General features: G+C 43.5%; 2 protein-coding genes across 9 annotated transcripts; both read right to left on the reverse strand.

Annotated features, from left to right (window-relative positions):
- Nucleotides 1–2,003: 2,003 nt before the first annotated feature.
- Nucleotides 2,004–74,773, reverse strand: STAU1 (staufen double-stranded RNA binding protein 1). 8 transcript variants are annotated; one of them, XM_021669081.2, is made up of 13 exons: nt 74,564–74,773; nt 49,519–49,807; nt 36,132–36,270; nt 34,137–34,302; nt 16,775–16,873; nt 12,070–12,282; nt 10,782–10,925; nt 8,282–8,428; nt 6,647–6,722; nt 6,091–6,410; nt 5,438–5,560; nt 4,136–4,221; nt 2,004–3,537 (listed from the first exon to the last, which is right to left on the reverse strand). In XM_021669081.2, the coding sequence occupies exons 2-13, from the start codon at nt 49,721–49,723 to the stop codon at nt 3,522–3,524; spliced, it is 1,734 nt and encodes a 577-aa protein (XP_021524756.2). In that variant the 5' UTR covers nt 49,724–49,807; nt 74,564–74,773; the 3' UTR covers nt 2,004–3,521. The 8 variants fall into 8 exon arrangements, with proteins under 8 accessions (XP_021524756.2, XP_021524755.2, XP_021524761.2 ...); XM_021669080.2 differs by having other exon boundaries at nt 12,070–12,300; XM_021669086.2 differs by lacking the exon at nt 49,519–49,807.
- Nucleotides 74,774–100,681: 25,908 nt separating this feature from the next.
- On the reverse strand, nt 100,682–101,216 carry LOC105727404 (large ribosomal subunit protein eL21-like). The gene has a single exon (XM_064382185.1). The coding sequence runs from the start codon at nt 101,211–101,213 to the stop codon at nt 100,731–100,733; it is 483 nt and encodes a 160-aa protein (XP_064238255.1). The 5' UTR covers nt 101,214–101,216; the 3' UTR covers nt 100,682–100,730.
- Nucleotides 101,217–118,560: the final 17,344 nt, after the last annotated feature.

The following is a 118,560-nucleotide window of genomic DNA, read 5'->3' on the forward strand; positions in this document are numbered from 1 at the left end:
GCCACAGAAGTGCTGCTCAGGTCTGGTAACCATCAGCCAGACTCAGACTGAGGATCTACTACAGAGGTCTGTGGGCTTCAACCTACTAGGATGTGAAGCACATGAGCCCAGAGGACTGATGCAAACAGCAGGAGAAGCTAAAGGCAGCACACACCTCTCCACAGGGACCCTGGACCAGGAAGGGACAGATACTGTTGGGGCAGCTGGTGAGACCTGCATGGGGTCCACAGACCGGACGGCAGTGTTCAGTCCGACTTGGAGGAATATCTACATTTTGAGGAGTGAGGGCGCCTGAGGGAATGTACACATCATTTCAGTAAAATGTACCTTTTCTCCATGCAATTATTTCTCAAAATAAAATTTTAAAAGAAAGGGCTAGGTGCAGTGATTTACACCTGCAATCCCAACACTTTGGGAGGCTGACGTGACAGGATCACTTGAGCCCAGTTGGACTAGTCTGGGCAATGTAGTGAGACCCTGTCTCTTAAAAAGAAAAATTATTTTAATAAGCAAGGAATGGTGGCATGTGCCTATAGTCCCAGCTACTCAGGAGACTGAGGTGGGAGGATCACCTGAGCCCGGGTTAATGCTGCAGTGAGCGGTGATTGTGGCACCACATTCCAGCATGGGTGACAAAGTAGGATCCTGTCTCAAAAAAAAAGCAAAAAAAAGGTAAAGAACGGCTATATACTACTGGGCACAGTGGCTCAGGCCTATAATCTAAACACTTTGGGAGGTCGAGGCAAGAGGATCACTTGAGGCCACTGTACCCCATCCTGGGCAACAGAGCAAGATACTGTCTCAAAAAGGGTTGGGGGGTGCGGGGGGAGGCTATACTGTCATGTCTTGCCATGCAAAGCTACTAATGAAAAATTTACTAGGCCGAGTGCAGTGGCTCAAACCTGTAATCCCAGCACTTTGGGAAGCCAAGGCGAGCAGATCACTTGAGGTCAGAAGTTCGAGTCCTGCCTGGCCAACATGGTGAAATCCTGACTCTACTAAAAATACAAAACTTAGCTAGGCATGGTGGCACATGCCTGTAATCCCAGCTACTCGGGAGGCTGAGGCAGGAGAATCGCTTGAACCCAGGAGGCGGAGGTTGCAGTGATTTGAGATTGCACCACTGCACTCCAGCCTGGGCAACAGCCAGAGTCTCTCAAAAAAAAAAAAAAAGAAGAAGAAAAACTTACTACTGTATTTTTGAACTATTAATTTTTTTACTGTAATATTTTTAAAACTTAATGCTCAATTAATTTACTGTATTACCAAAGTCACCTCAGGCCACCTCTTCTTCAATGGAGTACCCAGAATGAGTTTTCATAAATAGTCAAAAACACAGAAGATGTCACTGGCCGGCTTCCAGTGCCATCTCTACCACCAAGTGTGCTCCCTGCAAACCAGCGTGCAAAGTCAGGGCCCCGGGCTCAGATTCTCTAAGAACCTTCGGTCTGGGGGAGGGTCATGATGTGAGCCACAGGTCCAGGAATCCTTTTGTTGTTTTTAAAGACGTAAAGATACCTTTTCTCCTTTCACTCCTTTTCTCCTTTCACTACTTTTATCCTCAAAACGTTGCATTTCCTTCAGCCCTTAGTATTTTCCATAACCTGATCACTTTCAGTCATTCCAGCAGTCCAATCCATCAGCTGGCTTTATAGTGAAATCTTTATAATCTTCTTCCACTTCTTCTAAAATTAAAAAATGAAAACCAACTAGCCCACCCCTCAACCAGGCTAAAACACGGGTCCTCCTCAGTGCTCAGTTATGGTGAGAGATGAAGGTGCCCTGGGGAAGTGACCGGTAGTCTCTCTCAGCTCCTTGGTGTCGTTTCTTTGGGCAGCAATGTCAGTTATGGAGGAGGCACAAGTCCCTTCACCCAGGTACCCAACATGCCTCTCAGGGGCAGCAGCGCTTCCTGCAGGGGCTGGCCTGCTCTCCCACGATGAGCTTCCATCCCCTTACATCTTCCCTTATTTTTTTAGTTACTGCTCAACAGGACCAAACACTTCATTAGTAGCTGTTTATTGATCAATGGTTTGATATAAAGTTATTTCAGATCTTCAGATTTTTGCCCAGACAGAATCACAAGCATTACAAAGTTTTTTCTTAAAAATAAAAAAAGGGTAGGGGCAAGTTGGGAGGGGACCAAACTAGCAGTCGTGGCATTTGAGAATAAATTAACAAAAAAATTAGTATTACCATTTATTGGTGACAAACACTAAATTTTACTTACATTCCATGGGGAGAAAAATTCCAGCGTAAACAATGAATGGAAGCAGTACTTAACTCGCAGGGCTACCAGGCTTCCTATATGGACCACACGCAGAGCCTTAGGGCACACACTTCTGTGTACAGTAACACAACATCAAAAGCAACACAGCTGTCTAGAGAAACATAGCTCATTCTTTTCAGCCCTAATGGAGATGTAATGAACAGTATTGAGCACTCTGGAAAATCAGTCTGCAGGTTTATATGGATTACACGGAGATCATATCCTGTAGTGTAGTGAAAGCTAAGTCCTCAAGAGCCGCATGTATAGATACACAATTTTTTTAACTCATCTTTAAAACAGAGATCAAAGTTCATTTAAGTCCTGTTTGCATTAACAAAGATAAAAACAAAATAAAAATGGAACCAAATGATCATCTAAAGTTTAAAATTCCTAAATTGTCCAATTTATACAACTGTGGGAGACTTATTCAAGGTTTTTCAAAGTCCAGGACTGTTTCAGCTGAACCAGAGGGCAAACAATTTGCATGACTGAAATGGTCCTGGGGTTAGTCAATGAAATAAAAATGTCTAACCACATACACATGGATATGATCTTTGTCGGTTAGATTACTGAAGTCAGTCCCAGACAAGTTTCCAAACTGTGCTATATAACTAGATACAATTGAGAAACTCTCAAATGAAAATTTTATATAGTGTCATATCAATCAAAAGAAAATAATGAAACTAAGAATACAGATCACTGTTGGAAGAGAAAGCAGTGGTGATGGTGTGGGTAGTGGGGCCATAGCACGCTAGAAAAGTTAGGTCACGCCGAGTAGGAAGCATCTGATTTTCTCTGGTGCTTTTAGCTCTGGGGCCGGTCGAAAGCCTCTCTCTGGCGTGGCTGTCCAGGGTGTGTCCCAACATGTCTGAGTGAGCCAGCTTGAGAAGGGGTCGTGCTCTGTTCTTTCACACAGGGGAAAACAAAGATCAAACATGGAGGTGCCCAGGGCATGGATCTGATGGTGTCCTGGGAGAGCCAGCAGCTAGGAGCCCTTCTTCCCCACAGGCAGCTGCTATTGCATAGGGACTGCCAGGTCACCGAGTGGCCGTCACAACAAACCCCAGCACAGTCCAGCCCGGCCACAGCCACCTCCTCGTGTCTCTGTTGTCCTCTCTGCTGCTGCCCACACCCTTTACCCATCGTGTCTCTCGGCCCACTGGAGGTATCAGAAATTCCAAATTTTCAAAGCAGTTTCAGTATTTTCAGTATATATGTTGGGATTTTATAATGGTTCATGGCCAGAAAAGGTTCAGCACCTCCCACACCTTTAAGGAAGAAAAATGAAAATGACACTAATTTTGAAATGTAAGAGAATTAAAGTAACATTAAAAATGAAAAGAAACTGGCAAACATCAGGAAGTCCAATACTAAAAGCCCCAGTTTATGATAACAAAAGTTTTCCCAGGATATGCCAATAAGTAAAATAAGCAAGGAGGGTGTTATGTATTTGTTACCTCTTCGGGAAAAAGGTAACAAATTTTCAGGAAGAAAATGAGGGAAGAAATATATGCCTATACTGGTGTAAAGAAACATACAGGAAAGATACAGGAGAAACCAGTGAAAATGTGATCTATGGGAGAGGCGGTGGGGAGAACAGAAGGGATGGGACGGGGACTGTCTGAGGGTCAGATTGCACCTTGTAAAATAATGCAGAGTTCTGACCATGTGAAGGTATGATCTACTCAAAATGTTTTTTAAAAGTAAAGCTCTCTGCCCAGAGAACTTGGAAAGCTTTCAGGCAAAAGGGCCAGAAAGTAACTCAGGCAAAGGTTTTCCTGCTGAGTCAGCAGATCGTGTTAACTCAGTGCAAACAAGGAGCAGCCTCCCCATCATCAGCGCCTCCCCCTTCATCAGTGCACTCACACAGACATTGGTCCGTTTCCTGTTCTTGGCATCTCTGTACTTTGTTGGTCCAACTCAGATAGCAACTTTAAGATGTTCAGTGCAGCCTAGTGGGGATGGAAAGAAGAATAAAGCCACAGCCACTGCTTGGGAGCGCCACGCGGTACACTGGACAGGAACTCCTGCTGCCCAGCAAACAGGTGGCAACTTCTTCAACTCTGGTACTACTAAATAAAACTTTCAATTTTTAATTTAAAATACAAGTTTTAAAAACATTCACAGTTACCTCACTAATCATAACCTCTGAAAATGTATTTTTCCTTCCAGTATTTTTAACCTTGTGGTAACCAGACTGCACAAATGTTATATCCTGCTAACAAAAATCTATCGTGTACTTTTCTTTCTATAGAGACGGGGTCTCACTAAGTTGCCCAGGCTGGTCTCAAACTCCTAGCCTCATGCAATCCTTCTGCCTTGGCCTCCCAAAGTGCTGGGATTACAGGTGTGAGCCTCCACGCCCAGCCTATCATGTATTTTTCTTATTACATTATCTTTGGAGACACTATTTTTTTTTTTTGAAAGGAGTGGCATGATCTTGGCTCACTGCAACCGCCATCTCCCAGGTTCAAGAAATTCTCCTGCCTTGGCCTCCCAAGTAGCTAGGATTGCAGGTGCCCACCACTACACCTGGCAATTTTATTTTGTATTTTTAGTAGAGACGGGGTTTTACCACATTGGCCAGGCTGGTCTCGAACTACTGAGCTCAGGTGATCTGCCCACCTCAGCCTCCCACAGTGCTGGAATTACAGAGTGAGCCACCACACCCAGCCCAGAGACATTAATTTGATGCATGCATGACGTCCCACAAAGTGAATACACCACAGTTTACTTAGATTCGTTAATCTGATCAATTCTTTTTCTCAGTTTTCTGATAACAATAATTTCATCTGAACAGAAGACCAAAGCAAGGGTATTTCACAGCTGCCAGAATGTGGACCTGTAGTTCCTTGTTCTGGTAAGAGATGAAGTGAATGCGGTCTCTGCGTGAGCTGCAGGATCCCAGTTGCCCCTCAGGCCAGCAAGGAACGGGAAGGGAAAGGTGGGCTAAAGCTGCCGAGTTCTGATCAGGAGTAAGAAATCGATCCAATCAGCTATGACAAAAGTCTTCAAAAATATGAACACTATCAAACAATCAACTGTTCTCAAGGTCTACGAGATAATCTTTCTCCTATCTTCCTCAGGCCAGCAACAAGCTGAACCAAGGAAGGTTCCACATAAACACACAACTTAACACCCCAATCCCTCACCAAAGGTGTGACGTACCATATCATGGCAGGACTCCACATCCTTGCCGATACCATGGCTGATCAGAGGTGGCTGAGAGGAGCAATTGATAAGAGATACAAATTCGTTCTTGTTGTTTTTGGGGAAGTCTTTGTATTCAACCTAAGGGGAAAAAGAGAGCTGAGGCTAGGGTAGGGAAAAGTGCATACAAATGGGTTGGAAGGCTGCAGCTCCAGGCCCGGCCCCACAAGCAGGGAGATCACCTGCTCTTCCCAACTCAGCCTGACTGTGGCCACACCAACACCTGCCCTGTCAGCCCAGAACCTTCCCGGAACCTAGGTGTCTGCTCAGAAGCCCTAGACTAGGAAAAGCCATATCCTTTCCAGGCATCAGCACGATGAGTCTGTTCTTTGAAATCCAAATTTACAACCACTGCCAGTGGTAAGAAGTTTTGTTTTTAGGGTTGGCTTGAATTTTGAAATGTTATTACCAAAGGGTAAAGATGTTTCTCATACCACATATGCTTACAATACATCTATACCTCCTTCCCTTCCGCCCTTCCACCACTGCTCCCCAACCCATCCCTGGACAGAACTTGATTTAAGAAACAAAGTGCAAAGTTCATTTTCTCAGGAAAGCCAAGAGATGACTGTCCTGAGACACGGCCATCACAGCTCAGGCCTGACAGTTACCTGGAATCCCTGGACTCTGGAAAGATAGTCCAGTTGCTCAGAGGGTCTCGTGAGAGGTCCATGGGGTACGTGGCCTGAAGAGATGTTATTCTTTAAAATGGTCTCGGCTGTGGGCGAGGTGCCCCCATACAACAACTCTCGGGCTATCATGGCAGTTACCGTGGCCTTGGCAGGATTCGGAGCTGCCCTGGTAAAATCTTTGGTGTGATGTCCTTGACTAACTCCTACAGCCTGAGCGACCTCGGGCACCATGGGAAGAATTCCAGCAGGCAGCTGCTGATGACTTAGATAAGGCATCCTGAACTCATCCTCTTTATTACCTGGGAGGGACACACATAGTAAACACGCATCCACATCCATAGCCTGGAAAAACATGATGATGCCGTCAAACCCCACGCTGGCCCTCCCCTTGGCACGCGCGGCAGCACAGGGAATCAGGGAATGATGCGGACACTTTGCATGCGGGAACTCACTGGCTGGGCTCCTGCTGTTATTCAGGACCCATGTAAACCCCAGAATCACATTTAGATAAAGACAATATTAAGATCACACTTACTAGTCCCATTTTCATCCCCAGAGCCAGGTTCAAAAAAGGTTACTTTTCTTCCATCCCCTGGTTTCTTTATAGGTGTCTTAAAAAAAAAAGCCATGAGCATAAGTCAGATCATTGAAAAATTAGCTCCTGCTGTCTAAATCTACACAAAGCCCAACCAGCAGTAACTGAGGCAATCAGCAGAAAAACCCTGCCCCACCTGACCACTGGCACCCTGACAGACACCTGGGCAGAGCCTGTCTCCTCCTCCTAATGCACCCTCCTGCCCACAAACAGCATCTAACAAAGTGCACTAAGCATGAATGCTAAGCTGCGCTTTGCACCCACAGGGAGACGGGAAGCACTGAACCAAAAAGAGCAGCGATGCTAGACATCAGAGCCCACCAAGGTGGGGAAAGAAGCTTTCAGACTGAAGCTAAACAAACAAATCAAGAATATTTCCTGGAGCTGATATTCAATTCAAAAGTAAGGTGACATTACAAAATTAACACCCTTATGGGGAAAATGTTATCATCTAAGAATTTTGTCAAAACATCACCTTTCTGAGAAATAACAGAAGACACTATGAATGTCCTAACAAGATTCTGAAATGAAAAACCCAAAAGCCAAGCCTAAACTCTGTACTGGCGGTATCTGGGGCCCCAGTCAGTTATTAACTATGTGGCCATGGCTGATGCTGTTTCTCACTGTTGATAAAACTGGCAGACATGAATGAATCAGTTTTATAAATGATCTCAAGTTTACCTCATTAGGACCATTTAGTGACATGAAACAAGAAGGTCAGCAAAGGCTTTTGCTGAGGTCCTGCTTACCACTTATGGCAGACACAAATTCTTTTTAACTTTCCTTTTTTTTTGAGACAGGGTCTGTTGCCCAAGCTGGAGTGCAGTGGTGTGATCATGGCTCACTACAACCCTGACCTCCCAAGGCTCAAGTGATCCTCCCACCTCAGCCTTGTAGCTCAGACTACAGGCACAAGCCACCACACCTGGCTGATTTTTAAATTTTTTTGTAGAGACAGAGTTTCATCATGTTGCCCAGACTGGTCCTGAACTCCTGGATTCAAGGTCTTGGCCTCCCAAAGTGCTGAGATTACAGGTAGGAGCCACCACACCTGGCTGTGAATTTTTCAAGACGGGTTTATTTTCATCTGATGTTTAACTCACATAGGAAAAAAGAAATCCCAAACCTAAACTTTGGATCTGACCTGTCTCTACTATCACACTGTCTTATTTTCCCAGAAAAAAACAAAGCCTGTTCCACAATTAACAAAAGCCTAACAGTTATAAATCTTTCACACAGGCTTCATTTCTAGAGTGGAAATCAAACTTAGTAATTTCAAGCCTAATTACCCCTCATCCTACAAATGGAAAGGAGCAAGCAGCCCTCCACAAAGCATCCCCAGACCACAAAGATGCTGACAAAATCACGATCTAACCCAGAGCCGCCTGGGGACAGTGGACATGTGAGACCCCTGTGAGCACGTTATGGTCCAAATGGATGACACATCACTCAGCAGGACTGCTTTAACTGCCAGGAGGATGAAGCCCTGCCTTGAAGCCTGCCCCCTGGAGGCGTCCCAGTTCCCTAGGGTGAGGCAAGAGACCACCTTGCAATGAGAGAGCCCACAGCAGTCACCTTCTCCTCTGACTTGAGCGCTGGCTTGGTGGGCTGCGCCTGCGGGACTTTGAAACCAAGGATCTCCAGCATGTTCTCGGCTGCATTGCGCTTGGCCACCTTCTTGTTGGTGCCTGTTCCTTCTGCAGTGTGGTTTCCAACCTTTACCTGCACAAAGAAGTCAAAACACAGACCAGTGCTTAAACCTTCATAACAACAACCAGGCAGGAATTGGTGTGTTGCAAAATAACCCCAACAATGGTCAGAAGTGACATAACAGTGGTGCCCTGAACCTGGCCTGCTTGTCTGTGAGAGCTAATTATTAAATAGGAGTTTGGAAAGCTGGCTGTTAAAACATAGCCAGTATTAAACATTTAATTACATAAGCTTATAATTAAATTATTTTAACAGAAGTAATTTTTGACTGCATTTTGTAATTATCTGTGTTCTGAAGGTCTTTCTGGCTTTGCATTTGTATGATCAAACAGTCTGTGATAGTGACCTACTGCACATCTCTTGCCAGCATTGCAATAGGAAGTATCACTATGATAGCTTGAAATCAGCCATGGTAGAACTATTTATACCACAGAAATCTACAAATGCTACACATCAAAGATTAAGTTGTTTATTGATTATCTAACTCTAAACTTACAATGATGAAGAAAAGGTTAATAATGCAGATTAATCTTAAAAGCATGAGAAGTCTGCAGCCATTACATTGTAACTAGTACAAAAAAGTGAAGTATCTTTCTGTCTTTGAAAATTATTATCCAATTTAGCAGAGAAGTCACTCATATAATTTACAAATGAGTGATGTTACATGTCTTCATTGTTTTTCTTTTTTTTTTTTTTTTTTTTTTGGGAGATAGAATCTCACTTCGTCACCCAGGCTGGAGTGCAGTGGCATGATCTCAGCTCATTGCAACCTCCGCTTCCCAGATTCAAGTGACTCTCCTGCCTCAGCCACCCAAGTAGCTGGGATTACTGGCGTGTGCCACCATTCCTAGCTAACTTTTGTATTTTTAGTAGACATGAGGTTTCACCATGTTGGCCTGGCTGGTCTCAAACCCCTGACCTCAAGTGATCTGCCCGCCTCGGCCTCCGAAAATGCTGGGATTATAGGCATGAGCCACCATGCCCAGCCTGTTTTACTTTCATCTTACCTGTTAACGTAAATAAAAAATATCAACCAGTATTCATGCTAGAACCAAAATCTCAAATCTAAAGTATGGATTTGTCAATGACATGAGCAACACATTTGCTGAACTGGATAGTAATAGAGCATTATGTGTTGTATGATTTTATAACACTATTATTGGTGACTGTCACACTGAAATATGTACAAAATTTACAATAAAGTGTATTTATAAATTGTGCTACATATCCTGTCAGTAAAATTTATAACACACATGTATGTGTTAGTATAATTTAGAACACACATTCTCTCAGTAAAATGTATAACACACATGTATATACATATAAAACACACATGTATTCAGCTCCTCCCATCAAACCACCCTCCCCAAAGAGTTGGTTGTTAAACACGTTCCAGCACATCCCTGCTTACAAGCCCCTTCCAATTTGATCATGACCACAGGCACCTGGCTGCTAAAACCAAAAGCCCAGGTCACAAGACTAAGAGAGTCAAGGAAACCATTCCCTGGCCTGGGTATAAATTCCAATCTGGCCATCTACCAGCCATTTCTTCTTGGGCAAATTACTGATCCTCTCAGCAAACTGCAATTTCCTTTTGTGGAATCAAAGGATCATTCTTTTCCTACCTTCTGACTGCACAGGTAAAACATACCAGCTCAACTTTATACGTTATAAATTGCTACACAAGAGTCAAATATTGTGTTTTACATCAGAAAGCACTTAATCAAATCATAATTAAGTTAAGCTGCCTATATGAAGTAACCACTTAGCTTTGAACTTAATAAGCTAAGTACAAAGAGAAATGTTCCACACTAATTTCACCCCAATCTAAGGATTAGCCAACCCTGGATTCCAGACTCCACAAGGATTAGGAGGAAGAGAAACAGATCTCTTGATACTACTTGCAAAATTTACCTTTGGAAAAGACCAATGTCATAAACCTTCAAGGAGACATAATGAAGAAAAACTTCACCCAACACCTGCCACCCCAGCACCCGCCACCCCAGCACCCCCCACCCTAGCACACTTTCTTCGCAATTTCAGTGCAACATACCCACATTCCTCCCAGTGCACACAGCAGTAGTGCTGCCGTGCAGACATTACATTCACATACACTGAGTGTTTATTTTAAGCCTTAAGATACACAACTTCATCTTTCATATGCAGCCTTTACAGATTTCTGTGGTACGGGCAAGCTGTCAAATTACTGCAAGCCACAGGGTCTTAATAAGGATCACAGTTGCTGGCAGAACATGGCCCACAGGACCCAGCCTCCTCAGGAAGTTGTCCAAGCCTTGAACCTCCATCAGCCCCCAAGACTGGACGTGGTCAGAGAAAGGGGCATCCGTAATTCACACTGACCCACCTGCATCACGAACTCCCTGCGGCGCGGAAGGCCTCGCTCTGTGAGAAGCATGTACTCCGGCTCCTTCTCCTTTTTTGCCTGCTGGATCTGGGCCAGTCTGCTAATCGGATTGATCCCGTGGCCATATTCTGGGGTTGTCTGTGGCTGAGGAACAAACAAGGAGGAAACTCTGTAATGTTATTCACAGCATGAACTTGGTCAAATCAAAGATCAGGATATGAGAGGAGATAAGAGATTTTGGGTTGACCTAATGGTGCAGAATTAAATTTTTTTTTAATTTAACGTTTTTAAAATGGAAAGATGCTTTGATTTTCTACAATTGCTATGAGGTGATTTTAAGGTCTTAGCAAACCAACATCAACATTTCACTATAACGAAGCATCACTATGACTGCAATACCTGTTTTTTAACAAATTTCAATATATGACAGTAAATAGAAAAAACATTAAAACACTATTCCCACAACTCCCCCAAAGTCTGAGCTATGATGGGTTCCCACTTTTCTTGAAAAGAACTCAAAATCCAGACACCATTTTTTTAAAAAAGCTCAAGCTGATGCCATATGGCAAGAAGAATCTCAGAATCTCAGTTACTTCCTCGTGGCTACCTTTTGTGCCAAGGAGCCCTCGCCCACTCTGCTGATCAGAAGTGATTTCCAGGCTATATTAAGCAAAAAAAGGAAACAAAAGGGTATATATAGTATGCTAACTTTTATGTAAGAAAAATTTGAATCTTGATACAGCATGAAACTACATGTACTGAAAATCACAAAGTCCCTCAAGGAATTATGTCTTTCTGGGGGTGGGGAAGGGGTCAATATAATGCTTTGATTGATCCATTAGTGTGGCTCGAAAATCCATAAGAAAAGGCACACAGCAAAATGTCTCCGTCCCATCCTGCCCCCATGGGCCTCCTGCCTGGCATGTATCTCCTCCACCTTCAGAACAGCACTGTGGTCACTGAGACGGAGGCACTGTTATTTCACCACACGCTCCAGACACCCACGGCGCTCTGGCCAAATACCCCACTGTGTTCACCGGGGCTGTGATGAGCGCCTCCTGCACAGATGTGTGTGCCCATCTGCAGGTGCCTCTACTGAATGGACACAGTGTCCTTATCTTACCTAACAGGTGGCTCTTACAGCATCCATCTCTAAGGGGTCTGCCAGGCCTGGGGGTTGACATGTTGGTCTCATCCCCTTTCACCTCAGGGACAGCAACCAGCCTTCTAAACCCCTCAACCATCTATAGGTCATGAAAACACCTTCTATGTTCAGAAAAGTTCTTACCTTAACTATGGGTTTTGTTTTCTTTTTGATTCTAGGCTTTACTCGTTCAACTGCAGGCAGGGGCGGTAACTTCTTCAGCTCCTCAAGGACAGCTATGGCGGCATTTTTCTTTGAAATCTTCTTGCTTTTCCCTTCACCTTCCCCCACAAACTCCCCAACCGAAACCTTGGTCACAAAGTTCTTCATGTGGGGTGGGCCACTCTCCCGGGCCACCTGTTTCAGAGGGAAAGACTGAGTGAAAGTGGACAAACACTTATTAAAAGCTGCAAGGCACACTGGCTGGCACATTTCATACAGATACAGGAAAGGGGAATCAAAGACAAGGCCTATTAAATGAAAGGAGCATGCATGTCCACAAAAGGGAGCAGGGATAATTTCAAATGCTTTCTCGCCTTTCTTCTTCTCAAACTGGTTTACGCTCTTGAGTCTGGTGAGTCCCAGTCAGGCATGAAAAAGTCCCAAAAAGTCAGGCAGACATTTTTACTCCCATGCCCCCTGCTCACAGGCTGTCCTGAGTTTAGTGTAGTCCATTGCAACTGGCAAAAAAAGGAAGCTAGACCAGCAAAGCCCAGAAACGAATGCAGCACAAACAGTTCCAAGTTTAATATGTGCTCTGAGCCTCCAGCCAGGGCTAGGCCTACTAAATACTGGCTGCTATGTGGCTACAAAAGAGAATGAGACAAATCTCTGAGCACTGATAAAGAGGGAGTCTCAGCAAACACAAAGTGAAAAAAAAAAAAAATCAAACTACAAGAGTGTATATGGTATGGTAGCTTTACTGTAAGAAAAAAGGATTTAATATAAATATCTATATGTAAATACACATATATAAATACACATTTATATGCCCAGATTTGAAAAAAGAAAAAAAACAGGGTAAGGATAAAGAAACCAATGGGCCAGGCGTGGTGGCTCACGCCTGTAATTCCAGCACTTTTGGAGGCAGAAGTGGGTGAAGCACCTGAGGTCAGGAGTTTGAGACCAGCCTGGCCAACATGGTAAAACCCTGTCCCCACTAAAAATACAAAAATTAGCCAGGTGTGGTGGTGCATGCCTGTGATCCCAGCTATTCAGGAGGCTGAGGCACAAGGATCCCTTGAACCTGGGAGGCAGAGGTTGTAGTGATCCGAGATCACTACACTGCACTCCAGCCTGGGCAACAGAGTGAGACTCTGTCTCAAAAAACAAACAAACAAACAAACAAAAAAAAAACACCACAAGCAATGAAATTAGTTACCTACAACAGGTATGAGGTATTGGGGTAGAGAGAAGGGATCAGATAGGAATGATAGTTTTGACTTCTGGAAGCATTTACTGTTTTACATATTAAAGAAATAAAACTAAGTCAACAGAGATGGGAAAAGAATCTAAAACATGAACAGAAACTTAGCTGAATATTAAAGTGATTACAATCACATAGATAGAAAATAAAAATTAAATCCAGGCTGGGCACTGTGGCTCATGCCTGTAATCCCAATGCCCTGGGAGGCCAAGGTGGGAGGATCACTTGAGTTCAGAAGTTCAAGACCTTGACTCTACAAAAATAAAAATTAAAAAACTTAGCCAGATATAGTAGTATGCACCTGTAGTCCTAGCTACATGGGAGGCTGAAGCAGGAGGATTACTTGAGCTCAGGAGATCAAGGCTACAGTGAGCTATGATCACACCACTGCACCCCAGCCTGGGCAACAGAGCAACACCTCATCTGAAAAAGTTAAATAAATAAATAAATAAATAACACCCCCCCCCCAAAAAAAAACTAACTGCCATTAGCCAAGACACTCCTTTTTTTGGGGGGTGGGGAGACAAGAGTCTCGCTCTGTCGCCCAAGTTGGACACTCTTAAAAAGAAAAACAAAGTTAGAAGACTTAAATTACCAGATTAAAAAACTTCCTATAAAGTCACAACTATCATATGATTTTATATAAGGATAAACAGATCAACAGAACAGTATGAAACAGACTTGCATGTATAAGGTCAATCAATTTATGGCAAACACACCAAAACAAATTAAAAGTCTTTCTTAAAAATATAGTTCCAGAGCAACTAGATATCTGCATGGAGTGTGGGGAAAAAGAAAAAAGAAAAAAAAAATCAAACCATGATTTCTAACTCACACCACAAACAAAAATTAATTAGACCTAGATCACCTAAATGTGATCTAAACTAAAACTACAAAGGTTGTAGAACAGGAGAAAGCTTCAAGAATGTAAGACTGGCAAAGAGCTGAAGACAAAAAAAAAAAACAACTATAAAGAAAAAAGAAAGAAATTCCTCAAAATTAAAAATTGCTGGCCAGGGATGGTACCTCACACCTGTAATCCCAGCACTCTGGGAGGCCAAGGTGAGCAGATCACCAGAGGTCAGGAGTTCGAGACCAGCCTGGCTGACATGGTAAAACCTGTCTCTACTAAAAATACAAAAATTAGCCGAGTATGGTGGCTAATTACACACCTGTTATCCCAGCTACTCACCGGGCTGAGGCAGGAAAATTGCTTGAACTCAGGAGGCAGAGGTTGCTGTGAGCCGAGATCGTGCCATTGCACTCTAGCCTGGGCTTCAAGAGCGAAACTCTGTTTCCAAAAAGCCAAGTTGTATATATTTTTCCAAAAAACTGTACAAATGGCTTCTATCTTCCCCTATTAAAACATCTAACCTGGCTAGGCACGGTGGCTCATGCCTGTAATCCCAGCACTTTGAGAGGCCAAGGCGGGCGGATCACCTGAGGTTGGGAGATTGAGACCAGCCTGACCAACGTAGAGAAACCCCATCTCTACTAAGAATACAAAAAAATTAGCCAGGCATGGTGGCGCATACCTGTAATTCCAGCTACTCAGGAGGCTGAGGGTGAGCCAAGATCATGCCATTGCACTCACCAAGAGTGAAACTCCCTCTCGAAAAAAAAAAAGCCTAACCCGGCTTCATATGTGACAGCCTTTATTCAATAACTATTTCCTAAACATCTAATACATGCCAGGAAATCTTCCAGCAGCAAGAGAAAAGAAAGACCTTGGTCAATGTAATAATGGAAGCTAGTAAGAAGTTTCTGATATGTGAGTTAATGAATGTAAGTATTCATGCCACCAACTACATGCAAGCTGTGATGGTTTAAATTACTTTAAAAGATCACCACGAGAGGGCACTCCTACAATTCTTTTATGTGACTACTAATAAGATTCCTGAGGGCCAAATCTGAAACCTTAACACAAGTGAAGGTGGGAAGGAAACAATCTGATCCCAAATCTCACAGAGCAAAAACATAAAATAGCAATCTCTAAGCTTCCAGAAATCTTGGTGACTCGGAGGCAGCAAGTGTGAGCAGGTGGTCAGGAATCCAAGGTTCTGGCCCAAGCTACCACCTCTGAATATGAGGTGACCCGGGAAGCCAGCCAGGCATCTATCTCCCACTGCCCAGTCTTGGTACCCCTTCCCCCAACTTTAAAAAATCCACTCTCATGCCAGACTAATCCATCAGCAGGAAGAAAAGCAATACTTCTCCCCTTTTCTGAAACAGGTGCCAAGGGAGACCTCACGACTCCTTGGGATGCAGCTCCCGTGTCGTTCCCACTCAAGAGCAAGCCCTAACCGCCATTCTGAATGTCCCGTCTCATTCCCTCCAAAAGTGTAACCCAGCCTCCCCCGATGGAGGGAGAAAGGCCAGATAGGGAACGTAGGACCAGGTGAGAAGATTCCAGCCCTAGATCCATGTAGGGGCTCTGGACTCCAGGAGAACAGTGTAAACCCGCTCTTGCCTGCTGAGGGTGGAGAAGCAGGAACAGGTGTTGGGGGAATGAAGAGGAACAAACAAGACCTCCCACCCAGGTGGACAACAGGAGGCGGCCCTGGGAACTCCCATCCCACCTCTGGCCCACAGCAGGCAGGGAGGCATCAGCAGGGTGAAAGATGGAGGACTGAAGCTGGCTAAGTTTAGGGTGCTAACACACAGTAGGAGAAGGTATACATTAATATTTTATGATAGTCAGGCATAAAATGTGTGGGTCACCTATAACTGTAAAAAATACTTCAAAATTATTTTACAGGAATATAAGCTTCAAATAGGCTTTTTAAGAAAAGAAATAAGCCATAATCAAGCACGTAAATCAAAAGAATCTGCAAAGGCTCTGCCATGGGTCAGATCTTATTTCTAAGGGAAACTTTAAAAATCCTCCCTTACCATTTGGATGGATTATATTGTCTTTTAAGGCAACATATATTAAAATTTAACTTATTTCCCACTTTGAGCAGACAACTCATTGATTATTGTTTTTAGAACACAGGGATCAACAACAAATGAAGTGATTAAACATGAATTGAGGGCAGATGCTAGATAATGACAAAAACTGTGTCCTTTTCAAAATTACTCTGAAGAGATCTTTAGGGGCCACAAATGCTTTTCAGACTGATCTAAGTGATGAACTAGCCCCACTACCCCTCCCCGTCCAGAAGAACACACATGTAAACACTAACACAACCATCTTCAGACCACTTCAGGAGGTCCACACACCAACTAAAGCCATCATGAACTGTCTACACATCCAATGCCTCTTAGTTAGGGACTCCTAGAAGAAGAGAATAAACACTGCTTCATTTGGAGGTTCACATTATGTGAATATTATTCCAATGTTATTTAGGGAAAAAAATCACTCTTACGATGAATGCTAACAGGACTGTATAATACAAAATCCTACATGTAAAATTAGCTTACCTCAAAATTCACAGGCAAGTTCCGTTTAAGTGCAATCTCAAACACTTGACTTATTTCAGATTTATTGAGATTTTCTTCTTCTGATTCTCTTCCATTCACCTATAAGAATAATTGTTTAGTAGTTAACTCTTAAAATCATCAATAGCCAGGTGAGGTGGTTCACACTTATAATCCCAGCACTTCGGGAAGCCAAGGCAGGAGGACAGCTTGAGCCCAGGAGTTTGAGACCAGCCTGAGCAACCTTGTCTCAAAAACAAAAACAAAAAAGCAAAAATTAGTGGGTGTAGTGGTGGTACATATCTGTATTTTTTTTTTTTTTTTTTTTGGAGGACTGAGGCAGGATGATTTTTTGAGCCCAGGAGGTTGAGACTTCAGTAAGCCATGATCACACCACTGCACTCCAGCCTGGGTGTCAGAGCGAGACCCTGTCCTCACCCAAAAAATACCCATCAACATCCTAACCTGCAATGGTAAACCTTAAAAGGACTAAGCCTTGGCTTTATGAATTTAACCAAGGCCACGCACATACCAAGTGTCACTGAATTTACAGGTGATATATATATCCATATATATATATATATCCTGTCAAGTTTGAGTCATATCGTACCTCATAAGTTCATCATAAACAATCCACAAATAACAGACCTTTGGGTATGAATCAGCCTAATTGTGGTTCAGCAAGATGTCACTGCTGCTTGGAACAGTGACTTCCAAAAGTCCTCCTCAAGTGGTAGGAAGCCACATTTTGGAAAAGTCAAAATATAGACAGATATGTGTGGGACATGGCAAATTCAGATATAAGTCTGTCCACCTGAGTATGCAGGCTTCTTATTTGGACATAAATTCCCTGGACACCACCTTTTTTTTTTTTTTTTTTTGAGACCAAGTCTCTCACTCTGTCACCCAGACTGGAATGCAGTGGTGCAATCTCAGCTCACTGCAACCTCCACCTCTCATGTTTAAGCAATTCTCCTGCCTCAGTCTCCCAAGTATTTGGGATTGCAGGTATACACCAGCATGCCGGCTACTTTTTGTATTTTAGTAGAGACAGGGTTTTACCATGTTGGTCAGGCTAGTCTTGAACTCCTGACCTCATGATCCTCCTGCCTCGGCCTCCCAAACTGCTGGGATTACAGACGTGAGCCACTGCGCCTGGCAGGAATCCATTTTAAGAGAATGCAGGCCAGCTGAAGTGGCTCACGCCTGTAACCCAGCTCCCAGCACTTTGGGAGGCCAAGGGGGCAAAACTGCCTGAGCTCAGGAGTTTACAACCAGCCTGGGCAACACAGTGAAACCCCATCTCTACTAAAATACAAAAAATTAGTCAGGCATGGCAGCATATGCCTGTAATCCCAGCAGCTCGGGAGGCTGAGGCAGGAGAACTGCTTGAACCCAGGAGGCAGAGGTTGCAGTGAGCCGAGATCACGCCACTGCACTCTAGCCTGGGCAACAGAGCAAGACCCCATCTCAAAAAAAAAAAAAAACAGAGAATGCAGCCAGGAGGCATGGCAGTGCATGACTGTTGCCCCATTACTCAGGAAGCTGACAGGTGAGGATCAGCTGAGCACAGTAGTTCAAGGCTACAGTGAGCTGTGATCATGCCTGTAAACAGCCACTGAACTCTAGCCTGGGCGACAAAGAGACTCTGTCTCTATAATTAAAAATGAAGAAATAAATAAGAATGCGGTGAAATAAATTACAAAACTGCCATGTATCTCATACTTACTACTGTTGGCATAAATACAAGGCACAAACTAATAAAGTCTCCTCAACAAAGGCAGAGATTCTATCTTTGAAACAAGTTTCTCTTCTAATCAGGGATGGGATTAAAGAGGAGCAGGGATCTTACTTCTGTGTGCTGATAACATGGAATTTATACTGTGTTGTAGTGATAATAAGAGGAACTAGATAAGCTCAAAGCTTATCTAGCAAAGTCCCCCAAAACACAGCAAAAGAGCTATTTTTCTTCACATTATTGCTTATTTTGTAAAAGAATTTATAAAGTCCTGCTTCTAAGATTAGAACTATATAGGAACCCATGGTTAAAACTGCTAAATAGGCAAGGTGTAGGACTATCCAAGATTTTATCTGTTGTGCATTTCCTTATGTTTATCAGGTATATTCCTTCTACACTCAACTAATTTTTTTTTTTTTTTTTTTTGAGATGGAATTTCGCTCATGTCACCCAAGCTGGAGTGCAATGGCACAATTTTGATCACTGCAACCTCCAACCTCCCGGGTTTAGCTGGGATTACAGGGACCCACCACCGCATCCGGCTAAATTTTTATTTATTTTTATTTCTATTTTTGGTAGAGACGGGGTTTCACCATCTTGGCCAGGCTGGTCTCAAACTTCTGACTTCAGGTGATCTGCCCACCTTGGCCTCCCAATGTGCTGAGATTACAGGCGTGAGCCACCAGTTCTGGCCACTGAGCTAATATTAAAAGCTGTAAGTGGTGGGGCATGTTGGCTCACACTTGTGATCCCAAAACTTCTGGAGGACAAGGTGGGCGGACTGCTTAAGCCCAGGAGAGTTCAAGACCAGCCTGGGCAACATGGCGAATCCCTGTCACCATAAAAAACACAAATATTAGCCAGATGTGGTGTTGCATGTCTGTGGTTCCAGCAACTCAGGAGGGTTGAGGTGGGAGGATCACCCGAGCCTAGGGTGTTGAGGCTGAGGTAAGCTATGATCACATCACTGCATTCTAGCCTCAGTGACAGAGTGAGACCGTGAGAGACAGAGAGAGAGAGAGAGAGACACACACACACACACACACACACAGAGAGAGAGAGAGGAAAAAAAAAAAAAAAGCTATTATCCAGGTTAAAAAAAAACAACAATATAACCAAGGGTATAATCCTGGACAAATGGACAAATAAATTTATTCCAGACGCTATTTGTAATTCCTTCTATCCTTCCCTAATCTTTTCTTTCCAATCTGGTTTCAATGTATCTCACCTTAGTCAAAATTATTTTCATAGCATTTCTGGTGGTTAACATAATGCACACTTGTATATATATTTTTTGAGACAGTGTCTCACTCTGTTTCCCAGTCTGAAGTGCAGTAGTGCCATCATAGCTTACTGCAGCCTCAAACTCCTGACATCAAGCAATCTTCCCATGTCACCCTCCTGAGTAGCCAGGATTAGTGGCATAAGCCACCACTCTCAACTATTTTTTTTTTCTTTTTTTTTTGAGACGAAGTCTCTCTCTTGTCGCCCAGACTGGAGTGCAATGGTGTGATCTCCACTTACTGCAATCTCAGCCTTCCAGGTTCAAGTGATTCTCCTGCCTCAGCCTCCCGAGTGGCTAGGATAACAGGCACCTGCCACCATGCATGGCCAATTATTTTGCATTTTTAGTAGAGACAGAGTTTCTTTTTTTTTTTTTTTGGAGACAGAGTCTTGCTTTGTCTACCAGACTGGAGTGCAGTGGCACAATTTTGGCTCACTGCAGCCTCCACCTCCCGCATTCAAGTGATTCTCCTGCCACAGCCACCTGAGTAGTTTGGCTCCCGACTAATTTTTGTATTTTTAGTAGAGACAGGGTTTCACCATATTGGTCAGGGTGGTCTCAAACTCCTTGGCCTCCCAAAGTGCTAGGATTACAAGCGTGAGCCACTGCGCCCAGCCAGAGACAGAGTTTCAACATGTTGGCCAGGCTGGTCTTGAACTCCTGACCTCAGGTGATCCACCTACCTCAGCCTTCGAAAGTGCTGAGATTACAGGTGTGAGCCAACCCGCCTGATCTCCAGCTGTTTTTTTTAATGTTTTGTACAGATGGAGTCTCACTATGTTGTCCAGTCTGGTCTTGAACTCCTGGACTCAAGCGACCCTCTCACCTCAACCTCCCAAAGTGTTGGGATTATAAGTGTGAGCCACCATACCCAACCAACACTTGTATTTTTGTTGTTTAAATCCTAAGCAGAAAAAAGGTCTGCTTTCTTATGACCGAATCCTTAAAACAAAAAATTTTCAACTGAGGTGCCTTTAAGGCTGGGGTTCTACAGAGTTTTGGCTTGAAATTTAACAATCTAATAGTTAAATACATTTTAAACTAAAATAGTAGTAATAATAATAATAATACTGTAAGCTTGTTCAACAAATGGTACTGGGAAAACTAGATACCCGCATGCAAAACTAATAAGGTAGGACCCTTACCCCACACCACAAGAAACCCAAATGGATCAAATACTACTTAAACATAAGGGCTAAAACAGTAAAGCTCTTAGATGAAAACACAGAAGTGTCATGACACCATATTTGGTGATGATTTCTTAGATATGACAGGAAAACCACAGACAACAAAAGAAACAGATTAATTATATTAGAATTCATCAAAATTTAAAACAGTCATACATCAAAGGACACTATTAAGAGAGTGAAGGCAACCCAGAGAACAGGATTTGCAAATCGTTTATCTGATAAGGGATTAATACATCCAGAATATATAAAGAACTATAACTCAATAATAAAACAACCCAGGCTAGGTGTGGTGGCTCATGCCTATAATCCCAGCACTTTGGAAGACCAAGGTGAGAGGATCACCTGAGGTTAGGAGATCAAGACGAGCTTCTGGTCAACATGTAAAAAACAAAAAATTAGGCCCACGGTGGTGGCAGGCACCTGTAATCCTAGCTACTCAGGAGGCTGAGGCAGGAGAATGGCTTGAACTTGGGAGGTAGAGGCTTCAGTGAGTCGAGATCACACAACTGCACTCCAGCCTGGGGGACAGAGTGAAGCCATCTCAGGAAAAAAAGAAAAAGAAAAAAATACAAACAGTCTACAAGCAAATGAAAAATTGCTCAACACCACTATCACTAGGCAAATCAAAACCATAGTAAGGGCCAGGCACAGGGGTTCATGACTATAATCCCAGCTACTCAGGAGGCTCAGGCAGGAGCATTACTTGAACCTGAGAGGCAGAGGTTGCAGTGAGCCAAGATGGTGCCACTGCACTCCAGCTTGGGCAACAAGAGGGAAAATCCTGTCTTAAAAAAAAAAATGCCAGGCACTATGGCTCACGCTTGTAATCCTAGCACTTTGGGAGGCTGAGGCAGGTGGATCACTTGAAGCCAGAAGTTCAAAACCAGCCTGGGCAACATGATGAAACCCCATATCTACTAAAAATACAAAAAAATTAGCTGTGTGTGGTGGCAAGTGCCTGTCATCCCAGCTATTCTGGAGGCTGAGGCAGGAGAATTGCTTGAACCCAGGAGGCAGAGGTTGCAGCGAGCCAAGGCCAAGCCACCGCACTCCAGCCTGAGCAACAGAGCAAGATTCTGTCTCAAAAGAAAAAAAGGCTTGGCACAGTGGCTCATGCCTGTAATCTCAGCACTTTGGGAGGCCAAGGCGGGTGGATCACGAGGTCAAGAGAGCAAGACCATCCTGGCCAACATGGTGAAACCCCGTCTCTACTAAAAAACACAAAAATTAACTGGGTGTGGTGGCACATGCCTGTAGTCCCAGCTACTCGGGAGGCTGAGGCAGGAGAACTGCTTGAACCTGGGAGGCAGAGGTTGCAGTGAGCTGAGATCGCGCCACTGCACTCCAGCCTGGCGCCTGATGACAGAGTGAGACTCTGTCTCAAAAAAAGAAGAAAAGGGAAAAAAAGGCCAGCACGGTGGCTCATCCCTGTAATCTCAGTACTTTGGGAGGCTGAGGCAGGCACATCACGAGGTCAGGAAATTGAGACCATCCTGGCTAACACGGTGAAACTCCATCTCTACTAAAAATACAAATAATTAGCCAGGCATGGTGGCATGCACCTGTAGTCCCAGCTACTCAGTAGAGGCTGAGGCAGGAGAATCTCCTGAACCCAGGAGATGGAGGTTACAGTGAGCCAAGATTGCGCCACTGCATTCCAGTCTGGGCAACAGAGTGAGATTCCATCTCAATAAATAAATAAATAGAAATTGTAAAATGGTACAGTTGCTGTGGAAAACAGTTTGGTAGTTCCTCAAAAAATTAAACATATAATAATTATATGATCCAGGCATTCCACTTCTAGATATAAACCCAAAAGACCTGAAAGTAGGAACTTGAACAAATTCGTATAAACCAGGGTTCATAGCAGCATTCACAATAGCAAAAAGGTAAAAACAACCCAGATGTCATCAACAGATGACTGGAAAAAGAAAATATTGACTACTTATACCATAAAACATTCACTCTTAAAAAAGAAATGAAATTCTGAAACATGCTATAACAGAGATGAACCCTGAAAACATTATAGGAAGTGACACAAGCCAGACGTAAAAGAATATCCATTTTTATGAAGTGACGAGACCAGGCAAATGTATAGAAACAGAAAGTAAAATAGAGGTTACCAGGGGCTGGGAGCAAGAGAGTGAGGAGTAACTCTTGAATGAGTCCAGAATTTCTATTTGGAATGATGAAAAGGTTCTGAAAATGAGTAGTGGTGATAGTTGTGCAAAACTGAGAATATACTTTAATGCCACTGGTACATTTAAAAATGTTTAATACTTTTAGATTTTTTTTTTTTTTTTTTTTTTTTTTTTTTTTTTGAGACGAGGTTTCACCATGTTGACCAGGATGGTCTCGATCTCTTGACCTCATGATCCACCTGCCTTGGCCTCCCAAAGTGCTGGGATTACAGGCGTGAGCCACTGCGCTCGGCCTAGATGTATACTTTGCCTGAATTTTTAAAAAAGTAACAACAAAAATGTTTCACACCAAATATTAAGATACTGCTAACCCCAGATTAACTCATTTTTGTGCACAACAGAATAAAGCTTTTTGACAGCTGTTTCCTTGAAGAGATTTTTTTTTTAAATAGACGATCTGTTTAAAAAAATAAAAAAGGGGGCCGGGCGCGGTGGCTCAAGCCTGTAATCCCAGCACTTTGGGAGGCCGAGGCGGGTGGATCACGAGGTCAAGAGATCGAGACCATCCTGGTCAACATGGTGAAACCCCGTCTCTACTAATACAAAAAAAAAAATGAGCTGGGCACGGTGGCGCGTGCCTGTAATCCCAGCTACTCAGGAGGCTGAGGCAGGAGAATTGCCTGAACCCAGGAGGCGGAGATTGCGGTGAGCCGAGATCGCGCCATTGCGCTCCAGCCTGGGTAACAAGAGCGAAACTCCGTCTCAAAAAAAAAAAAATAAATAAAAAATAAAAAAGGTCCACATGCTAAGTAGCTGTGCCAATGAGAACACTCTCCTTATGTGCAGCCAGAACACAATTTGGAAATAAACCAGGTGCTGAGACTTACAAGACTTCGAACACCATGCACATGCCCCAGTTTTCAAATGTTTTGTTCATTCTATCAGCCCAATTAGGTTTTAACTTTTATTTTTATTTATAACCTATTTCAAACATACAGATAATAATGTAACAGGCAATTGTCTTGGATTTAACAAATGTCAACAGTTAAGTAGTACTGACATATTTTTTTCTGTTTTTAAGAAAAACAATGAGCCACACACGGTGGCTCAGGCCTGTAATCCCAACACTTTTGGAGGCTGAGATGGGTGGTCTGCTTGAAGCCAGGAGACCAGCCTAGACAAAAGGAGACTTGCCTACGCAACAAAGTGAGACTTTCACCTCTACAAAAAATACTTAAAAATTACTCAAAGGCAGTGGAGTGTGCCTATAGTCCCAGCTACTGGGGTGGCTGAGGCAAAAAGATCACTTGATTGACTGCCCAGGAGTTTAAGGCTGCAGTAAGCTATGATCTTTGCCACTGCACTCCAGCCTGGGTGGCAGAACAAGACTCCATCTCTTAAAAAACAAGGCAACAGGCGGGTGAGGTGGCTCATGCCAATAATCCCAGCACTCTGGGAGGCCAAGGCAGGCGGATCACTTGAGGTCAGGAGTTTGAGACCAGCCTGGCCAACAGGGTAAAACCCTGTCTCTATTGAAAATACATAAATTAGCTGGGTGTGGTGGCGCATACCTGTAGTCCCAAGGCTGACGCAGGAGAATCACTTGAGCCTGGAGGCAGAGATTGCAGTGAGCTGAGACTGCACCACTGTACCTTTTCCAGCCATGTTTTTAAATGAATATAATTGTTTTGAAAATTCACATACCTCATTCTCAGAAATTATCTTTATTATTATAAATCCAAACTTGTAAGTTTATACTAATGACTGTAATCCCAGCACTTTGGGAGGCCAAGGTGGGAGGGTCACTTGAACCTAGGAGTTTGAGACTATCCTGGGCAACATAACAAGACCCCACCTCTACAAAAAAATATATTTATTTACTTATTTATTTTTGAGATGAAGTCTCACTCTGTTGCCCAGGCTGGAGTGCAGTGGTGCGATCTCTGCTCACTGCAACCTCCACCTCCTGGGTTCCAGTGATTCTCCTGCCTCAGCCTCCCAAGGAGCTGGGACTACAGGTACAAGCAACCACACCTGGCTAATGTTTTGTATTTTTTGTGGAGATAGGGGTTTCTTCATGTTGGCCAGGCTGGTCTTGAACTTCTGACTTCAGGTGATCCTCCTGGCTTGGTCTCCCAAAGTGCTAGGATCACAGGCATGAGCTACTGTGCCTAGCCAAAAAAAAATTTTTTAGTAACGATTTATACTAATGAAATGCTCCTTTTCTATTTTATATACATGTATCAAGGTTCCACATAAGACTGATAGAAAACAATGGGTTCTACTGCTCAGTACTACACCCTAAGCCAGTGGTTCTCAACCAGACAGCACTAGAATCACTTGGGAGCTTCCCAAGTTCAGATCCTGAAGCCTGCTCCAGACAACTGAACTCAAATTTTTGAGGGCATGGCCTGGATAGCAGTTTTATTTATAGTATTTGTTTATTTTTTAAGTAAGTCCCCAGGTGACTGGAGTTGAGATTCACTGCTCTAAGGTACTGCTTCCAGAGGAGTATCAATAGGGACAAAGCAGCCAGTAAAATAAAAATGCAAAATATGAAACAAAAACATACATCTGAAAATGAAATTATATTGCTCTTTTACATCTTTTTTTTGTTTGTTTGTTTTGGACACAGGGCCTCAGCTCTGCCACCCAGGCTACAGTGCAATGGGATAATCAGAGCTTACTAAAGCCTTGATCTCCCAGGCTCAAGCAATTCTCCCGCCTCAACCTTTACATTAGCTAAGACTACAGGTACATGCTACCATTATTTTTTTTTTCAAATATTTCTGGTAGAGGTGAGGTCTCACCATCTTGTCCAGGCTGGTCTCGAACTCCTGGGCTCAACTGATCCTCCCACCTCAGCCGTCCCAAGTGCTGCGATTACAGGAATGAGCCTTCATGCCTGGCTCATTAAAAAATTTCATATTATCCAGTCTGACAAAATGTTCCAAGTAGGGAGGCAGCAAACAGTTCAAAACTAATCCACAAAAACCATTCCCAGTAAAATGAGGAAGGTTTAGTGGGCCTGATCAATCTTATCTTCACAATGAAGTAATTCCTGTTAACGCTGATACCACAGTGTATAATTCAGCAATAATATCTAGGCAACATTAAGAAACAGGCCAGGTGTGATAGTTAATCTCTGTAATTTCAGCACTTTGAGAAGCCATGGTGGGGAGATCACTTGAGCCCAGGAGTTCAAAACCAGCCTGGGCAATATGGCAAAACCCACATCTCTACAAAAAATACAAAAATTAGCCAGGTGTGGTGGTGTAGGCCTGTAGTCCCAGCTACAAAGGAGGCTGAGATGGGAGGATCACTTGAGGCCAAGAGGTCAAGGCTGCAGTGAGCCACAGTCTTGCCACTGCACTCCAGCTAGGGCGACAAAGCAAGACTGTATTTCAAAAAAAAAACAAAAAAAACAGAAAAGAAAGAAATGCTCTGAACCATACTTAACCTTCACAGTATGCTAGGAAAATTAGCCATCACCATTTATTATCTGGCTCCAACAGACTCTTTTATTTTTCTATATGTAAAGTCATTTTACAAACAATATACCAAATAAAAGGATGACAAAAGCCATTTTATTAGACATTTTAATAAGAACTTAAACACAGCAAACCCAACTTCTCATCCCAATGTTTCTAGTTTGGAAGGCATATATACCTGAAAAAAAGCAAGGTCCTCTATATGCAACTAACTGCTCATCACCTGATGCACCTGAACCTAGGGCACAGCCCACCTGTGGCAATGCCAGATTCCAAGTCTATCTCTGATAGGTTCTAACTTATCAGGACTTCAGATTCTTCACATACTGGCACTGTCAAAACACACTACTTTTGAAACAGACTCATAATTCTGTTGAAGAGAAAGCCATCTTCTTAGCTCCTTAAGTACAAAACACTTTCATTTTCAGATTTATTAACACCAACAGAAGAATCAATCCAGTGATTTTGGTCATTTTTATTTGTATTTTCTTCTAATCACCTTTGGACACACACCTTCTTGTGCATTTGTCCACTTACTTTGCTGACAGTAAGTGGTAAGAAATAAACATTGGCAGCCAAACATAAAAGAATGTTGTCACACGTACTTTTTTTTTTTTTAAATACAAACAGAATGGGGCGGCTTCTTGTCGAAAAATGTTGCATGATGAAGTCCTTTCTGTTGAATGACTACATGAGAATAGACGTTTCCTTTCCGTACATTATAGAAATACATTGATCACTAGCTGATTCTTGAGTTTGAGGCAATTCATCTATGCTATTATATGAAGACTCAGTGTCTAAGATTTTGCTTAGACAATCTCACCATCATCATTACAGTATGGAGTGCTGCCATCTATCTGTCTTTTTGCATTCATCTTGTCATTTGTCTAATCATTGGCAATGTCTTCCTCTGTCAATTCTCTTCTCCTTGATGTTACAGATGAAAAATAGAAAAATTCTGGATTCTCACCTGGGTTCAATGAAAGCAAAAAGGAGACTCAAAAGATGGTGTCTCCAGTCTTCTTTTTTAATCTCTTTGAAGACAATGCAATAGTTTGGGCAAGGCCATGAGTATAATAAAAGGTGGTGCAATCATGACAATTATTTCATTATTGTACATCCACCCAGAGACTTTATCATTCTTCCATTTTCTTATGATTTTCATCTTATCTGGCATATTTGGGAATAGATGATGACTAGTACTGAAATAATTATGTAGAATAACAAAGAGCAAAATGTTTCAAAACACAGGAAAATTAAGAACCCTAAGATCCCATCATGTAAAGATTTATAAAAAGATCCAAAAGGCCGCTATAATTGTAAGAAAAAATGAGTTCTGCACTATTTAAAAAAAAGTATACTTTCAGTTTTTTGTAATACCTCTAAAAAAGAATAAAACTCATGCAATATCATTCCTTAAAGAGCTTGAAAAAGCAGCTTAAAAAATGGAAACCTGGGCTGGGTGCGGTGGCTCACTCCTGTAATCCCAGCACTTTGGGAGGCTGAGGCAGGCAGATCACAAGTTCAGGAGTTCAAGACCAGCCTGACCAATACGGTGAAATCCCGTCTCTACTAAAAATACAAAAATTAGCTGGTGGTGGCATGCACCTGTAGTGGTGGCACGCGCCTATAGTCCTAGCTACTCGGGAGGCTGAGGCAGGAGAATCGCTTGAACCTGGGAGGTGTGGAGGCTGCAGTCAGCCAAGATCGCACCACTGCACTCCAGCCTGGGTGACAGAGCGAGACTCGTGTCTCCAAAAAAAAAAAAAAGGAAACCTATCTAGGCACAGTGGCTCATACCTGTAATCCCAGCACTCAGGGAGACCCAGGCAGGCAGATGACAAGTTCAGGAGTTCAAGACCAGCCTGGCCAATATGGTGAAACCCCACCTCTACTAAAAATACAAAAATCAGCTGGGCGTGATGGTGTACACCTGTAATCCCAGCTACTCAGGAGGCTGAGGCAGAAGAATCACTTGAACCCACGAGGCGGAGGTTACAGTCAGCCGAGATCACGCCACTGCACTCCAGCCTGGGTGACAGAGCGAGACTCTGTCCCAAAAAACAATTTAAAAATGAAAACCTGAGCCAAGCACAAGCATGCCTGTAGTCCCAGATACTCAAGAGGTTAGAGGAACTCTTGAAGCCGGGACTTCAAGGCCATAGGGTACTATGATCACATCTGTGTAGAGCCACTGTCTGGGCAACAATAGCGAGACTCCTCTCTGTTAGAAAAAAAATAAAAGAATAAAAAGAAAACTAAGGTCCAATGAACACTGAGGAAAACAAGGAGATTGTTAAGGTCTCCAATTTTAGGCCAGGCACTGTGACTCATGACTGTAATCCCAGCAGTTTGGGAGGCCAAGGCATGTGGGTCATTTGAGCTCAGGAGTTCAAGACCAGCCTGGGAAACATGGTGAAACCTCGTCTCTACCAAATATACAAAAATTAGCCAGGTGTGGCGGCACACACCTGTGGTCCCAGCTACTCTGGAGGCTGAGGTGGAAGGATTGCTTGAGTCCAGGAGGCGGAGTTGCAGTGAGCCAAAAATCAAGCCATTGCAATCCAGCCCAAGTGACAGAGTAAGACCCCATCTCAAGAAAATAAATAAATGGGTCTTCTATTTTAACTTTACACCTACTTAAGTATGCAACTGTCCCAAGTGAAGATAAGGACTCAAAACCAGAAAAAGTTGCATTTATCCATTTTTACAAAAGTAAAACAAAGTATTTTAAAAACTTCGGGCTTTTTAAGGTGGCTCATGCCTGTAATCCCAGTATTTTGGGAGATAAGGTGGGGAGATCACTTAAGCCTAGGAGTTTAAGACCAGCCAGGGCAACATGGAGAAACCCCAACTCTATAAAAAAAAAAAAAATACAAAAATTAGCAGGGCATGGTGGCATGCATCTATAGTCCCAGCTACTCAGAAGGCAGGGATGGGAGGATCACCTGAACCCAGGGAGGTCAAGGCTGCAGTGAGCCACAATCATACCTCTGCACTCCAGCCTGGGCGACAGAGCAAAACCCTGTCTCAAAAAAAAAAAAGGAAACAAAGAAAAATACATACCCACACTTACAGTTGGCTTTGCTGTTTACTGAAACACCAACAGGATCACACTGTACACACAGTAACAGCTCTGCATCTTGATCCCCTTTCATGCCTGTGTATATTAGATACCACACTGGTACTCATGGGATAAATGCAGCCATGTTTTTAACCACTTCCCCTAGTAATGGACATTTAAGCTAGCCCGTTTTTCTCTATTACAGACACTGCAGCTATGACCATACTGCTCCTAACAGCTCAGATACTGAGTAAAACTGATCCTTTATTAGCACAAACCTTAGATTAAATAAGTAAATAAATAAGTAACTCATGCACTTTTTCTTAACTTGGAGCCTTTGCAACTGCCGCCTCCTCTCTGGGCATACACTGTCCCTGCTCTTTGCTGATCTTTAGTCTCAGCCGAGATGTCTCTTCCTCTGAAAAGACTGCTCGGAACTCAACACCATTACTCCAACCTAAATGAGATATTTTACGTTCTTCTAATCCTTGTTACCTGTACAACCCTGCACTAACTGCACTTTTTGCTGATATTAATGTTAATGTCTGGCAGCTCCATTTGACTAAGTTCACAGGAAAAGGGACAGCACTGGCTGTTTTCAACTCAGGGTCTAGCACAGCACTGGCATGGAGGGTCCAGACTATACCTGCCCTGTAGACAGCAAGTGCTGGCTTTACTGCATGTCTTCTAGAGAAGATGCATTGATCCACCACACAATCACATGCTCCACAAATTTTCCACAGCCACACTGACAATTTGTTTAAAATGATCACTTCCAATGCTGCCAGGCTATGGACAACAGGCTGCTTACGGTCTGTCCGCAGGTTCTAAAATGGCACCCTCTTTCTGTGGAGAACTTGGCCATATGTACCACCGTGTATGCCCTCTGGTTCAGCAATTCCACTTCTAGGACTGTGGACAAAGACTTTACTGCAACAATGTTCTTCCTGACCCATTTTATAAGAGGGAAAACTATAAACAACCTAAAAATCAAGTCCCTGTTAGAAATTAAAGCAGTGCATTCACACAGTAGAATATTTTGCAGCCATTAAAAAGTGCTTATGTGTGCAATGAATTTTAGTCCTCCAAAGAATTATAAGTAAATGACATAACATATTCAAGATAAACCATCAGTGAAAAAAGGTGGTTACTGTACACTGTCATGCCATGTTTATGAAACAGATAGGCACCTGTATTTACCTGCATATGTGCTTGTCAGTGAATATACTCCAAATGGTCTATATGTGATTATCTGTAAGTGGTAACTTTATAAATCATTTATTTTTCCTTGTTTTTGAATTTAGTATTTTTTATAGCCCATATGCACTATTTTTAAGGAAAAAAAAATTATCTTTTAAAACTGTCTCTCTTTATTCCCCTACTGCCCACTATCACAGTGCCTGATAAAATGAAGGGCAGCACACTTAAGAAAGAGGCCAAGTATTTCACTTACTATAGGCTAATCATTCCTAATTCAAAAATACAAAATCTAAAATGCTCCAAAAATCAAACTTCTGAACACTGAAATGACGCCACAAGTGGAAAATTCCATACATGACCTGACCTCATGCAACGCATCACATTTTCTTGGGAATATTGAAAAACAGCTTATTCAATATCCCCAAGAAAAAAATAAAATTACATTTAGGCTTTGTGTATAACATGTATATGAAACACAAATTTTATGTTTAGACTTGGGTCCCATCCCCAAGATATCTCATTACGTATAATGGAAAAATATTCCAAAATCAAAAAAAGCTCTAAAATCTAAAACACTTCTGGTCCCAAGCATTTAGGATAAGGGATACTCATCCAGTACTTCAAGTTTGTCTTCTCTGAGTTAATGACTCTTCATTTCACTGGCCAAGGCCAGCCTTTAAGCCATTTCTGAAAGGCATGGTCTCTACTTCAAACTCTATATAGCTAGAAAAGGGGCACGGAGGAGAAAAGTCAAGGGGCACAAGCAGATTTAAACACAGCTCCCAGCAAAGCTCCTCTGAGATTTCACAGGAGCCAGTGAAAACTCAGCTCAGGAGAACATGTCTACAACAGCAACTGCCCGCAGGACTGTGTCAACCAATGCTGCTCTAGTGAGTGAGAGCACAAGACTCAGAAACTCTAAAAGGCGTTCATTCTTTGTAGCAATACTGTGATCACTCTCATGGAGGACTCACTCCTGGGGAAGTGCTGACAGCATTTAGATCTGTGGTTCTCCAACCTTGACCATACCTCAGAATTACTCCAAGAGCTCATTAACAACAACATGGCTGTGTGGCTCACACCCATAATCCCAGAACTTTGGAAGGCCAAAGAGGTCAGATCACCTGAGCTCAGGAGCTTGAGACCAGCCTGGGCAACATGCTGAAAACTAAGTTTCTACTAAAAATACAAAAATTAGCTGGGCGTCGTGGTGAACGCCTATAATCCCAGTTACTCAGGAGGCTAAGCCACAAGAATCGCTTAAACCCAGGAGATGGAAGTTGCAGTGAGCCAAGATCATTCCACTATACTCCAGCCTGGGTGTCAGAGGGAGACTGCCTCCAAAAAAAAAAAAAAAAAAAAAGAGCAAAAGCCAGATTCCTGGGTCTTACCCTAGACCTACTGCATTAGAATCCTGGTATTCGGCCTAGAAATTTTTTTTTTTTAACTTCTCAAGTGATTTTGATGCAGAAAATCCCTGTATCAGTGCCTAGCAATTGTTTATCAACTGTTGGCTGGAAGGAACTAGAAATATCTACTCCATCTGACTCCAATTAAATTAGCACCAGTCAAGTAAAAAACTGAAAAGCCTCCAAAATAACTCACATTATACTACTACCTTTTTGATGTTTTAACAAATCTCACCACTGAAAAGCTCATCCTTTTAACTTCACTAAATCCTCCTCTTTTAACTACAGCCTCATTTTCTTTTATCTGGTCCTCAGTGGGCCCTGGAAACAGATCATCTGTTAGAATAGGTGATTACAGTGGAAAATGGAAACGCAGCGTAACAAAAGAAAAACAAATCGCTTCTGTGCGGCCAGCCATGAAGCCTGAGCTGGGTCGCCCTGGGTGGCAACTGGATACAACAGACCTCAGTAGGCACCCTGCCCAAGGTCCACTCGGGTCTACACCTCTCATCACATACTTAGCCCACTGTTCTCTGCAAGTTCTTCTTGTTCTTTGTGAACATGTTTCCTGGGGAAGAAAAGTCAAACGCTACCCAGAGATATTTTCAGGTGGCATTTCCTGCTGTGATTAAACAGAATTATGAAATCTCAATGTTTTCAATTCACTGGGCTTCTTCTGGACTTTGTGACTTTATCTGTGATAAGATTCTACCTGGCCAAAGATATTCACTAATGCTCTGACCCCTCAATGGCATGGAGTTACTGATTCCCTAAAAATTATATTGCTGTTTAGTCACAAAAATGTTTTTTCCTATCATGGTGGTTTTAAAACATGTCCCCTAATTCTTTGACAATCCCTTCATTTGGAAGTGGGATTCTCCATATTGTGAATGTACTAAAATCCACTGAACTGTACACTTAAAGTGGTAAATTTAGGCTATATAATTTTTACCTCAATTTTTTAAAAAGTGACGTTTCTCTATCTCCTTCCTTTGAATCTGGGCTCTGTGCCCACTTGACCGGTAGAGTATGGCAGACTCAATGCTGTGATTTCTGGGCCTAAGCCTTAAGAAACTGGCAGCTGCTTCCATTTCCTATCTTCTAGGATGCTTACCCTTGGCAACCAGACACCATACCATGAGGAAGTGTAAGCAATTTTTCCATAGGTCACCCAGGGATGAAATGAGGTCCTGGGGCCAGAGCCCCAGCTAAGCTCCTAGCTGACAGCAAGCACCAACTTACCAGCCACATGAGTGAGCCATCTTAAAAGCAGATCCTTCAACCCCCTGCAGAGCCACCTCAACCAAAGCTGTGTGGAACAACCCTTGCCAAGCCCTGCCTCAACTGCAGACTCATAAGCAAAATAAATGCTTGGAGATGTTTAAACCATCATTAAATGTTGTGATGGTCCATTATGCAGCAATAGGTAACAGGAGCTTCTATATAATCAAGAGTGGCTGGTTAAGAACAGCATCAGAAAATTCTCTAATCTAGTATCATAAATCACAGTAGATTCTGGCAAGCATAACCTTCAGCACTGAAGACTTCATCCATACATGTTCTTCACAACTCAATTGAATTGCAAACTTTCTAACACGTTCACACCATATCATGTCACTCAAAACCATGTCATCAAGTAAAAAAGAAGGCAACTGATTTTCTTAATTTTAAAAGAAAAAAGGGGTAAAAAGCAAGAAAGCTACAGAGCACAAAATCTTGGAGGCATTCAAAGAAAAATTACGGACAGCTGTCAATGTGCCTTCTTAGAAAAGATAACGTGCAGTGACATCTCCTCATGACCCTTCTACCCTGTCAAAGTGTCAGAGAGCCTGGGCTCTGCTCCTCACCTCCAGCCTCTCTGGTGGGGGCTCATTCTGCAGGATCCGCAACGCTTTGGCAGCAGCATCATGTTTCGCAGCCTGTCTTGTCTTTCCTTTCCCATTAAATTGCTGTCCTCCCACAGAAAGCTCCACTTGATAAAGTAAAGGTGGAACTGGAAATGGATAAAAGTACCTAGAAGTAAAAGGGGGTTAGGCAAATTATAGTCTCAAGTTGGTAAGTCACCCATACATCCTCTAGCAAATGCAAATCTTTCCTTCATCACGATCCTACTCACGTTAGTGTTTGATGTTAATCACTCTTCATCAATATATCCAGATTTCATAAAAGCTTAAACTGAATTAGAATTTCTACACAGTATAAGCAGAGTGTTTAGCAATCCAAACTTACGTTTCATGAAATACAATGGCTTATAAATTATGAATTCAATGTATCATGCTAACCTGTACTGATAATATCTCAAATAAATTAGGCTTTGGCTGAGACAGAAACGTAGCTTGCTCTGCCTTCTCAAACCTTAGCTTTACACTTGCATGTCTTCAACAGGAGGCTGGGAATTTTAATGCACAAGTCTTTTAGGAAGGATCCTCATTTCGAGAAATCCCAACAAGCAGCAGCCTACCTAGCAGAAACCAGTTTCTTATCCATTTCATAGCTTGTATTTTTTTTTTTTTTTTTTGAGACGGAGTTTCGCTCTTGATACCCAGGCTGGAGCGCAATGGCGCGATCTCGGCTCACCGCAATCTCCGCCTCCTGGGTTCAGGCAATTCTCCTGTCTCAGCCTCCTGAGTAGCTGGGATTACAGGCACGCGCCACCGTGCCCAGCTAATTTTTTGTATTAGTAGAGACGGGGTTTCACCATGTTGACCAGGATGGTCTCGATCTCTTGACCTCGTGATCCACCCGCCTCGGCCTCCCAAAGTGCTGGGATTACAGGCTTGAGCCACCGCGCCCGGCAATAGCTTGTATTTTTTAAATGGCTTTACTCCCAAACAGATAGCAGAGAAATGAAGAATTCCATTTTATTCATCATCCATCCACTAATGTCTTATTACCGTGAGCAAAAGATTCACAATGCATGGCATTTTCAGGTTTCAATTAATATTTTATTGCACCAAAGCTATTTACAAAGCTCACAAGTTCAAAAATCAAAAAGTATGCAATAATAAGGTATTTACAAATGCTGGGAATCATTGTATTGCAGGAATCATGATGCTATGGGAATCATGTCCAAATATAATTCATTTACACAAAGCAGTTAAAAGGGTGATCTTTAACCAGACTGCTTGAGGGCACAAGCCACAATGCCAGTGAGGAATATGCTCAGGCCCTTTCCAAGAGCAGTAAAGAAACACACAGGGCCAGGTGTAATGGCTCACACCTCTAATCCTAGCACTTTAGGAGGCTGAGGCAGGAGAACCCCTTGAACCCTGTTCAAGACCAGTCTGGGCAACATAGGGAGACCCTGTCTCAACTAATTTAAAAAAAAAAAAAAAAAAAAAAAAAAAAAGGAGGGGTAGCCAGGCACGGTGGTTCACGCCTGTAATCCCATCACCCTGGGAGGCCAAGACAGGCGGCCAGCCTGGCCAACTTGGCAACACCCCATCTCTACTAACAAATACAAAAAATAAAAAATAAAAATTACCCGAACATGGTGGTGGGCGCCTATAATCCCAGCTACTCAGGAGGCTAAGGCAGGGAGAATCACTTGAACCTGGGAGGGGGAGGTTGCAGTGAGCTGAGATTGCGCCACTGTACTCCAGCCTGGGTGACAGAACAAAATCTCCTCGGAAAAAAAAAAAAAGGAGGGCACAAAGACACAGTTCCAAAGGTACAAACGTAATTAAGACTCACTTCAACACTTGGCAGGCCCAAACCAAATCCTTACTCTCACCACAATCTAGAGGTTACTAGTTTATGTAAAAGATCAGACATATTTTCACCTGTGTTTTACCAAAAAATAAAAACAAAACAAAACGAAAAAAGAAAAACCTCACACATACCTCGGGGGATAAGCACCTCCTCTCATGTTGTAGTTATAGGTGGATTGCATCCGAGAGTAAGGGTCAACAGGCTTATACATTGGTTTTTTTCCAAGTTTCATGCACAGTGCATTTAGTTCTACAGTAGGGGTTATGCTTTCTGCAAGAAAGAATCAAAGGAAATTTTTTTTCTGTTATGAGAATGATACTCAAATAAAAAGTAATAATGATACTCAAATAAAAAGTAATAGGATGCTTTCTACTAATTGGATTCATGATGCATTACACAAAAGGACCTGGGTGGCTCACTGCTAGGCATCAGACAAGGAAATCCAAGAATATGCTGTGATTTCTCCATATTAATACACAGTCAACAGCACAAAATCTACTTTGAGGACTATAAGAGGAGCCAAAATTTAACCCCGCAACATTATCGGTGAAAGCTATACGGTACAGTTTTCAGAAGTATGTTCCAAAACACATCAAATTTCATGATTAAAAAATCCTGTGTAACTGTCCAAATTGTTTTACTGTTTGAGAATACTTAATCAATATAACCTTGGCTGTACTAATTGACAAGGTTATTGCCTTACACTCAGAAGTATGTCTCTACACACTACTGAACGATGCATTTATTACTAGAATGCAAAGCACTGTGCTAAGCTTAAGAAACACAATTCCTGACCAAGAGGAGTTCAAAGAACACAAAGCACACTCAAAGAGCTACAATACAACATGATGTGCACCTTAAGGAAACGTGAAAATCACTGAGGAAGCGGTAACACAGTTCTCTTTGGAGAAGTCACACAAGGCCCACAAAATATTCAGATATTTCCATTCTTGACATTTCTAATACAATTTGACCTATGGTAACTTGTTAGGAATCTGACCTGTGGCGACTTGTTAGGAAAATGAGTTCCATTTTCATATACAACAGGTTATCTCAAAATTACCAACTTCAGAAAATACACGTTATTCGTTTTCCAATTTTTTTCTCTCAGTTTACCCAATGCATAGGCCTTTACAAACCATTTAAAAAGAAAGCCAGCCTAGAAAGATTAGTGTCAGTGCACAATCATATTTAAACACAACACTTTCATATCAAAAACAGAACACTAGCAATGACAAAATCTAAATGCACACAAAAATCCACTTTAAAATGCCTCTTTAGGATGTATATACAGAGAAATAAAAATGACCCGATTCTGTACTATAATTGGTTCAACTAAATTTAATGCTTGAATCAAATTTATAAGAGTATCTTTGGGGTTTGCACAGAGGGCCACATGAATTACTGATCTTTCTCTCCCTTACATTAGAATTATATTTCTTACAAAATTCATATAATTGCATTTTAAGTACAGCCTGAATCATTTTAAGAGCAGCTCTGATCCACAGAATGTGTCTGCAGTAGAGAATAAATATGAAAAAAGTATAACACAAAGAAATCAAAATTAACAAGAAAGATGTGTCTGAGAACTTCCAAGATTCCTTCCTACGTACCAAGACCTGGAATGACTTCATGCATGTGACGGAGTCTCTGCTAAAACAGCCATTCCTGACACAGCCTCCAGATCACTGATCCCCAACTCTTCACCAGCCACGCCCTCTGGATTAGTATTCTCCCTGCGTGGGTCCCTTGTTTGAAGAGATACTACCTGCTGCCTTGTATTTAAGTAGTATTTACATTTCTCATTCTTTTTTAATAATTGAGAGACATACGGCCAGGCGTGGTGGCTCACGCCTGTAATCCTAGCACTTTGGGAGGCCAAGATGGGTGGATCACCTGAGGTCAGGAGTTCAAGACCAGCCTGGCCATCATGGTGAAACCCCATCTTTAAAAAAAAAAAGAGACATACAGTTGACAATCAGCACTTCTGACCAACAAAATTACAAACAGTATTACCACACTGACTTGATGTGACTCTAGATAAAACTTGCATTCTTGGTAATCTATACAATCTTATCAAAAAATCTATTTTCATTAAACTTTTCAGAAATCTTTGAAATCATATGGTCACCCGCCATCCTTCCTATGACCGCCTTTCCAGATTGTCAGGAGTTGAAGGACCACAGATTGGAAACCACTGCTTTAGAATGAGGTTAATGATTCCCTCCAAAAATAAGTATTTGTCACTGGTAGTATAGAATCTGTGCTTTCAAAATCAACAAATTTGTTAAGAAACCATTCATATACATACTAAACAGTACCTCTATACACCCTTTTGAAACTGTCTGGCCCACACATAAGACCTAGATTCCTTCCTTCACTACCAAAAGGGCAGACTGTGGGTTTAGAAAATTTTATTCCCTCCCAAAGCTTTGGCAGCAGCTGTGTGTTTAACCTTTTTAATACTAGTTCACTCAGCTCCCCAGTGCTGATCTCCAAGTGTCAGCTGTACCATAAATTCCTAGAAATGAAGAGTGTGAGCTCTCAATTCACGAAACCTGACATAGACGGTAATATGTCTCTTGAACCGTAATACTTTTAATGTTCATGAAACATGTTCAAGAGGCCTGGTCTTATCTTGACGATTTATCCTGTCATCCCCTTCTTATCCTTTTTTGTCATTTTCATAAACAAAAAAAAAGGTTGTGTGTGTATACACTGAAATTCTTTTTTTTTGAGATACAGTCTCACTCTGTCCCCAGGTTGGACTGTAGTGGCGCAATCTCAGCTCAATGCAATCTCCACCTCCTGGGTTCAAGAAATCTCCTGCCTCAGCCAACTGAGTAGCTGGGATTACAGGCACCTGTCACCATGCCTGGCTAATTTTTGTATTTTCAGTATAGATGGGGCCAATGTGGTGAACATTGGCCAGGCTGGTCTTGAACTGACCTCAAATGATCCACCTGCCTCAGCCTGCCGAAGACTAGGATTACAGGCATGACTCACCACGTCCAGCCTTGAAATACTCTTCCAATTACTTCTCATAAAAGAGATTTTGCAAACTTGATTTAAACACATAGCAGTACTTCACACAAATTAAGACAATATTTGTTTTGATGCTGTAATGTGTTTGTGGGCTCTTGTATGAAAACATAACCACCCTTTTTTTCAATTTTTGAGATGGGGTCTTGCTCTGCTGTCCAGGTCGGAGTGCAGTGGCACAATCACAGCTCCTTGCAGCCTCCTGGGTTGAAACAATGCTCCTGCCTCAGCTTCCTGAGTAGCTGGGAATATGGGCACATGCCACCATACTTGGCTAATTTTTTAATTTTTGCAGAGGCAGGGTCCTCCTATGTTGCTTAGGCTGGTCTTAAACTCCTGGGCTCCAGTGATCCTCTCGTCTCAGCCTTCTAAAGTGACAGGATTTAAGGCATGTGCATTTTAATAAGTTTCCAAAGTAATTCTGATGCACCCCAAAGATCTGAGACTCACTACTTCAGAATTTCTGAGACTCACTACTTCAGAATTTAACAAATCAATTGAAGCGGTCAGGTGTGGTGGCTCATGCCTGTAAACCCAGCACTTTGGGAGGCTGAGGTGGGCGGATCACCTGAGGTCAGGATCAAGACCAGCCTGACCACCATGATGAGATCCTGTCTCTACTAGAAATACAAAAGTTAGCCAGGTGTGCTAGCACACATCTGTAATCCCAGCTACTCGGGAGGCTGAGGCATAAACTCGGGAAGTGGAAGTTGCAGTGAGCCGAGAACACACCACTGCAATCCAGCCTGGATGATTGAGAGATTTTTGAGACTCTGTCTCAAAAAAAAAAAATCAAAACAAAAAAACAATTCAAACTTTTTACTTTTCTGATTTTATCACGGAGTATCACTTTATCTCACTTACACATTATTTACAAGGGAAACCTAGATTTTAGTATGTCTAGGTCATTTAAATTTGATGCCTAAGGGGTAGGGCAACTTGACTTCATAGCTGATTTTTCTTGTAGGTCTTAATTTTAGGATTCCCTCAGCGCACAGCTTCCACTAAAGAAAAAAAACATAAAGAACCCTGTATTGGCTAGGCACGGTGGCACGGTGCCTGTAGTCCCAGCTACTTGGGAGGCTGGGGTGGGAGGATCGCTTGAGCCCAGGAGTTCTGGGCTATAGTGTGCTATGCTGATCTGGTGTCCTCACTAAGTGCGGCATCAATGTGGTGACCTCCCAGGAGTGGGGGACCACCAGGTTGCCTAAGAAGGGGTGAAACGGCCCAGGTTAGAAAAGAGCAGGTCAAAACTTCTGTGCTGATCAGTAGTGGGACTGCGCCTGTGAACAGCCACTGCAATCCACCCTGAGCAACATAGCGAGACCCCGTCTCTAAAAGAAAAAGAAAGAAAAAAAAAGGAACAAACAAAAAAAAAAGCAAAAGAATCCTGTATTGGCCAGGTGTGGTGGCTCATTCTGTAATCCTAGCACTTTGGGAGGCTGAGGCAGACAGATCACTTGAGGTCAGGAGTTTGAGACCAGCCTGGCCTACAGGGTGAAACCCTGTCTCTACTAAAAATATAAACATTAGCCAGGCATGGTGGCACATGCCTGTAATTCTAGCTATTTATGTAGCTGAGGCGGGAGAATCACTTGAACCCAGGAGGCAGAGGTTGCAGGGAGCCTGGGCAACAGAGGGAGACTCCATCTCAAAAGAAAAAAAAAAAAAAGCTGGGCGAAGTGGCTCATGCCTGTAATCCCAGCACTTTGGGAGGCAGAGGCAGGTGAATCACCTGAAGTCAGGAGTTCAAGACCAGCCTGACCAATACAGTAAAATCCCATCTCTAATAAAACTACAAAAATTGGCCGGGCATGGTGGTACACGCCTGTCCCAGCTACTCAGGAGGCTGAGTAGGAGAACCACTTAAACCCAGGAGGCGGAGGTTGTAGTGACCTGAGATCATACCACTGCACTCCAGCCTGGGCCACAGAGGAAGACTCCATCTCAAAAAAAAGAGGCTGGGCGCGGTGGCTCACACCTGTAATCCCAGCACTTTGGGAGGCCGAGGTGGGTGGATTACCTGAGGTCAGGAGTCCAAGACCAGCCTGGCCATCATGGTGAAACCCCATCTTAAAAAAAAAAAAAAAATCCAGGCTCAGTGGCTCATGCCTGTAATCCCAGAACTTTGGGAGCCCGAGGTGGGTGGATCACGAGGTCAAGAGATCGAGACCATCCTGGTCAACATGGTGAAACCCCGTCTCTACTAAAAATACAAAAAATTAGCTGGGCATGGTGGCGCATGCCTGTAATCCCAGCTACTCAGGAGGCTGAGGCAGGAGAATTGCCTGAACCCAGGAGGCGGAGGTTGCAGTGAGCCGAGATTGCGCCATTGCACTCTAGCCTGGGTAGCAAGAGTGAAACTCCGTCTCAAAAAAAATAAATAAATAAAAATAAAGAATCCTTTTTACCCCCCTTGACACTTGACACATCAGGACATCAAGGATCTCCTGTATATGTTCTACAGTTCACCAGGCTACTCATTTAAGTACAAACAACAACATGACCTCAAAACCCTGGCAGGTAAATGGTAAAAGCCTGCAACACAGTATAATCAATGGGTCATCTTGGTGATTGCCTCATGGATAAATGTTGAAGGGGAAAATGCTTAAAAAAAAAGAAAACAAAACAAAGCAAAAAAACACCAAGTTATTCTCATGAACAATCTTGCCTTTTTCTAGGACTTTCTCCACCAGGCGCTACTTGTCACTCTGCTGCATTCTGCTGGTAGCAAGTTTAGAATCTTGGTTTTGATAGAATTAAAAGTACACCATATCTCTGATTTTTCAAATACCTAAGTATTTGAGAGAGAGAACAACTTCTCCTCTTTGAACAGCTTGTGGGTAAAAAGAAAATATGAGGTTACAAATGAACACACAGCCAAACCAACTAAATTACTAAAAGTTCAAGTGAGAAAGTACATGAGCCAAAATACAAAAAAAAAAAAAAATTAATAAAGGGAATCCCAAAGTTAAGGTCTGCAAAAAAATCCTGTAGGGAAACTACAACAATTATTTTAAAATGACTAATTGCCTCTTTTAATTTTAATTAATTCATTTTTTGATACAAGGTCTCACTCTGTTGCTGAGGCTGGAATGCAGGGTGCCATCTCAGCTCATTACAACCCCTGCCTCCCAGGTTCAGGTCATTCTCCTGCCTCAGTCTCCTGAGTAGCTGGGACTACAGGTATGCACCACCATGTCCAGCTAATTTTTGTATTTTTTGGTACATACGGGGTTTCACCATGTTAGCCAAGCTGGTATTCAACTTCTGACCTCAAGTGATCTGCCGGCCTCAGCCTACCAAAGTGATGTGAATACAGGCAAAAGCCACTGCTCCTGGCCCCTAATTGCCTTCTAAATATAAAGACACATTTCAAATAGAATTATGCTTTATAACAACATTTTTAAGCTAGTTTTGTGTGAGTGGGAAATATTTTTCCTAAATGCTTAATTGCTTAATAATAACAGCTACCATTTCTCAAGCATTTACTAGGTGCCAGGCATTGTGCTCCACATGTTAACATATATGCTCTCATTAAATTCTCATAATAAACCTATTAGGTGGGTATTATTATCCCCATTTTACAGATGAGGAAACTGAAAAAAAAGTAGCAACTTGCCCAAGATCACACAGCTAGTAACAAGCTGAGATTCAAACCCAGATCTATCTGACTTGAAAGGCAACTCAACTGTGTTGTGCTACGGTGACTATTCATGATTGTGCCTGATGTTACTTTCAGTCAAATGAAAAGAAACATTTGATTTATTCAAGGCTTGAGGTTTACATGTGAAGGAAAATGAGGTATAATGAGATAAATTGCTCACCTTTAATTATATTATCTTTGCTGCAAGGTTAGAATCAGAAACAGAGGGCTCAATTCCTTATCTCTCATACTGTATCATCTTACACTACAGCTGCAAAAGACAACCCCATATCTCTATGTCCTAGATGGTTGGGGAAAAAAGATAACTTAACTACAGATATGCAAGAATTAAGTTCCAAAATGTGCTGTTATTACAGATACCAAACAAGTTTCAAAGACTGAATTCTCTTTTTTCCACATATTCAAAAGACTGAATTCTTAAATAATGATTAGCAAAATTTAAAATTAAAGTCAGACTTTCATTCTCTGATAGGGGAATGACAAGGATAACTGAAACCAGAGACAATACAAAATACTCACTTTGAGACTAATTTCTACTTTGCATCTTCAAACCTTTGGATTGCTAACAAGTGAAAAAACTGATTTCCCATCACATCTTCTCCCTGCCCTAAGGTCTGTGTGTAACAAGCAGGAGAGGAGTCAGAAGTAAGCTGCAGACAGGAGGCGGTCCAGAGCTGGAAAACTTACAGGAATCAATCACAGGTGCTTGAGAATTGTCTCTGTTCAGAATCCCAAATAGCCAAACACTATTTGGAGTTTTAAAAGCAAAATATGGCCAGACAGGGTGGCTCACACCTGTAATCCCAGCATTTTGGGAGGCCAAGGTGAGTGGATTGCTTGAGCCCAGCAACTCGAGACAAGCCTGGGCAACACAGCAAGACTTCGTCTCTACAAAGAATAAAAAACAATTAGCTGGGTGTGGTGGCATGCACCTGTGGTCCCAGCCAGGAGGCCAAAGTGGGAGGATTACTTGAGCCTGAGAGGTAGAGGTTGCAGTGAGACATGATGGCACCACTGCACTCCAACCTGGGTGGCAGATAAAGACTAAAAAAAAATAAAGTAGGCCAGGTGCGGTGGCTCACGCCTGTAATCCCAGCACTTTGGGAGGCCAAGGTGGGTGGATCACGAGGTTAGGATTTCAAGACAGACTGGCCAACATGGTGAAACCCCGTCTCTACTAAAAATTACAAAGGCCGGGCGCGGTGGCTCAAGCCTGTAATCCCAGCACTTTGGGAGGCCGAGGCGGGTGGATCACGAGGTCGAGAGATCGAGACCATCCTGGTCAACATTGTGAAACCCTGTCTCTACTAATACAAAAAAATTAGCTGGGCACGGTGGCGCGTGCCTGTAATCCCAGCTACTCAGGAGGCTGAGGCAGGAGAATTGCCTGAACCCAGGAGGCGGAGGTTGCGGTGAGCCGAGATCGCGCCATTGCACTCCAGCCTGGGTAACAAGAGCGAGACTCCGTCTCAAAAAAAAAAAAAAAAAAAAATTACAAAACTTAGCTGGGTATGGTGACTCGTGCCTGTAATCCCAGCTCCCTGGGAGGCTGAGGTAGGAGAATTGCTTGAGCTGGGACCTGGGCAGAGGCAGAGGTTGCAGTGAGCCGAGATCACACCACTGTACTCCAGCCTGGGCTACACGGCGAGACTCCATCTCAAAAATAAAATAAATAAAATAAAATAAAAAATACAGTAAAAAGCCAATTATTCCAAAAAAGAAGCATATTTCTTTGACCTATTGGCAAAAATGAAAAAAGAAGCAAATTCAAAAATTTGTAATCGGCCAGTGGCTCACATCTGTAATCCCAGCACTTTGGGAGGCTGAGGCGGGCAAATCACAGGGTCAGGAGGTATAGACCATCCTGGCTAACATGGTGAAACCCAGTCTCTACTAAAAATACAAAAAATTAGTCAGGCATGGTGGCATGCACCTACTCAGGAGGCTGAGGCAGAAGAATCACTTGAATCCATGAGGCAGAGGTTGCAGTGAGCTGAGACAGCATCACTGCTCTCCAGCCTGAGTGACGGAGCAAGACTCCGTCTCAAAAAAAAAAAAAAAAATCTATAATCTTGTCTAAGTATAGTTTTTGTTTAAGACAACCTCATCAGTTTGAAAATACGTATTTTAAATCACAGCACCAGTTTCAAGAGTATAAAAAATACAAAAAACATTTCAGGTGGCTTATAAATACACAAGCAATATGGACAATATTTACCTTACAGTGAGCTGGACCTTGCTCACACAAAAGCTTATACTCAAGCTGGACCTTGCTGAAACTAACTCATTCACAAGACACCAACTGTGATTTTTCTCCATGGTGTTTGCCACATTAGAAGGAAGTGAAAAATAATGTAAGAGCACTGAAGTCAACTAGCAGTATATAAGACTACTACTCTCCTAGGGATATGAAAATAGAGGAAAAACAAAACAGAAGGTCCACAAATGTAGGCAGCGGTCATACAAAACTGCAAATCATTCCAGGAGTACACTCCCAGAGAAGACGCAACTGGGGTCTTTTCTGAACCAGCAGAAGCCAGGTAACCTAGAAGTGAGTGTGTCTTCAAAAGAGAGAAGTCAGGGTAATAACTAACCCATGGTAGGCAAGCAAGATTTGAAATCAGATAAAGCACTGCTATTAAAACCAACTGAGGAAATACAAGGTCTTCTGAACAGAGAGACACTGGTTACCAAAACAGCTACCAGCTGTACCCTGCCCACTATTTCACTAAACTCAACATGCCATTACTATCTCTCAAACAACAGTTGTCATTTTCCATACAGTGAAACTCTCATTCCTGGGGCATCCTCTAGTCTTCTCTCCAAAGGCTGCCATCCTCAGACCTTATCTATTACTAACAATTATATAAGTAAAATAAAATGACCTTTGTGGGCAGGAGTTTACAAAGTCAATAGGATTTGGACACCAGAACTCATTAGAAGAAAAAGCAATAAATCCCAGAGGACTCAAACAGTCTGTGTCTTTTAAGAGAGCCTTACACGGCAAATATGGGGAAAACAGCATCTCTACAGGGCTATGACAAATCAAGAATGCTATCTGGTGAACCAGTCCAAGGAATTGTGGAGGTAGCATGGAAGATGCCATGCAGCTGAGTGGGAGAAGCAAACACTCTAAGAACAGATTTACAAAGTAAAGGAAATGAGAAGACAAAGGAGGAAATTGAAAGGAAACAGGCATAAGGAAGGGGATGAAAAGATTTTGTTATAAGGTGACTATGGTATAGAAATACTCACACTGACAATCCATTTATTTCACTGGTCCTGCCATGTTGCGGGGAGGGTGTTAGGAAGCAGAATATTGCTTAAATTTATTACCCTCCCTGCTTTTTTGTTTTCATTTTCAAAATCCATCACTTTATTTCCCTCACAAGACAGCCATACATTAAGCATGTGACAGTCACATGATTTCTGCAGTGAGCCCCAAGGCTTCCATGAGCTTTCCTAGAGCCTATGGCCAGAGTCCTCAGATTTCAAATATTAAAGCTCCCTCCACAGCCACAAGTTCCTTTGCTGTTTGGGTTACTGAACACAAACTCGCTGGATAATTTGTCTAAACATAGTCCATTTCTGTTTCTAGAAGTGTTAGCTGTGCTTTCTTTTCGATGAATACTGACTCCATCTTGAATAACTTCTTCAACAGAATCTCCTTTTGTCTTTGAATATTCTAGTGTATAAGAAAGGCCATTACAGTCCCTGGTTCAGACACCGACTTTTACATCTACATGCTCAGGCTTATCTTTAAGAAGTTGTTTTATCTTGTTTACTGCTGAAGGTGTCAGGGTGAGAGCAGCCCGGGTGGGCTGTAGCTTCCTCTTGCTCACAGCCCGGACAGTTGCCTGGACTAAGGAAGCCGACATCTTTGTCATCCCGGCACCCTGGTGCCTCAGGCCGAAGCTCAGCCACCTCAGCCTCTCTCCATGGACACGGCAGGTGCATCCCCCCACCTCCGCTTTCTTTTTTAATCAGACCCTGTCTCCTATTCATAACAATATTGGGTTTTTGGTGTTTTGTTTTGTTTTGTTTTTTTGACGGAGTCTCACTCTGGCACCCAGGCTGGAGTGCAGTGGCACAATCTTACCTCATTGCAACCTCCGCCTCCCGGGTTCAAGCAATTATCTGCCTCAACCTCCGTAGTAGCTGGGATTAACAGGTGCCCACCATGACATCCAGCTAATTTTTTTTTATTTTAGTAGAGACGGGGTTTCACCATTTTGTCCAGGCTCATCTTGAACTCCTGAACTCATGTTCCACCTGCCCTAGCCTCCTAAAGTGCAGGGATTACAGGCGTAAGCCACTGCACCCAGCCTAGTTTCTTATCTATAATATTTGTAGGTATTTTTCTCAAGTGTTTTAAATCTTTTATTTTTTTTTGAGACAGACTCTTGCTCTGTAGCCCAAGCTGGAGTGCAGTGACATGATCTCAGCTCACTGCAGCCTCTGCCTCCTGGGTTCAAGTGATTCTCCAGTCTCAGCCTCCTGAGTAGCTGGGATTATAGGTATGTGCCACCACACTCAGCTAATTTTGTATTTTTAGTAGAGACAAAGTTTCTCCACGTTGGTCAGGCTGGTCTCAAACTCCCGACCTCAGGCGATCCACCCACCTTGGCCTCCTAAAGTGCTGGGATTACATGCATGACCTACTGTACCCGGCCTATTTTTGTATTTTTAGTAGACACAGGATTTCACCATATTGCGAGGCTAGTCTCACACTCCTGACCTCAGGTGATCTGCCCACCTTGGCCTCCCAAAGTGCTGGGATTACAGGTGTGAACCACCGCGTCTGGCAGAGTACCTTTAGTTCATTTTCATTTTCCTAATAATCAGATTTGAATGCTTCTAAGCTTTGAGTCAGTCTCAGTCTGATGCCCAGGCTGGAGTAAGGTAGCACGGATCACAGTTTATTGCAGCCTTGAACTCCTGGACTCAAATCAATCCTCCTGCCTCAGCTTCCCAAGTAGCTGAGACTGCAGGTGCACAACATCAAGCCCAGCTAATTTTTAAATTAGCCTCCCAGCCAGGCACAGTAACTCACACCTGTAATTCCAGCAATTTGGGAGGCCAAGGCAAGCTGATCACTTGAGGCCAGGAGTTGGAAGACCAGGGTGGATGGCGAAACCCTGTCTCTACTAAAAATACAAAACAGCCAAGTATATATAGTTGCAGGCACCTATAATTCCAGCTACTTAGGAGGCTGAGGCAGGAGAATCCCTTGAACCCAAGAGGCAGAGGGTGCAGTGAGCTGAGATCACACCATTGCACTCCAGCCTAGACAACAAAGTGAGACTCTGCCTCAATAAATAAATAAACAGGCTCTCCAAAACACTGAAATTACAAGTGTGAGCCACCTTGTCCAGCCAAGTTTTTTTGTTTCTTTATTTTTGAGACAGAGTCTCACTCTGTCTCCCAGGCTGAAGTACAGTGACGTAATTACAGCTCACAGCAGACTCGATTTCCTAGGCTCAAATGACCCTCTTGCCTCAACTTCTGGAGTAGCTGGGACCACAGACATGCACCACCATGCTCAGCCAATTTTTGTATTTTTTTGTATAGATGCCACGTTGCCCAAGTTGGTCTCCAACTCCTGAGCTCAAGCAATCTCCCTCCTCAGCCTCCCAAAGTACTGTGATTACAGATGTGAGCCACCATGCCTGGCCATGATGTAGAGAATTTTAACAAGAAAATAAATCTGGGCATTGTAGCTCACACCTGTAATCCCAGCTACTCAGGAGGCTGAGGCACGAAGATCCACTTGAGCCCAGGAGATTGATGCTACAGTGAACCATAATCACACTACTGTACTCCAGCCTGGGCAACAGAGTGGAGACCCTGTGAAATGCACTAGAGAAAAGGAAACAAGAGAGGAGAAGAGAAAAAAATCTCTGCTTCTTTATTTCATTTCTAATTGGCTCTCATTATGATTTCTAAACTACTTCTGGAACCTCCCAGACTTAAACTTACTTGTTCAAAATAGAAACAAGTAAATCTCAATGTAGTCGTTTGCTTTCTAGTAAATCTAGTAAATCTGGCTTCCCCCTGGCTTGGGATAAAATCTTAGACATTCAAAAAGGAGGCTTATGCAGATACAAGAGCTCTTTGTCAGTTGTGGGAAACTGTTTTATTTTTATTTTTTTGAGATGGAGTCTCCCTCTGTTGCCCAGGCTGGAGTGCACTGGCATGATCTCAGCTCACTGCAACCTACACCTCTCGGGTTCAAGCAATTCTCCTGCCTCAGCCTCCTGAGTAGCTGGGATTATGGGCATGCAGCACCAAGCCCAGCTAATTTTTTTTTTTTTTTGTAGAAGTGGAGTTTCACCATGTTGGCAAGGCTGTTCTCAAACTCCTAACCTCAAGTGATCCACCTGCCTCAGCTTCCCAAAGTGCTGGGATTACAGGCATGAACCATTGTGCCTAACTTGTTCTGGAAAATAATTTTAAATGCAGAATTATTCCATACAATGATGAATATCCAAGGTGGTATTTATTGCTCAATTCTTTCTGCCAGCCACCACTCTAACAGATGAGGCTTTACATTTTGAGTAGTTTTCAGCTTCCAATTCTCGTTCTCACAACCTACAATGGTCTGTCAACTGAGGCCTCTGTCAACCCCCTACACAACCAGTGTTCTATAACTGGGATAAAGAAGTGTGGGTGGTGATACCTTCTTTTGCCTTTCTTTTGCTTTCTAAAGGTAAATGTGAGAGCTCCCTAAATCTGCAACTTACTTATCAGATCAGAAAACAGGGTAAGAAAACATTTGAAATAGAAGACACTTGGATTCACACGCTTACCTGCAGCTGCACTGGTGGATGTAATAGATGCAGAGGGTAAAGCAGAGTTTTGAATGGGTCTACCTGCATTTTCAGAGGGCAGAGAGCTAGTAGTAGAAGGAATACTCATCAAAGGCTGTGAGAGAAGAGACTGGTTCTTGTTCAGTATTTGGCTCCCTGAGAGAGCAGCAGATGGGTTCTGAACTTGCACTTGAACTTGAGACATGGTCACTTTCAACAAAAGTGAATAAATGCAGGTAAACAGCTTTCAGTGCAGGTTAATTCAGTGCTATGAAGTCTAAAGTTCTACCTAAAAGTTGTAAGGGAAAGAAAATAAAAAGGTAAATTATAGAGGAGATATGTAATTGCCAATAGTCAGTCAAAATGGTGTTGCCTACTCTGGAAAATAGCCCCATTTAGCATGTAGCTATGTTGATTTACTCAAAATGTTTCTCCTTAGTATACAGTAAGTTTCTTGGCCTTGTGACTTTCCCAGTGTTTTTTAAATGATTTACAATATCCATGTGCTCTGCACATTCATTATACAAAGTGAATCAGTAGGGTATAATAATATTTATTGGTGAATGTTAAGAACTGCAAACTTCCTGAAGAATGGTCTATGTGGACTAAAAAGAAAAAAAAAAAAGAATTGCAAACTATAGCTTACCTTGAAAAATGCAAATTTACAAGTATGGAGAGGTTTCTATAGTATTTGGGGTATGGTAAAAGTTTCTTTCTGTTCTCAAAATTATGAGAAATTGAAAGCAAACTAGGTTTATAATACCAGGAACAGGTAAATGTGAACACTGCTTCCTCTTAAGAACCAAGGCTCAGATTGACAACCTTAGGGCTTTAAGTTGACTGAAGGAAGGCAGGATACTTCTGCTGTTTCTTTTTCCCTTTGCTAATGACAGATGTATTGTTTTCCTAAAAGGTTTGTTTGAGGTCTCATTTAAATACAGACCCCAAACAAGAAAATGATGGCACCCCCACCCAGGCTCACAGATCCTGAGAAGTGATGTGAGTAACAAAGACCATACTAGAGTATTTACACTACTAAAAGCAAAAGTGGAGAAGAAGACAGGAATGGATTTTCGACTGGCAATTTTACTGGTGTGGTGGTGAGGTGAGGAGCACTGGAACTTGTTTACTTCATCTTGTAAATTAAGAGAATAATGAAGGCGTTACTTCTAAATACATTAAATTTCTTCATGAGTCAAAAATAAGGACAGTTGTGCTCATTTTCATGGCCATCCTTAAAAAGCTGAAAATGGCCGGGCACGGTGGCTCACGCCTGTAATCCCAGCACTTTGGGAGGCCGAGGCGGGTGGATCACGAGGTCAAGAGATTGAGACCATCCTGGTCAACATGGTGAAACCCTGTCTCTACTAAAAATACAAAAAATTAGCTGAGCATGGTGGCGCGTGCCTGTAATCCCAGCTACTCAGGAGGCTGAGGCAGGAGAATTGCCTGAACCCAGGAGGCGGAGGTTGCTGTGAGCCGAGATCGCGCCATTGCACTCCAGCCTGGGTAACAAGAGCGAAATTCCATCTCAAAAGAAAAAAAAAAAGCTGAAAATGTTTTCAAAGAGTCAAAGTACTTAAAAATAACCAGTGGCTCAACATTAGTGTCACTAAAGTTGGTATACAACCCTCCACTGCTAAATTTGACTGGCTTAAAAAAATTTTTCTTTTTTTAAATAATAACCAGTGGCAACGAAGAACAGAAATGACAAGTCTCTCAGGAAATAGCCAACCAATGCAGAAACCAGCAAACCAACTAATTAAAAGTTCTATTATAAAGAAACAGTTTTATACTTTAAATTTTTTTAAGTATCAAAATGATTTTTAAAGCTGGTCCTCAAGAAAAAGATGAATGACCACAGCACTTAAGCTACTTGAGCAGTCCTGGCACATTCTGAGAGCAAAAAGGACTGCAAAACTCCAAAGAAACTCAGCCGAAATGTGACTCTGGATGGCAGAGGCATTAAGTATTATTACCTTATTCAACAAAATTCCCCAAGAGTGCAGTTCTTCCTTTTTACTTTTGGAACCAGAACAAAGTAACAGAGGAATTCCATTGAAGATCTAGATAATGGTCTTAGAAGACAAGTCGCCAAAGTCAAGAAACAAGTCCAGAACCATTCAGAAGTCAGCTATGACCTTATTTCATTGGGGTTCTTTTTCCCATTCAGCTGCTAAAACAGAAAGGTTTTTTTCCTCCTCCCTTCCCTTCTCTTCATTTACTCACTCACTCCCCTTCTCCATTTCCTGCTTTTTGTAAACTCTGTCTTGAGAGCACTTTTTACAACAAAAAAATTACTTGTAGTGTATGTATGTATGTACAACTTCACAACACCAACCCCAGGTCTCAAGGTCAAAAAACAAGCCAGGAGTAAAGTATCCGCTCCAGAATCTACTCCCATCCCAGAAAGAGCAACCCAACTCTGTCCCGAGTGGCTCGTAGAGTTTTGAGACTCTGAATGAATGCCTAAATTTAGAAAGGGTGTGGACCAAGGGATTTTTGGTTAATGCTGTCTAAAGCAGGCTGACTGCCAGCATTTCAAGTCAGTCATAAATTTTTTTTTCTTGAGACAGTGTCTTGATCTGTCACCCAGGTTGAAGTGCAGTGGTGTAAGCTCAGCTCACTACAACCTCTGCCTCCTGGGTTCAAGTGATTCTCCTGCCTCAGCCTCCCAAGTAGCTGGGATTATAGGCACGCACCACCATGCCCAGCTAATTTTTGTATTTTTAGCAGAGACAGGGTTTCGCCACGTTGGCCAGGCTGGTCTCAAACTCCTGACCTCAAAAGACCTGCCCACTTCGGCCTCCCAAAGTGCTGGGATTACAGGCATGAGACATTGCACTTGGCTGAAGTCAGTCATATATATTTAAGTTTTCTAGAAGGTGAGAAAAGGAACAGGCTTTTTAAATTAAGACTGCCTCAAACATGTTACCCTTAAATTTACCTGAAGGAGTTATGTCTAACAGATGGTTGAAACGCAGTTCAAAACAAAACAAAACAAAAGTTAAACTCTCCAAATAAGACTAGGGAAATTTAAATTTCCAACATGATAAATACAAAAATTCAACAAACAATACTCATAAATTATTAGTCACCTGCTAATTTAACACTTTTATGTGTCGTATTTAAGCCTGAACAGAGCATCTAAGGCAGTAATTCTCAAGAAGGGGCAATTTTGTTCCCCCAGGAGACATCTGCCAATGCCTAGAGACATTTTTTTGGTGGTCACAACCAGTGTGCAGAATGGAAGACCTACTGATATCTAGTAGAGGGGCCAAGGATTCTGTCTCAAGCACACATATACTAACCCACAAAATACAATCTTACTAATGTAACAAGTAGCTTATATTCTTAGACAGGGAAAAGAAAATCCCCTTTCTATCTCAAAGGCTCTAAAAAAATAGATGCCAATATTTTATTTTTATTTTTATTTTCGAGACAAAGTCTCACTCTGTTGCTGAGGCTGGAGTGCAGTGGCACCTTCTCTGCTCACTGTAACCTCCGCCTCCTGGGTTCAAGCAATTTTCCTGCCTCAGCCTCCCAAGCAGTTGGCATTACAGGCGTGCATGCTAATTTTTGTATTTTTAGTAGAGACGGCGTTTCACCATGTTGGCCAGGCTGGTCTCGAACAGCTGATTTCAAGTGATCCTCCCGCCTTGGCCTCCCAAAGTGCTGGGATTACAGGTGTGAGCCACTGTGCCCAGCCTGATCCTAATATTTCAGCACCCAAACAGATGCTCCTCTCCGAAGGAGAAGCCAGGACAGACATCACAGTTATGGAATGGGGGAAAACCTATCATTTGCCTACATAACTCAAAGAATAAATCAAGTTTTTCGCTACTGATACTGATATAGTTCATAGCAGCCTTCAAGGCACTGTGGAAATTGGAAATATGATTTCTGTGCAAATTCTGAACCTGTTGCTCAATAGTACTGTCCTGAAGACTAAGTTCTGTATTTAAGAATCGTTTTCCACCAGGTAAAATTAAGGACCCGAGAGAGCAAATCCTTTGTTAGAGTCTTCTTAGTGACAAACATTATTTTGTACATAGTAAAATTAGGTCGAAAAGTTTGAAAGATTCTTCAGATCTCACTGGTGCTGGAAACACCTCTTACTGTGAATTGTGTCGTACTGCCATTTCCCTGCCTCTCTGCCTCCCACACAGATGAGGGCCTTTCATCTTCTGGTTCTTTCTCTATTTGAAGGGCTTTAGACACCAACCAGGTCAGGAAAACATACTCATCTCATTCTCAAGTCCTAAGTTTACGTAGCATACATAAGCACCATAATAATAAAAGGTGCCAAATGATGGAGTTACAGATGTTGCTTTTAAAAGATTCCTTAATTCCAAGTCTTCCCGGGTATTAAGATTGGCTTGGTAACACAAAAATCTTATCATAAAAATAGAATCTTGCCTTGGCTGGCAGCTACCATTTTACAAGTGTCAAATACTTTTTATGGGGTATGGGGAAGGAGAATCTGAACACATGAGATCTACGAAAGTTGTTTTTTTAATTATACATAATGTACTAAAAAGTGGTCACAAAATGTATATTCGGCACTCAGCAGTGAACCTACCAAGACTAGACCATACTGAATACGCAGTCCGAGTGATCTGTCTAATATACAAGAAGGCAGATCCTTCTAGAAATGGTTTACAGACTGATCTGTAATCGTACTTAGTTTTTTTTTAATTATCTTGTGCTATTGCTAATACATGCTCAGTCTTATCCACTTTCAACTTACAGATTGTTAAATCTTTGCCCTATGAAAAACTCAAGCAATTATGGAAAAACATTATTTATTTATTTATTTGAGACAGAGTTTCACTCTGTCACCCAGGCTGGAGTGCAGTGGCGCAATTCTGGCTCACCATAACCTCTGCCTCCCAGGTTTAAGTGATTCTCCTGTGTTAACCTCCCGAGTACTGGGGACTACAGACATGCACCACACGCCTGGCTAATTTTTTTTGTATTTTTAGTAGAGGTAGGGTTTCACCAAGTTGGTCAGGCTGGTCTTGAACTCTTGGCCTCAAGTGATCCGCCCACCTCAGCCTCCAAAAGTGGTGGATTAAAGGTGTTAGCCACTGCACCCAGCCGAAGAACATTTTTAATAGTCATTTTTTTCTTTTCTTTGAGACGGAGTTTCGCTCGTTACCCAGGCTGGAGTGCAATGGCGCGATCTCGGCTCACCGCAACCTCTGCCTCCTGGGTTCAGGCAATTCTCCTGCCTCAGCCTCCTGAGTAGCTGGGATTACAGGCACGTGCCATCATACCCAGCTAATTTTTTTGTATTTTTAGTAGAGACGGGGTTTCACCATGTTGACCAGGATGGTCTCGATCTCTTGACCTCGTGATCCACCCGCCTCAGCCTCCCAAAGTGCTGGGATTACAGGCGTGAGCCACCGCGCCCGGCAATAGTCAATTTTTAAACTGGATTAATACAACTTATAACGTAGTAACTATACTTTTGTGTTAATCAACATATCATTCTCCTTCATAGTAAGTGGTATTTCCAAACAAGATGTGTCTGGAAAAAAGAAAGAAAAAAAGAAGAAACAAAGAAATGAAAAGAAAGAAGTCATCCAATTTTGGAGAAGCCTCCTTTTCAGATAATCACAAACATTTCACTAAACATCTCCCCTTGCGAGTCTTTCGGTAAATCTGATGTAACACAGATATACAGATACAAAGGAGCACTCCAGTGCCTCGCTGTGATAAAGCAATTAACAATTCTAAAATATATTCACTCAATATTCAACAAAAATTTATTAACCATCTATTACATGTGAAACTATAAATGGCAGATTGCACATTCTTAAATGCTGGAAAGATCTATGTGTTAAACTCTTCCTCAAAGACACAAGGTGACATCTTTAAGCAATCATGTGTAAATACATTACTAGGTTCTCTTTAGTTTTTTGAGAGGCTCTACTCCCAGAAAAACTTGGTCAATTGAAAAACCTTAAGGAATAAACCACTTTTTCTACAACATAAAGTCCTTTTCAATAGCCTTGAAATACACCTAAAATACCCATATCATTCCTTTTACCAGTTATTTCTAAGATTCTTTTCTGACGTATCTTTTAGTTGCAATGTGGTTCTATGTCTTCTGAAAGTAAACTCAGTCTCCACCATTACTTCCCCCTCCCAGTCTCCCAAAACAGTAATTCATTGACTCCAAATATTATCCAAATACGTGTAGGCAGGGCAGACACTAGTATAGAAGCATGTTAATCACTACCATCCTATACAATCATTTCGAAAACAACTGCTTTAAGGTCAATGTCAAGCAAATAATGTTCAGCAGCAGGCCTATATATACTAAATCACCCAATAATAAAAGGTTTTTTAAAAGAAATATCACCAAACTGCCAAAAAAAAAAAAAAAAAACAACAGCGGGGGGAAGCCCAGATGCGGTGGCTCACACCTGTAATCCCAGCACTTTGGGAGGCGGAGGCAGAGGCAGGCAGATCACCTGAGGTCAGGAGTTCAAGACCAGCCTTATCAAAATGGAGAAACCCCCTCTCTACTAAAAATACAAAATTAGCTGGGCCTGGTAGCACATGCCTGTAATCCCAGCTACTCGGGAGGCTGAGGCAGGAGAATCACTTTAACCTGGGAGGTGGAGGTAGCGGTAAGCCAAGATTGCAGCATTGCACTGCACCCTGGGCAACAAGAATAAAACTCCATGGAAGGCGGAAGGGAGGGAGGGAAGGAAGAAGGGAAGGAGGAAGAGAAGAAGGGAAGGGAAAGGAAGGGAGAGGGAGGGAGGAAGGGAGAAGAAAGGAAGGGAGGAAGAAAGGAAGAGAAAGGAAGGGAGGAAGAGAAGGAAGAGAAAGAAGGGAAGGAAGGGAAGGAAGGGAAAGAAAAGAAGCCACTATGTACCTGATGCTCAAGACAGAGACACAGGAGAATTAGCCCTGAGGAGGCACACTCACTTGCAAGACAATAAAATTAGCCAAAAATAATGCCTGGAAACAACCCAGGCCATTCAAGATTTCTGCACTTGCAATACAAGTGAGACTGAATGTAGTCCCTGTCTCACACTTGGCCCAATGCCATGGGCAATAGAGGACTTCTCACACAAATATAACAGTTGGGAAGTCAGATGGTCTACTTAAAGAAATATTTCCTAAAAGACATTTTCATTATTAATTTTTATCCTAGAAAACTCATCATATCATGATAAAGTGAAAAACAATTTTAGGCTATAGAGATAGCCTAAAAAAACTATAAACCTTATTATCTTTTCTAATTTTAAAACTTTATCAAGCTTCCGTGTCTCCTTCTCTAAGAGACATTCTCAAAAATGACAAAATTCAAGCACATATATTTGTAAACAGTTTTTAATCTAAACTTACACAAACATAGAAAACTGTTTTAACGAATGCTGGGCACGGTGGCTCACGCCTGCAATCCCAACACTTTGGGAGGCTGAGGCAGGTGGATCACGAAGTCAATAGATTGAGACCATCCTGGCCAACATGGTGAAATCCCGTCTCTACTAAAAAAAAAAAAAGAAATACAAAAATTAGCTGGGCATTTGGCATGTGCCTGTAGTCCCAGCTACTTGGGAGGCCGTGGCGGAAGAATCGCTTGAACCCGGGAGGCAGAGGTTGCAGTGAGCCAAGACTGCCACTGTGCTCCAGCCTGTTGACAGAGCAAGACTCCATCTCAAAAAAAAAACTGTTTTAACCCAACAAAAATGAATACCTGTTTATAATCTGACAGACCAGTGCCAAGACTCAGTTTCTGAGAAATCAGCCTTGCTGTTAAGTAGCAACCAACAACATTAAATCAGATCAAACTTGAGTTGTGACTTTCAATTCCACTCCCAACTCTTGGCAATCCATTTCCCTGTGCCTCAGTTTACCCAAAACACTTTATAATAGGATATTTGACAAAGCCTCAGTTGCTCAGTTGTAGCAATCAGAGAGTCAAAACACTAAAGGAATCCTCAGGCCTAATACAATTCTTTTTTTTTTTTTTTTTGAGGCGGAGTTTCGCTCTTGTTGCCCAGGCTGGAGTGCAATGGCGCAATCTCGGCTCACTGCAACCTCTGCCTCCCATGTTCAAGCAATTCTCCTGCCTCAGCCTCTCGAGTAGCTGGGATTACATGTGCCCGCCACTACACCCAGCTAATTTTTTGTATGTTTAGAAGAGACAGGGTTTCACCATGTTGGTCACGCGGGTCTCAAACTCATGACCTCGTGATCCACCAGCCTCGGCCTCCCAAAGTTCTGGGGTTACAGGTGTGAGCCACAGTGCCCAGCAATATAATTCTTTAAAAAGAAAAGCATTACACAAATCCAGTATGATGAATTTAAATCCATTTACTGAGCTTTGTACAACTTCAGTAATTTCCTTATGCTTCCATTTCCTCATTCTCAAAGAAAGTAGGTTAACTTGTCTGCTAATTACTACCTCAGTGATATGGTATGGCAATGTGCTTTCAGCTTTTAGAGGGAAAGTGTTAAAAACACAAGCAGTGTTAACCCACATAGTGTATTTTGCATTCCCCTAACAAAAGACCAGAAAATCTTGAACACTCGTAGAAAACTCCTTTTTTGGGCTGGGCACGGTGGCTCATGTCTATAATCTCAGCACTTTGGGAGGCCGAGGCGGGCGGATCACGAGGTCAGGAGTTCAAGACCAGGCTGGCCAACATGGTAAAACCCCGTTTCTACTAAACATACAAAAAATTAGCTAGGTGTAGTGGTGGGCACCTGTAATCCTAGCTACTCGAGAGGCTGAGGCAGGAGAATCACTTCAACCCATGAGGCAGAGGTTGCAGTGAGCCAAGATCACGCCACTGCACTCCAGCACTGGTGACAGAGTAAGACTGTCTCAAAAAAAAAAAAAGAAAAAGAAAACTTTTTTTTGTTGTTATATATATACATATTTTATTATACTTTAAGTTTTGGAGTACATGTGTAGATCGTGCAGGTCTGTTACATAGGTATACATGTGCCATGGTGGTGGTTTGTTGCATCCATCGCCCTATCATCTACATTACATATTTCTCCTAATGCTATCCCGCCCCAACCCCCCACCCCCTGCTATTCCTCCCCTAGACGCCATCCCCCAGGTCCCGATGTGTGATTGTGTGATGTTCCCCTCCCTGTGTCCCTGTGTTCTCATTGTTCTACACCCACTTATGAGTGAGAACATGCCGTGTTTGGTTTTCTGTTGTGTCAGTTTGCTGAGAATGATGGTTTCCAGTTTCATCCATGTCCCTGCAAAGGACATGAACTCAACCTTTTTTATGGCTGCATAATATTCCATGGTGTATATGTCACATTTTCTTTATCCAGTCTATCACTGATAGGCATTTGGGCTGGTTCCAAGTCTTTGCTATTGTAAACAGTGCCGCAATAAACTTTCGTGTGCATGTGTCTTTATAAAAGAATACTTTATAATCCTTTGGGTATATACCCAGTAATGGGATTGCTCGGTCAAATGATATTTCTATTTCTAGACCTTTGAGGAATCGCCACATTGTCTTCCACAATAGCTGAACTAATTTTCACTCCCACCAACAGTGTAAAAGCATTCCTATTTCTCCACATCCTCTCCGGCAACTGCTGTCTCCTGATTTTCTAATGATCACAATTCTAATTGATGTGAGGTGATACCTCAATGTGGTTTTGATTTGCATTTCTCTAATGACCAGTGATGATGAGCTTTTTTTCAGGTTTGTTGGCTGCATAAAACAACTTTTGTTGTTGTTGTTTTTGTTTGTTTGTTTGAGACAGAGTCTTGCTCTGTTGCCCAGGTTGGAGTGCAATGATGCGATCTTGGCTCACTGCAACCTCCACCTCCCTGGTTCACATGATTCTCGTGCCTCAGCCTCCTGAGTAGCTGGGATTACAGGTGCCCATCACCATGCCCAGCTATTTTTGTATTTTTTAGTAGAGATGAGGTTTCACCATGTTGGTCAGGCTGGTCTCCAACTCCTGACCCCAGGTGATCCATCCGCCTCGGCCTCCCAAAGTGCTGGAATTACAGGCTTGAGCCATCTCACCTGGTGAAAACTCCTTTTTATCTGAATGTTCACAAGCTGCTAGTGGTAAACAAAGCTTGATTCATAACCTTATCTCACAACAGAAAACAATGCTAAATTGATTCTATAAGTCTGAACACCAAGTTTAACACAAGCAATCTGAGAAAGCAAAGGGTTTTTAAAAGAAAGTGAACTATAAAAGATACTATGACCAACAAGCTTATTGAGCCAGTCATGTTCAATGACAGCTTCAGTCATCAATTCTCATGTCTCTATGTTTAAAGAACATAGGCTTTATATTCTTGCCAATAACGTTTCCTGTACTTACTTTTTAATTAAATTAAGTATGCATAAATTCAAACTGCATAAAATTAATTTTGCTTCTCTAATATTACAGCCAGAAGTAAAAATCATTCTCCACACAACTCATTAAAGAATTCACAAGTATCACTGAGGCCGGGCATGGTGGCTCACGCCTGTAATCCCAGCACTTTGGGAAGCCGAGGCAGGTAGATCAAGAAGTCAAGAGATCGAGACCATACTGGCCAACATGGTGAAACCCCGTTTCTACTAAAAATACAAAAACTAGCTGGGCGTGGTGTCGCACACCTGTAGTCCCAGCTACTTGGGAGGCTGAGGCAGGAGAATTGCTTGAACCCAGGAAGCGGAGGTTGCAGTGAGTCGAGCTCGTGCCACTGCACTCCAGCCTGGCACCTGGTGATGGAGCGAGACTCTGTCTCAAAAAAAAAAAAAAAAAGACACAATTGCCTGGAAACCGGGTGAAGAATATTTTGCAGAGACACATTTATAAGAGACAGCAGAACTTTCCTTTTTCAGTCCCAATTATTTCCTGATGAGAGTAATGTGAACACCTTGTAATTGTTAGGAATTTTTGCGTTTTTTTTTTTTTTTTTTGAGATGGGGTCTCACCCTGTCACCCAGTCTGGAGTACAGCTGCATGATGTTGGCTCACTGCAACCTCTGCCTCCTGGGTTCAAGCAATTCTCCTGCCTCAGACTCCCGAGTAGCTAGGATTACAAGAGCCCTTCACCATGCCTGGCTAGTTTTTGTATTTTTATTTTAGTAGAGATGGCGGGATTTCACCAAGCTGGCCAGGCTGATCTTGAACACCTGACCTCAAGTGATCCACCCACCTCAGCCTCCCAAAGTGCTGGGATTACAGGCGTCAGCCACTGCACCCAGTCTCATGCTTTTTAAAAGAAACTGTACATTACATATTGTCCAATCACATAAGACTGATTTTCAAACCTGTGTTTTCTTTCCCTTTATACCTACTAACTAAATATTTTATTCATAAATGTCGTTAGCATATATTTGGTGACGCAAATACAATTTCATGGAAAATTTTACCAAAAGGCACTGTGTACATAAACAGTGGTATAAATTGCAAAATATGAAAAAAACACATTATAAGTCCAAATCATAATCATTTTTAGAAGTGAACTTTAGGTGACAAAATTTGAGTTTAATTCTCAAATTCTTCCGTCTATCTAGAGGTCCCCCGATTTAAACGGTAGTCATCAGTAGTAACAAATAGAATTTCTTACCTTGAAATGCTTTTATACATTCTTACAACACTAAGTGTTTTTTATTGTTTCAGTTTCTCATTGCTACTATGGCTTAACAGGCAGTAAAAAAAATTGTTGTTCTCTAATTGATTCCAGAAATAAATCATGAGCTCTGGTTTATTTTCGGTATTTTAACAGCTCAGGTTCTTTTCGTAGATAGTATATTATACAAACAACTTTCCAGTCTAGAGCCTAGTTGTTCTAATACCTCAGCTATTGAAAGACTGGCATGAATGGGAACTGAAAAAGGCCTCTGAGCAGCCCAAACAAATACCTAAGACCTTCTAACACAGCCCATGCTTTTTACCAATAGGGGCCTCATTCAAGCCAAGCTATCTATGTTAAACAACTGTAAGTTTGGGTGTCTAGTTTTTGTTTTTTGTTTTGTTTTCAAATCCCCTATTCTGAGAAGCAGGGTGTCCAGTTTTCTAACCCAAAGCAGAAGTGAAAAATAAAGGCCAGGTGCAATGGCTCATGCCTGTAACTCCAGCACTTTGGAAGGCCAAGACAGATGAATCGCTTGAGCTCAGGCGTTTGAGACCGGCCTGGGCAATATGGCGAGACCCTGTCTCTATTAAAATAAAATTTTAAAAATTAAAACAGACACAAAAAGTTAAAAATAAAAATGGAAAAAGGAGTTGTTAGAGTCAGACATAATGACAATACTAAAAAACCACCACCATCAACTTTGCAAAAAGAGGAGAGAGAGATGAGAAATACAGCAGTCTGCACCCATTTGGATCTCAAATACTTTAACACAGTGATAACTGAGATTCATACAAACATTCACATTTTGGCCAGGTGTGGTGGCTCATGCCTGTAATCCCAACACTTTGGGAGGCCAAGACAGAAGTGCCCGAGCCCAGGAGTTCGAGACCAGCCTAGGCAACAGAGAGAGACCCCCATCTCTCCCAAAAAATTTTAAAACTAGCCAGGCATGGTGACATGCACCTGTAGTCTCAGCTACTTGGAAGGCTGAGATGGGAGGACTGCTTGGAACCAGAATTTGAAGCTGAAGTGAGCCCTGACTGTACCACTACACTCCAGCATAGGTGACAAAGTGAGACTCCATCACAAAAAACAAACAAAAATTCATTATTTCCATATGCAAATCTATTTTCTGAAATCCTCTAATTTCAAAAGATAATCCAAGCCATCATGATTATTACCAATATGTTCATATAGTACACAATCACCTCTGCAATGGCAGAGATAACAAAGACTGTAAGTTAAACCCAACCCCCTTTTTTCCCCAGTAAAGAATGCATACTAAGCTGGGCACGGCGGCTCATGCCTGTCTGTAGCCCTAGCACTTTGGGAAGCCAAGACGAGTAGAACACCTGAGGTCAGAAGTTCAAGACTAGCCTGGCCAACATGGTGAAACCCTATCTCTATTAAAAATACAAAAATTAGGCTAGGGGCAGTGGCTCACATTTGTAATCCCAAAACTTAGGGAGGCCAAGGCAGATGGATCACCTGAGGCCAGGAGCTTGAAACCAGTCTGGACAACATGGTGAAACCCCGACTCTACTAAAAATACAAAAATTAGCCTGGCGTGGTGGTGCATGCCTGTAATCCCAGCTACTTGGGAGTCTCAGGCAGGAGAATCACTTGAACTCGGAGGCAGAGGTTGCAGTGAGTTGAGATAGGACCACTGCACTCTAGGTACAACAAAGTGAGACACTGTCTCAAAAATTAAATAAAAATATAAAAAGTAGGCTGGGTGCAGTGGCTCACGCCTGTAATCCCAGCACTTTGGGAGGCCGAGGCGGGTGGATCACGAGGTCAAGAGATCGAGACCATCCTGGTCAACACGGTGAAACCCTGTCTCTACTAAAAATACAAAAAATTAGCTGGGCATGGTGGCGCGTGCCTGTAATCCCAGCTACTCAGGAGGCTGAGGCAGGAGAATTGCCTGAACCCAGGAGGCAGAGGTTGCGGTGAGCCGAGATCGCGCCATTGCACTCCAGCCTGGGTGACAAGAGCGAAACTCCGTCTCAAAAAAAAAAAAAAATATATATATATATATATATATATATATATATAAAGTAGCAGGCACTTTGGGAAGCCAAGGCGGGTGGATCACCTGAGGTCATGAGTTTGAGACCAGTGTGGCCAACATGGTAAAATACAAAAATTAGCTGGGCATGGTGGCGGGTGCCTGTAATCCTAGCTACTGGGGAGGCTAAGACATGAGAATTGCTTGAGCCTGGGAGGTGGAGATTGCGGTGAGCCGAGATTGTGCCACGGCACTCTAGCCTAGGGAACAGTGAGACTTTGTCTCAAAAAATAAAATACATTAGTCAGACGTGGTGGCACAGGCCTGTAATCTCAGCTTCTCGGGAGGCTGAGGTGGGAGAATCACTTGAACGTGGGAGGTGGAGGTTGCAGTAAGCCGAGACGGCACCACTGCACTCTAGCCTGGGTGACAGAGCTGGAGAAGAAAAGAAGAAGAAAAAGCATACTAGAATGCAAGAGCATGAATTAAATTCACTGCTTTATTCATTCAACAAATAAATATTCAACACCTACTATTTATAGGCATTATTCTAGGCACTGGGGAGAAAGGTATGCACAATAGACAGTCACTGTCCCCACGGAATTCACATTCCTACACCCAATACAAATTTTTAAATAAATAATTCACAGTAGCACTTTAGTAGTAACAAGTCATTTATAATATACAGCACCTCATAACTGGAAAAGACACATAAAAATGTAAAAGGTGGCTGGGTATGACGGCTCACACATATAATCCCAGCACTTTGGGAAGCCAAGGTGGGAGGACTAAGCCCAGGAATTTGAGATCAGGCTGAGTAACATTGTGAGACTCTGTCTGTACAAAAAAATGTTTTAAAGTAACCAGACGTGGTGGCACATGCACCTTGGTCCCAGCTACTTGGGAGGCTGAGGTGGGAGGAATGCCTGAACCCAGGAGGTGGAAGCTGCAATGAACTGTGATTGTGCCACCGCACTGCAGCCTAGATGACAGAATGAGACCCTGTCTCAAAATCAAACAAACAACAAACAACAAAATAGGTAAAAGACCCTTTGACTGTACACTGATTTAGAATAAGGGCAAATCAGCTGTTGGGTATGATGTAAAAAAGCTCTCAACTGGGGATCTGAGTTTGGGTTGTAACTCTGCTGCTCAGCTGAATAACCCAAAGCAAGTTACATCTGTAGGCTTCGCCTTTTTAATATATGAAATGGGGTTATGCTGGCTGGGCGTGGTGGCTCACTCCTATAATCCCAGCACTTTGGGAGGCCTAGGTGGGTGGATCACGAGAGAGATGGTTTCACCCCATCTCTCTACTAAAAATACAAAACTTAGCTGGGAGTGGTGGCGCACACCTATAGTCCTGAAGCAATCCAGAAGGCTGAAGCAGGAGAATCACTTGAAACCAGGAGGTGGAGGTTGCAGTGAGCCGAGATCGCACCACTGCACTCCAGCCTGGAGAAAGAGAAAGATTCTGCCAAAAAACAAAACAAAACAAAACAAAACAAACCGGGTTATGCCTGTAATCCCAGCACTTTGGGAGGCTAAGGCAGAAGGATCACTTGAGGCCAGGATTTCCAGACCAGCCTGGGCAACACAGTGAGACCCCCATCTCCACAATAATTTAAAAATTAGCCAGATATGGTGGCATGTGCCTACAGTCCCAGATACTCGGGAGGCTGATGTGAGAGGATTGCTTGAGCCCATGAGGTTGAGGCTGCAGTGAGCTATGATCGTACCACCACACTCCAGCCTGGGTGACAGAAAAAAAAAATGGGATACAATCATAATTTCTTTCTTTCTCTTTTTTTTTTGAAACAGAGTCTCACTCTGTCACCCAGGCTGGAGTGCAGTGGCACGATCTCCACTCACTGCAACCTCTGCCTCCTGGGTTCCAGCAATTCTCCTGCCTCAGCCTCCCTTGGGATTACAATCACCCACCATCACACCTGGCTGATTTTTGTATTTTTAGTAGAGTCGGGGTTTCACCATGTTGGCCAGACTAGTCTCCAACTCCTGACCTCAAGTAATCCACCTGTCTCAACCTCCCAAAGTGCTGGGATTACAGTCATGAGCCACCGCACCCAGCCTACCACAATTTGATATGATTAATAAAACAGTAATCATATGATTCTTGGGTGGATTAACTGGTAATGTAGGTGAAATGCTTGTAAACTATGACATGCTGGCCAGGAAGGTGGCTCACGCCTATAACCCCGCACTTTGGAGGCCAAGGCAGGTAGATCACGAGGTCAGGAGTTCGAGAACAGCCTGGCCAACATGTCTCTACTAAAAACATAAAAAATTAGCTGGGCATGGTGGCAGGCGCCTGTAATCCCAGCTACTCAAGAGGCTGACACAGGAGAATGGCTTGAACCCAGGAGATGGAGGTTGCAGTGAGCCAAGACTGTACCACTGCACTCCAGCCTGGGCGACAGAGCGAGACAAGTATGACATGCCATGCCAAAGTCAGCTGTTTATTAATATTATTAGGGTAGACCACACTGACATTATAAAATGATAATAAAAAGTCACATTCAAATCACACTATTAAGAAGATAAAAAGTAGCAAATTTTAGAAAGTCCCTCATGCAAAAGAAAGCTTATTTCATTTTATTCTTTTTTATGTTTGGTGCTTCAATAAATTCTCAACTAAAAGGGAAAATTACTATCTAGAAATAGCCACTTGCTAAACATTACAGGTTGCAAAAGTTTACTCAGTGACAAACCAAAAGGAAACTTATTTGCCAAACTATATTTGACAGTCATCTAGGTAAAGGGTCATGGAGCCTAAATGAGCAGGTCGGTTCAATTGAGCAACAAAGAACATAAGCTTCCAAGCATAATTAGACCTATCATATATAAATTGTTCTTTCTGACAGAGGAAAGGACTGCCCAGCATTCTGCATAAAGTCACAATGGCTTCAACAGACAATGGCCCTATTTGAGTCAGGGTGGAATCTGCAAGGGTAGAAAATTATGCCTCAGTTAATTTTAATCTACAGAAGGCATGGACTTCAAATAAGCAAAGACATGAGAGAATCAGACAAGATCTAGTTAGATCCAAAAGCTCATCTCTGAGGGGAGCCAGTATAGTAACAATGTAAGCAGCAGCATCTGCTCACTTCATCCCAAGGCGTATTTCCAACACGTTTGAGTGATTAGTGAGACATGCTATGTCATTATAGACTACATGGTAGCCTCAGTTGAGGTTAAACACAAAATGGAACTTCAGACACCATCTCACTAAAAGCTCAAATCCAAAGTCAGATTTAATTTCATTGATCCAGCCTTTTAAGATTAGCTATATGTAATCCCAGCACTTTGGGAGGCCGAGGCGGGTGGATCACGAGGTCAAGAGATCGAGACCATCCTGGTCAACATGGTGAAACCCCGTCTCTACTAATACAAAAAAAAATTAGCTGAGCACGGTGGCGCGTGCCTGTAATCCCAGCTACTCAGGAGGCTGAGGCAGGAGAATTGCCTGAACCCAGGAGGCGGAGGTTGCGGTGAGCCAAGATCGCGCCATTGCACTCCAGCCTGGGTAACAAGAGCGAAACTCCGTCTCAAAAAAAAAAAAAAAAAAAAGATTAGCTATAAGAGAAGACTACTGCCCAGGTGGAATATCAAAGAAGCTTCTGATTCAGATCACCAATTCAAAGAAAGTACAACAAAATTGTTGAAGAAGCAGTTCAATTCCAAACAGAAAGCTGCATTAAATACTCCTAACAATAGCCACAAAAGGGATGTTAGAAACGGCCAGGAAGCAAAGAGGGCAACCAGCACCTACCCTATAAAGTTAATTGGAAGCTTAGTTAACTCATTCACAATAAAGCAGAACGGTTAGAATTCAGAAGAAATGAATTCTTTAGCAACAATGTGGACTATAGTTTTTTGTTTTTCGTTTTTGTTTTTGAGTCAAGAGCAATGTTGGGTCACTGCAACCTCTGCCTCCCGCGTTCAAGCCATTCTCCTGCCTCAGTCTCCCAAGTAGCTGTGATTACAAGCATGTGCCACCACGCCCAGCTAATTTTTGTATTTTTAGTAGAGACAGGGGTTTCACCATGTTAGCCAGACTGGTCTCGAACTCCTGACCTCAGGTGATCCACCTGCCTTGGCCTCCCAAAGTGATGGAATTACAGGTGTGGGCTGGCAATTTTTAACAAACTTCATGACACATGATAGTAGTACTTTAGGAGCTGGCCTTCTTCAACACAAAGGTTAGTAAGACAGTCCCTCCCCAGACACAAACCTGTGGATAAGCTTTAAGTTTTGGCTTAATTTGACACAGCAAATAAAAGTAAACTGGAAAGCTATTTCAAGGGCCTGTTTAACAGACTATTACTTAACCAGACTTTCTTTCAAATTGATCTAAGGTTCTAATGAGCACAATTCATCCTAGCTGCTGTGGTGGGGGAAGTCGGGGGAGGGGCACTAGTGACAAGCAAAATCAATTATCCTAAAGAAAAAGCACCTAAGCATAATTTAGAGACAAAGCATGGTTCAGTAAAAAGAGCACTGACTTTGAAGCCAGACCAGCCTGTGCTCTAAAACTAATACTTGGTGGCTCACGGTCCTGAGCCAGTTATCTGGCCTCTCAGAAGGGATTCTGTATTCTCAGCTATAATGACCCTTACTCTGCAAAGATGTTTGTATTAGAAATACAACATAAAGGGTCTAAGAAACCCTTTTCTTTGGTTCAAGGCAAGAGCTAAATAAACTGCAACTTTTATATTATTAGGTAAATTCAACCTGACCTTTTAGATTTCCTTTTCTGCATAAAATAACTTTCACCCTGTAATTCTAACCTGGCACATGGTAAGAGCTCAACAGCAAAAAAATATCCAGCAAATTCACTAAACCTGTCCTTACACATAAACATCTATAAACTTACAGTGACTTGTAAAAAAAATTTTAATGGGGCTGCGCGCGGTGGCTCACTCCTGTAATTCCAGCACTTTGGGAGGCAGAGGTGGGTGGATCACGAGATCAGGAGATCGAGACCATCCTGGCTAACATGGTGAAACCCCATCTCTACTAAAAACACAAAAAATTAGCCAGGCATAGTGGTGGGCACCTGTAGTCCCAGCTACTCAGGAGGCTGAGGCAGGAGAATCGCTTGAACCTGGGAGGCAGAGGTTGCAGTGAGCTGAGATCGAGCCACTGCTCTCCAACCTGGGCAACAGAGCAAGATCCATCTCAAAAAAATAAATAAATAAATAATTTTTTTTTTTAATGGGATCAGAGAACATACTGACTAAAACCAACCCACTCACTGAGCAACCAGTTCTACTGCTACATCATATACAGTGGCAAGGTCCAGCACAGTGGCTCAAGCCTGTAATCCTGGCACTTTGAGAAGCCAAGGTAGGTGGACTGCCTGAGCTTAGGAGTTCAAGACCAGCCTGGGCAACATGGAGAAATCCCATCTCTACTAAAAATACAAAAAATTAGTTGGGTGTGCTGGTGCACACTTGTAGTCCCAGATACTCGGGAGGCTGAGACACGGGAATCAGTTGAACCCAGCAAGTGGAGGGTGCAGTGAGCCAAGATCACGCCATTGCACTCCAGCCGGGGCAACGGAGAGAGATTCTGCACCCCCCCCCAAAAAAATACAGAGGCAATCTAATGAAGGTTTGACTCTCAGCAATAATTTTCATTCGGGAAAAAGACTCCAATGTACTTAAATAGATTTTCTCAGCCTTTATTGTCTTGGAGACATGACATAAAATTTCTATCATAATAAAATGGCCAGTTTTGCTTCCATTACTGTTACAAACCCACATAGTCATCACACTACCTTCCCAAATTAGATTCCAGATTAAACAGAAGCCAGATGGGTTACAGATTTGATATTTAGAAGACTAATTTTTAATAGAAAGCAAACACTTTCTCAAATAGATTTTTCCACTTTTGCTTTCAGTAAATGTACTTTGAGGGAGCTCCCTGAGTCTACTTCTTTAACAAATAAACATATGTAATCCCAGAAAATACACAGTAATTAACAGCCTGCAGAGACTTTTCTCTACTTCCTTTTATCTGGTGACATAAATCACTGTTACATCAACCTTATTCACTAGTATGGGAATGTAAACACTTAAAAAATAAAGCTATTTGCAGCAATTCTCATTTTACCATTTTAAAAATATTACTTTTCTTTGCAGTAAGGTCTTCTAGTTCAGAGCATTAAGCTGTCAACAAGACATATCCAAGCCATCTATCTGGTGGCATTTGATAAGATCAACATTTATAATCCTATTATCTCCTTAGCAGGTGAGAACAATGGATTTGGCCAACTGTATTCAAGCTTCATAATACTGTATGGTAAAATGGTAATGATAAAGAGTAGATGGTATTCAGCACCATAAAACAGGGCAGAAATAAATAAACAGGGCAGGGTGTGGTGGCTCACGCCTGTAATCCCAGCACTTTGGGAGGCCTAGGTGGGCGGATCGCCTGACGTAGGAGTCCAAGACCTGCCTGACCAACATGGAGAAACCCCATCTCTACTAAAATACAAAATTAGCCAGACATGGTGGTGCATGCCTGTACTCCCAGCTACCTGGGAGACTGAAGCAGGAGAATCGCCTGAACCCAGGAGGCGGAGTTTGCGGTGAGCCAAGATTGTGCCATTGTGGCCTGGGCAACAAGAGTGAAACTTCATCTCAAAAAAATAATACTTTGAGGGAGCTCGCTGAGTCTACTTCTTTAACAAATTCTGCCTAAAATTTAGATAGTATCTAAAGAGATGTACAATAAAACTTCATAAACTTTGTTATATGTTTGAAATTTTTTCATAACAAAACGTTGGGGGGATATAACCATAGCAACTAACATGTCCTCTCAGAGTTCAACCATTAACTGGCAATTTATATTTTCTGGAACAACGCAAATGATATAGCCTTGATTCTGGTGAAGTATTAAAGAGCTCATGTAGAAAATTACACCAGAAGCATTTCAATCACAAATGTCTCCATCACCAGAAGTCAATGTAAAACCACCTATTGTTAAGTCATGTGAAAAATAATCTGTCAAAGAATTCTCTAAACAGTTTTGAAAGCTCTAAAATCCCATTCTGAGAAAAAAAGCAACCCCAAAGCTCTTATTTGAAAGGGGAAGAATTCACCCTTCCTCAAACTGAACAATTCTGCATCACTAGGCATGACATCAAACAAGATGATCCAATTTAGAGGCTCCTGAAAACAAGGTCTCTGCCTATAATCCCAGCTACAAGGGAGGCTGCAGTGGGAGGATTACTTGAGCTCAGGAGTTCAAGACCAGCCTGGGCAACAAACTACAGACTGGCTTATAGAATCCCACAAAAAGATAACTTTTTCATGAAAGTTTCATCTTTATACCGAATTACACTCACTTAATCCAGTAAAAAGGCTCAAAGAAAGTTGCCCTACAAACTCTAGATGAAGCAGCATCCCTATCTGATAACACCCAGAATGATATTAATGACTTGGACTTTAGGGGAGAGTTCCATGAGTAATGCCCATTTCTAAACTTAAAATACAGTAAATCCAACAACAAAAATACAGTAAATCCTCTTAATGTAATGGATAGGTTCTTGGAAACTGAGACTTCAGACTAACACAGGCTAATTGACACAAACAAGAGTTAGGTTCCTAGGGCATATTTCTCGTCAGAAAAACATCACCAAACTTTTAAATAAAGACCAAAACACTTCTAATATTAAACACCGAAATAAATGTCAAGTATACATACTTTTTTTTTTCTGAGATGGAGTTTCGATCTTGTTGCCCAGGCTAGAGTACAATGGCACCATCTCGGCTCACTGCAACCTCTGCCTCCCAGGTTCAAGTGATTCTCCTGCCTCTGCCTCCAGAGTAGCTGGGATTACAAGCGCCTGCAACCACACCGGCTAATTTTTATATTTTCAGCAGAGACGGGGTTTCACCATGTAGGCAAGGATGGTCTTGATCTCCTGACCTCAGGTGATCCACCCGTCTCGGCCTCCTAAAGTGCTGTGATTACAGGCATGAGCCACCACGCCCAGCGATAGCAACTTATTCTGAAGAAACTACATTCATGGTAACAATTCTCAATGCTGAAAAGTTTTACTTTAAGCTTAGTGGGAAGCACTACACATTTTGTTAAATGTGTTGTGTCCTTTCCCAGATACTAAATTGGTGTTTCTTTCCTAAATCAAATTTAAGAGGTGTATCCTTCCCCATCTTCCAGGTAGTAATAACTAAAACATAACATGTAACATTTCCACTGTACCTGACCAAGCTCAAAAGTAAACCTACAAAACTGAAATAATGATGTTATAAATCTAAAATCTGGAAAACTATTCGTGACTAGAAATCTGAAAAGTTAAGCAACAATGACAAACATTTATAATATTCCTGTCAACTTCCATTGTAAGAGATCTTTTAGACAACAAAGAAAAATGTGAACACTTACGTTGTGATTTCATACTATTCAAAAAAATAATATTTCATTCATATTTGCTAAATTTGTTATTTGCAAATAGAGCAGATGGGGGATCTTCCGAAAACAATTCTACAACAGAAGATTATCTTTTGCTTAATTCTTAACCTAAGGTAACAGCAGTATATTTACACAACTACTGTAAAGAAACTAAGTTTGCATTACAAATTATTAACTGTAGTTTAACTTTGACACAAAGTTATCTCTATAAAAGTGGGTTAACAGTCAGATCTCTGCCAAGCAGGATCGGAAAAATCTGTATTTCTGATAGCTTTTCAATTATAGTCATTAATAGCTCAATAATTTTTGCTTTTGTTCACAACAAAGAAGCAAGGCTGTATTTTGATTTTGAGGAGGGGAAAGCATTGGATCAAGAGCTTATATTTTTCTCTTCTGCTGTACAGAAATCATCTATAAACAAGAGAAGAGAAGCCCAACAAATAAAATGAGAACTATGATTCTACTAAAAGTAGATTCTGTGACATTAATAATCTGGGGCAATCTGGTAAAAGTCAAAATCGCTAATGTTTTGATACGATGTTCAAAATTTCTTTCAAAATAATCTAGTTTGTGAGGGGGATGCAACATGAAACAAGACCGACCTTGGCTATGAGTTAATAATTGTCAGAGCTGAGTGACTAATACATGGGGCTCTCCACACTATTCAATTTTTGCATATTTTCCAGAATAAAAAACTTTCAAAAAATGGTATTCAAAATACCATTTCCCTATTGTGATACAGCAATAGAAGACATACTTTATACTGCTTGTATATTAGTTGTTTGGTTACGTGGTGTTGTTTTGTTTTGAGACAGAGTTTGCTCTGTCGCCCAGGCTGGAGAGCAGTGGCGCTATCTCTGCTCACTGCAACCTCTGCCTCCCGGGTTCCAGCGATTCTCCTGCCTCAGCCTCCCGAGTAGCTGGGACTACAGGCACCCACCACCACACTCGGCTAATTTTTGTATTTTTAGTAGAGGTGAGGTTTCACCATGTTGGCCAGGATGGTCTCGATCTCCTGACCTCGTGATCCACCTGCCTCCACCTCCCAAAGTGCTGGGATTACAGGCGTGAGCCACTGCGCCCTGCCTGCTTACATGTTTTAAAAGAGCAATTCAGGCCAGGCGCGATGGCAGGCACCTGTAATCCCAGCTACTCAGGAGGCTGAGGCAGGAGAATCGTTTGAACCCGGGAGGCAGAGGTTGCAGTGAGCCGACTGCACTCCAGCCTGGGAGACAAGAGTGAGACTCCAACTCCAAAAAAGAAAAAAAAAAAAAGGCTGTCAGAAAATTCTAGGAAAATGTCAAAAACAAGGAGGCCACTTTGCCGCATGTGTGTTATTAAAAGATGGGTATAAATCAAAATATTTTCAGTTCACTAAGGAAATTCAATGCCTACAACGATACAGGAGGATCACTCAGGTAAACACACTCCTTACTAGTATAAAATTTAACATCCATAAGTTGCATTTCCTTAGAGTACACCTATAAAACTAAGTACAAAATTTTTTAAAACCCAGTATCCTTTAATAAAGTTGCTGTTCTAAAAATCCCACCTGTCACTAGGATAACCGAAACTGCTCCCTCTACACTCCAACTGTATTTTTAGTTTTTACCTCAACAAGTAGCAACGTAAATTACATTTGGTAAGCACGGATTCCTGAAAGGCCAAAATCAACCAGGAACCTGATTTAACTCTTTCCACCACGCTCTGAACAATGAAAGTTACAAGCAGAAGAGAAGTGTGACCTTAAAAAGGTCCACACGGCCAAGAACAGTGGCAGAACAGACTGAAGGACGTATCTTCGCGGAACCGAAGAAAACTTCCACACAAGCAATACTGCAACAAGGAGGCGGGGCAAGGGCTTAAAAGGAAAGTCAGCCATCAGGGAGGGGAAATAAAAGCAAAGCTTCGGTGAAAAAAACTTAAGAGATGGAGAGCAAGAAAAGACAAACAAATTTTTCCATCTTCGTACACCCCCCTTCAAAGCCTGACACACAGCAAGTGCTCCAGATAGGTCTGCTTAACTCAAGGGAAGCTTCTGCCAGCAACTTTCCCAGAAATGGAATGACAAGAAGCTGCTGGATGACGGCCGGGCGGGGGGAAATGGACAGGTTGCTCATCCTGCGGGAGCTAGTGAATATCCTGCAGTTGGCTAAGCGGAGATGGAAAGAAATAGCATCTATCGTTTACAGACTGCCAACTACAGTGTTCCAATTAAGCGTATGCCTCTTTCAGATGTTAACAACTCAAAACAATGCCCTGGCTCTGGACATGGGCACGCGGAACACTGCAGCCTCTAAGAAACCCAAACGGATACGTAGGTCAACTTCTATCCACTCTACCCATTAAATTATCCCTTCATATCACGCTAATAAATTATGCAGACGGTTTATTGGGACACGCTGTGGGTCTGGCACTCCGATAAGCGCTTTACACGCCCCATTTCACTGAACCCTAACAGCCTTAAGAGGCAGGGACAGTATTAGCAGCCCCTTTTCCAACCAAGACACAAAGAGTTTAAGCGTCTTGCCTAATGGGGCAGAGCCGGGATTGGCACCCGTTTTGGACACCTGGGCTGTGCTCTTAACCACTAAGCTACAGACCTGGGCCGGCGAGACTGAGAGGCTCCAGCTCTCGGGGATCTGAAACGGGGACCCCCCGCCCCCAGCTCCAGCCCCGGGAATAACTTCGGCAACCCCGCGCGCCCCATGCGGGACGAGGAAAGGCGGCCGCGGCACCTGTTTGTGGCCCCGGCGAGCGCTGGAGCGGATGGGGGCGCCCGGGGGCCAGGCCTCAGGGCGCCCCGAGGCGGGGGGCGCAGGAGGACCCGCCTCCTCCGGGAAGGCCCCGCGGGCTGGAGAGAGGCCCGTGGGAAGGCGGCGGGGCGCGCGGGCCCGCCGAGGCCTAGGCCCCACCCGCCGCCCACTCCCCACCGCCACGGCGCCAGCGCGGGCCCCGCCAGGCCCGGCCCGGCCCGGCTGCCTCACCTGGCTGCTGCCCCGAGCTCGTCCCCCGGCCGGCGGTCCTGGGCGGCGGCGGCGAGGAGAGGAAGTAGGAAGGAAAAAGGGAGAGGAGGAAGGGACGAAGGGAGGCAAGAGGCGGAATGGCCACGAAGGAGGCGGGCGCCGCCGGGCCGGGGGGGTCAAAGGAAGGGGGAGCCGAGTAAGACGCGGCGGCCGCGAGCGCAAACGCTGAAGAGCCGCTACGGCGCCCGCAGCCCGGCAGGAAGTGACGGGGGAGGGGCCGGAGCCCGCCCCCGGCCCCCGCCCGCCTCCAGGCCCGGCCCCACCCCCACCCGCGGCCAGGACCACAAGTTCCGGCGGGCGCTGCGGCGCAACCTGCGCTCGCAAGGCACGCCGGTAGCCCAGCAGGAGTGGAGCCATCTCCCGCCTGAGCCGCCGCGGCCAGCCCTGGGGCCTCGGGGCCTGCCGGGAATTGTAGTTCTGATGGGAGTTTCGCGCTGCCTGCTGGACTGGTAGCGGAGCTGGAAGAACCGGCTTGCCTTCTTTCCTCCTCCACTTCCTTCTTCCTTCCTTCTCTTGGTCCTGCCTCTTCTCGTGCCTCTGGCCCTCGTTTCTCTCCTTCCCGCAGTGTTTCTTCCTTCATCTGTAAATGTTCATTAAATGCTTGCCGTATGCAAGGCATTCCTCCAAGAGCTAGGGATGTAGTGGTGAACAGACAAAAATCCCTGCCCTTGTGGAGCTTACAATCTTGTGTGAGTAAACACACAATAAATAAATTTAGAAAATTTGGTCGGGCGCGGTGACTCACGCTTGTAATCCCAGCACTTTGGGAGGCCGAGGCGGGCGGATCACGAGGTCTGGAAATTGAGACCCCGTCTCTACTAAAAATACAAAAATTAGCCGGACGTGGTGGCGGGCGCCAGATATCTCAGCTACTCGAGAGGCTGAGGCAGGAGAATCGCTCGAAGCAGGGAGTCGGAGGTTTCAGTGAGCCGAGATCGCGCCACTGCACTCCGGCCTGGGTGACAGAGCGAGACTCCGTCTCAAAGAAAAAAGAAAATTTATAGTGAGATAAAAGAAGTGCCAGATTGCTATTTCTTTCATCCACATCTAGATAAACTACGTGGTTTTTAGCAGCCATGTTATATGGGAGGTTGGAGGGAGAACAGGGTGGCCAGTAGAGAATCTTGAACTTCTGGGATCACACTCAGCGAAAATTATGCTCGCGTTGTGAGAGGTCCAGGAAACTGAGAATGAGTGAAGGAACTGCAGGTGCACAGGGCTCCTCTCTCCTGCTCACTCGAACTGCTTCCCCGCTATTTAAAAATAAAATAATTTTTTTCTCTCTCTCTCTCTCTCAGATATCTCTCAATTTAAAGATTGCTCAGTCTCTCTTGCCAAGGAAATATAAATACAGAATATGAGCGGCTGTGTCTGAAGAGACCCCTCCAAACGAGGCTTTGGAGACTTATCCAAGACTGGGAGGACACCTTTCTCTAGACAAGACCTCCTTACATTGCTTCTTCTGAAGTGCAATGAGACTGAATTTCAGAACACTGAAAATAGTCAAAGGACTTTCACCGTTCCTTTAGTGCCCATCCAAGACAGTACTAAGGAACATTCAGATATTGTCCAGCCCTCTGCTGAAAGTGATCTTTTTTTTTTCTTTCTTATTTATTTATTTTGGTGGAGACGGGGTTTCACCATGTTGGCCAGGATGGTCTCGATCCTTTGACCTCTTGATCTGCCCGCCTCGGCCTCCCAAAGTGCTGGGATTACAGGCATGAGTCACCGCGCCCGGCCTCTTTTTTTTCTAACTTCCAAGCAGTGTGGATCTCATAGCTCCTTGGGTAAAGGAGCAGATGCAGAGAGGTCTCCCTAAACCCAAAGCTGGGGTCATGGGCACAATCGGACAATCTCATCAAAGGTGGTTTTGCTGTCACCCATGGGGGCGAAAGTGGTGGATCTATGACTTCCAGTCTCAATTTTCTTCCCTCCTTCTACATCTCTTTTTTGTTGTTGTTGAGACAGGGTCTTGCTCTATCACCTAACTAGAGTGCAGCGGCATGAGCACAGCTCACTGCAGCCTTAACCTCCTGGGCTCAAGAAATCCTCCTACCTCAGCCTCCTGAATAGCTGGGATCACAGGCATGCACCACCACACCCAGCTAATTTTTAAATTTTTTATAGAGACAGGGTCTTAGTAAGTTGCCCAGGCTGGTCTCAAACTTCTGGGCTCAAGCAATCCTCTTGCCTCGGCCTCCCAAAGTACTGGGGGGATTATTCCAGGCATGGGACACCATACCTGACCAGGAGTGGGTCACTTAGATTTGTTTTCTTCTATTTGTACCTAGAAACTGTCAGTCAAGTTCTCTTCCAAGGTCCTAAAGACCACTTGACTCTTGCCAAGTAATTAAGGAATAATTTTTATTTACCTTGGGAAAAAGATGGAAGCTGTGTGTTCTTGGTTCACAAGAAACTGTGAGCATTAAGTACCTCATGATAAATTCTGTATGTTCCTTCTCACAAGATAAATCATATGCATTCATATTAAGGAATGGGAACATGCAAAGCTCATAAAAGCCCTATGAAATGTTGTTTTTTTTTTTTTTTTTGAGACAGAGTCTCACTCTGTTGCCAACGCTGGAATGCAATGGTGTGATCTCGGCTCTCTGATGCAAAGCTCACAAAAGCCCTGCGAGACGTTTATTTTTTTTTAAATTTTTTTTTTGTGAGATGGAGTCTTGCTCTGTTACCCAGGCTAGAGTGTAGCGGTGTGATCTTGGCTCACTGCAACCTCCGTCTCCCGGGTTTAAGCAATTCTCCTGCCTCAACCTCTCCAGTAGCTGGGAATACAGGCGCGTGCCACCACGCCTGGCTAATTTTTGTATTTTTAGTAGAGATGGGTTTTTGCTCTGTTGGCCAGACTGGTGTCGAACTCCTGACCTCAGGTGATCCACCCTCCTTGGCATCCCAAAGTGCTGCTGGGATTATAGGGGTAAGCCACTGCACCCAGCCTTTTTTTTTTTTTTTTTTTTTTTTTGAGACAGAGTCTCACTCTGTTGCCCAGGCTAGAGTGCAATGGTGCAGTCTCAGCTCACTGCAACCTCCACCTCCCAGGTTCAAGCGATTTTCGTGCCTCAGCCTCCCAAGTAGCTGGGATTACAGGCACGTGCTACCATACCCGGCTAATTTTTGTATTTTTGTGTTTTATTTTTTGAGACAGAGTCTTGCTCTGTGGCCCAGACTGGAGTGCAGTGGTGTGAACTCAGCCCATTGTAACCTCTGCCTCCCAGGTGCAAGCAATGCTCCTGTTTATTGGCCAGGCTGGTCTCAAACTTCTGACCTCAGATGATCCACCTCAACCTCCCAAAATTCTGGGATTACAGGCATGAGCCACCATACCTGGCCTGATAAGTTGATTTTTATCTAAAAATTATACTTATCTTGGATGGGAGAGGTGGCTCACACCTGTAATCCCAGCTACTTGGGAGGCTTTCTCTGTCACCCAGGCTGGAGTGCAGTGGTGTAATCTTGGCTCACTGCAACCTCTTCCTCCTGGGTTCAAGTGATTCTCCTACCTCAGCCTCCCCAGTAGCTGGGATTACAGGCACGCACTACCACACCCAGCTAATTTCTGTATGTTAAGTACAGACAGGGTTTCACCATGTTGGCCAGGCTGGTCTTGAACTCCTGATCTCAGGTGATCCACCCGTCTCGGCCTCCCAAACATTGGGATTACAAGCGTGAATGTTAACCTTTGACAAATTATCTGTGTTCCATTCTCATAGCTTCTTAGTAGAACTTTGTACCCTTATAATTTTTCAGTTATCAGTTGAATATATTTATCAGGCTAGGAATAAATGATCGACTTCCATGACGGCAGAGACTCAGCCTGTCTTAGTCACCATGATGGTCCCTGGCCCCTAACAGTGCCAGGAGACAATAAGTAGATGATAAATTACCATAGACTGCTAAAAAAAAAAATCACAGGCTTGCTTATCTCTGCTAAAGCCCCTAAGAAACAGGGAACACCTGCAGGATTGATTGGTGTATGTCAGGGTCACCTGTCATATGTGTAGCACAGAAAGACAGATTGAGAACTACTTGCTGACCTAAAGAAGCAATTATCAGGGCTGGGCGCGGTGGCTCACGCCTATAATCCCAGCACTTTGGGAGGCGGAGGCGGGTGAATCACGAGGTCAAGAGATCGAGACCACCCTGGTCAACAAGGTGAAACCCCGTCTCTACTAAAAATACAAAAATTAGCTGGGCATGGTGGCGCACGCCTGTAGTCCCAGCTACTCGGGAGGCTGAGGCAGGAGAATTGCTTGAACCCAGGAGGCGGAGGTTGCGGTGAGCCAAGATCGTGCCATTGCACTCCAGCCTGGGTAACAAGAGTGAAACTCCGTCTCAAAAAAAAAAAAAAAGCAATTATCAAGCTTGTTTGATGTAGCCTGCTCCCCTAAGGATATATCAAAATCTTAGCGCAAAAATTACAAGACATAAAAATATAATAGGGCTGGGCGTGGTGGCTCACGCCTGTAATCCCAGCACTTTGGGAGGCAGAGGTGGGTGGATCGCTTGAGGTCGGGCGTTTGAGACCAGCCTGGCCAACATGGTGAAACCCCATCTCTACTAAACAAACAGCTGGGACTACAGGTGGTACGCACTTGTAGTCCCAGCTACTCGGGAATCTGAGGAAGGAGAATTGCTTGAACCTGAGAGGCAGAGATTTCAGTCAGCTGAGAGCGCACCACTGCCCTCCAGCCTGGGTGACAGCGAGATTCCATCTCAACAAAACAAGACAAAAAAGATATGATGGAAGATCCCATTTACAAAGCAGTGGAAAAAGAAAAATACATATAAATGAACTTTGCCAGAAATATGCATTATCTGTGTGAAGAAAAAATTTTTAATCCTGCAAAAGGATACAGAAAAAGACTTGAACAAAGAGAAATATAGGCTATGTTCTTGGCTAGGAAGGCTCCATCTGCATCAGTAAGATATCAGTTGATCAACAGGGAAAAACCCCATCTCTACTAAAAATACAAAATTAGCCGGGCATGGTGGCGCATGCCTGTAATTCCAGCTACTCAGGAGGCTGAGGCAGGAGAATTGCTTGAACCCAGGACGGGGAGGTTGCCATGAGCCAAGATTGCACCATTGTACTCCAGCCTGGGAAACAAGAAGGCAACTCCGTCTCAAAAAAAAAAAAGAAGATATCAGTTGATCAAGACATTGAAGGGCAGCCTGGGCAACATGACAAAATCCCAACTCTACAAAAAAAGTACAGAAAAAATTAGCCAAGTGTGGTGGCATGTGCCTGTGATTGCTTGAGCCCAGGAGGTCAAGGTGGCAATGAGCTGTGATTGTACCACTGCACTCCAGACTTGGAGTGAGACCCTGACTGAAAAAATACATTAACATTTTAAAAGATATTGAATGAGATCCCAAGAAAAGAAAAATACAATCAGGATTTTGTTTTGGAACTATACAAGCCATGTCTAAAGTCTTATGGAAAAATTAGTAAGAAAATATAGCTAGCCGGGCGCGGTGGCACATGCCTGTAATCCCAGCACTTTGGGAGGCCAAGATGGGCAAATCACAAGGTCAGGAGTTCAAGACCAACCTGGCCAATATGGTGAAACCTCGTCTCTACTAAAAATACAAAAATTAGCCGAGTGTGGTGGTGAGCGCCTATAGTCCCAGCCACTCAGGAGGCTGAGGCAGGAGAATTGCTTGAACCTGGGAGGCAGAGGCTGCACTGAGCCGAGATCGCGCCACCGCACTCCAACCAGGGCCACACAGAGCAAGACTCCATCTCAAAAAAACAACAACAAAAAAAAGCCAGGTGTGAGGTATGGTCGCACATGCCTGTAATCCCAGCTCATTGTTTGAACCCAGCAGCCAAAGATTGCAGTGAGCAGAGATGGTGTCACAGTACCCCAGCCTGGGTGACAGCGAGATTCTGTCTCAAAAAAGAAAAAAAAGAAGCAACAACATGAATTCAAGGATATTAACAAAAGCACAGTTTGTAATAGCAGAGGTTTAGAAATAACATCAATGTCCATCAACCTAAGATTGACTAAATAAGTCATGACACATTTATACAGTGGAATAATGATCAGTGGTTAAGAAAAAATAAATTAAAACAAGGAAAGACACTGTAAAGAGAATAAAAAAGCAAGCCACAGATTTGAAGAAAACTTTTTTTTTTAAGATGGAGTCTTAATCTTGTCAACCAGGCTGGAGTGCAATGGCATGATTTTGGCTCACTGCAACCTCCGCCTCCTGGGTCCAAGCGATTTTCCTGCCTCAGCCTCCTGAGTAGCTGGGATTACAGGCACGTGCCACCACACCCAGCTAATATTTGCATTTTTGGTAGAGACAGGGTTTCAGCATGTTGGCCAGGCTGATCTCGAACTCCTGACCTCAGGTGATCCACCTGCCTCAGCCTCCCAAAGTGCTGTGATTACAGGTGTGAGTCACCACACCTGGCCTACTTTTTTTTTTTTTTTAGACAGAGTCTCACTCCTTTATTCTGTCCCTCAGGATGGAGTGTTGTGGCATGATCTCTGCTCACTGCAAAGTTCACCTCCCAGGCTCAAGCAATCCTCCTCTCACTTCAGCCTCCTGAGTAGCTGGGGCCATACTTGTGCATCACCATGCCAGGCTAATTTTTGTATTTTTTGTTGTATACGTTAAAATTTTATAGAAATGGTATCATGTTATTTGAATTATTCTACAACTTGCTTTTTTCCCTTCAACATTACATTCTGAATGGTTCATCTATATTTATACATGTAGTTCTATTTTGTTTATTTCCAATGCTGTACAGTACGCCAACAAACGGATATGTCATTTTATATTTACCCATTTTATATTTACCTCATTTAGGTTGGTGTCCTTTGTTGCTATAGTAAACAATGCTGCTGTCAACATTCTTGCATATCTCCTCATGCAATTGGTGGATTTTACATTATATATTATATATAGTATGTATATATACATATATATGTTTATATGTGTATATATATATTTTTTTCTTTTGATATGGAGTCTTACTCTGTCGCCCAGGCTGGAGTGTAGTGGTGCCATCTCGGCTCACTGCAACCTCTGCCTCCCAGGTTCAAGTGATTCTTCAGCCTCAGCCTCCCGAGTAACTGGAATTAAGATGCCTGCCACCACACCTGGCTAATTTTTGTATTTTTTTTAGAGACAGGGTCTCACCAGGTTGGCCAGGCTCCTGACCTCAGGTGATCCACCTGTCTCAGCCTCCCAAAGTGCTGGGACTACAGGAGTAAGCCACTGTGCCCGACACATTTTTTAAAATTTTTTATTGGCTTCTTCCCAAGGTACCCATGACGCACGTTTTACTAAGGGCTATCTTACCTGTTGACTTTTCATAGATCTACTAATTATAGATATAACTTATAATAACTTTATTCACATCCTTATAGACCTTGGGAAAGTGAGGCATTACCGTCACTCATTTAATCACTCAATAGATAGATGTTACTGAGCCTTAATTATGTCAGGCACTAAGAATACTGAGATGAACAACACAAACAGGACCCTACTCTCAAAAGGTTACATGAAGAGCCTATCTCTTTTTACTCCTGATCTTTTTCTTTTTCTTTTTTTGAGACAGAGTCTCACTCTATCACCAAGACTGGAGTGCAGTGGCACAATCTTGGCTTACCGCAACCTCCAATTCCCAGGTTGAAGTGATTCTCCTGCCTCGGAACTCCCGAGTAGCTGGGATTACAGGCACCTGCCACCATGTACAGCTAATTTTTTGTATTTTTAGTAGAAACAGCGTTTTGCCATGTTGGCCAGGCTGGTCTCAAACTCCTGACCTCATATGATCCACCCACCTTGGTCTTTCAAAGTGCTGGGATTACAGGTATGAACCACCATGCCCACCCCACTCTTGGTCTTTTTCTCCACCCAGTGTCATAAAAAAACTCTTCACAAGATTTTGTACAGAAATATTATGGGCTTGGTCGGGCGTAGTGGCTCATGCCTGTAATCAAGGCACTTTGGGAGCCTCAGGCGGGCGGATCACGAGGTCAGGAGGTCAAGACCAGTCTGCCCAATACGATGAAACCCCATGTCTACTAAAAATGTACAAAAATTAGCCAGGCATCGTGGCATGTGCATGTAGTCTCAGCTACTTGGGAGGCTAAGGCAGAAGAATCGCTTGAACCCGGGAGGCGGAGATTGCAGTGAGCTGAGATCGTGCTACTGCACTCCAGCCTGGGTGACAGAGAGAGACTCCATCTCAAAAATATATATATATATATAATGGGCTCAAGGGTAATTGAGGAGAGAAGCAGTAATCATGAGTTCATTCTAGGTCAACAAGATAGCCCCTGTTGGCTTAGCTGACCTGGTTATTTCTTAAATTTAATACCAAGTAACCCAATGGGAAAAGCAAATCCCTCGCTATATAAGTTTAAAACGTATTTTCATATTATACTGGAGGCAGAAGGCTAAAGGGAGTCATTCGCTTCATAATGATGGAGAGCATTTTGGTCACGCAAAATAGCTTTTGGCTTTAGGCAAGTTACTTCTCATTATGCACACAAGTGCTCTTGTTATATCCAAATATTGCTTGGTCTCTAATTTCTATGCGTCGTGACAGTTTTTAAAATTAATTTTTTTTGAGATGGAGTCTAGCTCTGTTAACAGGCTGGAGTGCAGTGACACAATCTTGGCTCATTGCAACCTCTGCCTCCCGGGTTCAAGTGATTCTGCTGCCTCAGCCTCCCAAGTAGCTGGGATTACAAGCACGTGCTGCCACACATTCTTGTAAGCCCCAAAATACTAATTTTTGTATTTTTAGTACAGATGGGATTTCACCATATTGGCCAGGATAGTCTCAATCTCCTGACCTAGTGATCTGCCCACATTAGCCTCCCAAAGTGCTGGGATTACGGGCATGAGCCACCTTACCTGGCCAAAATTAATTTTCTTAATCAAAGTAATAAGTGTTCATAGTTTAGAGAATCAAATAGGCCGGGCATGGTGGCTCATGCCTGTAATCCAAGCACTTTGGAGGCCAAGACGGGCAGATCACCTGAAGTAGGGAGTTCAAGACCAGCCTGACCAACATGGTGAAACCCCATCTTTAAAAAAAAAAAAAGGAGAGAGAATCAAATAATTTTAAGAAGCTTATCATGAAAAACAATGTCTCCTCAACTCTTCTTCTTGGCATCTTCCTTGTGTTTTTTCTGTCTTGCTCTGTCACCCAGGCTAGAGTGCAGTGGCGTGGTCATGGTTCACTGTAGCCTCAACCTCCTGGACTCAAGTGATCTGCCCAAAATGCTGGGATTATAGGAGTGAGCCACCATGCCTGTCCAACATAGCAAGACCCTGCCTCTATTTAAAATCAATAAATGAATAAATACTGGCTGGGCGCAGTGGCTCATGCCTGTAATCCCAGCACTTTGGGAGGCCAAGGCAGGTGGATCACCTGAGGTCAGGAGTTCCAGACCAGCCTGTCCAACATGGTGAAACCCCTTCTCTATTAAAAAAAATACAAAAAATTAGCTGGGCATGGTGGCAGGCACCTGTAATCCCAGCTACTCAGGAGGCTGACGCAGGAGAATCACTTGACTCCAGGATGAAGAGGTTGCAGTGAGTCAAGATTGCGCCATTGCACTCCAGCCTGGGTAGCAAGAGCGAAACTCTGTCTCAAATAATGATAGATAGATAGATAGATAGATAGACAGATAGATTTAAAATAAAATAATTTTTTTTGAGACAAAGTCTCACTGTGTTACCCAAGCTGGACTGCAGTGGCACGATCTTGGCTCACTGCAACCTCCACCTCCCGGAGGAGGTGCCTCAGCCTCCTGAATAGCTAGGACTACAGGCACGTGACACGATGCCCGGCTAATACGTTTGTATTTTTTAGTACAGATGGGGTTTCACTATGTTGGCCAGGCTGGTCTTCAACTCCTGACCTCATGATCCGCCTGCCTTAGCCTCCCAAAGTGCTGGGATTCCAGGCATGAGCCACCATGCCTGGCCAAAAATTTTTTGTTTTGAGATAGGATCTCACTCTTTCACTAGGCTGGAGTGCAGTAGCATGATCTTGGCTCACTGCAATCTCTGCCTCCCAGGTTCAAGCGATTCTCCTGCCTCAGCCTCCCAAGTAGCTGGGATTATAGGCACGAGCCACCACACCTAGCTAATTTTTGTATTTTTAGTAGAGACAGGGTTTCACCATGTTGGCCAGGATGGTCTTGATCTCCAGACCTCATGATCTGCCCGCCTCAGCCTCCCAAAGTGCTATAATTACAGATGTGAGCCACCATGCCCAGCCAAAAAAATAATTTTTTAAAAATTAGCCAGGCATGGTGGTGCATGTGCCTGTAGTTCCAGCTACTTGGGAGGCTGAGGTGGGAGGATCACTTGAGCCCAAGAATTTGAGGCTGCAGTGAGCTATGATTACACCACTGCACTCCAGCTTAGGTGACCGAGTGAGATCCTGTCTCAAAAAAAAAAAAAAAGCCCAAAGTCCTCTGGGAGAGGAATAGTCAGTCCCTTATAAGCATTTGCCAAGTCAGAGTGTCCACACTGCCACTTTTCTTTCACCTCCACTGCCCTCTTCTATCCTGGAGGAGGCAGGGGCAGACTCATGAGTGGAGCAGGGTTAGTGGAAGGCCTGAGTGGAAGAAATAGAGAAGTCCTTCAGGCAGGCCTCTTTTTCTGTTCTCATGTGGCCAATCCAAAGCAAGCTGAAGGGGCAGAAGGGAAGTTAATTAAATTTAAATGAATTTTGAAGTTTTGACTCTTATTAGAGTGAATCAAATGAAATTGCCAATGTTCAACCATTTATAACTCAAAAAAAATGGCAATTTCCTATGATTTGCAGCTTAATGCATGTAAATGGGTTTTTAAATTACTGAACTAAGTCTGTTTGGGGTTGTAAGTGACCAAGAGAATTTTTTGTTGTTGTTTAAGATGGAGTGTCACTCTGTCACCCCGGCTGGAGTGCAGTGGCATGGTCTCGGCTCACCGTAACCTCCGCCTCCCAGATTCAAGTGATTCCCCCATTGCAGTCTCCTGAGTAGCTGGAATTACAGGCCCAGCTAATTTTTTTTTTTTTTTTTTTTTGTATTTTTAGTTGAGATGGGGTTTCACCATGTTGGCCAGGCTGGTCTCAAATTCCTGACCTCAAGTAATCCGCCTGCCTTGGCCTCTCAAAGTGCTAGTATTACAGGCATGAGCCACCACATCTGGCCCAAGAGAATTTTATTATCTGAGAGTCACTAAGAAAGCAATGGTTTTGGGAGCCCGAGGCAGGAGCATTGCTTGAGGCTAGGAGTTCAAAACAAGCCTGGGTAATATAGTGAGATTCTGTCTCTTATTTATTTATTTATTGACAGTGTCTCACTCTGTTACCCATGCTGGAGTCCAGTGGTGCAATCTCGGCTCACTGCAACTTCTGCCTCCCAGGTTCAAGTGATTCTCCCACCTCAGCCTCCTGAGAAGCTGAGATTACAGGCATATACCACCATGCCCAGTTAATTTTTGTATTTTTAGTAGAGACATGGTTTCACCAAGTTGGCCAGGTTGGTCTCAAACTCCTTGGCTCAAGTGATCTGCCCGCCTCGACCTCCCAAAGTGCTAGGGTTACAGGTGTGAGCCACGGCACCTGGCCCTGTCTCTATTAAAAAAAAAAAAAAAAGCCATGGAACTTACCATAAATTTCATTCAAGGTATAGGGAAGAACTGCATTCCCAGAGACAAACTGAACATGCAAAGAATAATCTTGTTTTCAGACGGGCACAGTGGCTCACACCTGTAATCCCAGCTCTTTGGAAGGCTGAGGTGGGCAGATCACAAGGTCAGGAGTTCTAGACCAGCCTGGCCAATATGGTGAAACCTGGTCTCTACTAAAAATACAAAAATTAGCTGGATGTGGTGGCGCACGCCTGTAGTCCCAGCTACTAGGGAGGTTGAGGCAAGAGAATCTCTTGAACCTGGGAGGTGGAGGCTGCAGTGAGACAAGATCATGCCACTGCACTCCAGCCTGGGTGGCAGAGCGAGACTCTGTCTTAGAAAAAAAAAACAAAAACAACTTGTTTTCTCCCTACACCCTATGCTTAAGTCCCACCTGATTAATAAATTGGCTGGACAACATAGTGAAACCTCATCTCTATAGTTAAAAAAAAAAAAAAAAAAAGGAAGACCAGGCATGGTGCCTCCCACCTGTAATCTCATGCTTTTTGAGGCCACGGCAGGTGGATCACATGAGCTCAGGAGTTTGAGATCACCTTGGCTAACATGGTGAAACCCCATTACTACTAAAAATAGAAAATTTAGCCAGGCAAGGTGGTAGATGCCTGGTAAACCCAGCTACTTGGAGGCTGAGGCAGGAGAATCACTTGAACCTGGGAGGCAGAGGTCACCGTGTGCTGAGATCACACCATTGCACTACAGCCTAGGCAACAAGAACAAAACTCCATCTCAAAAAATATATATAATAATTAAAAAAAAAATTGGCTATGCTTAGTTTTCTGTATACTTATCTCTGATTGGCATGGATTCCTCTCCAGACCAGTTGGGCAGCTATGGCATTATGTCTTGCTTTAGCCTTTTTCCTGGGCTGGATCTCCCGTTACCTGAATTCCATGAGTTCCTTTTGCATAGTTTTCTAACTCATGCTCCACTTATTTCCTGACAAAGGGGCAGAGAAGAGAAAATCTGGACACTACACATCTGGAAATGTTTTTCCGTTCTCACACTTCATGGATAATTTAGCTGGGTATACAATGCTAGGTTAGAAATCATTGTCCTTCAGGAATGAAGTTTTTTTCTCATTCCAGGGGGCAAATGTGCTTCTTAGCAACTTTACACATGGATGGGAAACCAACTTTTTTCTTCCTCCTATTCTCTCTCTCCTTGTTTTCCTCCTTCTCCTCCTTGTGTTTGGTAGTGGCAGGGGAAAATTCTACATCACTAGGTTTTCAAACTCTAGAGCTGTCAAAAAGCACACAGCTCTTTTCCTAACACAGACTTGTATTTACATAGCAGAAAATGGGCTTGGCACTTACACTTCGCATATTGTTTGAATTACTGTTAACAGGGAGAGCAGGGTTATGTAATCATGTCTGGCTTTTCTTGGTTGAAAAATTTGTGCTTGTATCTTCGTAAATGGTAAAATGACTTTTCTATTATCCTCAATACTGCAACTCTTCCTTTCAATTTTTTCTTTTTAGAAATTATATATTGAGGTGAATTCATGTAATATAAAATTAGCCATTTCACAGTGAACAATTCAGTGACATTTAGTACATTCACAATGTTACGCAACCACAATCTCTATCTGGTTCCAAAATGTTTTAATCACTCCAAAAGGAAACCTGGCATTCATTAAGCAGTTAATCCCCACCCCCCAATTATCTGATTCCCAAAATCTCTGGCAACTACCAATCTGCTTCCTGTTTACCTAAAGAAGAGTTACCTATTCTAGATAATCAATATGAATGGAATCAAATAGTATGCAACCTTTGGTGTCTGGCTTCTTCTACTTAGCATAATGTTTCTGAGGTTCATCCACAATGTAGCATGTATCTCATTTCATTCTTTTTCTTTTTTTTCTGGAGACAGAGTTTTGCTCTTGTTGCCCAGGCTGGAGTGCAATGGCATGAACTCAGCTCACCGCAACATCTGCCTCCCAGGTTCAAGCAATTCTTCTGCCTCAGCCTCCCAAGTAGCTGGCGTAACAGGCATGCACCACCATGCCTGGATAATTTTTTATTTTTAGTAGAGACAGGGTTTCTCCATGTTGATCAGGCTGGTCTCGAACTCCCAACCTCAGGTAATCGGCCCACCTCGGCCTCCCAAAGTGCTGGGATTACAGGCGTGAGCCACCTTACCCGTTTTTTTGTTTTTTGTTTTTTTTTTAAATAGAGACAGGGTCTCTCTATATTCTCCAGGCTGGAGGGCAGTGGCTATTGATAGGCACAATCATAGCACAATGCAGTCTTGGGCTTCTGCCTCAGTCTCCTTTTTTTTCTTTTCCTTTCTCTTTTGGAAACATAGTCTAGTTCTGTTGCCCAGTCTGGAGTGCAATGGTGTGATACTGGCTCGCTGCCACCTCCACCTCTCAGGTTTGAGTGATTCTCATTCCTCAGCCTCCCACATAGCTGGGATTACAGGCACATGCCACCATGCCCCACTAATTTTTATATTTTCAGTAGAGATGGGATTTCACCATCTTGGCCAGGCTGGCTCTCATATGCTAATTCTACGTTCACTTTTTTGAAGAACTACCAAACTGTTTTCCACAGCAGCTAACCATTTTACATCCCCACTGGCAATGTACAAGGGTTCAATGTTCATATATTCATGAACAGTTGTTATTTTTTGTTTTGTTTTGTTTTGAGACAGGGCCTTACTCTGTCATCCAGTCTGGAGTGCAGTGGCGCAATCATGGTTTGGTGCAGCCTCAACCTCTTCAGACTCAGGTGATCCTCTCACCTCAGTCTCCAGAGTAGCTGGGACTACAGGTACCTACCACCATGCCTCGCTAATTCTGTACTTTTTGAAGAGATAGAGTTTTGCCATGTTGCCCAGGCTGGTCTCCAACTCCTGAGCTCAAGTGATGCCCTTTCCTTGGCCTCCCAAAGTTCTGGGATTACAGGCATGAGTCACCAGCCCAGCTGAGCATCTTTTCATGTGCTTTTTGGCCACTGGTATATCTTCTTTGGAGAAATTCTGTTTATTTTTGCAGCTTTATTGAGGTATAATTAACACATTTTGCATAATTCAAGGTATACAATGTCATGATTGAATATACGTGTACATTGGGAAATGATTGCCACAATCAAATTAACATACCCATCACCACACATAGTTACCATCTTTTGGATAAAGGCTTATTCAAGGTCTTTCCCTATTTTTTCATTGAGTCGTTTGGTTTTTTTTGTTGTTGACTTGCGAAAGTTGTTTATATTTTCTGAATATTCCCTTTAAAAACTGAAGCTACTGGAATTTTTACTGTTGTAATATCAGGCAATATATGTTATCCAATGTGAGAGCAGCAATTTGTTGCTTAACAATAGCCATTTCTCGAATTTTTTTTAAGACAGAGTCTCACTCTGTCACCCAGGCTAGAGTGCAGGGGCATGATAGTGGCTCACTGCAGCCTCCACCTCCTGGGTTCAGGCAGTCCTCCCACCTCAGCCTCCTGAGTAGCTGGGATTATAGGCACACCCTACCATGTTTGGCTAATATTTGTATTTTTTGTAGAGACGGGGGTCTCACTATGTTGCCCAGGCTCATTTCTCAATTTTTAAATTGTAATAGGCTCCTTTGTTTTTTGAAAGAAATAAAAATAGCCGGGCATGGTGGCTCACATCTGTAATCCCAGTACTTCGGGAGACTGAGGCGGGCGGATCACCTGAGGTCAGGAGTTCAAGACCAGCTTAGCCAACATGGTGAAACCCCGTCTCTACTAAAAATACACAAAATGTAGCCAGGCATGGTGGCAGGTGCCTGTAATCCCAGCTACTAGGGAGGCTGAAGCAGGAGAATCGCTTGAACCTAGGAGGTGGAGCCTACGGTGAGCTGAGACCTCGCCATTGCACTCCAGCCTGGGAAACAAGAGCAAAACTTCATCTCAAAAAAAAAATTAAATTAAATTAAAATAAATAAAATAGATCCAGTGAGGTGGCTCATGCCTGTAATCCCAGCACTTTGGGAGGCCAAGGCGGGCGAATCACTAGGTCCGGAGATCAAGACCATTCTAGCCATGGTGAAACCCTGTCTCTACTAAAATACAAGACATTAGCCAGGTGTGGTGGCACATTCCTGTAGTCCCAGCTATTTGGGAGGCTGAAGCAGAGGAATCGCTTGAACCCGGGAGGCAGAGGTTGTAGTGAGCTGAGATCATGCCACTGTACTCCAGCCTGGAGACAGAGCAAGACTCTGTCTCAAAAACATAAAAAATTTAAAAATTTAAATTAAAAAAATAATAAAAATAAAATCAGGCTGGTGCAGTGGCTCACACCTGTAATCCCAGCACTTAGGGAGGCCAAGATGGGTGGATCGCCTAAGGTCAGGGGTTCAAAACCAGCCTGGTCAACATGGTGAAACCTCGTCTCTACTAAAAATACAAAAATTAGCCAGACGTGGTGGCGGGCTCCTGTAATCCCAGCTTCTTGGGAGGCTGAGGCAGAAGAATCACTTGAACCCAGGAGTCGGAGGTTGCAGTGAACCAAGATTTCACCATTCCACTCCAGCCTGGATGACAGAGTGAGACTCTGTCTCAAAAACCTAAATGAAATGAAATGAAATAAAATAAATATATACACATAATAATAAAAATTTTTTAAAAACATAAGAAAATTGGCCGGGCGCGGTGGCTCACGCCTGTAATCCCAGCACTTTGGGAGGCCGAGGCGGGTGGATCACGAGGTCAAAAGATCGAGACCATCCTGGTCAACATGGTGAAACCCCGTCTCTACTAAAAATACAAAAATTAGCTGGGCATGGTGGCGCGTGCCTGTAATCCCAGCTACTCAGGAGGCTGAGGCAGGAGAATTGCCTGAACCCAGGAGGCGGAGGTTGCGGTGAGCCGAGATCGCGCCATTGCACTCCAGCCTGGGTAACAAGAGCGAAACTCCGTCTCAAAAAAAAAAGAAAATTATGTATACAGAAAAAAAGCTACATTTCTTTTTTTTTTTTTTTAAGACGGGGTTTCACCATGTTGGTCAGGCTGGTTTTGAACTCCTGACCTCAAGTGATCCGCCCGCCTTGGCCTCCAAAGTGCTTGGATTACAGGCATGAGCCACCACACCCGGCCTTTTTTTTTTTTTTTTTTTGAGATGGAGTCTACCTCTGTTGCCCAGGCTGGAATGCAGTGGCACAATCTCAGTTCACTGCAACCTCAGCCTCCCAGGTTCAAGCAATTCTCCTGCCTCAGCCACCTGAGTAGCTGGGATTACAGGTGCCAGCCACAATGCTCGGCTAATTTTTGTATTTTCAGTAGAGACGGGGTTTCACCATCTCTACTGACGTTTGGCCAGGCTGGTCTCAAACTCCTGATCTTAAGTGATCCACCTGCCTCGGCGTCCCAAAGTGCTGGGATTACAGGTGTGAGCCACTGCACCTGGCAAAAAGCTACATTTCTAGTCCCTCTGCCTGTAGAGTTGGCCACATTGGTAAGTTGATGATACCTGCTAGACATCTAAGTGGACAGATACTGCTTAGACAGCTGGAAATATGAGATGACAGTTCAGGAGAGGCACCATTCCGCTCTGTCCCTGCTGTCCTCTTCCCACTGCCTTCATGTATTTTGGCATCTGGCTCACATAACTCCCCTCTACCCATCATCCTGGTGACCTCAACATTCACACAGACAACCAATCCAAGACCCGGCCATTCAGTTGTAGGCCCAATCCTTCCACATTCAGTGACTCACTAAAACCCTTCTTCTAGTTCATTAGAACTCCAGTCAGGTTTCTAATCTAGGCCAGGTACAGTGGGTGATGCCTGAAATCCCAGCTACTTGGGAGGCTGAGGTGGGAGGATAGCTTGAGCCCAGGAGTACGAGTTCAAAACCACCCTGGACAACAGAGCAAGACCTTGTCTCAAACTGGCCCCCTAAAAAAAGGAGAGAAAAAGAAAAAAATCAATTCATAACACCTGTTCTTTTTTTTTTAATTAAAAAAAATTTTTGGCCAGGTGAGGCTGCTCACACCTGTAATCCCAACACTTTGGGAGGCCGAGACAGGCAGATCACGAGGTCAAGAGATCAAGACCAGTCTGGCCAACATAGTGAAACCCTGTCTCTACTAAAAATACAAAAAATTAGCTGGGCATGTTGGTGGTCTCCTATAATCCCAGCTACTCAGGAGGCTGAGACAAGAGAATCGCTTGAACCCAGGAGGCAGAGGTTGCAGTGAGCCAAGATTGTACCTCTGCACTCCAGCCTGGGCGACAGTAGGAGACTCTGTCTCAAAAAAAAAAAAAAAAAAAACAACTTTTTTTTTTTCTCCTACTGTCACCCAGGCTGGAGTACAGAGGGATGATTTCAGCTCACTGCAACCTCTTGGGTTCAAGTGATAGCTTCAGCCTCCTGAATAGCTGGGACTACAGGCATGCACCACCATGCCTGTGTAATTTTTCTATTCTTTTTTTTTTTTAGTAGAGACAGGGTTTCACCATGTTGGCCAGGCTAGTTTCGAACTCTTGACTTCAAATGATCCGCCTGCCTTGGCATCCAAAAGTGCTAGAGTTACAGGCATGAGCCACCATGCCCAGCCAAAAATTGTTTTGGAGTAAGGGGGAAAGCCTGAGCCACTCTTACTGGGGTTAACTTGGGGATGTCAAAACATCATAAAACACTGACTTCTTTTTTTGAGACAGAGTCTCATACTGTTACCCAGGCTAGAGTGCAGTGGTATGATCTTGGCTCACTACAGCCTCCAACTTCTGAGCTCAAGTGATCCTACTGCCTCAGCTTCCCGAGTAGTTAGGACTGCAGGCATGCACCACCATGCCCAGCTAATTTTTAAATTTTTTTTGTACAGGTGAGTTTTTGCTATGTTGTCCAGGCTAGTCTTGAACTCCTGGCCTCAAATGATCCTCCCTGCTCGGCCTCCCAAAGTGTGAGATTAGAGAAATGAGCTGCTGCGTCTGGCACCGAAAAAAATTTAAAAACAGGAAATAGCATTACTCTTTCACATATTCACAGATTGACCTGATATTTTCCATCAAATATTAGAAAGATGGCTAATGCTTAGGGACAAGGCAGATGGACACTGCATGAAGCAAGCACGTTACATCACAGCTGCAGCTGTTGAATGCCTAGATCAAAGAGCAGGGATGGTATTACCTAGATTAAATGTCCTCCATACTTAAAAGAATAGTGCTATCCAAGGCAAACAGAGTAGACTAGGGAAGCAAAAGCTTTTGGATGGTGCAGGCATGAATTGGCCTTCTGAAAGGGCCCAGCCTACTTGACGAGTTTTTGTTTTATAAGCCTTAGGAGAACACAAAAGGAGGTAACTGCTGGTAGGTGGGCGAAGCAACATCACTTAGTTTTCATCAGCACTTAGGAGAAAAGAGGGAAAGCCATGGCTCGGTTACTGCTGTGATAAAGGGTTGTTGTAATGAGGAGCTCAGGTTTTGGTTTCAGATGAACTTGGGTTCAAATCCTGCATTGGCCACTCATTGGCTTCTTTGGACAATTCCAAATGCTAATACACAACATTTACGGAACATTAACTATGTGCCCAGCAGTGTATGTTGTTGTCGTTTTCAGTTTTGTTTTTGTAACAGGAATCTCGCTCTGTTGCCCAGGCTGGAGTACAGGGGCTTGATCACTGCTCATTTGTAGCCTTAATCTGCTGGGTTCAAGCCATCCTCCCCTCTCAGCCTCCTGAGTAGCTGGAACTACAGGTACGAACCACCACACCTGACTAATTTTTGTATTTTTGGTAGAGACAGGGTTTTCCCATGTTGGCCAGGCTGGTCTCAAACTCGTGGACTCAAGCAATCCACCTACCTCAGCCTCCCAAAGTGCTGGGATTACAGGCATAAGCCACCATGCTCAGTTTCATCTAATTTTAAAAATTTGTTTTTTGTAGACATGGGGTCTCACTGTGTGGACAAAGCGGGTCTGGCACTCCTGGGCTCAAGCAATCCTCCTGCCTTGGTCTCCAAAAGTGTAGAGGTTACAAGCATGAGCCACCGAACCCAGATTAATTTTTTTTTCTAATTTTTTGTAGAGACAGAGTCTTACTAGGCTAGCTTCAAACTCCTGGCCTCAGTGCATCTTCCTGTGTCAGCCCCCAGAGTAGCTGGGACTACAGACATGAGCCACTGCAACTGGCTTAGCATGAACCTTCTTCTGCATGATACGATCATCAAAATAAACATTAATATAATACTTTACTATCATCTAGTCTTTAGACTTCTTCCTCCTCCTCCTCCTCCTTCTTTTTTTTTTGTTTTTTGAGATACAGTCTCACTCTGTTGCCCAGGCTAGAGTGCAGCGGCGCAATCTTGGCTCACTGCAACCTCTGCCTGCTGGGTTCAAGTGATTCTCATGTCTCAGCCTCCTGAGTAGCGTGGATTGCAGGCACCTGCCACCACGCCTGGCTAATTTTTGTATTTTTAGTAGAGATGGGGCTTTGCCATAGTGGCCAGGCTGGTATTGAACTTCTGATCTCAAGTGATCTACCCGCCTCAGCCTCCCAAAGTGCTGAGTTTACAGGCGTGAGCCACCACACTCAGCCAGATTTGTTTGTTTTTGTTTTTGTTTTTTGAGACGGAGTCTTGCTCTGTTGCCAGGCTGGAATGCAGTGACCTGATCTCAGCTCACTGCAACCTCTGCCTCCCAGGTTCAAGTGATTCTCCTGCCTCAGCCTCCTGAGTAGCTGGGACTACAGGTGTGTAGTCCCAGCTAATTTTCGTATTTTTGGTATAGACAGGGTTTCACCATGTTGACCACGATGGTCTCAATCTCCTGACCTTGTGATCTGCCCATCTTGGTCTCCCAAAGTTCTGGGGTTACAGGCATGAACCACTGTACCTAGCATTTTTTTTTTTTTTGAGCTAGGGGCTCACTCTATACCCCAGGCTGAAGTGCAGTGGCACAATCCGGGCTCACTGAAGACTCAACTTCCCAGGCTCAAGTCATTCTCCTATCTCAGCTTCCAAAACAGCTGGGACTACAGGCACACGCCACCATGTCCAGCTTTTTTGGGGGGCTGGTTTCAAACTCCTGGGCTTGAGCAATTATCCCGCCTTGGCCTCCCAAAGTGCTGAAATTATAGGTATTGAGCCACCCTGCCCAACCAGGACATTTTCATCACCCCACATACAAACAGCATGCCCACGAAGAATCATTCTTTTTTTCTCCTAAGCCCTTGGCAACCACTAATCTACTTTCTGTTTCTATACATTTGCCTCTGTACATTTCACATAAATAAAATTATACAATATGTGACTGGCTTCTTTCACTTAGCACAATGTTTTCAAGGTTCATTTGTAGCCTGTGGCAGTGCTTAATTCCTTTTTATTGCTAAATAGTATTTCATTGTATGGATATATGTCACATTTTCCTTATCCACTTGTCAACTGATGGACATTAGGGTTGTTTCTGTTTTTTGCCTATTGAATTATGCTGCCATGAATATTCATGTACAAGATTTTGTGTGGATACATATGTATATATATTTTTGCACAAAAGCTTGTACAAAAATATATGAATACATACATATATAAATTTTTTAGAGACTAGGTTTTACTTTGTCACCTAGGCTAAAGTACAGTGGCACAATCCCAGCTCACTGCAGCCTCAAACTCCTGAGCTCAGGTGATCCTCCCACCTTAGCCTCCCAAGTAGACAATAGATACTACAGGAGCACACCACCAGGCTCAGCTAATTTTGTTTATTTTTTGTAGAGATAGAGTCTCAACATGTTGCCTAGGCTGGTCTCGAACTCCTGGGCTCAAGCCATAAACCTGCCTCAGACTCCCAGAGTGTTAGGACTATAAGCGTGAACCACTGCGCCCAACCTGGCATATGTTTCTAATTTTTTTTTTTTGAGACAGAGTCTTGCTCTGTCACCCAGACTGGATTACAGTGGCATGATCTTGGCTCACTGCAACCTCTACCTCCTGGGTTCAAGTGATTCTCCTGCCCCAGCCTCCTGAGTAGCTGGACTACAGGTGCCTGCCACCACACCCTGCTAATTTTTTTTTTTTTTGAGACAGAGTCTCACTTTGTCACCAGGCTGGAGTGCAGTGGCGCGATCTTGGCTCACTGCAACCTCCACCTCCCAGGTTCAAGGGATTCTCCTGCCTTAGCCTCCCGAGTAGCTAGAACTACAGGTGCACACCACCACACCCAGCTAGTTTTTGTATTTTTTAGTAGAGATGGGGTTTCACCATGTTGGCCAGGATGGTTTCCATCTCTTGACCTCGTGATCTGCCCCCTTTGGCTTCCCAAAGTGCTGAGATTGCAGGTGTGAGCCACCGCGTCCAGCCAATTTTTTTGTATTTTTAGTATAGACAGGCTTTCACACTGTTGGACAGGCTGTTCTCAAACTCCTGACCTCAGGTGATCCTCCCACCTTGGGATCCCAAAGTGCTGGGATTACAGGCATGAACCACCATGCCCAGTCCTAATTTTTTGTATTTTTAGTAGAGATGGGGATTCCACCATGTTGGCCAGGCTGGTCTCGAACTTGTGACCTCAGGTGATCCTCTCACCTCAGCCTCCCAAAGTGTTGAGATTACAGGTGTGAGCCACCAAGCCTGGCCATGTTTTTAATTCTTTTGTATATGTTTAACTTTTTGAGGAGCTGCTAAATATTTTCCAAAGTGACTGTACCATTTTACATTCCCAGCAGTAATGTATGAGGGTTTCTATTTCTCTACAGCCTTACCAACAGTTCTTATTATATTGTCTATTTCTTTCTTCCTTTTTTTTTTCTTTTTTTTTTAAGACAGACTCTTGCTTTGTCACCCAGGATGGAGTGCAATGGCGTGATCTTGGCTCACTGAAACCTCTGCCTCCTGGGTTCAAGCAATTCCCCTGACTCAGCCTCCTGAGTAGCTAGGACTACAGGCATGTTCAAACACACCTGGCTAATTTTTGTATGTTTAGTAGAGATGGGGTTTCACCGTGTTGGCCACACTGGTCTCGAACTCCTGACCTCAAGTGATTCTCTTGCCTTGGCCTCGAAAAGTGCTGGGATTACAGGTGTGAGCCACCATATCCAGTGAGTTGTAAACATTTTTATATACCTTATCAGATACATAATTTGCTAATATTGTCTCTCAATCTGTGGATTTTTTCACCTTCTTGAGAATGTCCTTTCAACGCCAATTTAAAAATTTTTGATAAGGTTCAAATATCTATTTTTATTTTGTTGACTGTGCTTTTGGTGTCATATCCAAGAAATAGTTACCAAATCTAATGTCATGAGGCTTTCCCCATGTGTTTTCTTCTAAAAGTTTCATAGTTTTACCTCTTATGCCTAGGTCGTTGATCCACTTTGAGTACATTTTTTTTTTTTTTTTTTTGAGACGGGGTCTCACTCTGTCACCCAAGCTGAAGTGCAGTGGCACAATCATGGCTCACTGCAGCCTTGATCTTCCAGGCTCAAGCAATCCTCCCACCTCAGCCTCCCAAGTAGTTAGAACTACAGGATCTTGCCACCGCAATCAGCTAAATTTTTCTTTTCTTTGTTTTTTGTTTTTTGTTTTTTTTGTATGTTTGTAGAGACAAGTTTTTACAATGTTGCCTAGGTTGGTCTCAAACTCCGTGGCTCAAGCGATCCTCCCACCTTGGTCTCCCAAAGTGTTGGGATTACAGGCATGAGCCTTCACACTTGGTCAAGTTAATTGTTATATGAAGTATAAAGTAGGAGTCTAGGCCAGGCCACTCTGGTAATCCCAGCACTTTGAGAGGTTGAGGCAGGAGATCACCTGAGGTCAGGAGTTCAAAACCAGCCTGGCCAACATAGTGAAACCCTGTCTTTACTAAAAAAACCACAAAAATCAGCTGGACACGGAGGCGCACTCCTGTAGTGCCAGCTACTCAGGAGGCTGAGGCAGGAGAATCACTTGAACCCTGTGCCAGAGATTGCAGTGAGTCAAGATCATGCCACTGCTCTCTAGCCTGGGTGACAGAGGGAGACTCTATCTCAAAAATAAAACAAAACAAAATAAAATAAAATATAAATAAAGTAGGCATCCAACTTCAATTTTTTTTTTTGCATGTAGATATCCAGTTTTCCCAACACCATTTGTTGAAAAGACTGCTCTTTCCCTGTTGAATGGTCTTAGAACTCTTGTTGAAAATCAGTTGACCATATATATATATATGAAGGTTAATGTCTGCACTCTCTATTCTGTTTCATTGGCCTATATGTCTGTTTTTACGCCAGTCCCACATAGTTTGAATCACGATATCATTGTACTATGTTTTGAAATCAGGAAGTATGAGACCTCCAATTTTGTTCCTTCTTTTTCAAGATTATTTTGTTTGTTTGAGGTTTCCTTGAATTTTAGGGTAAATTTTAGGATTTTTTTTTTATTTCTAGGAAAAATATCACTGGAATTTTGAGAGAAATTGCATTGAATCTGTAAATCTCTTTTGGTAGCAAAGATATATTTTTTTCCTCCCCAAATACCCATACTTCAAGGAGATGGTAATATAGACATCTTAACAATATTAATTGTTACAATCCATCAACATGGGATGTTTTTCTGTTTATTTATGTCTTTCAAAATTTCTTTCAAGGCCAGGGAGTGGGCACGGTGGCTCATGCCTGTAATCCTAGCACTTTGGGAGGCCAAGTGGGGCAGATCACTTGAGGTCAGGAGTTCGAGCCAGCCTGGCCAACATAGTAAAACCCCATCTCTACTAAAAATACAAAAATTAGCAGGATGTACTCCCTTGAACCAGGAGGTGGAAGTTGCAGAGAGCTGAGATCACACCACTGCACTCCAGCCTGAGCAACAGAAAGAGACTCTGTCTCAAAAAAAAAAATTATTTCAATAACGTTTTGTAATTTTTATTGTACAACTCTCTTTCTTCCTTGGTTACATTTGGTCCTAAGTATTTTTTTTTTTTTTTTTTATGCTATTGTAAATGGAATTCCCAGCTGGCTGCAGTGGCTCATGCCTATACTCCCAGCACTTTGGGAGGCTGAGGAGAGTGGATCTCCTGAGGTCATGAGTTAGACACCAGCCTGGCCAAGATGGTGAAATCTTGTCTCTACTAAAAATACAAAAATTAGCCGGTATGGTGGCAGCAACCTGTAGTCCCAGCTCCTCAGGAGGCTGAGGCAGGAGAATTGCTTGAACCCAGGAGACAGAGGTTGCAGTGAGCCAAGACTGCACTGAAGCACTCCAGCCTGGGTGACAGAGTGAGACTCCGTCTCAAAGAAACAAAACAAAACAAATAAATGGAATTCCCTTTGCAGGTTGTTCATTGTCAGTGTACAAAAATGCAGCTGATATATGTGAGTTTATTTGGTATCCTGCAACTTTACTAAATTCATTTATTAGTTCTAACAGGGTGTTTTTTTTTTTTTTCCCCTCCCACCTCCCTAACAGGGTGTTGTTGTTGTTGTTGTTGTTTTTTTTGGTGGAATCTTAGGGTTTGAGACGGAATTTCGCTCTTGTTAGCCAGGCTGGAGTGCAATGGCGCGATCTCGGCTCACCGCAACCTCTGCCTCCTGGGTTCAGGCAATTCTCCTGCCTCAGCCTCCTGAGTAGCTGGGATTACAAGCATGCGCCAGCATGCCCAGCTAATTTTTTGTATTTTTAGTAGAGACGGGGTTTCACCATGTTGACCAGGATAGTCTTGATCTCTTGACCTCGTGATCCACCTGCCTCGGCCTCCCGAAGTGCTGGGATTATAGGCGTGAGCCACTGCGCCCGGCTTCTTAGGGTTTTCTACATATTTAATCATGTGATCTGTGAAGAAAGATAATTTTACTTCTCCTGCTTTTTTTTTTTTTTTTTTTTGAGACGGAGTTTCCCTCTTGTTACCCAGACTGGAGTGCAATGGCGCGATCTCGGCTCACCGCAACCTCCACCTCCTGGGTTCAGGCAATTCTCCTGCCTCAGCCTCCCGAGTAGCTGGGACTACAGGCACGCGCCACCATGCCCAGCTAATTTTTTGTATCTTTAGTAGAGACGGGGTTTCACCATGTTGACCAGGATGGTCTCGATCTCTTGACCTCGTGATCCACCTGCCTCGGCCTCCCAAAGTGCTGGGATTACAGGTTTTTTCTTTTCTTTTTGAGAAAGGTCTTCACTCTGTTCCCTAGGCTGGAGTGCAGTGGCACAATCATGGCTCACTGCAGCCTCAACTTCCTGGGCTCAAGCAATCCTCCCACCTCAGCCTCCTGAGTAGCTGGAAGTACAGGCATTCACCAGCACACTCAGATAATTTTTAATTTTTTGTGGAGATGGGGGTCTCACTATGTTCCCCAGGCTGGTCTCAAACTCCTGAGCTCAAGTGATCCTCCTACCTAGGCCTCCCAAATTGCTAAGATTACAGGCATGAGCCACTGTGCCTGGCCTAGTTATACTTCTTTCTTTCCAATTTTAATGGCTTTTCTTTCTTATTTCTCTTTCTCTTTTTTTTTTTTTTTTTTTTACAGTCCAGAGGTCTTTTATTTTTTTTTAACACCTATTATGCCATGAATTCATAGGGAATAGGTTCCAGCAGCTCAGGCTCCTTCCCATCGGTTCTCACAAAGTGTGCTTCTCTGGGTGGAGCAGGCTGGCGCTTCAGTTGGACCCAGGTACCTTTCTCTTTGGCTTCTTTCTTTTTCTGATCATTTTCCTTCACACGTTTTAGGAAGCTATCTCGGCTCTTAGAGTGCTTGATATGCTCAATACGCACATTAATTCTCTTGGCAAGAATCTTGCCCTTAACTTGTTTGTTTACAACAATGCCAACGGCATGCTGGGTAACATTGTAGACTCTTCCAGTTTTGCCATGATAACATTTGTGGGGCATTCCTTTTTGAACAGTACACATTCCCTTGATGTCTACAATATCACCTTTCTTATAGATTCGCATATACGTGGCCAAAGGAACAACTCCATGTTTTCTAAAAGGCCTAGAGAACATGTATCGAGTGCCTCTCCTCTTTCCCTTTGTGTTCATCATTTTGGCAAATTACTGGAAGATGGAGGTTCCCTCTTTTTTTTTTTTTTGAAACAAGAGTCTCGCTTTGTCATCCAGGCTGGAGTGCAGTGGCACGATCTTGGCTCACTGCAACTTCTACTTCCTGGGTTCAAGTGAGTCTTGTGCCTCAGCCTTCCAAGTAGCTGGGATTACAGATGTATACTACCATGCCTAGCTAATTAATTTAATTTAATTTATTTAATGATTTATTTTGAGACAGAGTCTCGCTCTGTAGCCCAGGCTGGAGTGCAGGGGCATGATCTTAGCTCACTGCAACCTCTGCCTCCTGGGTGTCAGTTCAAGCAATTTTCCTGCCTCAGCCTCCTGAGTAGCTGGGAATGCAGGTGTGCACCACCATGCTTAGCTATTTTTTTTGTATTTTTAGTAGAGACAGGGTTTCACCATTTTGGCAGGCCAGTCTTGAACTCCTGACCTCATGATCCGCCTGCCTCAGCCTCCCAAAGTGTTGGGATTACAGGTGTGAGATACCGTGCCCAGCCAGTTGTTTTTATTTTTAGTAAAGACCAGGTTTCACCATATTGGCCAGACTGGTCTTGAACTACTGGCCTCATATGATCCACCCATCTTGGCCTTCCAAAGTGCTGAGATTACATGAGTGAGCCACCGTGCCTGGCCTTATTTCTCTTTCATGCCTAATTGCTCCAGCTAGGACTTCCAGTACTGCATTGAAGAGAAGTAGCAAAAGCAAACATCTTTGTCTTGTTCCTGATCTTAGATTTCCCCTAAGGATTTCCTCTAAAAATGTCCTCTATGGATCTCAGATTTCCTCTAAAAAGTTCCTCTAAGGATCTTAGATTTCTCAGAGGAAATCTAAGATCAGGAACAAGACAGAGGTTTTAGTTTAGTTTTGTTTGTTTGCATATCCCATCATACTTTGAGCACTTCCTTGCTTTCTGGCCCAACAAGATGTTCCAGAATAATCATGCACTTTTCCTGTCCCAACCCTGGAATTAGTCATTTCTCCAAGTAACTCTGGTTCCTGTTAGTGTAGAACGGTATTTTAAAAGCCAAGATCTAGACACCAGACAGCTTCATTGCCACTGTGAGTCACTATTTCCAGATCCTCTATGTAGACCCAGAGCTAGGGAAGCAAGGCAGTGATGTGCTGATAAATGTGATTTATCAGGGAAATGGGCAGGGAGAATTTTTAGTGTTTGGTAATGTTTGCTGATTTCTATGGTATAAATACTTACATCATGGTTCAGACTATCAACATGATGTCACTGAACATGACATTGGGGAGACACTCCCACGATGACTCTCTTGAGCAGTATGATCTGATTCCAGCACACCACTCAATGTATGTATTACACACACACACACACACACACACACGCACACTCGTACATACGAATTTGCATCTATACTTATTTCCCTATACACTGAAAGCCATGAGTCAGCAGCAATACCCCGATCCCAACCCAACAGCACAAGATTCGTTCTAGTTTTCTCCCCTTTCATATATTTTAAAAAAGTTTTCTTTTATTATCTTTATTTGAAATTTTACTTATTTATTTATTTATTGAGACAGAGTCTTGCTCTGTTGCCCAGGTTGGAGTGCACTGGTGTGATCTCAGCTCAATGGCACCTCCACTGCCCAGGTTCAAGCAATTCTCCTGCCTCAGCCTCCTGAGTAGCTGGGGTTATAGGCTCCCACCATAACGCCCAGTTAACTTTTGTATTTTTAGTAGACACCAGGTTTTACCATGTTGGCCAGGCTTGTCTTGCACTCCTGACCTCAAGTGATCTGCCCAACTCAGCCTCGCAAAGTGCTAGGATTACAGGCATGAGCCACTGCGCCCGGGCTAAATTTGATATTTTAGATTAGTAAATAATCTTTCATAGGGGTGCCTCCGGCTGATAATAAAGTAGCCTTTTCATATCATTTTTTTTTCTTTTTTCTGAGATGGAGTCTCACACTGTCTCCTAAGTTGGAGTGCAATGGCGTGATCCTGGTTCACTGCAATCTCCACCTCCTGGGTTCAAGCGATTCTCCCACCTCAGCCTCCCCGAGTAGCTGGAACCACAGGTGCGTACCATCACACCCAGCTAATTTTTGTATTTTTAGTAGAAATGGGGGTTTCACTATGTTGGCCAGGCTGATCTTGAACTCTTGACCTCGTGGTTCGCCGACCTCGGCCCCCAAGTGCTGGGATTATAGGCGTGAGCCACTGCGCCCGGCTTCTTTTTCATATCTTCAACTCTCTTCTCTGACAGTGAGATACTTTCCATTATCCTTAAAATACATACCTATTTGACCAGTCCTCCATGTGAAACTGATCTAGTGCCATGCTGGATGCCTCTTCAGTCCACCTCCAAGTCTCAACATCTTGCATTGGCTGCCCCACCACCTGGGCACTTCCTCACTTTGCTTGGGCTCCCACATCCTTTGCCAGACTCCACCACCCCCAACCCATGCAGACGTCCTCACACTGTTTACACTTCTTAAAAGAAAAACTGGCTGGGCCCAGTGGCTCACATCTGTAATCCCAACATTTTTGGAGGTCAAGGCAGGTGGATCACTTGAGGTCAGGAGTTCAAGACCAGCCTGGCTAACATGGTGAAACCCTGCCTCTACTAAAAATACAGAAATTAGCCAGGTGTGGTGGCGCATGCCTGTAATCCCAGCTACTCAGGAGGCTGAGGCAGAAGAATCACTTGAGCCTGAGAGGCGGAGGTTTCAGTGAGCCGAGATCACACCACCGCACTCTAGATTGGGCGACAAAGCAAGACTGTGTCTCCAAAGAAAAGAAAAACTTCTTCAGTTGAATTAAATTTAGGGGAGATTAATTGAGCAATGCACAAGTCGCAAATTGGGCAACCTCTAGAATCACAGCAGATTCAGAGACTCCATCACAGCCACGTGGTGGAAGATTTACGGACAGCAAAAGGAAAGTGATGTACAGAAAACAGAAGTGAGATACAGAAACAACTCCATTGGTTACGGCTTGGCGTTTGCCTTATTTGAACACGGCTTGAACAGTTGGCTACATTTGATTGGTCAAAACTCAGTAATTGGCACAGGTGTGGGCTACCATCAGTTTACACCTCTCCTTGTTATGTTCATGATGTACAGAAAAACCTTTAGGCCGAACTTATATATGTAAGGAGGCAGCTTTAGGCTAAACTTGGTTTAACACGCTCCAGTACCTACTCCAGGCCACTGGCTATGTGGACACCTCTGCCCGTGCTCAGGCTCTCTCTCTCCAGGCATAAGCCTTCCCCATGGGGACGCTATCCTCACCCTGCTCCCTCCCTGGGCCATCAGTGTCCACTGACATCAACACCTGCCTTTCCCTGCTCACCTCTTGCTTTACAGGTGGTCGTACAAGAAGGGAAGCAAAGTGAGATGTAGAACAGAAGACAAAGGAAAGAAAAGGAGCTACAGGATTTTTCTTTTTATTTATTTATTTATTTTTTAAAGACGGGGTTTCACCATGTTGGTCAGGCTGGTCTCAAACTCCTGGTCTCAAGTGATCTTCCTGCCTTAGCCTCCCAAAGTGCTGGAATTACAGGCATGAGCCACTGTGCTAGGCCTATAGTAAACTTTTCTTAATGAAAAGACTCTTCCTTGTAGAAAAATTTGAAACTATAGATAAATATGAAAGAGAACATAAAATTTCCTTTTATTTAAAAACTTGGCCGGGCATGGTGGCTCACACCTGTAATCCAAGCACTTTGGAGGCCAAGGTGGGTGGATCACCTGAGGTCGGGAGTTCAAGACCAGCCTGACCAACATGGTGAAACCTTGTCTTTAAAAAAAAAAACAACTTTTAGTACACAAATAATGAATGTTGACTAGAACAAATTTAGAAAATGTGGAACAGTTATCTTGGTGCAGTGGCTCACGCCTGTAATCCCAGCACTGAGGCCAAGGTGGGCAGATCACTTGAGGTCAGGAGTTTGAGACCAGCCTGGCCAATTTGGTGAAATGTTGTCTCTACTAAAAATACAAAAATTAGCCAGGAGTGGTGGTGCATACTTATAATCTCAGCTACTCAGGAGACTGAGGCACAAGAATCACTTGAATTCAGGAGGCGGACGTTGTAATGAGTTGAGATCATACCACTGCACTTCAGCCTGGGTGACAGAGTGAGATTCCATCTCAAAAAAAAAAGGAAAAAGAAACAAAAAGAAGAGAAAATATGGGATAGCACTAATGAGAACAAAATATTACCTCTAACATCACAACCCAGAGATAAGTTCTATTAACATTTGATGGTATATCCAAGCAGACTTTTATAGAATATTTCATTGCTAGAAAAAAATGGCATTATGCTAAACACATTGTTCTTTTAATTTATGTTTTCATCAAACAATATGTTGCAAATATATTTACAAGTCAATAAATACAATTTTACAATACCACTCTCAGCTGTTGAGAGTATTTTATTGTATCTAGTCTTTCTTTTTCTTTTTTGAGATGGAGTCTTGCTCTGTTGACAGGTTGGAGTGCAGTGGCTCAATCTTGGCTCACTGCAACCTTGGCCTCCTGGGTTCAAGTGATTCTCCTGCCTCAGCCTCCCGAGTAACTGGGACTACAGGCTTATGCCACCATGCCCAGCTCATTTTTGTATTTTTAGTAGAGACAGGGTTTCACCATGTTGGCCAGGATGGTCTCGATCTCATCGACCTCCCAAAGTGCTGGCATTACAGGCATGAGCCACGGGGCCTGGCTGTATCTAGTCTTTCTTTCTTTCTTTCTTTTTTTTTTTTTTGAGACGAAATCTCACTGTGTTACCAGGCTGGTGTGCAGTGGCATGATCTTAGCTCACTAAAACCTCTGCCTCCTGGGTTCAAGCAATTCTTATGCCTCAGCCTCCTGAATAGCTGGGACTACATGCATGCACCACCACATCCAGCTATTTTTTTTGTATTTTTAGTAGAGACAGGGTTTCACCATGTTGGCCAGGATGGTTCGATTTCCTGATCTCATGATCCACCCACCTTGGCCTCTCAAAGTGCTGGGATTACAGGTGTGAGCCACTGCACCTGGCCCCCTTTTTTTTTTTAAATGAAGGCAAGTTTATTAAGAAAGTAAAGGAGGCTAGGTGTGGTGGCTCACGCCTGTAATCCTACCACTTTGGGAGGCCGAGGTAGGCAGATTACGAGGTCAGGAGTTCGAGACCAGCCTAGCCAACATGGTGAAACACAGTCTCTACTAAAAATACAAAAATTTGCCAGGTGTGGTGGCAGGCACCTGTAACCTAGCTACTCAGGAGGCTGAGGCAGGAGAATCGCTTGAACCCAGGAGGCAGAGGTTGCAGTGAGCCGAGATTGCGCTGTTGAACTCCAGCCTGGGTGATATAGTAAGACTCTGTCTCCCAAAAAAAGAAGAACAACAAGAAGAAAATTCTTTGTCTTAAATTGGGGGGTATAGCTGGGTGCAGTGGCTCACACCTACAGTTCCAGCTATGCAAGAGGCTGAGGCTGGAGGATCACTTGAGCCCAGAAGTTCCAGTCCAGTCTGGCAACACAGCAAGACCCTCATCTCTTTAAAAAAAATCCCTCGAGGCTGGGTGCAGTGGCTCACACCTGAAATCTTAGTACTTTGGGAGGCCAAGGCGGGTGGTTCACTTGAGGGTAGGTGTTTGAGACCAACTTGGCCAACATGGTGAAACCCTGTCTCTACTAAAAATACAAAAAAATTAGCTGGGCATGGTGGCCGGGTCCCTATAATCCCAGCTACTCTGGAGGCTAAGGCACAAGAGTCACTTGAATGCAGGAGGCAGAGGTTGCAGTGAGCCGGGATCATGCCACTGCACTCCAGCTTGGGTGACAAAGTCAGACTCCATCTCAAAAAATAAATAAATATCGGCGGGGAGCAGTGGCTCACACCTGTAATCCTAGCACTTTGGGAGGCCAAGGTGGGTGGATCACCTGAGGTCGGGAGTTTGAGACCGGCCCGACCAACATGGAGAAACCCTGTCTCTACTAAAAACACAAAAAATTAGCTGGGTGTCGTGGCAAATGCCTGCAATCCCAGCTACTTGGGAGGCTGAGGCAGGAGAATTGCTTGAACCCAGGAGGTGGAGGTTGCAGTGAGCCGAGATCATGCCATTGCACTCCAGCCTGGGCAACAAGAGTGAAATTCCATCTCTAAATAAATAAATAAAAATTTTAAACCCTCAAAAAAAATGAATTGAGAGGAGAAAACTTAGTTCTCCTGAGCATAGCTAATGTTCTGGAACTGATATAAAACCCCCAAAGAGAAAAATAAGAAATCTTTTTTTTTTTCTTTTTCCCAATCTCTTCCTTTTAGACTTGGGTTTGAGAGGAAAATAAAAAGAATCACATGGAGGTGGCAGGCAAGTAGGCTGGGGCTGAAAGTTGAGATCAATTTCAGAGGAAGGTCAAGCAGATCTCTGAAGCTCCCAACATCTTTGACCTCCAAGGATCTCAGAAGACTTGCTCATTCTTGGCCAAGACTTTCAAGATCTTCACATCTGCTTATCTCAGCCACTGCAAATCATTCTGGGGAATTAGGATGTGAAGGCAGCCAGGATTTGGCCCCATCAAATAAATAGGTAACGAGGCTGCAACCCATGGGCACTATGGGTGGTGCAGGGAGATGCACAGTGTTTCTGGAACACAGGCTGGTGGCACCAGCATTGAGTCAAGTACACATACGTCAATGCAAAACATGCCTCATGCCATGACAAATACAAACAGGTCATCACGGCAACTCTGGGAAGGATGAGCTCTCACCTACAGGTGGAGAGAGCCATGATAGGATTGCTAAGGAAGTGGCATCTCCAGGGAAGTTTTATTTTCTTAGCAACATTGCACAAAACCCTCATGAGATGTCTTTGTTTAGAAATTACCTTAGCTGTTGATACATCTTTTTTTTTTTTTTTTTTTTTTTTTTTTGAGATGGAGTTTTGCTCTTGTTGCTTGGGTTGGAGTATGGTGGCATAATCTTGGCTCACTGCAATCTCCAGTTCCTAGGCTGAAGTGATCCTCCTGCCTTAGCCTCCCGAATAGCTGGGATTACAGGTGCCCACGACCATGCCCCGCTAACGTGTGTGTGTGTGTGTGTGTGTGTTTGAGATGGAGTTTTGCTCTTGTTGCACAGACTGGAAAGCAACGGCATGATCTCAGCTCACTGCAACCTCCACCTCCTGGGTCCAAGAAATTATCCTGCATCAGCCTCCTGAGTAGCTGGGATTACAGGCATCTGCTACCATGCCTGGATAATTTTGTGTTTTTAGTAGAGACCGGGTTTCTCCATGTTGGTCAGGCTAGTCTTGAACTCCCTATCTCAGGTGATCCACCTGCCTAGGCCTCTCAAAGTGCTGGGATTACAAGCATGAGCCACCGCGCCTGGCCAAATTTTTGTATTTTTAGTAGAGATGGGGTTTCACCATGTTAACCAGGCTGGTCTTGAACTCCTGATCTCAGGTGATCCACCTGCCTTGGCATCCTAAAGTGCTGGAATTACAAGCGAGAGCCAGTGTGTCCAGCCAATACATCTTTTTATTGTATCTTTTTTTTTTTAACTGACTAAAAAGACCCAGAAAAAAATTATGTATTTTATTCACATTGTGTTTTCCTCCTCAATTGGAGTGACAATGCCTCTTCATTTTTACTTTATTTATTATTTTCTGAGACAGGGTGTCACTCTTTCACCCAAGCTGGAGTACAGTGGCCCAATCATAGCTCACAGCAGCCTCGACCTCTTGAGCTCAAGTGGTCCTCCCACCTTAGCCTCCCAAGTAGCTGTGACTACAGGCATGCACCACCATGCCTGGCTATTTTTTTTTAATTTTATTTTTCGTGGTGATGGGATCTCACTATGTTGCCTAGGCTGGTCTCAAACTCCTGGGCTCTCAAGTGATCCTCCTGCCTTGGCCTCCCGAAGTGCTGGGATGACAGGTGTGGGCCACTGCACAAGGTCAACAATGCCTTTTAAGTGTGAAGAATTGTTAATCGGGTGAATTTGCCCTATTTATTTCTATATAACAAATTATGCAAAGCTTAGTGACTTCAAATAAACATTTGATGATTATTATTTTTTTTGAGACAGGGTCTCACTCTGTCACCTAGGCTGGAATGCAGCGGCGCTACCATAGTTCCATGCAGCCTTGACCTCCTGGGCTCAAGTGATCCTCATACTTTAGCCTCCCAAGTAGCTGGGACCATAGGCAGAGACCACCACACCTGGCTAACTTATTTATTTATTTCGTGTAGAAATGGGGTTTCTCCATCTTGCCTAGGCTAGTCTTGCATTGGCTCAAACTATCCACCCACCTCGGCCTCCCAAAGTGTTGGGATTACAGGTGTGAGCCACCACACCCAGTAAAATAAACATGTTAAAAGAAAACAAATACTTATAGTCTGTTTCTGTGGGTGAGGAATTCAGAAACAGTGGAGCTGCATGCAGGGTTCTACTCAGGGTCTCATGAGGTTGTGGCTAAGAGGGTGGCATGGGCTGCAGTCATCTGAAGGTGTGACTGGGGCTGAGGGATTCCCTTTCAAGGTGGCTTCCTCACGAGGCTGTTAGCAGAGGCCTCAGTTTCCCACTGGCTGTCAGCAGGGGCCCCCAATTCCTCATAACATAGGCCTGTCATATGTTGTTTGCGTGTTCTTAAGACTCGGCAGTGCTGGGCGTGGTGGCTCACGCTTGTAATCCCAGCACTTTAGGAGGCCAAGGTGGACAGATGGCTAACACTATGGAACTCCATCTCTACTGAAAATACAAAAAATTAGCTGGGTGTGGTGGCGGGCACCTGTAATCCCAGCTACTTTGGAGGCTGAGGCAGGAGAATAGCTTGAACTCAGGAGGTGGAGGTTGCAATGAGCCGAGATCCTGCCACTGTACTCCAGCCTGGGTGACAGAGTGAGACTCCATCTAAAAACAAAAACAAAACAAAACAAAAACAATGTCATTACTTTGGGTCTGGGCATGGTGACTCACACCTGTAATCAGCACTTTGGGAGGTCAAGGCTGACAGATCACAAGGTCAGGAGTTCGAGACCAGCCTGCCCAACATCGTGAAACCCTGCCTCTACTAAAAATACAAAAATTAGCCAGGTGTGGTGGTGCATGCTTGTAATCCCAGCCACTCAGGAGGCTGAGGCAGGAGAATTGCTTGAACCTGGGAGGTAGAGGTTGCAGTGAGCCAAGATCAAGCCACTGCACTCCAGCCTGGGTAACAGAGTGAGACTCCGTCTTCAAAAAAAAAAAGACATGGCAGCTAACTTCTCCCAGAACATGTGATTCAAGAAACAGAGCAAAGTAAAAGCCAGTTTTTTATGATCTACCCATAGAATTCAAACTCTGCCATAATCTTTAGAAGCAAGTCACATATACTCAAGATGAGAATTAAGCTCTACCTTTATTTTATTTATTTATTTATGAGACAGTGTCTTGCTCAGTTGCCCAGGCTGGAGTGCCAACATGGTGAAACCACATCTCCACCAAAAATACAAAAATTAGCCGGGTGTGGTGGTGGGCCCCTGTAGTCCCAGCTACTTGGGAGGCTGAAGCAGGAGAATCGCTTGAACCCGGGAGGCGGAGGTTGCAGTGGGCCAAGATTACGCCACTGCGCTCCAGCCTGGGCAACAGAGTGAGACTACGTCTCAAAACATTAAATTAAAATAAAAACTAAGTAGTTCAGAGAAAGGATCCTATGTGGAAGACGATCAGATATCCAAAGAAAGGGTGCTGATATCTCTGAGCCCAGAGGTTTCCATGGGGCTGGGACCCAAAACCTGGAGAATGAGGCGCTGCTCAGCTGTTGCTGGTGCTCTGGCTGGGCACAGAAAAACTGATTCTGTGAGTGTTAAAAAAAAAAACAAAAAACAAACCCTCCCTGCCAACTGGAATGAATTGCTGCTTCCAGGGAGAACTGCTGCTGGAGTGACACTGGAATGTGAAGCAGACCAAGTTCCCGCTTCCTCCTCCCTCGCTCCGTTCTCTCACAGGCGCCCCCTGCTGGCAGATCCTAACAAGGAAGTTGATGGCAAAGTACAAACATGGACACCGGAGTCCTGCCCCACCAGGCACATGAGCCAGAGAGGGGTTAGTTTGAAGCTGACCGTACCTTAATAACGGGCACAGCTTATTAATTTGCAAACTATTAGATGAAACTACACAAAGAACCAAAGAACAAAAACTTGTGTTCCCCAATACCATTTTGCATCCTTTGTATCCAGTTTTTCTTTACGGTGTTACATATATCCTTCCTAACAGTGTCCTTACCTTATAAATAAACAAATTGGCACAGAGAAGCTAGGAAGTTACCCAAGGCCACACAGTGAGAAGCAGAAGCAGGATTTGAACTAAGGCTATGTGATTCCAAAGCCCATCCTTTTTTTTCCTCCTTAAAAAAAAAAAAAAATTTTTAGGCCAGGCATGGTGGCTCACACCTGTACTCCCAGTACTTTGGGAGGCTAAGGCGGGTGGATCGCTTGAAGTCAGGAGTTCAAGACCAGCCTGGTCAACATGACAAAACCCCATCTCTACTAAAAAAAAAAAAAAAAAAATTAGCCAGGTGTGGTGGCACACGCCTATAATCCCAGCTACTTGGGAGGTTGAGGCAGGAGAATCACTTGAACCCAGGAGGCGGAGGCTGCAGTGAGCCTAGATAATGCCACTGCACTCTCACCTGGGCAACAGAGTGAGACCCTGTCTCAAAAAAAAAAATAAATAAATAAGATAGAAATATATATATAGTTTTGAGATGGAGTTTCACTCTGTTGCCCAAGCTGGAGTGCAATGGCATGATCTCGGCTTACCACAACCTCCACCTCCCAAGTTTAAGCGATCCCGGTAGAACTATAGTTTCAGTTCTACCATGTAAATTGTTATTCACATTCTAGTATTAACCACATTTTATTTATCTACTCTCCTATTAATGGACATTAGATTTATTTATTTAGAAACAGGGTCTCACTGTGTTGCCCAGGCTGGAGTGCAATGGCGTGATCATAGCTCACTGCAATCTTGAACTCCTGAGGTCAAGCCTCACACAATCCTCCTGCCTCAGCCTCCAGAGTAGCTGGGATTACAGGCATGAGCCACCATGCCTGGCTGATTTTTTTTTTTTTAAGAGATGGGGTCTGACTATGTTGCCTGGACTGGTCTCAAACTTCTGACCTCAAGTGATCCTCCCAACTCAGGATGAAAATGTTTTTAAATTATACTGTGATGATGGCTGCACAACTTTGTGAATACGCTAAAAACTATGAAATTTTCCACTTTAAATCAGTGAACTGTATGGTACATAAATTATATCCTGTTAAAGCTTTTTTTTTTTTTTTTTTTAATTTATTTGAGATGTCACCAGGTTGGAGTGCCGTGGTGCGATATCGGCTCATGGCAACCTCTGCTTCTCAGGTTCAAGCGATTATCATGCCTCAGCCTCCTGAGTAGCTGGGATTATAGGCACCCGCCACCACACCTGGCTAAATTTTGTATTTTTAAAGAGATGGGGTTTCACCATGCTGGCCAGGCTGGTCTCGAACTCCTGACGTCAAGTGATCCGCTCACCTCGGCCTCCCAAAGTGCTGGGGTTACAGGTGTGAGCCACCATGCCTGGCCTAAAGCTTTTTTTTTTTTTTTTTAAGACGGAGTCTCACTCTGTTGCCCAGGCTGGAGTGCAGTGCCACAAACTCGGCTCACTGCAACTTCCACCTCCTGTGTTCAAGCGATTCTCCTGCTTCAGCCTCCCAAGTAGCTGAGATTACAGGTGTGTGCCACCACGTTCGGCTAGTATTTTTTTTTGTATTTTTAGTAGAAATGGGGTTTCACCGTGTTAGCCAAGATGGTCTCGATCTCCTGACCTCATGATCCGTCTGCCTCTGCCTCCCAAAGTGCTGGGATTATAGGTGTGAGCCACCACACTCGGCGTAGCTTTTTTCTTTTTTTTAAGTAAACCTTTTATTAGTAAACAGTGAGTCTGATGCATAGGAGTAGCAAGCTGATATGGACTGAATTGTTTTTGCTTAAAACTCATCTGTTGAAGTTCTAACTCCCGGCACCTCCGCATGTCACACTATGTGGAGATAGAGCCTTTGAAGAGGTAAGTAAATTAAAATGAGGTCATTAATGTGGCACTGAGCCAACATGGCTGGTGTGTTGATAAGAAGAAGAACCTAGGGTTTGGCGAGGTAGCTTACACCTGTAAATCCCAGTACTTTGAGAGGCTGAGATGGGAGGATCTCTTGAGCCCTGGAGTTCGAGAGCAGCCTGAACAACATAGCAAGACCCCTATCTCTACAAAACACTTTACAAAAATTAGCTAGGCATGGTGTCACACACCTGTAATCCCAGCTGCTTGGGTGGGAGGGTTGCTTCAATCTAGGAGATCAAGGCTGCAGTGAGATGTGACTGTGCCATTGCACTCCAGCCTGGGTGACAGAGCAAGTCCCTGTCACCAAAAAAAAAAAAAAAAAAATAGAAAAGAAAAGAAAGAAAAGAAATGAGGACTTATGCACACAGAGAAAACAGCACGTGAAGACGTAGAGGGAAGATGGCCATCTCCAAGCGGAGGGGGATGCCTAAGAAAACCAACCCTGCTGATACCTTGATCTCAGACTTCTCGACTACAGAACTCTGAGAAAATACAGTTCTATTGTTTAAGCCACTCAGACAAACAAAAATGTTTCTAGGGCCTGCAGGCAGTACAAATGTGTGAGGAATGTGGTGCTCCCGGGATGCAGAGCGATCTAGGATGAGAGGATGAGCTGAGAGTGTGGACTCCACTTAAAGCAGCAGGTTCTCAACCATGATAATCAGGAGACAATTTGGGTTGCCACAGTGGGTGAGGGGGGTGCCTCTGGCATTTAGTGGGTGCAGGCCAGGGTTGCTGCCTACCATCCTACTGTGTACAGTGCAGCCCACACCAGCCAAGACCAAGAAATTCCTGATTTAAAGGAATTAAAATTGTTTTTTTGATGTCCCTGATTCTACACTGGTCTTTGATGCTGTGATCCCTAAACTAGGTTTTAAATACAGGAGTGGTTTTATCTGACTTTCTTTTTTTTTTTTTTTTTTTTTTGTATTTTAGTAGAGACAGGGTTTTACCGTGTTGTCCAGGCTGGTCTTGAACTCCTAAGGTCAGACAATCCACCCACCTTGGCCTCCCAAAGTGCTAGGATTACAGGCTTGAGCCACTGCGCCTGGCCCATTCTTTATTTTTTGAGATGAATCTTTCTTTTTCTTTCTCTGCCTCTCTTTTCAGACAAGGTCTCACTCTGTCACCCAAATTAGAGGGCAGTGGCGCAATCTGCAGCAATAGCTCACTGCAGCCTTGACCTGGGCTCAAGGTATCCTCCTGCCGCAGCCTCCTGAGGAGCTGGGACTACAGGGTGTCTACCACCATGCCCAACTAATTTGGACTTTTATTTTTTGAGACAGGGTCTTGCTCTGTCATCCAGGCTGGAGTGCAGTGGTGGGAACATGGCTTACTTCAGTCTCAACCTTCTGGGTTCAGGCTATCCTCCCACCTCAGTCTCCTGAGTTGCTGGGACTACAGGCAAACACCACGCTCAGCCAATTTTTGTATTTTTTTTGTAGAGATGGGTTTTTGTCATGTTGCCCAGGCTGGTCTCGAACTCCTGAATTCAAGTGATGCACCCACCTCAGCCTCTCAAAATATTGGGTTTACAGGAGTGAGCCATCGTACCTGATTAATTTGTTTCTTTTTTCTTTTTTTTTTTTTAACTGAAAATTACTAGATCAACACCTAGTTAATTTGGATTTTTTAATTTTTTTTGAGACAGAGTTTCGCTCTTGTTAACCAGGCTGGAGTGCAATGGCGTGATCTCAGCACACTGCAACTTCTGCCTGGTTCAAGTAGCTGGGATTATAGGCATGCACCACCACGCCCAGCTAATTTTGTATTTTTAGTAGAGACAGGGTTTCTCCATGTTGGTCAGGCTCATCTCAAATTCCCGACCTCAGGTGATCTGCCCGCCTCGGCCTCCCAAAGTGCTGGAATTACAGGCGTCAGCCACCACACCCTGCTAATTTGGATTTTTAAAGGACATCTCTGTTGTATGGAGAACGAATTGAAAGGATATAAGAGAAGAATCAGACCAGTGGGAGGCTGTTGCAGACATCCACTTGAGAGAAGGTGGTGACCTGAGCTTGACTTGGTGGCAGTGGGACAAAGACAAGTGGACAGAAGGTTAATCACAGACAGCCTCTGTTGTCCATTGTCGGGACCAAGGGATTTCACTTGGGGTGACTGAATGGACTTCAGGAAGCCAATTTAAAAAATTTAATTTTTATTTATTAGTTTTGTGAGATGAAGTCGCACTCTGTTGCCCAGGCTAGAGTGCAGTGGCACCATCTTGGCTCACTGCAACCTCCACCTGCCGGGTTCAATCGATTCTCCTGCTTCAGTTTCTGGAGTAGCTCCCAAGAATCTGCAGGTAAAGAAACACTTGGTTGGGCGCAGTGGCTTATGTCTGTAATCCCAGAACTTTGGGAGGCCGAGGCAGGCAGACCACGAGGTCAAGAGATCAAGACCATCCTAGCCAACATGGTGAAACCCCATCTCTACTAAAAATACAAAAATTAGGTGGGCATGGTGGCACATGTCTGTAGTCTCAGCTACTCAGGAGGCTGAGGCAGGACAATCTCTTGAAGCCGGGAGGCAGAGGTTGCAGTGAGTGGAGATCACGCCACTGCACTCCAGCCTGGTGACAGAGCAAGACTCTATCTCAAAAAAAAAAAGAAGAAGAAACACTCGCCGGGCGCTACTCGGGAAGCTGAGGCTAGAGAATTGTTTGAACCCAGGAGGCAGAGTTGCAGTGAGCCAATATTGCATCACCGCACTCCAGGCTGGGCAACAGAGTGAGACTCCATCTAAAAAAAAAAAAATTATTTTTAGAGACAGGGTCTTGCTATGTTTCCCAGGCTGGCCTAAAACTCCTAGGCTCAAGCAATTCTTTCACCTGAGCTTCCAGATAGAGTAGCTAAGCCTATAGGCATGCACCACTACATCCGGCTCCTTGTACCTTATTGGTGGGAATGTAAAATGGTGCAGCCACTGTGCAAAATAATTTGATGGTTCCTCAGAAAGCTAAACAGTGAATTATCACATGACCCAACAGTTTCACTACTATGTGTTTACCCAAAATAACTGGAAACAGGGATTCAAATAGATCCTTGAATGACAGTGTTGATTGCAGCAACATTCACAGTAGCCAAAAGCTAGAAACAACCCAAGTGTCCAACAGATGAATATATACATGAAATGGGGATATATACAGTAAAACAACATTCAGCCACAGTCAAGTTCTGATACTGTCTACAACATGGATAAACCTGGAAAACATTATGCTAAGTGAACTAAGCCAGACACAAAAGTACAAATATTGTAGAATTTCACTTATATGAAATATCTAGAAAAGGTCAATACACAAAGATAGAAAGTTGACTGGGGGTTACCAAGAGGAGTAGGGGCATGGGATGAAGGAGTCATTGCTTAATGGTTACAGAGTTTCTGTTTGGGTGTGATTAAATAGTTTTGAAAAGAGATAGTGGTGATGGTTGCACAATATCGTACATGTGTGTAATTAATGCCTTTGAATTGTACACTTAAAAATGAATAAAACTGCCAAAAAAAAAAAAAACTGAAACTACTTTTGTGGTACCACTACAACTCTGTTCCCAGTAGAAAGTGTTGATACAGAAGGGGCAAACAGCTGTGAAGGACAGATAGTCTGGGGTGACTTCTTATAGTTGGCAATGTTTTGGGAAAGTTGCCTAGGAGATGCAGTTGTGAGTAAGATTTAAGAGTAAGATTTTAATCTTTTTTTTTTTGAGACGGAGTTTCGCTCTTGTTGCCCATGCTGGAGTGCAATGGTACAATCTTGGCTCACGGCAACCTCTGCTTCCTGGGTTTCAAGCGATTCTCCTGCCTCAGCCTCCCGAGTAGCTGGGATTACATGCGTGTGACACCACAGCTGGCTAATTTTGTATTTTAGTAGAGATGGAGTTTCTCCATGTTGGTCAGGCTGGTCTTGTACTCCTGACCTCAGGTGATCTGCCCACCTTGGCCTCCCAATGTTCTGGTATTATAGGCATGAGCCACCACATTTTTATAAGCAGAAACGGGAGGAATAGTTCCTGGTGAGCTCTGAGACTTATTTTCTTAAGAACTGAGGAGTCTGGGCTATACTCTTGGCTCTGTTATCAACTAGCTCCGTGACCTTGGGACCCTCTATGCCTCAGCCTTCTCATCTGCAAAACTCTCATAGTAATGATACCTCCAGGCTAGGGTCACTGTGAGGATAAATTAGCTAATACATGTAAGTGTTTAGCTCAGTAGTGATACATAGTAAATGTTATATATGTCAGCTATGTTTAATTTAAAAAAAATTTTCTTTTTAAAAAAAATTTTTTTAATTAAAAAAAAAAAGAGATGGGGCCATGCTGCCCAGGGTGGTCTGGAACTCCTGGGCACAAGCATTGCACCCACGTGGCCTTCCAAAGTGGTGCGACTAAAAGTGTGAGAACCACCTTGCCTGGCCTTGATTTTTATTTACTTCTGTTATTTTTTTCAACCACAATAAACATTAATTTTCATTAAAAAGTTTCGGGGCTGGGCACAGTGGTTCACACCTGTAATCCCGGCAGTTTGGGAGGCCTGGGCAGGAGGACTGCTTGAGCCCAGGAGTTCAACACCACCCTGGGCAACATGGTGAAACTCTGCCGGGTGTGGTGGTGGCGCCTGTACTTCCAGTTACCGGGAATGCCGAGGCAGATGATCGCTTGAGCCTGGGAAGTCCGGGTTGCAGTGAGCCATGATCTCACCACTGCACTCCAGCCTGGGCAACAGAGCCAGACCCTGCCTCAAAAAAAAAAAAAAAAAAAAAAAAGGCCAGGCATGGTGGCTCACGCCTGTAATCCGAGCACTTTGGGAGGCCGAGGCGGGTGGATCATGAGGTCAGGAGTTCGAGACCAGCCTAGCCAACATAGCGAAACCCCGTCTCTACAAAAAATACAAAAATTTGCCAGGTGTGGTGGCGTGCGCCTGTAGTTCCAGCTACTGGGGAGGTTGAGGCAGGAGAATTGCTTGAACCCGGGAGGTGGAGGTTGCAGTGAGCCGAGATTGCGCCATTGTACTCCAGTTTGGGCAAGAGTGAGACTCCATCTCAAAAAAAAAAGGAAAGCGAGAAAGAAAGATTACTTAGAATTTTACCCCCAGAAACAAGAAACAAAGAAAAGAAAGATAATTTAGAATTTTACCCCCTAGAAACAATCACAGCTAACTGCTTATTGTATTTTATTCCACAGTTTTTTCTATATAAATATCCATATCTAGAGTTTATAAATGCAACTCTTTAGACT

The sequence above is a fragment of the Aotus nancymaae genome, unplaced genomic scaffold (genome assembly GCF_030222135.1).
Source record: "Aotus nancymaae isolate 86718 unplaced genomic scaffold, 86718_ANA_hifiasm-v0.15.2.pri h1tg000029l, whole genome shotgun sequence".
NCBI classification, from domain to species: domain Eukaryota; kingdom Metazoa; phylum Chordata; class Mammalia; order Primates; family Aotidae; genus Aotus; species Aotus nancymaae.

What these genes read in the sequence shown, in the direction of transcription:
- STAU1 (XM_021669078.2), bottom strand. Translation starts at nt 49,723, where the DNA reads ATGTCTCAAGTTCAAGTGCAAGTTCAGAACCCATCTGCTGCTCTCTCA. An exon ending in ACTTGCCTGTGAATTTTGAG is followed by an intron (nt 12,301 to 16,774) that starts GTAAGCTAATTT and finishes ACTTTCACTCAG; the next exon opens with TCTTTCCCTCTGAAACAGGT. An exon ending in CCAGAGTCCAGGGATTCCAG is followed by an intron (nt 5,561 to 6,090) that starts GTAACTGTCAGG and finishes TTTTCCCCTTAG; the next exon opens with GTTGAATACAAAGACTTCCC.
- LOC105727404 (XM_064382185.1), bottom strand. Translation starts at nt 101,213, where the DNA reads ATGATGAACACAAAGGGAAAGAGGAGAGGCACTCGATACATGTTCTCT.